At 36.3% G+C, this 144,179-nt stretch overlaps 1 protein-coding gene and 1 pseudogene across 2 annotated transcripts; one reads left to right on the top strand and one right to left on the bottom strand.

The window, feature by feature from the left end:
• Nucleotides 1–25,255: 25,255 nt before the first annotated feature.
• RAB11FIP2 (RAB11 family interacting protein 2) lies at nucleotides 25,256–117,938 on the bottom strand. 2 transcript variants are annotated; one of them, XM_078151038.1, is made up of 6 exons: nucleotides 116,966–117,938; nucleotides 106,504–106,946; nucleotides 105,324–105,792; nucleotides 90,402–90,728; nucleotides 40,884–40,929; nucleotides 25,256–29,647 (listed from the first exon to the last, which is right to left on the bottom strand). In XM_078151038.1, the coding sequence occupies exons 1-6, from the start codon at nucleotides 117,316–117,318 to the stop codon at nucleotides 29,420–29,422; spliced, it is 1,866 nt and encodes a 621-aa protein (XP_078007164.1). In that variant the 5' UTR covers nucleotides 117,319–117,938; the 3' UTR covers nucleotides 25,256–29,419. The 2 variants fall into 2 exon arrangements, with proteins under 2 accessions (XP_078007164.1, XP_020843846.1); XM_020988187.2 differs by lacking the exon at nucleotides 90,402–90,728 and having other exon boundaries at nucleotides 116,966–117,935.
• Nucleotides 59,803–60,279, top strand: LOC110209559 (elongin-C pseudogene; annotated as a pseudogene).
• Nucleotides 117,939–144,179: the final 26,241 nt, after the last annotated feature.

Raw genomic sequence — 144,179 nt, 5'->3', positions numbered from 1 at the left:
TATGAAATAAAGCTGAAATGCAGGCTGCTGCCAGATTGTGAAGGGCTTTAAATGTCAGGCAAAGGATTTTCAATTTTTTGGTCAGCAATAGAAAACTGGTATAAGGTTTTGACCAAAGTAGTGACATTTTTGAAAACCCATTCATACATGTTTTATCTGTTGTTTTAGTTCTGTACATAAGAAAAATGTAGCTGGTAACAGTTAAAACTAAAACCCTAAACTAGGTAATGTAATGGCTAACATCTATAATGAGATAATTCTTCAATATCTCAAAGTTTCGTCAAGAGGAAACTATTTTCCTCCAATGCAGACAGCAACCTCTCTTCCTTAATTTATGATCATTATGAATTGCTGTGGGTCAGAAAAAAAAAGTCATTAATTGGTGTCCTTTCCCCCCATTTCTTAGCTAGGCTGGTCCTTAGATGACGGGCATAGAAGTATACTGTTGGGCCCATATTTGAAGTCATTCAAGCTTGGTAAGAGTTTGAGTTCTGCCAGTGCAGCCTTCAGGAATCCAAGGTCACCTCCATGATAAGAAGAGGCATCAGGTTAGGAATTAAGTGGAAGCTTAAATTGGGTAATATAAATATTTGCCTAATGATCCTAGATGGGAAGTGGTGTCAAGGATGGCATCAGAAAAATGAAAGTCAGAAAAAAAAAAGGGGCAGTCACATACAAGACTAAGAAATAGCTGATGGACAGTCCACATGTTTAATTAGTAGTCACACAATCCAAGAGAATGGAGGGAAGTACCTGGGGCAGATTCCTGGTGTTGGATTTACAGGAAAATATGGGTAAGTCATATAGAACATGCAGGCCTGGATGGGTTGGCGTCAATATTACGGGAAGTGGTACCCACATCAATGAGGGCACAGATCCAGTGCATCATTAGAGAAATCTTAATCTTGACTTTGAGCAAAAGCGCTACCTGACTATAGAAAATATAGAGAAAATATCTGGACAGAGCTGAATAATGCCAATGGAAACCAAGCAGCTGTCATCAGTGTGTCCAAGTTAAAGACTAAACTGCTGACTTCACAAGTCAATGAGATCCATCATTCAGTGACTACCTATAATTAGCCACAGTTTAGGAAATACTCACTTGTAGATATTATCTTGCCTTCTGGTGTGTGGTTTTAAATCATGGTCTTTAATAAGTCACTCCACAAACCAATTAACTAATTTAAAAGTTGAGCATGATTTACTAACTTTCTCTACTAACTCTTTTAGATGTTATTCAACTCTCAAGCCTACTCCCATCTCTGTGTTTCTTAAATGCTGATTCCTGTGTCAAGATTTGTCTATTATTTGTTACTTGGAGAAAGCCCCCAACCAGTGAAATATATGCAGCTTTCTGCCCACCCCTTTTGAAATGAGACTGTACAAGGTCAAAAAAGTCAAGAGATTCCAGATGGAGTTGGAGCTGTTTATACACAAACCATTTGTTCTCTTAAAAGATCAGAAGCAAGTAATTTATTTTTTAATCCAATCTACTTGTGTCTGGATCTTTAATGATTATATTATGCTTTTCCAGCCTTCAGAAAAACTCAATGGTGGTAGTAGACAAAGGACAGCCATTCAGAAATTGTCTGCACTTTACCGTGCATCCAAAATATACCAAGTCAAGTCAAATAATGTCTCCTTAGGCTTGTCAAGGGCCCGAATGCAAAATCCCATCAAGAAAATTGTATTTAAGAATTACTTTTACTATTAATACCAGGTTTGAAATCAATGGGGTCAATGAGGCTTTGATCACTAAATATAAACTATTCATTTCAACCTTGAGCATTTCTCATGCTCAATAACAAGGATAAATCAACCAAGTATTACCATCATTCAAATTATGAAAGACTTTTTCACAAATAATATTATTCCACCCAGGAGCCACTAGAGGAAAACACATTTTTTTCCTTCTTTATAAAACTCTTAATCATGTAATGTTTTTCCAGTCAGCCATTTGGTATTTATTTTCCCCTTCCCTCCCCCCCCATAAAAATAACTCATTTCCAGATTAGTATTGGAGGGTTTTTTTTTTCATGTTCTTTGACTTAACATTTTCTCTCCTTATTCTATTTCAAATTTGGGTAAAAACCTTAGTGTGAGAAAGTTCCATGTAGGCAGTGCAGAGACAGATCACAATGTAGCATTTTAACTCAACTCAATGACCATTATAAAGTATCTACTATGTATTAGGCACAGAAGGAGATGCAAAGATCAAGAAGACACAGTTATTGAAGAACTGTCACATTTCTGGGGACTATCCAGTATTAAATCAATCAACAAGCATTCATTAAGCATATATATGTGCCAGATACTCTGCTAGGCCCTAGTAATACAAAGGGAGAGGGGGGGAAGGAAATGATAAGTGCACATATAATTACCTATTAAATAAACAAAGAAAATACAAGGAATTTGTACAAGGTGGAATGAAGGCATTAAGCAATTTAGGGAGAGGGGACTCAGGAGAGGTTTCCTGTAGAAGATGGAAACAAGGAATTACGGGCGTTAGGAACGCATTGCAGACATAGGAAACAGACTGTGTAAGAGCAGAGGGATGAGAGGTGAAGTGTCACATGTGAAGAACAGAAAAGCCAGTTTGACTAGACCCTAGTGGGTGAAAGGGAGTTGCATGTAATAAGTCTGTAAAGAGCTGGCACCAAATCATGAATGCCAAATAGAGGGCTCTGAATTTGCTCCTAGAAGCAACAGGGAGCCAGTGGGACTTACTAAGTGACAATATCAAACCTGTACTTTAGGAATATACCTGCCACTTTGGCAGCTGTGTGGAATATAATTTAGGGAGGGGAGAAACTTAAGGCAGAGACCAAGTAGAAGGCTTTTACAGTGGTCCATGAGAGATGTGATAGGGTCCCCATTAGGGTTGTGGCCATGTGAGTGAAAGAAGCAGAAAAATGTAAGGGAGATGGTGGAAGTAAAATCAAGACTTGGCAACTGATTGGATACATGGGGAGGGGCGAGGAAAATGGGAGTGGGAGATGATTCTAAGGTTGTGAACCTGGGTAATTAGAAGGACTGTGGTGCCCAACACAGCAGTAATAAAGGTAGAGAGTGTGGTGGGATTGAAGGGAAAAGATAAATTCTGGAAAATGTTGCATATTTATTTCAGAATCATCTTTGTAAAGTTCATCACTGTCCAACTAGCTTTTGTTTTTATTTCAGTTCAGGACGTAGTGACAGCAGCATATATAAATGATTATTTGTGCATAATTAAACCCTTGGTGAAAAGAGATCTATTAACTGTAAGATCAAAACCAGATCTCTTTTCAATGCTGTGGGGTCTCTCTGCCATTGACTCCTTGTATATGCATCAAGGTCAGATAATATAAGGAATGACAAGGAGATAACATCTCAGGAAAATGATAATACCAAATCTCTATTAGTTGTTGTCACTTGGATTCAGGGAAGGTTTCTCAATCACTTTTTCACTCCTGCGGCCCTCTAAAAGTTCAAAATCGCCCTGCCACGAATCACAGAGTAGGAAGGAACTTCAGAGGCTGCGCCAGTCCAGTTTTAGCTGAGTAAGTATTCCTTTCCAACCAATAAGAGCTCAGCCAAGAATTTCTCTGTAGATCCCACGTGGGGTGGGAACTCACCAACAATGGCAGCCTACTCCACTTTTGTAGAATCTAATTGCTAGGACATTTTCCCTTATATCAAGGCTAAATTTACTCCTTGTTCTTCCTGTTGGGACCAAACAGAAAAATTATAATCTGTTTTCCACATGACATCCTATCAGGGTGTCATGCAACCATTCTGAACTGCTGTAAGAGGGCAAAGTGTTAAATTTTTACAGTGACCATTTACATTTTTGAAATAGGCAAATATACAAATCAGAGCTTGAGCTATTATTTTGTTGATGGTCTAGAAAAGGGATACAAAAATGTTAATGCAGATTAAACTTGCAAGTGCATCTTTCATAATTTTTTTTTCTGAAGAGATGGTTGTTAAATATTTACCAATACCCTCCTGAATCCTACTTAATACTTACAGACTACTGTTTATATGTAATATTGCCAAGTAGGACATAAACTTATTGAAGATGAGGGCTGTATTTGCTTTTTGTCTTTGCATGCCTTTGAAATCTATTCTCTAAAAATCTAGGCTATGTATCAGACTATGACTGACTTACCCTTCTGGACTGTGTCAAGAAGCTATGAATTCAAATCCTGGAACAGACACTTAATACGTTAAGTAATCACTTAACCTCTGTTTGCTTCGATTTCCTCATCTGTGAAGTAAGGATAATAATAGCATTTGCTTCGCTGGGTTGTGGTGAGGATCAATGAGATAATTTAAAGTTTTCTATATAAATGCCAGCCAGTCAATAAGCATTTGTTAAAAGTGTGTGCCAAGCATTGTGCTAAGGACTGGGGATTTGTACAAAGAAAGCAATAGGTTGCCTACCCTCAAGGAGCTCAAATTTTAACAAGAGAGATTATATACCAAAATACATGTACACACCAGATATAAACAGACATAGATAACCATATCTATTTCTGTCTGTCTGTCTGTCTATCTATCTCGTATAAATGGAAGGTAAACTCAAAGCAGAAGCAATTTGGAGGTGTAAGGGGGAAACTAGGGAAAGGTACTCTGGGAAAAGTCTCCTGCAGAAAAAGAGATTTGAACTGAGTCTTAAAGGAAACCAGACAAGCCAGGAGGCAAAGACAGAGGAAGACAGTTAGTTAAAAGGCAAGGAGTTAGGAAATGGAGTGTTGTGTGAGAGGAAAGGCAAAAAGGCGAGTGCTGCTGATAGTAAAGTAGGTGCAGGGGAATGAAATGTCAGAAGACTGGAAAGGCTGGCAGGGCTCAGGTTGTGAAGGGTTTTTCATGCTAAATAAGGGGTTTTTTTTATTGGATTTATTGGATATTGTACTGAATACACAGATCCAATGGGATTTACCAAGTGTGGAACTTGGTCAAAGCTGTGGTCTAGAAAAATCACTTTGACAGTTGAGTTGAGGCTAGAATAGAGTGGAGAGAGACTTGAGGCATGAGAATATTGTGATAGTCCAAGCACTGGCTAATGAGGTCCTATACCAAAATGGTGGCTGTGTGAGTGGAAAGAAGGCATGTTGGGCTCAGAACAAATCCTCGAGGAACACCCTCAGTAGATAAAGATTTAGCAAATTAGCTGAAAGAGTTTCTTACAAGGAACTCCCTATACTGATGGAATCATAAGTCTAGACTAAACAAGAAAACAAAGAGCTTGACTTTTTATATGCTATCATCTGAATTGTGTAAACCAAAAATATAATAACAACCTTCTGGTAACCCATTTCAAGGATCTAACTACTAAGTTCATAAGTAGGACCTCTTCTGGTCCTATTTATAAACACGCTTTGCTTTATATTTATCTGATTAGCTTTCCCTTAATATTAACATATTTGTCCCCGGTGGACAAGATTTCCTCCAGAGATCTTAACTTACTCTACCTCAATAACTATAAAAATATCCTCATTCCACCCCCACTTTTTTTTTCCCACTAGGGCCTCCCAAATTGATTAATATGATGTTTACTATATTGATCCTTACTAAAAAAATGTTTTTCCCATAGCAGGCTGTGTGGATCCAGGGGAAAGAGAATTGGGTTTGGAGTTAAAAAAAAACAGTTTAAATCTTAGTTCTACCACATACAACCTGTGCAACTTCTAAGCAGTCAGTCGACATCCCTGTATCTCAGTTTCCTCATCTTTAAAATGAAGGGGTTGGAAAATCTTGAGATCACTTTCAGCTCCAAATCTGCGATGTTACGATTTTTTCTCCACACAATGTAGGTCTTAGTAAAAACTATCATATCAATTATATGGAAAGCAGAACAATATACATTCATAGCTAAGGTTTTTTATTTGCTCCTCTAAAGCCAAAGTTCTTACAGATATGCATACATTTAAAAAAAACAACTCGACTACATAACCACTGAAACAAGAGTAAACAGAAGTTATGACTATGCAAAGCTAACAAAACAACACATCAGCATCCTAAACCTTAAAAGCAGACACAGTTCCTCAGATAAATACACAGTTAGGCTGAGAAAAGAAATAGCATTCAATCTGATATTCTGATGATATAAAATTTTAAATTTGAAAGGCATTTTTAAAAATTGAGCCATTGGAAACAGAAGGCAAATGATTACCATGGTTAAATTATTATTCTATTTATCTTTGAAAAAACAAATAACAGCCTCCAACCTTGTTTTACACTACTTACTTCCCTCATATACCCTCTATTCCAACCAAATTGCCACACTGGAGTTATCATTTTGCAGTCACACTCTGTCCTGAAACATATACATTCAATCACTGCTTGAAATGAATGCTTCTCCAGACTTCCCATCTCATCTCTATTGAAATTGTTCTTTTTAAGACCCATCACAATTGCCACCTCCTCTAAGGATTCCTGGTCCAACCACTAAGCCTTTCCTGGTCCAACAAGAAGTGATCCCCCTCTCCTCAAATATACCATGCCACTCAACATCTCCTAACCACTTAAATCCTATTCTAACTTGTATTATAGTTATTTGTGTACTTTTCTTATCCCCTCAACTAGATAGGAAGCTTCAAGAGGGCAAGGTCTATGTCATTTTCTTATCTTTGTTGTCACTAATGCCTAGTACAATGTCTTGCAAACATATTTCAATGGCATTGCCCATAGTAGGTATTGCATAATCATGTCTTAACAAAATGTTCTTTCTTGAATTAAACTAAATTCTTGTCATCAGTGTGCAACAAAAACCATCACAGCTTTTAAAGTTGTGTAAGGTATATATGTTCCCCACATAGGTTATGTGTATGTCTACATGGGTCTGTCTAAATGTGGCTCACAGGGAGAAGAGATTAAATTTCTCTGGAATCTGGCCTACCTCTCTCCCAGGGAGACTTTAATTCTTGCCAGGAAAGGAGTAAGAGAATGAGACCATGAGGTTGGCTAACTGCTCTCTGAGATGGCGTGCTAGACTACAATTATATCTACCTGCCTCCCTAAATATGGTTAGTCTAGGGGAAATTATTTTTAGATGTACATCCTACTTCCTGGTCACTATCCCTTAATGGGGAAGGGATGTCCCAAGCTATATCCAAAGGTCTGATTCCATTCCTATATATTGAATCTCACATACATTGAAAAGCAAACAAGTCTACTTATCCAGGCAGATGGCAAACAGAAATTGGAAAAGTTACATGAATGAGAATATACCAGACAATACATAGGACTGAACAAGATAATAATTATAAAGCATTTAGCAGAGTTTCTAAAACACTGTCGGCACTTAATAAATTCTTGTTTCCTTCCTTCTCACCTAGAGAGAATAAGCTCTCCCACTGGGAGTGAAATATCTCAGCTTAACTAAGAGAGAGAGAAAGTGCCTGACCTCACCCAAGGGGAAATTTCCTGAAGTATCCAGTGTGACAAGCTGGAAAGAAGGACATGCTTGAGGCACCAGCCCCTCTATATGTCAGCTTCTTCCCAGAGTCTTTCTCTCCCTCCAGGGGCCAGACCCTGAGGAGAGCCTGGAAATCTGAAGTCAAAAAAAGAGTCTCTTTTCTTTCAAGCTCTCTAACCAATCCCACCCCTCAGGAAGGCACAGAGCTTTGAGTCATTATTTTCTCCATCAACATGAGAGTCTTATGCAATTCCACAATCAATATTGATGGATCCAGTGAAACACAATCAAATCAATCATGTGGTCAACAAACATTTACTAGGTACTTAGATGTGTCAAGCACCATGATAAGTCCTGGGTGGGGTGGGGGGGAGGGGTTACAAAGACTAAAAGTGAAACCATCCCTGCCCTCAAGGAGCTTGCATTCTAGCAGAGGAGACAACATGATATATATATAGATATATAGATAGATATAGATAGATATAGATAGATATATATATACACACACACACACATCTACATATACATATAATAGATATAATTTATGATATATTTTACGTATATATGTATATGATAGGTACATAAGACATGTAGATGCAGATACATGATAGCATTTAAGGGAAAGGTATTAGTAGCTAATGGCAGTAGGAGGTTAAAGAGGAACATGGTGGAGAAGGAAGGAAGGGGGAGAGGAAGGCCTTTGTATACTCTGGCCCTTGACCTAAGTCCAGAAGGAAAGCAAGGATTCTAAGAGACAGATATTTATTAAGTGCCTACTACATGCCAGGCACTGTGCTAAGCACTGGGTGTACAAAAACAGGCAGAAGACAATTCTTGTCCTCAAGGAGCTTACAACCTAACGATTATGAGAAATGACGTGGGAGACCATTCCATTGCAGGGGGGAGACAGACAAAGAAAAAGGTATGGAAAGGGGAAATGTTGGGACTTTCATGAACTATGCAATGGCAAGTATCTGGTGTAGCCAGACAGTGACTTGTGTGTGTGTGTGTGTGTGTGTGTGGTCATGATTACAAAGATGGGAAAGGAGTCAGACAGTAAAAAGTGTTACATGTCCAACAAAGGAGTTTATATTTAATCCTAGAGAGACAACAAAACATTCAAGATTATTGGGGAGGGATGGAGGATGAGATGACCAATTCTATGGTTTAGCTGTTGTCCTTCATTTTTGAAGAAGACCAATGACATCACTGGGTGATGTCTTGACTTTCGAGTGAATTGGATTTAAGTGAGGCAGAGCTACATAAAGCCATCAACCTCACTCTCCCTTCCAGTCATCCATGTCCAGCGGCAAGACAAAAAGTCAAACAACTGGCCATGGCCTGGGATGCAGTGGATGATCTTGCCAAATTCAATGTCTCACCAAGCTCTGAGCGCTCCACAGCCCTCTTCATGGCCATTGGAACAATCTATTCTCATCCAACCATTTCGCCAGCAGAAGTTTTCACATGCATGCAGGAGATATCCCCATAACCCACTGATGGGTTTGAGGCTCATCAATTACCCTCAAACGTGGTTTAGCCCATCTGCCAAGACGCTTTACAGAGGTATGACTGCTATGCATGTTTCAGCCTCTTGGAGCCATGGGTGAGAGTTGGGTGCAGGTGCAGGTGAATGAGCAGCTCTGAAAAAGGCTGGGCAAGCATTCACATCAAAGGTGCTAGTCCTTCTTGAACACTAGCAAAGTCCTAATAAACTTCAATGGCTTATTCTATATGTCTATATACACACACACACACATACACCGCCCTTTAATGAGGCAGCATGGGGTTATGTGTAGAGCATCATCAGCCCCAGAGTTAGCTGGGTTGAAGCCCTATCTCTGATGCATACTAGCCATGTGACCTTTAGCAAGTTACTTCATTTGTCAGTGCCAACAGGTACCTCTCTAAGAAAATACCACAAGACAAGCTTTCAAATAATCTGCCTGGTAGAGGAATTTTGTATAATGGACACTGATAACATCACAGATACAGATCCCTTCTTGACCTCTAAAATTCTAAAAGTCACAATGATGGCTCACAGGGAGAAGAAATTAAATTTCCCTGGGATCTGGCATATTATTAACTTGCCCTAGGGAAGACAGCACCTTCAGCTTTGGTGTACAGATAAATTTAGGACTAAATTACTCATTAATCTAATTTTAGGAAGGAGTTATTCACACTGAAAATTCATGACTATGCTTTCTACACAAACTTTTCTTAAATTTCATGCTGTATTTACTGTATACACAGCAATGCACATTATGCATATGTACTCAACAGATGGTCTTAAAAACTACGTGTTTTATATGAAACATGGTTTTATAAACAAATGAGTAAAAATTAAAATAGTTTACAGTTTGTAAATCATAAAAATGATACCCAGCAACAGCCCATTAATAAAGACATTTCCAACATAAATATTATATAAGCACATTAAAAATACTGCACTTGAATCAGTCAACAGCTGTTTGTGATACATCAATATTTCTTCTAGTTCATTTGTCTGCAGCATAATCTCACTTATTTAGGGAAAGGCCATTTTAGTTTTTAGATCATCTAGGCCACTTGCTTCTCCTCTCCATCTGTCTGCATTTTTCCCTATTCATTAGCAGCCCCAGTTCAGGTGAGTGAGAAAATGACATTTAATTTTCTTGCTTCTTAGAAAAGCCAATCAATTAGATCAGTTATGCATGATAATGGGTAAAGAGAATGGAACCCAACCCTTAATTCAGAAAATTCCACTTCAAATTTTAGTTTTTAATAGTTTCAATTTATATCCACAAACATTTCATGAGAAATATTCACAATTGTCTGTGGCTAGTCTACACTGAGAATAGAGAACTGCTTCCTGAGATAGAATGAGAGGACTAGCTGGTGAAGAATCAGTAAACTACTGACCAAGGAAATCTATACCATCACTACCCAACATATCTCCTGACAGTCTAAGCCCCCTTAGATCTGAGATGAACTGACTTGTTTTAAGGATACCAATGAAGATTCCAGAAGAGTAACAGTTAGCTCTTTACAAATATTATCTCATTTCATCCTCAACAATCCTGGGATGCAGGTGCTACTATTATCCTTATCTTGCAGATGAGGAAACTGAGGCAGACAAAGATTAAATGTCTTACCCTAGGTCACAAAGATAATGTGTCTAAAGCAGAATTTGAACTCGGGTCATCCTGACCAGATCCAGCATTCCATCTACTGGGATAGGTGCCAAAAGCACAATTATGATGGGATAATGTACTTAGCGTGAACCTCCCTTGACACCACCTATCCCTCTGGAAGCAATTCTGACCTGTCTCTGACCATGCTCCAGCTCTTGGTCATGGGCTGATAACCTGCTCCACCATCCACACTGACCCAGCTAGTTGCTTATTTGCAAATTCTTCTTGCTTGCTTTGGAGACATATTCTTATCTATGTTTCTCTATTGGCCTGCCTGATCTCACCTAAACCAGCACTCTGACTATGCTTTCATACTATCTTGTAATCAGTACTCTACCTCTCCCTGCCTAGTCTCACTTGGACTTCTTCTTGTCCCATTCCAAGCCAATCATGTACTCCTTAGACATGTTAAGATGCAATAGAGCCATGACTTCATCCATTTTTACATTTATCTAATAATCTGGATCATAACCCATTGGTTCCTGCTCACTCTGTGACTCTCCTTCCATAAACCCATCAAAGGGGGTCCACCTAACATTGACGGGGGTGGTATTGATCAAGTCCTCTCGACATAATGAAGATGCCAATGTAGCATACAAGATGACTGCTGGTTGGTTATTCCTTGTTCTCACCGGTATAACAACTTATCATCTTTTTTTGTTCATATATTTCTTTGATAACATTTTTACATGACTTTTCTGTGTTCCATGCCTAGAAACTTCCGTTTGAATTGTCTTAAGAAGATCCTGAAGATCACCTGCAAGATGAGGTACTGGACACTGAGGTTCTTTTTTGAGCTGAACTGCAAAGCATTTAAACTCTACTGCAGAGGGTGCAACTCCCCCATGGGCTGGCCACATCATCTGAATGCCAAATGTGCATTTACCTAAAAGGATAGTTTATGGAGAACTCATACAAGACAAGCGCTCATATGGAGGTGACCCCAACATAGTGAGGTCATTTTTGGTCTTCTTCAAGCATGAAGGAGAACAACCAACTATTTATAGTGTGTGGTAGCCCAACCATACCTACCATTTACTTCTCCATTGTCCTTTGGGTACTCCTCAATTTTAGTTCTTCAGAGATAATGATATTCCATGACCCTCAGCCGTATATCACTAGAAGGAAGGAACAAAGGATGGAAAGGAGGGGGCAAGAAGGACAAAGGGACAGAGGAAAGAAGAAAATATCTTTATTAATGGGTCAGGCATTGTGCTATGTAAGCACTTTGCAAATGTTATCTTACTTGATCCTCACAAGGGATCAAGGTGGGAGGTAGGTGCTATTATTATTCCCAATTTACAGTTGAGGAAACTGAGATAAACAGAGGCTAAGTGACTTTGCGCAGGGTCACAGATACTAAGTGTCTATGGCCAAATTTGAACTTAGGTCTTCCTCACTCCAGGCTAAGCACTCTATCTACTGGGCTAACTCAATGCCACTGGAAGACTATTGTTTAAAAGATGGGCTTTTTATCCTTTGACTCAGAAATTCCATGAATGTATCTATCCCAAGGAGAGCTTTGTCAAAAAATAATGACTCATATAAATTAAAATATTTATAGTGGCACTTTTTTTTTAGTAGCAACAAACTGGAAACAAATCAGATGCAAACAGATGAGACAATGGTTAACCACACTGTAGTACATTATATAACAGAATATTACTGTGCTATAGGAAAAGATGCATATGATTAATACAGAGAAATTTTAAAACATTTATATGAAACAATACAAAATGAAGTGAATAGCACCGGGGGGAAAAAAATGAACAGAATGTAAATGAAAAGAATAACAAAACTGAATGCTGCAAAATCATAATGACCAAGCTCAGCTCCAAAGAAAGATAATAATAGCTAACATTTGGCTATCATTTTAATATTTGCAAAGTGCTTTATATTCATTATCCCACTTGATTCTCACAGCAACCCTATGAAGTGTGTGCTACTATTATCTACCTCCATTTTGCAGATGAGGAAACTGAGGCTGAGTGGTTAAATGACCTGCTCCAGGGTCACTCACCTGGCAAGCACTCGAGGTTGGAATCAAACTCAGGTCTTTCTGACTCTAAGTCCCAGGGATCTATCTACTATGTCACCTAGCTGCCTCTAGGACTTTCTACGTGATGGTTACCAAACGCACAGCTTCTTTGCTGAGGAGGACTATAGTTCTGAAGGTGTTGTATACTGAATATAATATCAGATTTCTTCTTGATATGTTGGTTGGTTTTAGAACTTTTCTTACTCTTTTTTTTTGTCTTTGTTATAAAGGATGGCTCTCTGGGAAGGGGACAGCAAGGATACACTGGGAAATTTAAGTGATATAAAAACAAAAGATAATACAAGATTTATATTAAAAAAGGAAAAGATACAAAGAAAGGTGGGCCTTTATTTCAGGGTTAAGTTTGAAGTCATTAAAAATCTTGATATAAATATGGATATAGATATGGATATCAATATCAATTTTGATATCTTTATAGATGGACAAGTTCCACAGGTTGTCAGCTCAACTGCATAATAGAGTCCAGACAACAGGCATTCTATTGTCATTTGTTTTTTCCTAGGGTCAGATTCTTGATTGATAATGGATCTCATTTAGGAGGCTCTGCCAGGGAAGCAACACAGTGCTATCTACTAATACAAGTATTTGGAAGACCTTACAGTCTAAAGAAAAACTTTCTTCTTGGCCTCTAAGGTACTCCAAGACAGTGGCCAACATGACTGGGTATTTGTCACTGTTTCATGCTGCGTGTGTGTGTGTGCGCGCGCGCGCACACGTATATATGCTTATATGATCAACTCCCATGTATCTTGGATATAAGAATTTTAATCAGAGAAAATAGCCACAATTTTTTCTCTTATACCTTTCTTCTCATTTTAACTGCACTGGTTTTGTTTACTCAAAAAACTGTAAAATTTTATGGAATGAAAATTGTCTATTTTTCATCTATGCTATGCCTTATTTAGGGAAGAACTCTTCCTCTATCCAGTTGTGAAAAGTATAGCCCTTCCTTTTCTGTTTTTAGAGACTGTGACCTTTTACAGTCATGTATCCATTTGGAACTTAATATGGTATATGCTGTGACTTGTTGGTCTAAACCCATTTTTCTGCCAGACTACTTTCTATTTTACCAGCATTTTCTATTGAATGGTCCTTACCCCAGTATTTGCAGTCTTCAGGTTTACTGAATACTATGCTACTATGTTCCTCTGCTTCTGAATCAGAAAGATCGGAGTTGAAATCCGCCTTCAATCACTTAACAGTGGTGTGATCCTGGACAAGGCCGTCTGCCTCAGTTTCCTTATCTGTAAAATGGGGATAATAGCATCTACTTTCCAGGGTTGCTGTGAGGATAATATGAAATAGTTTTCCCTTTACAAACCTTACAGGGAACTGCTACTGATATTGCTTAGTCTTCTAAATTTCTAAGTATAACAGAATAGAAGCGCTTAACCCAACTGACGGAACCAAGACTAAAACAGGAGCAGAAGCCACTCTGCATAATTATCATGCAGCTGGTTAGATTAACATTCTAACCAGTGGTAGCATCCATCTTCCATGGAGCTCTTCAAGTAAGAAAGGGAAAAGCATAAAAGAGTTATCTGAAACGGACACATCCATTTCTATGTTTATGGAACACTGAGAAACCAGGTGTAACATCAGTGAACTTCGAAGGCCGTAGTGCTGCTATTTGCCTAAACCTCTTTTTAACGTGCCTGACGCTTCCTCCCGTTCAGGTCTGGTCTCAACTTCTGTTCTCTACCCTTAAACAATGTATTTCCCTTCCACACTTCTCCAGTAGAAAAGACATCTCCAACTTAATACATAAATCCTACACTAAAGCATTAGGTTTTTGAAGGTTAAGCTTCTCAAACTTGTAAGGCACTTCAGATTTACATTGCAGGTAACTCCCAGAGAGACTGATCCAAAGGTTGTAGCCTTATTCGCTGCAGCAGTCAGGCTTTTGAGGGTGAACTAGCCCAGAGAGAGAGAGCTGATTAAACCAAGGTGAACCACTGTCAATACAAAGCACTCTTTATCTTAGCCCCTAGCAAGTAGCTGGGTTTCCTCTGCTGCTTTCAGATTCCTTTTGTTCATTCCAGTCAAAAGGAGACATTAGTCACAGCTCCCCAACTTCCCAACATCTAAAATCCTCTTGGACTAAAAGGGAAATTGTCCAGAATAGCATCGAAGGGGCTTAACAGATACTATTCCTTTATCATAAGAAGGGAGGAGTCAGACACCCATAGCCTTTGCTATCATTGAGAGTACCATTCTTTTGTGGCAGTATTAGCAATCTGCCCCTTGAGCAAGACTGTCATAGCAATGTAGAGTAGAGTATCAAAAGACCGGTATACAAGAAGATATAGAGTGATCTCCAGAAGAGTTGACTAAAGGGAACAGGGATTTGGGGCCCAAACTGAGAGGCCAATTCTCTCACCTGACCGCATTCCGAGGTCTGCCTGCCAAAATAAACTGGGCCTCACACTCATCCAACAGACATTCCATACAGTTAATTCCAGCATGTTTCTGAATTGGGACTGGTACTTGGGCCAAACTCCACTCCTGTATTCCTGGTTAGGGTAAGTAGGCCCTGCTTGATCCTGAGTCCAGTGGGTGGGAGTGGGTCATATGCAAGAATGTTCAGTCTTTCTCTCTGGCTATGATTTAGACCCATGCTACATGGGATGCTACCTGGAACTCGGTCTGATTTTATCTTTTACAGTGGCTTGGGCCCTTGTGTCACTCCATTTTTGGGTCCTGTTCTTGCCTTATCTCTTGGTGTTAGATCTGGTTATTTCACAGTCCACTCTGCAACTAACCCAGTTTGTATCTGTTCTTTGCTAGACTGAATGGAAAGATCTATGACTGATTCTCCTTGACTTTATCATTGCTATTCCTGGTGCATCTATTCTGAATGAAACCCAGTTAGTAAATATCCAGTGGCGTTTGACCTCTGATCTTCCTGAATCTAAATCTATCTCTCTTAAAAAAAAAAAATACACACCCACACACACCCACACGTGTGTGCACACACACCCCCACACACCTGTCTTTCTGAATGCAAGGTCATCTCCAAATCCTAAGGAGACACAGACATATGTAGGATATGAACCAAGCATATGTGTTAAGTCAAGGTCTACAGAACTCAGATCATAAATGAAATTTGTTCTTTGTTAAAGAAAAGCAGTCACATTTAGGAACAGGTTCACTAGGGAAGTGAAGTAAGGAAAAAAATAAGCACTTATTTAGCACCTACTATATGCCAGGCACTAGTCTAAGTATTTTACAAATACTATTTCATTTTTATCAGTATAGAACACCTAGACAGTTTTGATTTCTCAGTTAATTGTGAAGTATGAATTTATACTATACCTAACCTATGATGAGAGATATCAGAAAAAATAAAATTCAGAGTTAGAAATGATGGAGAACAACAATTTACCATTTCTTCTTGCTGGGATAATGAAAGTTCAATAACAGTCTTTAAAATTCTTTCTAATAATTATGATTACCTTACTGTAGACATGTATATTTGAAATTTATTTATCCAGTTAAGTATTTGTTTAGTGTAAAATACAAAGAAAGTATTCCATGCTAAAATGGACTAAGCATCTGAGTCTTGAAGCTACCATCTTTCAAAGTTAAACTCACACAGACTTTTCAGAAAAGCATTATTGTATATTATATGTCACACAGAGGTCAGAAGAAATGATACGAATACATTATCAAGGAGTCTCTGAAGAACTCTGGAATCGATCGAGACGTAGAAGACAATGATACATGACCACCCAACGTGGTGTGCCCACAACACAGAAGGCGTTGTGCTCTAAAAGGAAAGCAGAATTGTAGTAGCTTAAAAGAAACATGAGATGTGCAGGTTTAGAGATCTCCATTCCAAATGTTCACATGGATTATTTGTGCCCACCCTATGGTAAAGCCTTCTGAGCTCCTATTGGTCTGATTAGTCACTCTTGGACACACTGTACCTTGACTCCAACATAGTGATGTCATTTTGATCCCCTTCAAGAACAACGGACAACAATCAATCATATTATTGTTATTATTATCATTATTACTACTAGAGCTGTAGCAGCCTTGCCAAAGGGAAAAGGACTATCTTATCTTCACAAATAATTTAAACCTATAAAAAAAATTTAGAATTGAACAAGTGATACCTGTTAGTTTGAAATTTTTTTAATTCTGAACTTAAACGTCAAAAATAGCATTTCAACTCATACAGATCATAAGTCAAGGCAAGTCAACATGTATTTAAGCATTTACTATGTGCCAGGAACTATGTAAAAGAGGATTGCATATGAAATCATTTATCTCCATTTTATACAATTTGCTTTTTTAAAAAGTACCTAATGCATTCTAGAAGTAATTTTAAAACTGCCCTGCCTATTCCTCCTTCTCAACTTCCTTGGGCTGTTTTCTGTGCATTAAAAAAAAAAATGTTTCATGTCCCTCTCCTTTTTCTGGCATCACTATTGCTAATCCTCTCCACACCTACCCCAGACACTCTCTACCCTCGTTAAAACCAAGAAAGAAAGAAAAAGACTTGTAAAAATTCCTAGCCAAGCAAAAGAAATCCATATTGTGGCCATGCTCAAAAATGTGTCTCCTTTTCACATGTCTGTTATCAGTCAAAATGTAGATAACATGCTTCAACATAGGCATCACATGTACTCTAGAGACATGGTTGGTCATTACATTGATCCTGATTCTGCTCACTTTATTTTGTAGTAGTTCATACTTCTGTTTAAAATTCTCTGAAATTCTCTTTCATCATTTTTTTCCTGATGAAATAATATTCCATTATATTCACATGCCACAATTTATTCAGCCATTTTCCAATTATTCCAATTTTCAGAGGCAGTCTAAGGTACTCCCTTAAATTTTTATTCTATGCTTCTCTTCCTCCTCACTGCTTTACATCTCTACTTCAGGATCAGGAAATACTTGTTAATCTTTCCTTCCCACGTATTACCCTCCCTCTTAAATCTCCACCTTCTTATCTCCGTTTATTTCCCTGCTGCATATATACCAAACTGTTTGTATGTGTATGTTCAATCTTCCTCTCTCCACTGCAGATAAGAGTGGGATTCATCCTCACCTCTTCTTTTAGGTTCATACATTATTCTCTGCCTTGCTCTTCCTTCCTATGTAGTGTATTCCTTTCCCCCTCTTCAGCCCCAGAACGGAACCAATGCCCCTCCAGGGCCTCTATTTTTCTTATTTAGTTCCCTCAATGCCCTTTGAAGACGCTGAGGTTCTGTAGGGACACTTGTTCCTTCTCTTCCCACCACTCACCCCATCAGAATGTTAGCACTACATCATCACTACATCACTCCTTCCAATTGCTCAAATAAAGTTACCTTTCTAGGTTTCTTTTGACTCTTATTTTTATTTCAAAGTTCCTACATAGCTCCATTCTTTTCATCAGAAATGTTTGAAAGAACTCTGTTCCATTAAAGAGCCATTCCCTCCCCCCCTCTTTATTCCATAATTTTGACTTAGACCTGCAGGTTATTCTTGGTAGTAATCCTATATCTTTGGCCTTTTGAAAGTACTCTATTGATCCCTCCATAAAAGTATAACCCAGGTGCTTCTTCCTATCACGTAGGTGACCATGGATTCTTAAAGACTGTGCTAGTGGAGCACATCTTCTAAAAGGGCCTATTAAGCTGAATAGGCTTCATACATTCTCCTAGCTATCTGAGGTCAAATGTAGCCCAGTACAGAGATGCTCATCATCTAAAGATGGACTGACATATAACACTTTTTTTGGCTATCACAACCACTTGAGCAGCTAAAAATACAAAATGGTTCTCAGTGTTGGGTAACCCCCTTGGTTCCAGTAATAATGGTTGCAGAGAAGCAGAAAAAGGGGCAAAGGGTGCTAAGAATCACATAGGTCTTAAACTTTATTAATACTAATCAAATTATTGGTACTTTTAGTGAAATAAATATTCAAAGGTCAATGAGCTGCCATACTACCAATGAATGGAGGGGAGAAAAAAACCCCACAATGTAGGAAGGGTTCAGGTTATGAAGCAAAAAAGGCAGACAGATTTTATATGTGATCCTCAAAAATTAGGGAACCTCTGGGATATGCTGAATAGTGAGATGAAACGGTCAAACTGAACTTTTGATTTGGAAGCTGAATGGAAGATGGGCTGAAGTAGGAAGGGACATGAGATAGGGAAATCAGGCTGGCTAGTTCTCCCCATCAAAATTATTTTCTATTTACTTTGCACATCTTTAAAAAAAATTTTTTTTGTCATTGTAGAATCACATTCAAAGCTAGAATAGATCATAGAGACCATCTAGTCCAATATCCTCATTTTACAGATAAAGAAATTGAGACCCTGACAGTGATTTGCCCAAGGTCACATAAGTAGTTAATGGTAGAGATGGGATTCAAACCTAGGTCCTCTGACTCTAGCTAGGAGTCTTTCTACTGCTCCGGACAGCCTCCTTATATGTGAATATGCAGTTTTCTCCTATATAGGGTAAAATCCTTGAGGGCAGTCACTGTTTTGTTTTTGTCTTTGTATCCCCAACTTCCTAGAACCAGTAAGAGATGCTTAATAAATGCTCAGCACAGAGCCTATCACAGATGCCTGGGGCACTCCACTAAGTTGGCAATGAACCATTCATTCATTCAATAAGCATTTATTAGTTTCTGGGCTTTTCATGTGACATTGGGGATGCAAAAATAAGCATTCTTTGCCTTCAGGAAGCATACATTCTAAATGCAACACATTTAAATTGTACTACCTTCAAGCCTACATGAATACACAGGGGCACATCCCCCCAAAGGCTTTATCAAGTGTTTCACTAAAATCTCCAAGAGTCCCTGATCTGCCAATTTGGTAACCATATTTTAAAAAGGGGGGAGGGGAGAGAAATCATGTTGTTCCCATGTGATCTGTTCTTGATGAAACCATGCTGGCTGGCAGATTACAGCTCTTTTCATTTATTCATCATCTCTTTAAGAACCTGCTCTATAATTTTGCCAGGAATTGAAGTTTACGGGCCTAGTATTTGTAAATTCCATCTCCTCTGCCCCCTCTTTTTTAATATGTAAACATTCGTTCTTTTACTATGCAGTCCTGCAGGATCTCTCCTGTTCTCCATGATCTGTCCATGATTTCTGATAGTGGTGCAGCAATCAGATCTGTTGGTTTTTTCAGGACCTTAGAATATAGTTCATCTGGGTCCTGAAAGGACTAGTTGGCTTTTATCTCCTTACCTTATCCTTGGGTATTCTCCTTTGCAGGATAAACAAACAAAAACCACCCAGAGCCAAAACAAGATTTGAGCAGAGAAGACTTCTATCAATTATTATTGTTAGGTCTGCCACTGGATCATTCTCTGCTTTAGAAATCTTGACCCTAGCCTTATACTACATCCCACATTTGTATTCATCCTGTTAATGTTCCCTTGCTTCAATGTGTCTTTTAAAAAATGTAAGTGGGCAGATTTTCTGTGCATCCACATCCAACTCTTCAAATAATCCACATTTTTCCTCATAAGAAAAATTTCTGTCTTCAAAAATTTCATTCTCGAGCTTCCAATCCCACCCTGAAGAATGTCATTCACAAGATCCTACCAATCCTTCTTCTAAACTCTTAAAAAACCATTCTCCATATTCTCGGATGATACTTAACTTTCTGGTTTTACTCTTCACCGTTACAAACTCTGTAAGGAATGACTACTTCCTGCCCCATGGTTGCCCTCAATCCTACCAGAGAAACTAATTCTCACTATATCTTTTCATAAGAATAGATTCATACTGTAATTTTCCCTTTTTGGTTTCCCCACTTTTTTTTTTGAAATATGAAAATGCTATATAAGCAAATTAAAAACCATTAACCATTTTGACTTTGGCAAAAGTTCCAACAGATGCCTGGACAACTGATATCTCCCATCATTACTGTTATCATGCTTCTATACCAGGTTTGGGTTCTATTACTGGAACCTCTTTATTACCTCTTTCTAGTCAAACACACTATAGTATGCCCCAATGACAAAATCATTTTATTCTACTTCTATGAAGTTTCACCTAAATGTTCTCCACTATGTTGTTTTTCCCCCTCTGATCTCTAAATTTCTTCACTTGAATATATCTTCTCACTATATGATGTTGTGGTAACACCTCTCTTACCTGTGATATTTCTTCTGAATGAGGTATACCTTTCCATAACAACATTTCAGTCACAGGTCTTATTTTGCCAAATGTCACTGATTCTTCAGTCACCAAATCTGTCCCATTACATTATAACCTTTGTAACATCTTACTTGTAATGTATATGGATTCAGATTTATACATTCAAGGACAAGGATTTTGCTATTTGCCTCTTTCTTGAATTTTGTCTCCAGTGATCTTTTGGATTTCTTAAAAGCTATTCTTTCTCCCATGTTGTAGCTACTCACTACAGTCCCGAGCTTAAAGACCTTTTAAATTCCCAAAACTCTAGGTAAATCGCATCTTGGCAGCTTCTATGTTGGGTATGCTTTATCCCCAGTGAGGAACCTAGAATTTCTACATTTTCTGTTATGGTCCAGAAAACCAAAATCCCACTCTTAATTATCTTCCTAATTGGTTGTTTGCTTTCCAGATCTATGTTTCTCTTCTACATTCCCTTAATAAGAACCATGCATGAAAATAACACCTTGCTGTAGGTCTTCAGCTTCTTGAAGAATGCAATCCTTGGCAATGCTTTCTAGGGTCGTTTTGGCAGTATAATATATGTATCCACAATGTCACTAGAAGTGTACTGCAGTTATTTTGACAAGTTCTGTCACATCTGAATCTATGCCTCAGGAAGGAAGCAGACTGTCTATTGTTATTAGTTTGACAAACAGCTGCCTCAGTACTCCTAGAAAGTACCAAACATTACCCCTTTTTGGCTGAATCTTACTGGATGATGTCTTACCTGACAGGATCTATAATCCTATTTTTATCTTTTCCTGGAGGACAAAATGTCTACTTTGTCTTTAGAGCAGCCAAGTCCCTCCTCTTTAGAAAAGAACTTTCAAATTTATTTTATTTAAATTTATTCATTTTAGCCTTTCCTTTGACTGTCATTCTTATATCACTCAACCTCCAGATGCAGGTCAGGCTTCACTTCTGCCTCTTCAGATCACTTTACTTATTTTTCACATAGGCAAATCATTAAGTTTTTCTTTTTTTAAAGGAACTTATTCTATGATCATCTGGAATACAGAGGTATTTTTTCAAAACCCTTCACCTTTTCTAGGATAGAGAAAAGCTGACATGTTAACCTTGCCAAAAATAAAAACCTTGCAGCTCAGTGCAAGTCACTGCTAAATTCTTCCTATTCTCCAAAATGAGCTGCTTTCAAGCCCTATTGCTGTGCGCACCTTGCCTTGCCAGCTGCCTTCCTGAGTCACCTCTCCTCAGTTCCTTCTCAATCACCTTTCTCTTCCTTCAGTTCCAGTCATTCGTCTATATTCCTCAAATTTTCCCAAGTTTCTCCTATCCAAATTCAATCTCCACCTTTTTTCATAAATTCCTTCTCCTTCAGTTCAACCCTTTCACTCTTTTCTATCTCCTTTTGCCACACAATTTTTACTTTCAAAGACAGATTAGGGAAAAGTGAAGGGACTGAGCTTAATAAGGAGAAAATAGTGAAGATTAGAGCATGAATTTTGAAGAAAAATTCCAAAAAATCCAATTCAAATGCTGGGACTCAAATGGCAATGGAGACATATGGTGGCCTTTAAATAGGAAGCAATATAAGATGGATAATGACTCAAAAATAAGAAGTGGTATAAAAATATCTAGGAAATACAACCAAAAAAGGACATAGACAGGTCATTTAGCAAGTGAGAGATGACAAATGGACCATCCAAATGTCATACTGGTATTCAGGACATAGTAAAACAATCAAGGAAAGACTGTCACATTGGGTAGATGCCCTCTGAAAGGCCTATGGGAAACCATGGACAAAAAAAAAAGTATGGGATGAAAAGGCTTAATAAGAGTATCTCACATTAAAGTTTTTGAAATGACATGCCTAACAAGAATTCCATGAGATGCTATAAACATTATTGGTGGTATAAGTATTATTATCCCCATTTTGAAGTCATGGAAAAAAGTTAATTGTCTGAGGTGAGACTTACATTATTTTACGCCGACTCATGATATTCCACTGCTTTACTGAAGTTCACCTCCCCGAACCTAACCCAGTGTCACTGCTGTTAACGTTCAGTCATTTCAGTCACGTCCAACACTTCATGACACCATTTGGCGTTTTCTTGGCAAAGATACTGGAGTGGTTTGCCATTTCCTTCTCCAGCTCATTTTACAGATGAGGAAACTGAGGTAACTGGGGCTAAGTGCCCAGTCATACTGCACAGCTAGTAAGTGTCTGAGGCCGGATTTGAACTTAGGAAGATGAATCATCCAGACTTCAGAGCCAGCACTCTCTCCACTACGCCATCTAGTGGCCTCAGTCAGGCATATAGTAAATGCTTAATAAATGCCTGATTTATTTATCTACTTTAATAAGTGTTTGGCTTAAATTATATGTAGAAAAGCTGGTGGATCAACTTCATAATGGCCTGTGAGAGAGATGTGGAGAAAAGGCAGGAAAACAACTAGGGGAATACACAAGGCATGGTTGGGTAGGGAAAAAAATCATTTACACTCAAATTGGCAGTCATTTATTAGAGGAATAGGTTTATATACTGGACTGTGGAATTAATAACCCAACTACAATAACACAAATGGCTTGGCATATTCTGAGAAGGCAGGGCTCCTATTTGAAGTCAGTAAGAATTTTGAAGAACACACTCAGATGACAGCATAAGGCTCTGAATTTGACAAGTACGTTTATGTGCAAATATTTGAGTGTTGGTCCTAGTAAAAACAAACTTCTGCGTAACACAAAAGATTTCCAACATTCAGCCAATGAATTTATTTTCTGAAATATTTAACAGGCAATATTTAATAGTCATTTATTAAGCACCTATGTTAACACAAATCATGCTAAGTACTGGAGATATAAAGCAAAAGACAATCCCTGCTCTGAAGTAGCTCATACTCAAATTGGGAAACAACATAAAAATTACTATGTATAAATTAGATGTAGATGTAGATAGATAAATTGCCTCAAGGGAAAGGCACATTGAGGAAGATGGGGGAAGGCTTTTTGTAAAAGAAAGGATTTTAGCCTGAAGGAAGCCAGGAGATAGAGATGAGGAAAAACATTCTAGGAAATGGGAGGACAACTGGTGAAAATATGTGGAACTGGGAGATGCAATGTCTTATGTGAGAACAGCAATGAAGCCAGTGCCACTGGATGGCAAAGTTATTAGAGGGGAGATAAGGTATAAGGACATTTGAAAATAGGAGATGACTGGGTTATGAAGGGCTTCAAAAGCTAAAGGATTTTACATTTGATCCTGGAGGTGATAGAGGGCCCCCGAATAGGGGGATGACATAGTCACCTCTGCACTTTGGGAAGATCAATTTGAAAACTGAATGAGCAAAAGACTGGACTGTGGAGGGGCTTGAGGCAGACAGACCAACCAGAAGGCTATTTCAACAGCCCCAGAATGAGGTAGTGGAGGCCTGCACCACTGTGGTAGCAGTGTCAGAAGAGAAAAGGAAGAAGGAGTGAACATGAGATATGTTTAAAAAAAAAACAAACAGAATCTACGGCACTTGGCAACTCACTGGATATAGGGGAGGTGTAGAAGTGAGGATTTGAGGGTGACATCTAGGTTGCAAGCCTGGATTACTGGGAGGAGTGTGGTAACCTCAACAACAACAGGAATAATAAAATTGTAAAACGGGAATCAGCACATTTTTTTCATGGGGGGGAGTGTGTATGTTAATATTTTCTCTTTCTACAAAATTTTCCATTGAATAGTCTATAATTATTTTGTTTGCTTTTAGCTTCCTCTAAAGCTAACTTGCTAGTGTTCTTTACTTTTTTTGATGGAGTCAATGAAAACTAGAGGGTTTTTTTTTCTCCAAGATTTAAGTAAAGTTCCATATACACTGGAACACTAAATTGCAACTTGTAAGGTATTCTATTTGACAACTTTTCAGGTCTTTTCAATTCAATTATTCAAAGTGCATTCATTTGCAACCTAATTTTTCTAACTTAGCGACAACTGGTAGTAGTACAACATACAGAGTACAGGACTTGGAGTCAAGAAAAACCTAAGTTCAAACCCTACTTTAGAGACTTAGTAAGTATGGTATCATGGCAAGTCACTTAACCTTTCTCAGCCTTTCTCTTTTCTCTCTCAAGTTCCCAGGGGTTGGACTCAATGGTCTCTAAAGTCCAGTACTACTCTAAATCTATGATCCTATGAAGTGTTCAAAATACAGTATTTAAGTCGTGAGAATTTAACTGTTTCACAATTGTGTTTGAACAATTTAATCTCTATTTCCATACTAATGTAGGACAAAAAATGTTTTATCCAAACAGAAGTGTCTAAATGTTCATGGACATACTGCAAAGGAGATATGTAGGTGATTCATTTACTATTCTCTTAAATTCTTTTCAAATGCTTTCATACTTAGTTATACTCATTCTCACAGAACATATCAAATTAAAATACTCTACACAAACATAATGAATAAGTCACATACTAATGTGTATTTTAAACTAAAAGAAAAGAACTACTGTGATGTACTTGGAAATTTATTAATATTTTAGACATGCAATTAAATAAAATATTAAAATTATACACTTTAATCAGCTATAATAAATCAATACTTATCATATGTAATATAAAAATTCTGATTCTTCATGCATCAGATTACATAAATTTGGTGTCACATTATACAATATTTAAATATACTTGTGAATTTTGTACCTTCAAAAATGTGTACAAGTTACTATAGTATTTTTAATAAGACAAGTATGTACTCTTTTATTATAAATATTGTTTATATCTTTTGCATACCTGCTAAATATACACATTCTAGGATCTGCAGCAATTCTTCATACTTCAAAATACAAAACATCTGGAAGCTTCTAACATGAATAAGCCCAAATGTATTATTTGTAACAGATTTCAATTCCACATAAGAGTGGATTCTTTGACATAAAAAATAAATGAAATAAATGATGTCAAGTCTAGTTTAATGCTTGAAGAGCTTCTACAGTTCTTAATAAATGCATCTGAAAACCCTTCATATGCAGATTAGTTAAGGTGCTATCTATTGCATATTAAATACTTCCAATGATTACATCTGGATTATTAAAGTTATAAATCCATTAAAATGGAGTTTACAATGGAAGTGCTGACAGACCTTTAAATCTAGTATCATGAACTAGCAATGCCATAATCCTTCACCTCTTACTTCAAAGAGAGTAAGTGAATCAACATGCTCTTAAAGTTCATTTTAACACACACAACTTACACCTACCATATCAACAAGATGTATGAGTACATGAACATCAAAAAGTTTCGGATTGATTTACAAATCCAAGATGGGCTCTTTCTTAAAAGCTATAGAAGAAAATGAAACCTCTGGTACAACATTTCTTGTAGATACATTAAAGAAAGCAGTTCTTATTTCTTTTTAAGATTCTCCTAGTCAAAGAAAATGCATCCCGTCCCTTTGAGGAAAATGGGGGTAAGGGAAGCACATGGGAAGAAAGCAAGTTGTTCACTGATGAGCTTAGTTTTGCTTGGGTTTCTGTTCATGAAATCTGTTTTAAGAACCACGTAACATTTTCACAGCTGGAAAATTAAAACTAGATCTTGATTTCCTGCCAAAAGCAATAGATGTAGTTGTGGCTAATCTATGGATAATGCTACATTCATGCATGCAAAGGTGACAAAACAAATTCAATACAAAATATAGCAGCAAAAAGTAACATCTAAATGTTATACATTCTTCTTGAATGGGTAATAAGTTATAATTTTAACTACAATTCTAAAATATGACTCTGGTATTTGTCCCATAAATGAAAGTTAAAAGAATTAACTGTGGGCAAGTATTTCCAATATTATTATAACTAAATTGGAATTAATACTGAAATGAAATTTGCATGTAGAAGTGATTTTACAAAATAAAACCTTTTAAATCAATACAATAGAAGTTTCTCAGCTTATAACAGGTTTTGAGATATACTGTGTAAATCGTTTTATGATTAAAAGACCAGTGAAATGCTTTGGAGTATATAGATGTGTTTCAGCACAAAGAGGAATAAATATGTTTATAAGTATCATACTTTCTGTTAAAAAAAATCATTAATTGTACCCTCATTTCTAAACTACTAACCTAAAAAAATACATAATCAAATCTCTGATAATGTGAATAATTATAAAGTTATACTTCAAAAATACAAGCTAAGATATTATTTTCTGCCTTTTTGCAATTCTAAAAATTGAAGACAGTTTTGTTTCTACTTTCAACCAAGGACAGAGTAAAGACACTTTCATTTGTAAACAAAATCTGAGGAGTAATTTTTTTCTCTGCTTTTAATTACATTGATTTATAATGTAATTATAATGAAAACAGCATTCAGCTCTAAGTCATGTGACAGTAACCAATAATTGAAATAGTTTCAGGTGGTACTAAGTGCAATTAAAATCAAGTTTTAATATAATACTCATTTTGGCTTACAATGATAAAAACGAACAGCTTATTGATTCTTGATTCTTTATGCAGGAAAATATCCTCTCCTTTAAAGTAGATTTGATTGTGTCATACTTACGACATGAGATATGTGGGTACCTATGGCAAAATAAAAATTAATTATGTAAAAGCAAATTTGGCCAAAGTATACTAAAATATCCAAGAATCTTTGTGGCAGAAATGAATGACTCTAACCTTATCTTTTGATCTTTAAAAAAAGATTTAATGTTTGTTTGGGTTTTTTTAAATCTAAGTGAATCATAGTGATAAAAATCATAACCTTTGGCACCAGATTCAAAAATATTTGTTACTGAGACTTCAAATTAGAAAAAAAACACATTGATATTTGAGGTATAGTGACTATAGATTCTAAACATAAAGTAAGTTTGGGAAAAAAATGGGCAAAATCAATTTTCCATTTCCCATCTTCCTAATTTTAGAAAATGAACTACATGCTACTTATGAAAATTATTTCAGAACTTTAAAATGATGCTTCCTTAGGAGAAGCAAGTAAATCTTGTAAATAAAGGCCAGATCCTTCGGATAAGTACACTCAATAGTCTCTGACCCCAAATATTAAAATGATCAAAAAGATAATTCTAAATACTATCTTAAAAAGAAGTCCTTTAGCTCTTTTTATGAATTACATCTACTTTATTATATATTTTTAGTGAAGCTGAGCTATAAGTATCAGAAAAATTACAAAGTTCATTAAAGAACAGGGACAACAGGGTGCAGAAAGACATATCCCAAATTTTTGAAATGAACTTAACATCTTAACATTAAGAAGATAAAGCTTCCTTCTTAGCTTATCATTGTAATAATTTCTTTAAAGTCATCAAACATAAAGTTTAAAAACAAAAACTTTTTTTTTCACCACTACATTTCCACCTGAAATGATGGGATAATTTCACATGCATTTTACAACAATATCTAAAGATGACCTATAAAAGTAACTAAGCGTGCTCTGTAGAGGAATGAAAAATTCACCAGAAAAAAAATCATATCACTAACTGAACCTTAAGAAATGTAAATATATATTATTGAGTAAAGACGTGCACTAAAATTTCACAATCCCGTTATCTAGCCTTTTTTTAGGTTTAAAGTTTAAAAATTCCTTACCCTGAAACTCTTAATGTTTAAAATGTATTTTGGTTTTGTCAATATTCCTACAACACAACCCATTTTATGCTCATTTCTAAATGTCTTATGTGCCTCTATTACAAATTATTCAAGTATTTGACTATATCTTTCCTCTTCCTCCAACTTTCTTTTGACATTTTTCTTTGTAACAACTTGTCCACATCTTTAAAAGCATGCAAAATCTTTACCAAAAAAAAAAACCCCACGTATTTTATTAGTTTGTTACCAACTTTACAGTTTTCACACAAAACTCAAACTTTAGGATAAAAAAAATATGAGCTCCAACAAATATCTAAGATCTTAAAGTTGAAATATCCTAAGAGAGTCTCAATATTACATAAGTATGACACTCCACCACTTTTGGGTCATTTCTTCTGATGAATACCAGGAATGGATTTTAGAGTATTACATTACATTGCAGTTCCCTTTCAAACCAAGTTATCACATGGTTAGGATTGAGTCAAAACAGTTTCTGCATAAACAGTAATACTAGTAAGAACTGATTTTTGATTTGCACCAATAAATAAAACACATTCACACATTCAAATGAAGTACATGGGAAATTCAGCATTAAAATGTATCAATTATAAATATAAAATGCTTATTTGTACATATACGTAATTAGTAGTTTTGTGGCTAAATATTATCCTCAAATTGATTTCTGAAAAAAAAAATCAAAAAATTTATCACACTTCAGAAGGCAGGATCTGAATGATGAAAAGTCTTAGCAACAGACAGGCATTTTGGAAGGTGAATGTTACTAAGGTAAATGTCCGCACCAATAGATTAATCAGGAAGTAGGGAAGTAGGCTTAGAAGGCCTAATTTACACCCAAGGAAAAGTTACATACCCTAGAGATGCTAGCCTTTTTTAATTTAAAGATTTATATCACTTAGCTCACTTCAGAGATGACACTTTTTTGGCAATCCCCACTACTAGTTAAACTTAAAGCAATTTCTGAGAAATTAACAGGAAAAAAAGGAACAAAATTTAAACCTGTTGTGCAGTGTCTTCCATCAGCACTGTTTAAAGTACGAAACACAGCGTTAACTGACTTATTAACTCTTAGAAAATTTGCCAGCTTTTCTTGAAGGTTCATATGGCACTCTGAGAATACTTGGAGTTTCTTCCATTACTCTTACAAGAAGATTGTCAATGTAGTCCTCAAGCTCACGGATGTGGGTATCTTTCCTTTTAAGTAGTTCTTTGTGTTTCACCAGTTCTTGCAACACTTCTTCATAGGTAAGACTTCGATACCCTGCAGTGGCATCAAAAGGATTGCTATCCTGGAACAGGATAAAAATACTAGTTTTATTAGATGTTATGTCATAGGTAAACAGTAAGGTCCAAACAAAGCCTTTGAGGAATCAGGACATAGGGGTAGACAAAGGAGGAATGGAAATGAATGATTATCAATCAATCCTGAAAAAAACATGTTTATTACATAATATTTTTCTTAACACAACAAAAAAGCACCAGTATATATTTATTTATCCAAATCTCTAATAAAAATCTGCATGTAGTTTATGCTATCTTAAAAATGACAATACCTATTCAATTTCAATCTGGTCAGTACATTGTTTTCATTTCAATAAAAGTGCATTCTCTTTATAATTTATTGTTTTTCAAACTAAATTAAGGTTCTTTTCTTTGTTTCTGTCACAAGGCAGATCTCCCTTGACAAATTGCAAATGGTTTATAATTAGAATCAAGTGGAACACAATATTGACATTAAATCTACTAAATAATTTTATAGGTAGAGACTTTAAAAGAATGAAACTATAAAATGTGACTAGTTTATCTTTGAGGCACCTCTATGTGTGATATATGTGGTTCCACTATAAAGTGATAACATTTTCATGAGTGGTTTAAGAACATCAGTTTCACTCCTTTATTGTCACAACACACAAACAGTATTTACAATAGAAGATACTGATTTAGAATGCAACAAAAGGCCCCACATATTAGGACAACATCTACATTTTAAATACCCAATATTTGTGTTAAAAATAGCAATTAAGAGTTGTGGTTACAAAATCACAAAACCACAGAATACTGGAGTTGGAATGTAATTCAGTGATCAGTTAGTCCAAATTATACTAGAAAAAGAACACTTATGACATAACTGGCAATTAATTGGTCATCCAGTCAGTCAATAAGCATTTACTGACTGCCTACTAAGTGCTAAAGCACTATACTCAGTGCTAGGTATGCAAAGAAAGGCAAAAAATGATTTCTGCCCTCAAGGGCTAACAATCTAATCAGGGAGACAACAAGCAAACAAATATATAAAAATAAGTTATATGCAGGACAAACAGGAAGTAACAGAGGGAAGGCACTAAAATTAAGCAGGACTGGAAAGGCTTTCTGTAGAAAATGAGATTTTAGATGGAACTGGAAGGAAGCCAGGAAGCAAAGATGAGAAGGGTGAACACTCCAGGCTTGGGGGACAACCAGAGAAAATGCCTAGAGCTGAGAGAAACGGAGCTTCTTGCTCATGGAACAGCAAGGATGCCAGTATCACTGGATCAAAGACTATGTGGGAGCAGGAGAGGTATAGATTGTAAGAAGGCTGGAATGGTAGCGGAGGGGGAGGCCTTGGTTATGAAGGGCTTTTGAACACTTAACAGAAGTTTTTGTATTTGATCCCGGAAGTCAAGGAGAGCCACTAGAGTTAATTAGGGCGTGTGTGTGTGTGTGTGTGTGTGTGTGTGTGTGTGTGTGTGTGTGTGTGTATGAGACAGACAGAGACAGAGAGACAGACAGAGAGACAGACAGAGATGGTCTACCCTATGCATAGGAAAATTACTTTTGACAGCTGAATGGAGGATGGACTAGACTGGAGAGAGACTTGTGGCAGCCAGACCAATCAGTAGGCTACTGCAATAGTCCAAGAATGAGGTGCTGCACTAGGGTGGTAGCAGTATCAGAGGGGAGAAGGGAGTGTGTTCAAGAGATATTAATTAATTAATGAGGTGAAATCCAAATGCTTCGGCAACAGATTATTTAATCTGTTGGAAATGGGAGGTAGGGGTTGTGGAGAGATGTTGAGGAATAGAAGATACCATCTAGGATATGAGCCAGAAGAAATGGAAGGATGGTGTTGCCCTTCATAGTATATCAAAACTGGAGGAGAGATTTTAGGAGGAAAGATGAGTTCAGTTTGAGACAATGAGTTTAAGATGTCTACTGAACTCCTTGCTATCTCTCATTACCCAATTAACAGGGCGAAGGTACTAGTATTAAATGGGGGAAGTCTTCTTGTAAAAAGTGAGATTGTACTCATTTACTCCCAATGTGAGTAGAGTAGCGTTTTTAACACAAATTCAAGAAATAAGGCAGTAAGAATGAGTAAAGAGAAAAAGAATCCCACCATAAAGAGCTATAATGGTTACAGGGACATCTAAGACACAAACTCAGAAGAGAATGATTCCAAAATATTTTCAATCAAAACTGCAAGGAAAATATAACTTGGACACAAAGTTCTGCTAGATTTCCTGGAAGAAATGAATCAAGAATTTAAAACTAAAGAGCGTAAAATTGTTTTTACACATAAAATCAGAGAAATACACAAAAAAAATTGGAAAAGAAATGAGCACTAGAAAAGAAAAACTTGGAAAGAATTAACAACTTAAGAAGTACAACACCTTATTCAAACAAACAACAGACTCCTTAAAAATTAGAATGGATCAAACAGAAGTTAATATCGTCATGAGACAAATACTGACACAAAGTCAGAAGACTGGAAAAAGTAAGAAAAAAAAGTATCTCCTATTAAAAATAAAACAAAAAACTTTGACCTGGAAAACAGATGGGGAGAGATAATCTAAGAATCACAGGACTGCCTGAAAAGTGTGGGCGGGAAGGTGGGAAGGAAGGAAGGTGGGAGGGAAGGAAGCCTATACATCATATTTCAAGAAACCATAAAACTGCCAAAAAAAAAAGAGAGCTAAGTGGAATTATAAAGAATCCACTAGTCATCTCCTGAAAGAATCTCCAAAACGAAAACTTTCAGAAACAAAGACAAAATCCAGAACTTCCAAATGAAAGAAAAAAAAATTCAAACAGCCTGAAATAAAGAGTTTAATTACTGAGGAACCACAGATACAATCACAAAAGATTTATCAACCACCACTGTAAAAGAGTACAGATCTCTGAATATATTCCAAAAAGCAAAACATATAGGTACACAACTATTAATAAGCTATTTAGGAAAACTGAGTAAAACCATATAGTGGAAAAAATGAATCTTTAATGAACTAGATGACTTTTAAGAAAGGATGAGAAAACTAAAGCCAAGTAGAACTTTTTCAATACAAACACAGAAAAAGAGAAACATAAAAAGGTAAATATGAGCAAACTATCATAACAGACTAATCAAAGATGAAGTGTTTAATATTCTAACATAGAAAGACAATACAAATATCTCCTCAGAACCCTACCATCATCAAGGGTCACAGGAGCTACATAAGAGATCTCAGTAGTGGTTTTGTTGCTTTGATTACCTTAAAAAAGAAGAAAGAGATGAAAAAAATATATACTAAAGAGAAAAAAGGGAACAGATGAGTGGAGGAAATTATTTCACAAAGTTGGGGGGCCCAAGTTAAAGATTAAACAAATGAGGAGTAGGGGAAGGGAGAGACATTTGAACTTCATTTTCATGTGAATTGATCAAAGAAGTAAAGGATATATATCCACAGTTGGGTAGAGAAATATAGTTCACTCAAGATAAACTAGAAGGGAAGAAAGTAGATTCAGGGAGGAGGGCAGATCTCAAAGAAGGGTTTAAAAGAAAAGAAATAATAAGAATTTGCAACTGGGCTCTGGGTGAGGAAAAGAGAAGGTGGATAAGGGGGAGCAGACACAGATTGCATCCAACCTGAAGCATGGGTTCTTGGCATATTCCTTCCTCACCAACCTCTCCTTTCTAAAGAGGAGGCAAGAATAGGTGGGGGGAAAATATAAGAGATTAGGATAGAAAGAAATTCACAATTAATTTTCAAAAACTGAATGTGAATGAGATGAACTCACCCATAAAATGGAATAGGAGAGAGAATACATTAGAAAGCAGATTCAACAACATGTGGTTTACTAGAAATATACTAGACACAAAAAGATTCATAGGGTTAAAGGGCCTGGGACAACATAATGCTTTAGCTTCACTCAAAAGAGGCAGGACAGGGTAGCAGTCATCATGATCTGAGAGAAGGAAAAAGGAAAAAATAGACTTGATTAAAAGACATAAAAAGGGAAACTACATCATATTAAAATGTACCCCAGAAAATGTTACAGTAATACTAAATATATACATATATATATATATATATATATAGAGAGAGAGAGAGAGAGATATATAGATATATATATATATATATATATATATATATATATATATATATATATATATATATATATATATATATATGCTAAATGGCATAGCATCCAAATAGTTAAAGAAAAAGTTACAGGTGTTAAAGGAAGAAATTACACAATAAAACTATTAACAGTGGGAGATCTCTATGTACATCTTTCAGACCTAGACAAATATAATAAACACAAAAGACAAGTAGAATTTTAGATACATAATATATCTATGGCAATTGCTGAATGGGAATAGAAAGGAGTATACATATATTCTCAGCAGTACACTGCAGGCTTTACAAAAACTGATCAAGTATTTAGGTCATAAAAGCCTCATAAAAATAGAGAAAAATTAAGCACATTGCTTAGTGACCTCAATGCAATAAAAATTATATACAATTTAGGGGCCAGTGAAATAACAAAAAACTAAAGGTCAATGACCAAGTTCTAAAGAACTGTTAAGTCAAAAAACAAATCAAAGAAAAAATAGGTAATTTCATTAAAGATAACAAGACAACATATAAAAATTTTGGAATGCTGCTAAAGCAGTCCTTAGTGGAAAATTTATATCTCTAAATATGTTCATCAACAAAAGAGAGAAATGGGGGCAGGTAGGTGGTGCAATGGATAGAGCACTGGCCCTGCAGTCAGGAGGACCTGAGTTCAAATCTGATCTCAGACCAGACATCTGACACTTATTAGCTGTGTGACCATGAGCAAGTCACTTACCTCATAAAGAAACAAAAAGAGAGAGAGAAGTAACAAGTCGATGAATTAGATATGCAACTAAAACAAACAAAAAAGAAACCTTGGAAGCCAATAAATTACAATCCCAAATAAACACCAAAATAGAAATTCTGAATATCAAAGAGAATAACAAAATAGAAAGAAAAAATTTAATTAATAAATTAAACTAGAAGCTGTTGCTTTGGGGAAAAAAATAAAATGGAAAAAATTAGCTAATCTGAATTTTAAAAATAAAGAAAACCATTTTACCAACATAAAAAATGAAACAGATTAACAATAAATGAAAAAAATTATTTGAAACTATCTTGCCCAATTATATGCCACTGAAACTGACAATCTACATGAAATGGATGAATATTTACAAAAACATAAAAGGTGTACATTAACAGAATAAGAAATAGGAGGCTTAAATAATTTAACTTAAATTACTCAATCTTAGAAAAAGAAACTGAAGAAGTCATAAATAAGATCCCAAATAATAAACACTACGACTAGATGAATTTATAAAAGAATTCTATCAAACATTCAAAGAACAATTATTTTTAATACTACACAAGCTTTTTTAAAAATGGGAAAAGACAAGGTCTTACTGAAGCCCTTCTATGATCCAACTATGATCTTGATATTTAAACCAAGGAGAGTCAAAAAAGAGAGAAAGAAAATTATACATCAATGTCCCCAGTGCACATTAACCAAAAATATTAAATGAAATATTAGCAGACTACAGCAACATATTATAAAGATTATACACTATGACCAGGTTGGATTTATACTAGGATTCAGGACTGGTTAGGAAAACTACCCACATACCAAACTATCTCAATAACAAGAACAATAAAAACAATATGATTCTATTAAGAGATGCAGAAAAAACTTCTAACAAGATTGGGCACCTAATTCCTACTAAAAACACTAAAGAACATAGAATAAATGGATCTTCTCTCAAATGATTATTAATAACAATCTAAAACTAAGAGCCATGTAATGAGGATATCCAGAAGTCTCCTGATAAGATCAAGGGTAACACAAGGATGTCTATTATCACCTCTAGTATTTGAGTGCTAGGAATGCTAGCTATTGCAATAAGACAAGACAAAGAAATTGAGGAAATAAGTACAGGAAAAGAGAAAATAAAATTAAAGATTTTTGCAGATGACATGACATGATGGTTTACTTAGAGAACTCTTGAGTCAACTAAAAATTAATTGAAAAATAACTTCAAACAAAGTAACAGGATGTAGGATAACATGCACATGAGTTAATGGCATTTCTGTGTATCACTGTATTATTAACAAAACTCAGCAGGAAGAGATGGAATAGGAAATTCCATTTTTTAAAAAAAAACTACAAAATGTATAAAATGAATAGGAGTCTACTTGTGCTTACAATTAACTCCCAGGCTGAGCCTCAATTGCAAAGGCAGCACCAGAGAACTCAGTGTAAAGATTAGATGGTAGGTGGGAAAAAACAAGAGTAGTAGTTCCATGGTGAGGTGACATTTCTAAACTTTGCAATCAATCAAAGGAATGACCCAGAAGAAGCCTAAATATGGGCAGTGTCAGCTGGCTAGAGAGTAAAGTCCTATCTTAGGCTCTCATCTACTCTCCATATACCAACTACTCATATCTACACACACACACAAAATCTCAGCAAGAAAAGATCTATGCATATATAGCTCTATTCATGCCAACAGATAAAACATTGATGTGTATCTACTTTCTTCCCTGAGCTTCAATCCTCATTATCAATGACCTATCGGACATTTCGAATTGATGGCCCACAACCTCAAGATACATAAAACAAAGCTTATCTTTTCCCCAAATTGTTCCTTTTTCCCAACTTCCCTATTCCTGTCAAAGGTACCCAGAGTCTCTCAGGTTCCTAACTTTATCCTCATTATCAACATTATCTTTAACTTGTCATTCTCCCTTACCCCACATATCTAATCAGTTGCCAAATCTTCCTACCTCTACTACATCTCTATAATCTGACCCCTTCTTTCCACTCATAGCTACCACCTTACTTAAAGGTTGTCAGTTTCCTCCATTTGAAATTAAACTTTTAAAAGTATTATTTCCTTCTTTGTACCTGCATCCCCAGCACTTGGTATAGATTCTAACACAAAGTAGATTTGGAATAAATGCCTGTCGACTGACTCATCTGTATTAGACTTTCACATACAAAAGACCTAAATTTTGGAGTTTGACACTCAAAATACACCCTTTTCCTAGGCTTCCTTTATTTTGCTAAGAGACCTTACATTTTATGTGACATTTATTTAGTTTTGAAAAAAGAAATTTTCTCCCAAATAGATCAGTTGTTTAAAGTACAGTATTATTATATAATTTTAAAAGTATATACTTTTGTTCCATTTTAATGAGATATTTTAGATGTGCAGTCTATTTCTGGGAGGTCAATATTCTGACCACTAGATACTTTTCTACTCTTATTCATGTAACCAACTTTCTTCTGAAGAACATACAAATCAGTGTAGGATACATATCTATAGTACTAGTTTGATTTCAATTAGTAATAGCTATCAATGTACAATAATTCAATTTGTAAACGTATTTAATCTGAACATGTTAGCTAAGTTTCTGAATGATCTTTTGAAGAGATCTAACCCCATATTACATATATCAAACTATATATATATACACATATATATATAATGTATGTCAAATTACATATATTATATGATACATATAATATACATATGTATTTAAGAAATATACCTAAGAAAAAATATTCCTAAAAAAAACATTTTGGATCCAAAATCACTTAGTTTTTGTGAGTTTTTTTTTTCTCTTGGAGATCTAATTTTAATAAGGAAAAAAATGAAGCAAACACAATTTGAAAGCAAGATGACATAGCTTGTTCCAAGCAATTTTTATAGTCGGATAGCATATAATATTGGACCAAAGGACCTGTCCTGAAATAGGATTTGAAATTCTGAACCTCAAACGGATCATTTTTGTCATAATAATGGAAACTGAAATATTGAACTCTCAGGACCTCTGTTTCTTTGTATGTTAAACGAAGTTGTTCTTGATGATATCTAAGTCCCCTTCCATGTCTAAGATTCTAGGTAATGTTGTTTTTTGTTTGGTTTTATAAAAGCAATAAAACCCTTGAAGAGTTCACTGTCACACTAAAATATTTATCCTTACCAGGGACTTTCAACGATTCTGTGACAAATCAGTAGGTGTGAGAATTAAATAAATGAAACTATATAAGATACATTATGAAGTAGTTTGGTTTTATTCTTGCTTATCCTGACAAAACTATAATATTCATCCATCAACATCTTGCTCATAATAATCAAAATATGCATTATATATATACACTCAGTTCTCCAGATTTACAATGTATTGTTAAAATTCTTTTGCAATAATTCCAAAAACACTGATATCATAAGATAGTATAAAGAAAAGCTTTATTTTAACTAACACCTTTTTTGAGACGCTGAAAACAGAATTAAGCAATAATAGATTTCAAGACTGTCTTAATGATCAGAAGTTTAAATTAACCATGACCAAATTATTAGCATGTGGAAATTTAATTTCCCCAAATATCTGATTGTTCTAAAACTCTGTGATAAGTGTTTAAAACCAATACATATTAAGGTGTAGACAGACTTCCAGGAAGTAAAACCATCCCCAAAAAGACAGCTAACACTTCCACTAGAGAAACTTTTGAGTATATTTCCTGGAGCTTTCCTGTGTCTATGTGAGTATTTTGCCCAAGAAATCTTGCATGAAGTTTTGTAGTAAGAAAACATCTTAGGAACACATGTATTATGAGCTAAATTCTGGAAAAGAATACAGAGTAATTAAAAACACAGTTGGATCTCAGTTCCAGATTTTATTCCAGATTAGAAAAAACTATGCAACTCTATTTTTAGAAAAGATTTTTATATTGCCTGGTACTAAACCTGAAAAAAAGATCATTTTATATTGTAAAGATGCAAAAATATTCACGTGTGAATAAAATTAAAATGCAGGGATCCACTGGGTCATAAATATATTTATCCACAAACAGAATAATATTAACAGTATTATTAAGCTAAATTGGAAATCAAATATAAAATTCTTCTAATCATCTAAAAATAATTTATGTACTATCTTTGGAAAAGAGCCGATATTGGAAAAAATATAATCTGGCAAAACTCTAAAACAAGCATTCAGTGTGATTCCTAATTGTTCTACATTGTTTCCTAGTTTATGCCATATAACACATGTTTTTAAGATGTTTTCTTATGCTGAAATCCAATGCAAACCATCTTTCCACCCCATCCCACCAATAAAATCCCCACATAGAGATAGTAAAAATATTTTAAGGAGTTGAGGATGGGGTGAAAGAATAATGGAACTGTTATGAATGTTATCCACTCTGAATTTTTTATATTAACATACACATTCATAAGATAATCTATATTTTCCTTTATGTGCAAATTTCTACATTTTTAACTAAGAAATGTGTTATCTTTTTCCATACTTAAATTTAAACAAAAGCAAATTACCAGGACTCAAAATAGCTAAAGATTTAAAGAAAGGTTGTCCTGGTAACCAAATATTGGTGGGGTACTAACTGACATCCAAGGCAACTAGAGGAGAGAGAGAGAGATAAGATGAAGGCTTGGCATTCTCTGATCATCTCATTATTGTTCTAATGAGGAACTTTGCTCTGGGAATATCATCTCAGCTACTTTCACATCTTTTGTCCTACTCCCTTGATCTCCCTTTCAGTTCTTAATTAGGCCTTAAAGAGCTCACACTGCCCTTTCAACTGGCTACTGCTCCTGTTTAAACACTGCGCTTTCAGAGACAGGTGTTGGCACCAGAATATAAGACATACAAACTTAATTACAAAACACTATGTCCAGGGGGAAAAAAATAACCTGGTGGATTGCTATTATTGGAGAACTTAATGTAAATTACTTCAAACATCTTATAATCTTCATAAAAATTTTTCAAATACTTTTTCCTCAAAAAACAATAACCAGTATGAGGAAGCATTTTCTCCTTTTAATTATATCTTGCATTAAATTAACAACACCTAGTAATCCTTTAACTGTCATTAAGGATAGTTAGTATTCCAAAGAAAAATAATCACACATCAAGGAATTCTTTTATCACCTTTAAATCCTTTAAATAAAACAATTTTCATGTTTTATTTCTTTAAAGAATTCTAAGGATGCTTTTATAGTAATGAATTACATGAGTTGGAGAAGTACATTTACAAGCACATAGAAATTGTAATTAAGGTTACTTTAGAAACAATAGCTACCATGTTAAGTTAATCTCAAACAAAATAAAACATCAAAAAATTAAGTAACTGGCTGATAAAATTCAGTTTATTATCTGATCAAAGACTGACTTCACACATTCTGACATTTCCTATCAGTCTATCATATATAGAAACTTAGGTTTTTATGAAACATTAAAACTTATAACTCATTTACATAAATGGCACAAAGTCATACTGCTTTCTATAATATTTTCTGAATAGTTTGAGAATTAAAAGAAAATATTTTGAGTAGTGTATAAGTCCTAATATATCCATCATTTCTTATAAGCATATTATATCATATAAATTGTGATTTATTACTTTTAAAAAATCATTACTATTCACCTACATCATACACATTAAGCACAAACTAACTTCAAGCCTCTTGGATTAGAGCCCCAGATTCAGGGAGAACTTTTACACCAAGACCATGGCCACACTTATCCGCATTTTCCTAAAGCAGCTCATCACTTATTTTAAGATATGCTAAGCTGGTTACAAATAAAATCCAACTTTAAGCAATAACCTAACAGTAGCCCCAACTATAGAAGGGGAGTAAAACCAGAAGAAACAAATTGAGGAAATGTTAATATTCAATACTGGGAAAAGTATTCTGGCACTGGATACATCTGATTACAAAAGTCTTCAAAGGGAAATAGAATACTTAGGACACTTAAAATCTTCACCATCAGGGCAAAAAGCAAATGTATTTGCAAGAAGGTGTAGTCTTGGATTGACAGACACCAGATTAACTAATACTTTTCATATATAATACTCAGGTTATTCAAGCATTATCCTTGGTTCAAAGTTATCCATATCACAATAAACAAAAACATTGTTGCACCTGTCATTTCCATATTCTTGAACACACACACACACACACACAAATATTCACTTTAACTCTATCTTTAAACCAATATCAAAACAAATGAAATATATGTATTTAAAACTCTTCAACTATAATTACACTATTTACCAAAAATTTCATAGCTCTTATGAATCCTGCTTCCCATTATATGTAATACATAATGCATTTTTGTAGTCTCATATTATTTTATAGTAACCTTAGTAACTTAACTCTAGTAATAAAGAAAAATTTCAATAGTTTGCAATGCTGTTACTCACCAGTGTTTTCCTGAGATCTTCACTGCTTGTCGGTTTCATATGAAAACTGAGTAAGAAAAAATATACATAAATGTCAAATAGTAGGTATAGCCTACATTGAATGCAAAAATATACCTTTTAAACCAGTATCAAAGTAATTTCTGTGATAATATTTTAAGTTATAACAAATAGTCAAAGAAAGCAATGATAGCATTCATAAACTATCTCTTAAAATTTAAAATCTGGAGGTAAGCATTGTATATTTATGTATACCTCAGAAATAAAGAATCAAATCTATTGCTCCTGAAGCAGTAAATACAAATGTAAAAATAATATTAACTACAGAGGTACTTCACAAAAATGAAATTTATACACTAAATATTATTAATACCATATTTGCAATACTAGAAGACATGTAACTCAGGATATTTTTATACGAATCTATGAAGAATTAAGTAAATTTGGGACTTCAAAGATATTAAAATGATGAGGCAAAAGTCTTCTAATTCATAGGTCTCATATCAGCAAAATTAACCTTCCATGTATCATTCTACTGCTAAGACTCAATACTGAGTCATGTAGACAACTTCTTGGCATAAGTATTTCTTTATACTGGCCTTAAAATTAAATATTCAGGCTAAAAAATAATAAAAGAGAAGAAATTAGGATTATTTCTAAATGCATCAATAATCTTTTGCCATAAAGCTTGTCCTTTAAGACGTGAACAATAACCAAAAATTTATTTAGGAGATAAATGCAATTGAATGTTTAGGTATCAATTATTTTCACTGGTTACTTAAAACTACTGTACCTTCTACAAAGCATAACAATTGAGCCCTGGGGAAATCTCTTGTGCTTTTAATAAGTTTGCTATTACTGAATTAAAATGGATTGTGGGTATGCTATAACTGTATTCCTACAAGACTTATTAATTTTACTTCTTAATTTTTGGAAGATCTACATAAAGAATGCAGACATCAAAGACTAAATCTACATAAACTTTGTTACTATGTCTATGTGTATGTTAACTATGTTACTTTTTAAAAGCATTTCTCTATATAACATAAACATATAATAAAAAGCATCTCTTATTATATATAGCACATTCCATAAATTTATATGGCAAAAAGTAAAGGTCTGATAATCCCCAAACAAACCACCATATTCCTAAAAGTTTCATTTGTTATTACTAGCCTCAATATCAAGATGATGGTACTTTTTGCCCAATATGCATTAACTCCCAATAGATACTAAGGGATCTCTATCAGGCCTAGGCTAGGAGATACTGCAATACTATAACCCCATGAGTTTAGAACTGCTTTATTTTTTGGGTTGCATTGTATTAGCTAATGTATAAAGCAAATAACTTATATGCTCTTCCATCCAACTTAAAATTCAAGATGGGCAATAAAAATATAGAGAGATTAAGATTAAACATTTAACACATGGATCAAATAAGAAAATTATATATAATGCATATAAAATGTAATTTGCGATGGAAGGTAAAGAGTTGTGAGGTATTATATCTTTGAGAAAATGGAATAAGTGAACAGAGGACCACATAAAGGAGTCACAACAAGCAGATGTAAAATATAATGCTACTTGTGGCCTTTTTAAGGCACTGACTGTAGGCTTGGACTCAAAAGTGTGATGTTGGTATTGTTAGAAAAAAGGTGAAAGATATGAGAATAAGAAACATATGAAATCAACCTTTCAGGCAAAAAAAAATAAAAATCTTAAGCAAAGTCTGGCTCTATGCTGTCATGGGCTAGTTTTCTTCTGTTAGTGTTCGGCTATATATGGGGAGGGAGAGAGATATATGGACACACACATGCACATATTAATTGGGTTGTTCATATTTGACTGTATAACATTTACTTCCTCAAATAATATAACAAGCTTTATATTATGATAAAAGCATCAATATCACATTTGTAAGTTCATTAGAGCTCTAAATAACTAATAATAACAGAAATGAGAATCAAAACAATTCTGAGGTTTCACATCATACCCAGCTAAGTGACAAAAGTGATATAAAACAGAAGTAGTCTATGTTGTAGGAGCTGTTAAATAACAAGTAAATGTTGGAAGAGTTATAATTTAGTACAACCATTCTACAAAGTAATTTGGAATTAAGCAAATAAAGTAGCCAAAATATCCATAACCTTTGACCCAGAGATTACACTGCTAGACATATTCCAAGGATACTACTGACAACAAAAAAAGACTCCATAAATACCAAAATATCTGAAGCAGCACTTCTTGTATCAAAGAACTAGAAACAGAGTAGGTGATCACTGACTGGGGGAATGGCTAAAGAAATTGTGGCATACAAATGTAATGAAACATTTTTATGCTGTAAAAAAAAAATGGCTATGATACAGAGAAGCACAGAAAAACTTACACTAACTGATTTAAAGTGAAGTAAGCAGAGCCATGAAAACAATACCTGTAATGATTACCATGTAAATGGAAACAACCACTAGAAACAGAACATTGTGAAATTACAAGCATGAAGCTTAGGTCTAAATACAAAATATGAGAAGACATCTTTCCTAACCTCTTCTAAAAAGGTTGGGGTTCCACTAGTGTGCAACACTGCATATGATGTCAGGTTGCAGTATTTTGTTTTGGTTTTTTTGGTGAGGCAATCATGGTTAAGTGACTTACCCAGGGTCACACAGCTAGTGTCTGAGGTCACATTTGAAATCAGGTCTTCCTGATTCCAAGGCCACAGCTCTATCCACTGCACCACCTAGTTGCCCCCCCCCAATGTATTAGCTGGTTTTACTGATTGAGGGGGGAGGTGTCTTCCTCTTTTTAAGAATATTCAGTACTATAAAGGATACCTCTTGGGAATGGTCGGGAGGTAAAGTTTCAGTGCAAGATATAGATGACGTAAAAACAAAAGTGACCCCAAAAAATCTGGTTTTAATAATTTCATAAGAACTAAACATTTTTAATGGAAATTGGATGTGCTCTCACGTCTTTAATTCTACTTGGCCTTATAGCAGTTACTGATATGCAAATCTTTTTTTTTTAAATTTGCTCCTTTGATATTAAGAAAAAATACAAATAATATATAAGTGAATATAAAATATTTAAAGCCAAAATAACTTAAATTGATGAAAAATTGGGAGCCCAGTCTATCTAAGCCTATGGATTTTGTAACTCACATGAAAGCCAACAACCCCCTGAAAAACATGAGAATACTTTAGGATGATTATATTACAATAAGGTAACAACTGAAAGGGAAAAGGTATCTAGTGAATCAAGTCCCAGTTAATTTCCCTTATATCTGTTTTTAACAGTGATCTAAGACATTCTGCCCTTCTTACTACATAAAGGAGATCTGTGTGAGAGGCCTTTTTTTATCGGGTATTGTCTAAAGTGTAAAGACAGGAACCCTCCCTCATAGTCTGCTTTTTATTCTCACACTGATGTGTCAAACACATGATGAACTCAGTCATTCATAGATTGCCTTTTTTGATCTGTCCTTAAGGGGGAAAAAATGAGTTAACTGAACTGGATTGAATTAGCTTGGTGAAAAATAAAATGTCTTTATTTATCGAAGTGTGGCACCAATTTGTGATATCTTTCTCTTCAGCATGCTGTCCTCATGTCAGACAAGATACTGAATAATACGATTTGACTGCTCAACTGAGTTGCTGACAGGTTAAAAGAACGATGTTTTTAAAAGTATACACAATAAATTGTGAGGTACTAAAATATACAAATGTCGTCTGCACTGAATTTTAGAATAAATTTAAATTCTGAAATACTAAAAGATTCTCGCAAAAAAAGTTTAAATTAATAAAACATTCTATAGCAAGCTAAGATGTTTGAAATATTATGACTAAAAATTTTCATAATTTCTGCTGAAATAATTATTGGACATTTAAAATTCTGAATGTATAAATTGCCTCAGGAATTTTTTAAAATAAGGAGTCCTTAAATTAGCATTGTTTATCCACTTTTTATGAATATAGAAAAATAGCTTTATGTGAGTAGGCCAGATGAATCATAGTCTTTATGAAGTGTCAAAGATAATCACGGTAATAACAACCAAAACATTACTATTATTATTCAAGATTTCCTACAGATTCTTTATATAAGAGCTAAACAGGGGGTGGAGTTTTTAAAAGAAAGAGCAAATAACTTGTTCTTTTACAAAATAAAAATATATAAGAATAAAATAACATTGAATTGGTTTCTAGAAATTCCCTGATATAATACACAATTAAAGCAAAAAATGTTTACTGGGTATATTACCTTTTTAAGGATTATTGATCTTTCACTAAATACATAGCATTTAGTGTTCTTCTAGAATAAAGTACTTTTTAAGATTACACATTTTATCATAATCTAGATCATATACCTATGAAGCACAATACTGTTGCCATTAATAAAGCAATAGTTGCAATTAACAAAGTAGCTCAACCTAATTAATGCTATTAGTTAATGTTATCTATTAAAATTTCTCATCTGAAACATTTCCCTGAATCAAAATTGTATTCTTTCCCATCAGTTATTTGTCCATTCCCAAATAAAACATGAAAAATGTGTAATCAGAAGAAAATTATCACCTTTAACTTACATCTCATGGAATGTGTCCACTTATTTACCATGAAGAGTTGGGGCTCTCTAAAGAACTGTGGTTTTGCCAGAATAACAATTATGCTGGTTGAAAATATGACTAATATGGAAATGTTTTACCTGATTGCACATGTATAACCTATATCAGATTTCTTATTGTCTCAAGGAGGGGGGAGGGGAGGAAGGAAGGAATAGAATTTGTAACTCAAAACCTTAAAAAAAAATGTCAAATGCTAAATTGTTTTTACATGTAATGAAGAAAAAATAAAATATTGTTTTAAAAAGAATAGCCAATATACAATAATAGTAGGTAACTCCTTTCTCAAAGCTGGACAAATCTAATGATACAAAGAAAAACACAGAACTGAACAAACTGGGAGAACTCAGGGCCGAAAGATTTTTTGAAGACTACACATATTTCTCAGCATCACACAATACCTTTTACAAAAAGAGGCAATGTAATAAGGCACAGAATAACATAACAAAGCAAAGCAGAAACACCAAATCACATCTTTTACAGACTATTTTTAAAATGACACTTGTGATTTCATTAGGGTACAGAGCTACAAGTAAGGAACTTCCTCTACCAATGCAGATCTGGCTTTTCTGTAGAACTTATAATTCTGGGGAACTGAGGGATTAAATAACTTGCTAAGTGTTACCCAGCTTGTGCCAGAGATGAGACTTGAAGCTAGGTTTTCCTGACTCGGAATCTGTCTTTCTACTTACTACACCAAAATAAAATGAAAACACAATCAACACAGGGGACCCACGCAAAAGAAAAACTTCAATGGAGACTGAAAACTTTTTCTGATTTTCAGAATATGTTCCATTCCTTTCTGCAGTTTCTGGTGGATGCGGAATAGTTTTCTACTATTTTAAATTCTTTTCCTTTATATTTCAAAGTCTTTCTTCTTTTAACTTGCAGAATTTGCTGTGTGTCCCTGGTATATTAACCACTATCTGTCTGGGGAGTCAAGCATAGTTTTGTTGCTACTGTTTTCCCAACTGGCAGTCTATGGAGTCTTTCATTGTTGCTCTTCCCCTCCTCCCAGGTATGGAGAGGGTCTGGACAGTTTTCCTATATTATTTCTTGCATTCTGATATTCAGGGGTTTTTTTTACCTGTTATGCTCTTCTCAGATGCCTATGATCTCTACCCATCCTCTCTTCAAGGTAAATGTATTGTGCTTGCCTAAAGAATATGCATTCTTTCACTTACTGCTTTTCTTTTTCTAGATTGCCATTCACTATAGCATATCTGTATCCTCAGTCTGTTGTTTCTTCTTTTGTTCTTTGAAGGGACTTAAATTTTCTATTCCGATATTCACCTCTTCTGTGCATGTCTAAGTTCTGCCATTCTGATCTCATCTAAATTCTTCTCTCAAGTTTCTGCTTTGACTCTGGAACCATTCTGGAATATTCTGGTGCACTTTCATGCTTTCTTAGAAATACAATTCTATGTTTAATCATGTGTTGATTCAATTTCCTTTGGCTTACTATATTTAGAGATGTCTGCAATCTTTTAGATGTTTCGGTACCAGCTTTCTGATTTTATTATCTTACTTGTTGATTTATCTAAGTTTTCTTCCTTTTGAGGACTTTGGCAGTTTGATGCTTTTCCCTTATATTCCTCCTTTGACTTACTTTCTGACTCCCATTTGCAGAGCTGGACCTCAAAGATGTCTCAACCCTCACCCACTTTGGGGAATTCATTTATCATCAGACACAGTCCCTCCCCTAGTAACTTCTGAGAGGACAATACTGACCCAAGCTAAATGCCAGTCTATCTTCTTTCAGGCATGGTACAATCTACACATGGGTGCCGTATTCCAGTTACCTCAGTTCTTTCGTTCTCTGAGAGCAGCTTCCCCAGGCAGAACATGGTAACACCCACTATACCTCCCCTTGTTCTGTAAGTAACTGGAAGAGCTGTGGTTTACTACTTATTGTAAAAGAATGCTGGGGTGAAGGAAGGGAAAGGGGATACAGGATAGACTTCAGCAGTAACAGGACCACTGCTAAGTGGATCTGGGAAGAGAAGCTAGTAGGTTATATAATACATACCCTCCACAGCAAGGAGACTGGGTGAAGAGGGTACTGAGCAATTTAGGAGCAAATTAGGAATTAGCATTTTTCAGTGCTAAATAATAAAGCTATTAACTTTGTGGGCTTCTTGGTTTCTGCCTGCACAAAAAGCTATAATTGCTTTACCTAAGGTAGGCAGTGGTATTGGCCAGCCAGCTGGGCCTGGAGTCAGGAGGGCCAAAGTACAAATCTGGATTCAAACACTTATTGGCTGTATGTATAACATTGGACAAGTCATGTAACCTCAGTTTCCTCAATATAAAATGGGAATAATACTAACAGCCACCTCACACAGTTATGAAGATCAAATGAGATACATGTTCATTAAAAAAAAAGTGGGGCAGCTAGGTGAGTTCCAATCCAACCTCAGACACATAACACTTACCAGCTGTGTGACTCTGGGCAAGTCACTTAACCCCAATTGCCTCACCAAAAAAAGAAAACCAAAAAAACCCATAAAAAAACCCACAAACAAAAAAAAAAGTAATTAGCACAACACCTGGAATACAGTAGGCACTACATACATGCTTATTCCTTTCCCACTTTCCCCACTCCCTCTGGAATATAATTCTTCTTGATTTTTTTTTTTTGGAGAGTTCATGGGGACTGGAAAAAGTCTACTGTTCCATCTTTCCAGTCTTGTGACCAATCTCCTATATGGAAACTTAATCCTAAATAAGTAAGTTAAAGAACAAATCACAGAAACAGCTGCTAATAACTGGGGTGAGGAAGAGGGCTGGCATGGTAGAGCTTGTAGTGGCTGTAGAAAGAAAGAATCCTCCTCACAGTTCCAAGACAGAAAAGAGTGCTTGTGGTCATTCATGGACCACAGCACAGGCCAGGAAAGGAGTAAACACCCTTGATCATAGCACCATGGAAGAACCGAAAATTTACAGGTCCCTAGAAGTATCTCTGAAAACAGCTGCACAAAACTCCCAAAGCTTGGGACAGCACATTCTCCACACTGGAAACAGACCCCTGCCTTAAAAAAGAGTTTATAACTCAAATAATTATCTGGGATCATGAGCAAGCAGTGCAAAAAGAGTAAGACCACAGAATCTTACTTTGGTGACAGAGAAGATCAAAATATACAACCAGAAGAAGACAACAAAGTCAAAGCTCCTACATCCAAAGCCTCCAAGAAAAATATAAATTGGTCCCAGGCCATGGAGGAGCTCAAAAAGGATTTTGAGAAGCAAGTAAGAGAAGGAGAGGAAAAACTGAGAGTGATGCAAGAAAATCATGAAAAACAAGTCAACAGCTTGCTAAAGGAGACCCAAAAAAATACTGAAGAAAGTAACACCTTAAAAAATAGCCTAACCCAAATGGCAAAAGAAGTCCAAAAAGCCAATGAGGAGAAGAATGCCTTAAAGAGCAAAATTGGCCAAATGGAAAAGGAAGTCCAAAAGCTTACTGAAGAAAATGCTTTCTTAAAAATTAGGGAGCAATTAGAAGCTAGTGACTTTATGAGAAATCAAGATACTGTAAAACAAATTCAATAAGAATGAAAAAGCAGAAAACAATGTGAAATACCTCATTGGAAAAACAACTGACCTGGAAAATAGATCCAGGAGAGATAATTTAAAAACCACTGGACTAGGGACAGCTAGGTGGCACAATGGATAGAGCACCGGGCTTGGAGTCAGAGGACCTGAGTTCAAATCCAGCCTCAGACCAACACTTAACACTTACTAGCTGTGTGACCCTGGGCAAGTCACTTAACCCCAACTGCCTAAAAAAAAAAAGTATTGGATTATCTGAAAGCCATGATCAAAAAAAGAGCCTAGACATCATCTTTCAAGAAATTATCAAGGAAAACTGCCCTGATATTTTAGAACCAGAGGACAAAATAGAAATTGAAAGACTCCACCGATCACCTCCTGAAAAGAGATTCCCAAAGGAAAACTCCTAGGAATATTGTAGCAAAATTCCAGAGTTCCCAGGTAAAGGAGAAAATACTGAAGCAGCCAGAAAGAAACAATTCAAGTACTGTAGGAACACAATCAGGAGAACAAAAGATTTAGCAGCTTCTACATTAAGGGACCACAGAGCTTGGAATATAATATTCCTGAGGGCAAAGGACATAGGATTACAACCAAGAATCACCTACCCAGCAAAATTGAGTATAATCCTTCAGGGGTAAAAATGGACATTCAGTGAAATAGAGGACTTTCAAGCATTCTTGATGAAAAGACCAGAGCTGAACAGAAAATCTGACTTTCAAATACAAGACTCAAGAGAAACATAAAGAGGTAAACAGGAAAGAAAAATCATAAGGGACTTATTAAGGTTGAGCTGTTTACATTCCTGCATGAAAAGATGATATTTGTAACTCATGAGACCTTTGTCAATATTAGGGTAGTTGGAGAAAAAAAATTATATGTATGAGAGAGAGAGAGAGAGAGAGAGAGAGAGAGAGAGAGAGAAGACAGACAGACAGATAGATAGAGGGCACGAGGTGATTTGAAAATGAATGGGTGATATCTGGAGAATAAAATTATGGGGTGAGAGAATTATACTGGCAGAACGAGAAAGGGAGAAGTAGAATAGGGGTAAATTATCTCATATAAAACAGACAAGAAAAGGCAGTGGAGGGGAAAGGGGGTAGGTGAGAGGGAATGAGTGAATCTTATTCCCACTGGATTTGGCTTAAGGAGGAAATAACATACACACTCAATTGGGTGTGGAAATCTATCTTACCCTACAGGAGAATGCGGGGGGGGGGGGGGGGAACAAGACAGCAGGGGGATGATAGAGGGGAGGGCAGACTGGGGAAGGGGGTAATCAGAAGCAAACATTTCTGAGGAGGGACAGGGTCAAAAGAGTAAATAGAATAAATGGGGGGTGGGACAGGATGAAGGGAAACATAGTCAGTTTTCCAAAGCATGACTACTACGGAAGTGTTTTGCATGATTACACATGAATAACCTGTATTGAATTACTTGCCTTCTCAATTAGAGTAGGTGGGGAAGGAGAAAGGGAGAAAATCTGGAATCCAAAGTTTTAAAAACAAATGTCTAAAAAAACTATTCTCACATGCAACTGGGAAATAAGATATACAGGCAATGGGGTATAGAAATCTATCTTGCCCTACAGGGAAATTGAAGGGGAAGGAGATAGGAGAAGGGGGTTGGGGGCAGAGACAGAAGGGAGGGCAGATTAGGGGAAGGGGTATTCAAAATGCATGCCATTTTGGGGTGATGGGAGGGATGAGATGGGGAGAAAATTTGGAACTCAAAATATTGTGGAAGTGAATGTTGAAAACAAAAAATAATTAAATAAATTTGGAAAAAAAGAAAAAACCATTGTGAGATGAGTTCTAAATAGGCTTCACCAGATTGGCAAGGGAGTTCAAGATACAACAAAAAGGTTAAGGACCCTTAATTTAGTCTGATCACCTCATTTTACAGATGAGGAAGTTGAGGTCCAGAAACATGATGTGATCTTCCCCAAAGCCTGAAAGCTACCAAGTACAAGACCTGGGTTTTGATCCCAGGTCCTTTGATTCTAAATCAAAGATCTTCCCACAGAAGATTCTGTCTCTATTCCCATTTTCTTCTCATTATTCTCTTGCTGTGAAATCTCATATCTTATTCATTCCTATTGTTTCAATTATGTTCTTTATGCAAATGACCTTCAAATCTCTGTTTTCAGCCCTGACCACTCTCTTCCAAGCTCTGGTTCCTTTTTGCAATTATCTGTAACACATTTCCAACTGCACATCCTACCAGTAACTCAAACTCAACCTGCTTAAAGTGAAATTAATCTCTGCCCCGCCAAGATCAGTTCTTTTCCTCAATCTGTGTATTTCTGTCAGTGGGACCACTATTCTTCCCTGTCATATAGGCCTAAAACTTGTTATCTTTTGACTTAACTTCTGGTGTTGCCTCCTAGATTCAATAAATAATCCAGTCCTGTGGATTATTTTCTATTTTCTACTTTCTCTTCTAATTTCTGCTACTACTCTAGCTCCTTGTTTGGCACTTTGCTATAATCCATCTTGCTTATCACTGCCAGATTAGTTTCAGGAATACAGTATCATATATTTAGAGCATAATAGGGCTTCACAGGCCATCACCCTGCTCTTTTCACACGCGGAAACTGAGATTCACTAAAATAACAATAAATAAATAGAGGTCACTAGGATAATAATCCGCAGACGTATGAATTGAACCCAGATCCTCTGACTCTAGAGCCAGTACTCTTTCTACTACAGCAAGCCTACATCCAAATTCTTTTTAAAGCACTGATAAGATCACATCATTCCCTGCTTACAAATTGTCAAACTGCTCCCTGGATAAACTCCTCATCCTATCATTTAAGACTGTCTAAATTATAGGATCAATATCTACCAGCACTTTCTATACTACTGCCATATAAGACGACGATAATAATAACAATAACTAGTATTGATATAGTGTATACTATGTGCCAATCACTGTAAAGCACTTTATATTTGATCCTCACAACAAACCTGGAAGGTAGGTACTACTATGATCCTCATTTTACAGTTGAGGAAACCGAGGCAGTCAGCAGTTAAGTGATTTACTCAGGTTCACACAGCTAGTATATGAGGCCAAATTTAAACTCAGGTCTTCCTGACTCCAGACCCCGAGTTCTATCCCCTTCACCACCTATCTGGCTCTAACCAGATTAGGTTGATTTTTTTTTTCCCCTCCTCAAGATTAAATTTGCTCTAGGTGATAAAGCTCAAGTGTTAACTCTACTTCCTGGTAGCCATATCAGCACGGCTACCTGGTCACCTTAGGCCATAAAAGGGCAATGATGATGATGATGATGATGATGATGACAGTGAAGATAGCACCATTTATACAGTGCCTACCTACGTGCCAGGCACTATGCTAAACACTTTATACAAATTCTCTCATTTGATCTTCACAACCCTGCCTGGGAGGTATCACTGTCTCCATATAGTTGAGGAAACTTAGGTAGACAGAGGTTACATGCCCAAAGTTACACAGCTGGTAAGTGTCTGAAGTTAGATTTGAACTCAGATCTTTCTGACTCTAGGCCCAGCACTCTGTCCACTGTGCCACTTAGCTGCCCCAACAAAGGTGGGGCTCTTCAGATGTGGTGGTATATTCCCAGGCTAACACACATACACACACACAGCCCTCTTACTGAGCAGTCAAGGGGGATCACCTCTACCAAAGCCAAGTGCTATGAGCTTACTGAATATCCTTTCTATACTATGGCTACATAAATCTCCTTCTGACAAATGTTAAATGACCTACAAGTGTCTTGCTTTATTCCAGTACCCATCTGGATTAGGCTCAACCCATTACAGGCTCCAACCTAGATTTTCAACGTCCTCTAATGAATCATATGTTCCGGTTAAATTGGATTACTTGTCATTCCCCAAACATGATTTGAGCTTTCCAGCTCCTGTGCATTGCTTATAACAGTACTTTATCCTAAAGTAGTCTTCTTAAAGTCTCAAAGATTAAACCTTTTCTAATCTCAACTTGATGTGATTTTTTTTTCTTTTGAGAAACAGGCTATGATTGATTAGATGCATGATAAACAATAAGTCACATAAAACTTTATGGTTTGTAAAAGACTTTGCAAGCATGGATAGAACACTGGGCCTAGACTCACACTCTGAGTTCAAATCCAGTCTCAGACACTCACTAGCTGTGGGACCCTGGACAAGTCACTTTACCCCTATTTGCCTCAGTTCCTCATCTGTAAAATGGGGAAACGCTGGAGAAGGAAATGGCAAACCACTTAGTATCTTTGCCAAGAAATCCCCATAGACAAGTATATGGGGTCATGAAGAGTCTGATGGGGGACTGAAAAACAACAACAAAAAAGACTTTCTTGAGATCGATGGTAATTAGAACAAGTATGATCATTCTTCACTTTAAGATAAAGAATTTAAGGTTCAGAAAGCTTGAAGGATTTGTTCATTATTATATAATTGACAAATGGTCAAAGGATATGAACAGGCAGTTTCAGATGAAGAAACTAAAGCTATCTATAGTCATATGAAAAAATGCTCTAAATCACTATTGATTAGGGAAATGCAAATCAAAACAACTCTGAGGTACCACATCACACCTATCAGATTGGCCAACATGACAAAACAGAAAAACGAAAGATGCTGGAGAAGACGTGGGAAAACTGGAACACTAACGCATTGTTGGTGGAGTTGTGAAATGACCCAACCATTTCGGAGAGAAATTTGGAACTATGCTCAAAGGGCTATAAAAATGTATGTACCCTTTGACCCAGAAATACCATTTCTAGGACTGTATCCCAAAGAGATCAAACAAACTGGGAAAACGACCCATATGTACAAAAGTATTTAGAGCAGTTCTTTTTGTGGTGGCAAAGAACTGGAAGTTGAGAGGATGCCCATCAATGGGCTGAACAAGTTGTGGTATATGAATGTAATGGAATACTATTGTGCTATAAGAAATGATAAGCAAGCAGACTTCAGAAAAACCTGGAAAGACTTGTATGGACTGATGCTGAGTGAAGTGAGCAGAACCAGGAGAATGTTGCATACAGTAACAGCCACATTGTACGATGACTAACTTTGACAGACTTAGTTCTTCTCAGCAATGCAAGGACCTAAGATATCTCCAAAAGTCTCATGATGGAAAATGCTATCCACATCCAGAGAAAGAACTATGGAGTTTGAATGCAGATTGCAGCATACTGTTTGTGCTTTTTTTCCTTCTATTTTGTTTTGTTTCCTCTTTCTTGTGGTTCCTCCTATTAGTTCTAATTCTTCCTCACAACATGACTAATGTGAAAACACATTCAATAGGAATGTATATGTAGAGCCTATATCTGATTGCATGCCGTGTCTAGGGGAGGAAGGGAGAGAAAAATTTAAAACTCAAAAGCTTATAGAAGTGACTGTTGAAAACTAAAAATAAATTAATAATTAAAAAAAAGAAAGAAAGAAAACTGGACAGTCCACCAGAGCCCTGCCAGGAAACTGAACTGCTTTCATTTAAATTTTCTTAGAAAGATGAAGATCACCAGGCAAGTTGAGGTAACCAAACATTGTGGTCCTTTCTCAAGCTGAACTGCTAATCATTCAAACTCTACTGCAGATAATGCAAGTCTGATGGACTGCCAATGTTGTTCAAATGCCAAACATACATTTGCCTAAAAAAAAACTATTTTATGGAGAACTCATACAAGGCAAGTACTCACACAGAAACTAGAAGAAGTAATACAAGGACACTCTCAAGGTCTCTCTGAAGAACTCTGAAATCCATTATGAGATATGAGAGACACTGGCTCAGGACCTCCCAACATGATGTGCCCACATCAAAGAAGGCACTGTGCCCTATAAGCAAAGCTAAGTGCAACAGTTTAAAAGAAACATGAGATACAGAAATTTAGAGATTTCTCCATTCCAAATATTCACATAGACTATTTGTGCCTGACCTGTGGTAGAACCTTCTCAGCTCATACTAGTCTGATCAGCCATAGTCAAACACACTGTACACTGACCTCAACATAGCGATATGATTTTGGTCCACTTCAAGTATGAAGGAGAATAACTAGTTGGGAAAAAATGTTATGGTGCAGTTAGTACTGGTATAATGCTTATTTCAAAATCTCATATTTGTTCCAAAATACACATTACATTGTCCAAAAAATTAAAAACAACTTTGTGAAAATGATGAAATAGGGTATTTCATGTTCACAGAGAACCTGTACTGTTTGAGGAAATCACAAGGTCCACATCTCCTGGCTGGTCAGGGAATAGCTTGGACTCTCAAAGTCTAACCTTAAACATCTTCTTAGTAGGAATATTTTTCTAAGAAGCTGTACTGTATCAATAATCTTCTAGCCCCAGGCAGCTAGCAACTGACTTAGAAGCCCTTAACCTCTTGAACTCATAAGGTTACTGCCAAGGCTGGAAACATCTAATTCTTAGCATCACTGGACAGTGGCTTGTATTTTAGGTAGAAAACATACCTGGGCAGTAAATAACCAAGGGCTCAGGCTTGCCTAAGCAATCAAATGTTCTCATACTATGTGCCTGTGACCACTATTTGGAGGGAAGTGGAGGGGACAAGAGAAAGAAAAATCCCCCTCCCTGACTCTTGCTTTAAGTCCAAGGGAGAGAAAGGGATGGAAGAATTCTAAGAGAGAGAAATTTTTCTCCTTAATTCCTTTTATAGCCTATGGTATACATGGTTTCTTCTTGGTATATGCCCAATTATCTTCAAAATAAGCCTCATTACTGAGAACCAAAAGTTGCTTTATTATCAATAAGTGCACGTGCTTCAAGAAGGGGTCAGAGTACATTTCTGTCCCACAGCCATGCAAAATACATTTACATTTTGAAATTTCATTATTTTAACTTTTGTAAAAGTTAAACAATGAATTAAAGGCTCTAGAGCAAATACACACACATATAAGTAAATACCAATTAGAGGATGTCAGTATATTATTAACTTTAGAGAATTTTAGAGATATAATCTCTTTGGTTCTTTTCTTTTTTTAAGAGAAGACTTGACAAATTAATGGTGTTACAGACTAAAACACTGTGCTCATCTCCCTTGGGTTTGTGAGTGTACAATGAACCCAAAAGGATGACAAAATATAATGCAATATATAAAAGCCTTTAGGGAAAAACAGTAATTACTCATTAATATTCTCAAAGGGAAAAAAAAGCCAGCCATATAGGCTGCTTTATAAGATCTCACAAGCAAGGCAATTAAAACTTGTGGTCAGTAACAGTGAAGATAATGGTCAACAGATTCACAATTGTAGACCTTTTTAATCTTCTCCAGCAATGAATACTGATACAAACCATAAAATGAAACAAATTAAAGAAATCTGTGAAAGTAAGAACTGTTTCTTCAAAATTACATAGCTTTGAGATAATCAATATTTTTCCATTTACTATGAAAAAATGTATGCAGTTTAATCATATTATATACTAAGAAAATCTATCAGGTATAATCCCAAATGATCTGAAAAGTTTACTAGTTTAAACAGTACTGAGCCAAAGAATTAGTTCATCATGATGCAGAATTCCAGACCTATGAAATTTCTGTTAGCAGTGAATTTATTGCTTTGTGTATTATCACATGCACCTCCCATTAATACACATATAGAGTGGTTCTTTTTTTATTCTAACAGACTTAATGGAAATTATTTGCCACAGAAAATAACCTACAACAGAATATTACTTTTGACATTTTTTTCTATAGGTAACTTCACTGACGTTTTAGAAAGAATGAGTCTTGTGGCATACAGATATACATGAAAAGTGTACTGTAAATTTCTTTTACACAAATAACTGGAGGGGGTATGTTTAACTAAACAAAGAATAGTGGCAATTACAAAAGATAAAACTGATAATTTTGGCTATCTAAAATTGAAAAGCTTCTCTATGGAGAAAATTAAGGCACCTAAGATAAATGGGTAAAAAAAAATCTTTGGATCAAATTTCTGATAAGCAATTTTTTTAAACAAAGATGTATAAAGTTAACATATATATAGACTAAAACATTCCTCTGTAAATAACAGTTCTAAACTTTTAGCATTCTAAACTCTTAGTAATCTGAGCTACTATATTACCTATCCAACCTTATCTTTACCATTCCCAAGCACATTTTCTCATTTTGGTTCTCTTGATTAGAAGAGAACTGCCTTTGTGCTCTCCTTTCCTCTTCTCCAAATCTAATCCATTCTCTAAGGTCCAGCAGGGGTGGGGAACCAGCGGCCTTGAGACCACATGTGGCCCCTTAGGTCCTTAAGTGTGGTCCTTCGATTGAATCCAAACTTCATAGAACAAATCCCCCTTAATAAAAGGATTTGTTCTGTAAAACTTGGACTCAGTCAAAAGGCCACACCCAAGGACCTAGAAGACCACATGTGCCCTCAAGGTCGCAGGTTCCCCAGCCCTACAGCCTAGAGAGTAATTGGGTAAGTCGTGGAGGGAGGCTTAGGGGGAAAGACAATGAGTTCAGCTTTAGATAGGTTGAGTTTAAGATGTCTACTGGACATTCAATTCTAAAAGGCAGTTGGAGATATGAGATTAGAGGTCAGCACAGAGAGGTGAGGGCAAGATAGGGATATCTGAGAATCATCAGTACAGAGATGATAATTAAAACTATGAGAGTTGATGAAATCATCAAATTGAGTGGCATAAAATAAGAGAAGAGGGAACAGGATACAGCCCTACAGGACACCCACAGTTGGTTGTATCCTGGATGAGGATTCAGCAAAGGAGACTAAGGTGTGGTCTGATAGGCAGGAGAAAAACCAGGAAAGACTGGTATTGCAAAAAACCTAGAAAGATGAAAATATCAAGGAAAAGTGTGATCAATAGTGTCAAAGGCTGCAGAGAGGTCTAGAAGAATGGGGATTAAAAAAAGGCCACTAAAAAATCACTGATAACTTTGGAGAGAGCAATTCTGGTGAAATGATGAGGTCAGAAGCTAGACTGTAAGGGGTTAAGAAGAAAATAAGAAAGAGGAGACACCAATTATAGATAGTCTTTTCAAGGAGTTTGGTCACAAAAGCAGGAGAGATATAGGATGATAGTGGGGATAGAAGGATTAAGTCAAGGTTTTTTGAGGATGGGGAAACATGGACATGTTTGCACACAGAAGGGAAGGAGCCAATAGACAGGGAAAAACTGACTATCACTGATAGAGTGAGGATGACAGAGAGGGGCAGTCTGTTGGAGGATATAGGATGGAATGGGATCACCTGTGCAGGTGGAAGGGTAAAGCTACCTCTTTGTGTGAGCCAAGGTGAAGGAGGAAATAGTGGCAGAAGGCAACTGAGAGACATGGGATGAGGAAGATGGCTTCAATTTTTTCTGTAAAATATGAGGTAAGGTTCTAAGGGAGGAGGGTAGGGAGAAGGTGGAGCCATGGGAGATTTAGGAGGGATAAAAAAAAGTTTAAAAGAGTTGATTGTAGAGTAACTTGATAAGTGAGAAGCAAAAGGACCGCCTAAACAGCAGTGAGGGCACTCACTACTCAGGTTATGTAACATTAATTTATAGTGGACCAAGTCAGAATAGTTGCATGATTTTTTCCACTCACATTCAAAAGCATGTGTATAGGAGCAAAGGTGGCAGATGGTGGGAGTCATCCATGGCTGAGGCTTCGCAAGGTGCCATCAGCAATATAAAGGGTAAAAGGACTCAAAAGAAGAGAACAGTGATAGCAGCACATAAATGTAACAACAGAAATGTCAATACTTTCTTAGCAATGGAGGTTCAACCCCAACATCTCTAGCCTAAAGTTATCCAATAAGAAAACAATAACAGGACAAACACATGATTATGACAGGAGAGCATATTCATTTCTTTAAATAACAAATGGTCTTCTATAGAGTAAAATTTAACTGAATTCATTACAGGCACTCCCCTTACTTTATAGGCAATACAGCCTACTTCCACTCAAATGACCACACAGGAATGCTACCCTGACCCCTACCCTAGCACAATGACCACAAAAGAAATTTCCCTTCCCTTCTACCTGTAAACACAAAAGTCCCTACTACCTTTCTTTTTTACTGCTATACAGGTCGCAATGCTTCCTGGGACCCTTTCCCTTTCTGCTCCCAAACCAGAGCTGTCATGACTCCACGTTGGAAGGCCAAGTCTGCGTCTGTTCTCCACTCTTGCTCACACACCTACTGTCTCAAGAAAATTGTACCTGGTCATTCTATCATCTCCAGATACTAGTTCTCCCTTTATCAACCTTATATGTAATAATCACTCCTTTTGAGTTTAATTCCCCATAAATCATCTGCTAGTTATCAATATTCTTTGGCTTACTTGATACTCCTTATCCTTCATCAGTATTTGATTTTACAACACGCCTGCTTGCTATCCCCTCCTCCATAATCATTGCCTTGTCATGGCAGAAGGGCTTGTATGGCTCAATGAAACTATGAGCTATGCTGTGCAGGACACAAGAAGGACAAGTTATAGTGGAGAGTTCTGACAAAAGATGATCCACTGGAGAAGGAAATGGCAAATCACTCCAGTATCTTTGCCAAGAAAACCCTATAGACAATACTAAAATGAAAAAAGAGATGGCATCAGAAGATGAATCCCTCTGTTCAGAAGGTGTCCAACATGCTACTGGGGAAGAGTGGTGAACAACTACAAGTAGTGCTAGTACTAATAAAGTGGCTGGGACGAAGCCAAAAGAAAGCTCAGCCTCAGATGTGTATCATGATGAAAGGAAAGTCCAAAGCCGTAAAGATCAATATTGCATGGGAATCATGGCCCTGGGAGCGGGGGCTGTGGCAGTGAGTGGGGACCGAGCTGCGGCCGCTGCAGAACTGACAAGAAGGTGTTTTGTTAAAATTCCTGTGGAAACAAAATATAATCTCATAAGGAAATAATGGATGGAGAAGAGAAAACTTTATACGGCGGGTGAGAGCCCGGATGCTATGTATGTGAAATATCTTCCAATGGTCATGAATTTATTGTAAAAAGAGAGCATGCTTTAGCATCAAGAACAATAAAAGCCATGTTAAGTGGCCCAGGTCAGTTTGCTGAAAACGAAACCGATGAAGTTAATTTTAGAGAAATTCTATCACATGTGCTATCAAAAGTATGCATGTATTTTACCTACAAGGTTCGCTACACTAATAGCTCTACAGAGATTCCTGAATTCCCAACTGCACCTGAAATTGCACTGGAATTGCCGATGGCTGTGAACTTCCTAGATTGTTAAATAAAATAAATTACAATAAACTGTTAAAAAAAATACTGCATGGGAATCAAGAACGTAAGATCTATGAACCAAGTTAAGCTGGATGTGGTCAAACAGGAGGTGGAAAGATTAAACATCAACATTTTTGGTGTCAGTCAACTTAAATGGACAGGAATGGGTGAATTTAATTCAGGTGATCATTATATATAGTACTGCAGGCAAGAATCCTTTAGAAGAATGGAACAGCCCTCACAGTCAATAAAAGAGTAAGAAAAGCAGTACTAGGATATAATCTCAAAAATGAAAATGATAATCTGTTTAAATCCAATGCAAACCATTCTACATCACAGTAATGACAGTCTATGCTCCAACCACCGATGCAGAAGAGGCCAAAGGTGATCAACCGTATGAAAACATACGACATCTTTTAGAAATAACACCAAAAAAAAAAAAGTTACATTCATCACAGGGGATGGGAACGCTAAAGTAGGAAATCAAAATATAATCAGAATAATGGGCAACTTTGACTTGGAATACAAAATGAAGCATGGCAGAAATGAATAGAGTTTTGTCAAGATAACTTAGTGGTCATAGCAAACTTTTTTTTTCAATAACCCAAAAGGTAACTCTACACACGGACATCACCAGATGGTCATCACCATAAGCATACTGATTATACCTTTTTGCAGCCAAAGATGAAGTTCTATATATCAGTTAAAACAAGACCTGGGGCTGGCTGTGGCTCAGATCATGAGCTTCTTTTTGCAAAATCCAGATTTAAATTGAAGAAAGTATGGAAGCCATCAGACCATAAGAATGACCTAAATAACATTCTTTATCAATATGAAGTGGAAACGATGAATATATTTAAGGGATTAACTCTGGTAGATAAGGGGTAGATAAGAGTGCCTGAAGAAGTATGAACAGATTTGTAATACTGTATAGGAGGCAGCAACAAATAACATTACAAAAAGACGAGCAAGAAAGCAACATGCCTGTCTGATGAGGCTTTACAAATAATTGAGGAAAGAAGGAAAGTGAAAGGGAAAGATATACTCAACTGAAACAGAATTCCAGAGAACAGCAAGGAGAGATAAGGTTTTCTTAAATGAGCAATACAAAGAAATAGAACAACAGAATAGGAAAGATGAGATGTCTTCAAAATTAAGAGATCTGAAGGGAATGTTTCATGTAAAATCGAGAATGATAAAAGACAAAAATTACTTAACAGAAGTAGATTAAGAAGAGGTGGCAAAAATATATAGAACTATAAAAGAAAGATCTTAATATCATCAATAATGATCTACACCAGTACTTCTTAAAGTGTGGGTTACAACTCCATATGAGGGTCACAAAAAATCTGGCAACAGTAAAAGGTTTCTGAACACGCAACAACCAAAAATAAATTAAAAATCAAACAAGTGATGAATCTGAGGTGTTTCTGGCAGCACCTGTCTGTGCTTTATCACACAACTTCACTGCAGCCTTGGTTCTGAACACAAAGCATGCACACTTTGCATTACACATGCCCTTTGTGTTGCACGTGCCCTCAGGCTACACAATACCAACAAACACTGCCAAAACACAAAAAGGGGTGGACAGAGTTTAAGAAGCTTGATCTAGAGCCAGATATCCTGGAGAATGAAGTCCAGTGGGCCTCAGGAAGCATTGCTAACAATAAGGCTAGTGGAGGTGAAGGAATTCCAGCTGAGCTACTTAAAACCCTAAAAGATGATGCTGTTAAAGTGCTGTGCTCAATCTGCCAGCAAATTTGAGAAACTCTACAGTGGCTACTGGGTTAGAAAAGATCAGTTTATATCTCAAATCCTAAAAAAGAGCAATACCAAAGAATGCTCGTTCAAAATACCAAACAGTGCACTCATTCCACAGGCCAGCAGGGTGATGCTTAAGATTCTGCAAGCTAGGCTTCAGCAATATGTGGATCAAGAATTACCAGAAGTGCAGGAAGGTTTTTCAAAGAGGCAGAGGAACTAGACACCAAATTGCCTATATTCACAAGATTGTGGAAAAAGCAAAGTTCCAGAAAAACATCTACTTCTGCATCACTTACTACGCCTTTGTGTGGATCACAACAAAATGTGGCAGAATGTGAAGTACCAGATCATCTTACTTGTCTCCTGAAGAACCTGTATGCAGGTCAAGAAGCAACAGTTAGAACCGAACATGAAACAACTGATTGGTTTAAGATTGGGAAAGGAGTACAAAGTAGCACAAGTACAATATTGTCAACATTATTTAACTTACATGCAGAGTACATCACGTGAAATGCCAGGCTGGATGAATCAAAAGCTGGAATTAAGGTTGCCAGAAGAAACATCAGCATCTCATACATAAAGATGATACCACTCTGATGGCCAAAAGTGAAGAAGAATTGAGAAGCCTCTTGATAAGGGTGAAAGAGGAGATTGTAAAAGCTGGCTTGAAGCTTAACATTAAATAAACTAAGATCATGGCAACTTGTCCCATCACCTTCTAGCAAACAGAGGGAGAAGAAATGGAAGCACTCTCAGATTTTATAATCTTTAGTTCAAAGATCACTGCAAATGGCAACTGCAGCCATGAAATTAAAAGATGTTTGTGCCTTGGAAAGAAAGCTATGGCAAATCTGGACAGTATACTAAAAAGCAGAGACATCACCTTACCAGTAATACATGAAAGTAGCATATGGCTGTGAGAGTTGGAGTATAAGGAAAACTGGGCAATGCTTTTGAATGGTGGTGCTGGAGAAGACTTTCAAGAATCCCTTGGACATCAAGGAGATCATATCAGTCAATATCTTAAAGAAATTAATTCACACTACTCACTAGAAGGGACAAATATTGAAGTTTAAGCTTAAATACTTTGGTCACATAATGAGAAGATAGAGCTCATGTTGGGAAAGACTGAAAGCAAAAAGAGAAGAGGATGACAGAGGATGAGACAGTGTCACAGAAAAACAACAAGCACGATAGATTTCAGGGACAATGAAGGATAGAGAGGCCTGGCACACTATGTGTCCATGGGGTCCCGAAAAGTTGGTTACAACTGAACAAATGAACAACAACTGTTTGTTATGTTGCTAAAAGAACGAGAGTAAAGAAATTAGAATCTTCTAAGGCCAACCTTCTCTTTCCACTGCTACTCTCTAGCCCATGGTACAGTCCATCTCATTTCTTCATCTTTTCCCCACCACATGTTCTGTCCTGCTTTCAGTGAAAACTTCACCCCAATTTCCATAATGCAACATCCAGGAAATTCACTGGCTCTCAGTGTTCTTGTAAGACCTATAAAGAATACTTTTATCTCATCTTCTAATTGTTGTTGCTAGCAGCAAAAGCCTTGAAATACTCCAAGAGTTGTGTACTTGCTTCCAGAACAAGAAGATAGAAGACAAACTTTAAGACTTGCTCTTTTTAGCAATCAGAGAGAGATGGAAAGACACTTTGATCAGAAGCAACAGGTGATGACAGCTGAGAAAGAAGTAGGCAGCTTAATATCCGAGTTCCTCAAGGCAGGAAAAAAAAGACAGCAAATAGGGAACTGGACAGAAATGAAAAGAGCCCTGGTAGCTTCTTCAAGGAATACTCATTAAGCACCTACTATGTACTAGGCACTGTATTAGGAGGCATGACTAGGGCATCATAATTCCTCACCTACACCTCCCCACTCCTCCTTACCCTGCCCCACCTTTGACCTGAGAGTCAAACTTCTCTACATATGATCCCATATATACAGACTATTTCAGTTTCTCCAGTTTCTTCATTTTTGCATTCATTTATACAATATCACGCAAGACACTATGCTAAGCACCTGGGAAACAAAACCAAAATCAAATAGTTCATCTACTCAGACTTTTCATTCTATAGGGAGTGGGAAGATGAGACTGGGATACAAAAGGGACACAGATAAGCTAAAACAAGATAATCTGAAGCGGCAGAAAACACTAACTGAGGAGATAAGGAGGGGAAATCAGCAAAGGTTTTGTTCTGGAGGTACCACCTAAACTGAGCCTTAAAAGAAGTTAACTGATCTAAGAGATGGGAATGAGGAGGCAATGTATTCCAGGCATGTGGGTCAGCCTGAATGAAAGCCCAAAGACTTATTACAGAGGCCTAATTCAAAGAAAGCAAGTAGGGTATTTTACATTTTAAAGTGTGTGAAGAGAAATAACATGAAATAAATCTTCAAAGGTGAGTTGCAGCCAGATCATGGAAAGCTTTATTATACCCTCTAAAATCCTATCAAATACTTTTATAGAACTCTGTGGTGAGAAGGACCCAGGGGACAACTTAATTCATTAAACTCTTGTTCAGGCAGAATCTACTTAAGTTAACCAAGAAGACAGGTAGCTATCCAATTTGGATGATAGATACAGTCAAGTATCTATATCATATTCATGTTATAAGCTATAAAGAAGAGTAGTTGATTTAAAAACAATTTGCTCATTTTATTTAGGTTCATTCTGAGGGGCAACTAGTGCTTCTTTAAAACATTTAGAAAATAAAGTTTCTATGTGCTGAAGCTGAATCTGTCAAAGGGCAACAGCTGCATTGCTACCTGCTTAGTGACTAGATTTCAAGAGCAGAATGAAAAAGAATTTTCAAAAAAATAAATTCATGTCACAGAAGCAAATTAAGAGATGATGATCTCTCATATATCAAAATTTGATACTGGGCTCCTTTAAAATAATGCATTTATAACAAAGGTGTATATAACAGTTTAATTTATCACAAATTTTCAGTAACACTCCAACTAGGGAAAGTGAGGAAAACTTGTGATTTTAAATATGAAAACATACATATGTTAAATAAAAGACCAATCAAGAATCTCTTAGTTATTAATTCCTACTGCATCTTAGATTATATTAGAAAGTGTGTCATAACAAATGTCATGATAAGGAAAATATTTTTCAAACTCAAGACTGCAGCCCACCATAAAAGTGTTTTGCTTTACTTATTACAAAGACGTATCACTATAAAGACAAGTAAAACAAATGTCTCTTCTTCTTCCCTCAGGAACTCAAAGTCATGCAATTATATCTATAAAGAAGGAACATACAGAATCATGCCTACAGCCTGTTAATACTTGCTCTGCATTTGATGGTAACTTTGATAAGGCCTTAAGAAGACTCCCTTGGTATTTCTCCATGTTTCTATCAGAATGCAGATTTTACTCACTTCCTCCAATAACATGTAAATGAAAAGCTAACAGCTCAATAGTTTCTCAAACCATCAAGACTATGTATGGCCTATTCTTCAAACAGGAAAGCATTCATTCAATAATGAAGTACCAGGACAGCAAGCAGGCATATTAACCACTTCCTATGTGTCAGGAAACCATTATGCACACTAAAAACTGGTAAGACAAATACAAGCAAAAAGTCAGTTTCTGCCCTCAAGAAGCTTTATTCCAAAGAGGGAAGGCAATGTATAAAAAGGAGCTGAAAAGGAGTAGGGAAGTTTAGGGGAATAAAGTATCTACACAGGAAGCATGTGAGAAAGTCCCCCCAAAATAGAAATGGCTATCTCTCTGAAAAATTTGGTGCAATATGTCAACTTTATGAAATACAACTAGTCTCCACAGTCTTCTCCAATTCTAAAAATTCTGTGGCCCTTCTACAAACACAGTTAACTTGGTTAGCCAGTAATGGGTAATAGCTAGAGATAATAGCCAGTAATAGCTAATAGGCAGATAGTGTTTTAAGGCTGGCAAAGTGCTTTACGTATATTATCTCACTTGATCATCACATCTTCTCTGAGGTAACTGCTATTATTATCCGCATCTTACAGATGTGGAAATTAAGGCTAAGAACAGTTTTAAGTAACTTGCCCAGGCTCACACAGTAAGTATATAAGGCAGGACTGAAATTCAGGTCTTGCTGAACCAATTTCAGCACTTTATCTACTACACCATCTAGCTTCCTTAGTATTTTTCTATTCACCAGAATTATTCATTGGCATCACAACCCCCAGATATAAAATCTTGACATACCTTCAAAAAAAAAAAAAAATGATGGAAATGTGGACCACGTGTTTCAGTTTTGAATGCATCTTGTAGTATTTTGATTTTTTAAAGGGCAATATTATAAAGATATATGGCAGCTATCTATTAAATAATTAAATTTATTAAATTTAAAATATTAAAAATAAATTAAATATATACTAATTAAATCAAAAGATCCCATTCACTAACTATGCTAGATTTCAAAAAAAAAAGAAGAAGCAAACTTGTTACCCTACCGGTACACAATTGGTTCCATAATTGCCTAAAGGAATAAATGGAGCTAAAAACCTGCTAGAGAGTAAGTGATGAGGAAAAAAAGAGGGCAAAACTCCATAGCTTCCTGAGTAAAAAGTGATAAAAAGTTAATGATCTGTTTGTAAAATGTAAATGCACATAATACTAAAATGTTTATAAAAGACTAATATAACAGTTATGTTAGGTTGGAAATGAGCCTTAAACAATGAAGTTCAGGAACAGAAGAGGAAGTAAAATGCTTAAATAACCCCATCTCAGAAAAAGAAATTGAACAAGCCATTGATGAACTCCCTAGGAAAAAAATCTCCAGGGCCAGATGGATTTACATGCGAATTCTATCAAACATTTAAAGAACAATTAATTCCAATAATATAGAGAGTACTGGGGAAAATAGGTGAAGAAGGCGTCTTACCAAATTCTTTTTATGATACAAATATGGTGCTGATATCTAAACCAGGAAGACTCAAAATACAGAAAGAAAATTATACACCAATTTCTCTAATGAATATAGATGCAAAAATTTTAAACAAAATACTAGCAAGTAGATTGCAGCAACTTATCACAAGAATAATACACTATGACCAGGTAGGATTTATACCAGGAATGCAGGGTTGGTTCAATATTAGGAAAACTATCAGCATAATTGAGCACATCAACAACAAAACCAACAGAAACCACATGACCATCTCAATAGATGCAGAAAAAGCTTTTGATAAAATACAACACCCATTCCTATTAAAAACACTAGAAAGCATAGGTATAAATGGAGTCTTCCTTAAAATAATAAATAGCATATATCTAAAACCTTCAGCAAGCATTATATGTAATGGGGACAAGTTAGAAACATTTCCAATAAGATTGGGGGTGAAACAAGGATGTCCATTATCACCACTGTTATTCAATATTGCACTGGAAACCTCAGCTTTAGCAATAAGAGAAGAAAAAGAAATTGAAGGCACTACAAAGCTATCACTCTTTGCAGATGACATGATGATATACTTAGAGAATCCTAGGGAATCAAGTAAAAAACTACTTGAAATAATAAACAACTTTAGCAAAGTTGCAGGCTATAAAATAAACCCACATAAATCATCAGCATTTCTCTATATTACCAACAAAGCCCAACTGCAAGAGATAGAAAAAGAAATTCCCATTTAAACTTACTGCAGACATTACAAAATATTTAGAAGTCTACCTCCCAAAACAAACCCAGGAACTCTATGAACACAATTACAATCAGATCTAAACAACTGGAAAAACATCAGTTGCTCATGGGTATGCCAAGCTAATATAATAAAAATGACAATCTTACCTAAGTTAATTTACTTATTCAGTGCCATACCAATCAAACTACCAAAAAATTTTATAGAGTTGGAAAAAATAATAACAAGATTCATTTGGAAGAACAAAAGGTCCAGAATATCAAAGGAACTAATGAAAAGAAATGCAGGGGAAGGTGGCCTAGCAATCCCAGATCTTAAATTGTATTATAAAGCAGCAATCATCAAAACTGATTGGTACTGGCTGAGAAATAAAGTGGTAGATCAGTGGAATAGGTTAAATATGCAAGACACAGTAGTCAATGACTATAGTAATCTATTATTTGATAAACCCAAAGACCCCAGCTTCTGGGATAAGAACCCACTCTTGGAAAAAAAACTGCTGGGAAAACTGGAAAAGAGTATGGCAGAAACTAGGCATAGACCCAAATCTCACACCATATACCAAAATAAAGTCAAAATGGGTTCAGGACTTAGATATAAAGGCTGATACTATAAGTAAATTGAGAGAACAAGGAATAGTTTACCTATCAGATCTATGGAGAACAGAAGAATTCATGACCAAACAGGAGATAGAGAACATTATGAAAAGCAAAATGGATAACTTTGATTACATTAAATTGAAAAGTTTTTGCACAAACAATGCCAATGCAACTAAGATGAGAAGGAAGGTAGAAAACTGGGAAGGAATTTTTACAACCAGTGTCTCTGATAAGGGCCTCATTTATAAAATATGTAGAGAATTAAGACAAATTTATAAGAATACAAGTCATTCCCCAATTGATAAATGGTCAAAAGATACGAACAGTGTTCAGATGAAGAAATTAAAGCCATCTATAGTCACCTGAAAAAATGATCTAAATCATCATTGATTAAAGAAATGCAAATCAAAAGAACTCTGAGGTACCACATCACACCTATCAGATTGGCCAACATGACAAAACAGGAAAATGATAAATGTTGGAGAAGATGTGGGAAAATTGGAACGCTAATACATTGTTGGTGGAGTTGTGAAATGATCCAACCATTTTGGATCAACAATTTGGAACTATGCCCAAAGGGCTATAAAAATGTGCATACCCTTTGATCAAGCATTAGCACTGCTAGGGCTATATCCCAAAGAGATCAAACAAATGGGGAAAGGACCCACACGTACAAAAACATTTCATAGCAGCTCTTTTTGTGGTGGCAAAGAATTGGAAATTGAGAGGATGCCCATCATTTGGGGAATGGCTGAGCAAGCTGTGGTATACGAATATAATGGAATACTACTGTGCTATAAGAAATGATGAATAGGCTGACTTCAGAAAAACCTGGAAAGACTTATATGATCTGATGCTGAGTGAAGTGAGCAGAACCAAGAGAACTTTGTACACAGTAACAGCCACGTTGTGCAATGACCAATATTGAACACTTAACCCCTCTCAGCATTACAAGGATCTAAGACATCTCCAGAGGCCTCGGGATGGAAAATGCTATCCACATCCAAAGAAAGAACTATGGAAGTTGAATCGCTATCATTTTTTTTTCTTTTCTGTTGAGTTTTGTTTCCTCTTTCTGATGGTTCCTCCTATTGGTTTTAATTTTTACTTACAACTTCACTAATGTGAAAATATGTTTAATAGGAATGTAAATGTATAGCCTATATCAGATTGTGGCCATCTTGGGGAGGGGGGTGGGAGGAAGGGGGAGAAAAATTTTAAACTCAAAAGCAAATGGAAGTGATTGTTGGTAAATCAAAATAAATTAATAAAAATTAAAAAACAAAAAAAATGAAGTTCATGAATATTGTGATCTATATGGTTAAGCTTTAAGCGCATTTTTTAGTAAAGAAATGATGATATTGTGGTTTGGGTTATAATCTGTACTCGTACAGTAAGTACCCACACCAAAAGTATCAAGATACTTTTCACCAAATAAAGAAAGTAACTCCAAAATCAATTATTATATTTAACGTATAATGTCAAAGGATAATCAAAGGGAAAATACAAAAAAGTTTCCAATCCTCTTAAAATTAGATAAATTCAAATTACAACTTTATATTAATAGTTGTCAACTGTTTTTTCATTTGAAGTACAATCATCATCAATTACAACATAAAGCAAAGCAAAAAAGGTCATCCCTGTACAGGATTTTAATAAACCTCATGAGCTCAAAACAAAATAGGCATTCAGTTAAAAAGCATTTATAAAGCACCTACTATGTGCCAGGCACTATGATAAGTACTGGAGAAATAAAAACAGATAAAACTGACAATCCCTGATGTCAAGGAGCTACAATCTAATGGAAGACCAACACGCAAATAATTATTCATGAACAAAATACAGACAAGACAAACCCGAAATAATCAATAAAGGGAAGCACTAGCATAAAGGGAGATAAATCAGGAAAAGCTTCTTACAGAAAGCAGGATTTAGTTGAGACTTGAAGGAAGCCAGGGAAGTTAGGAGGCAGAGATGAGGAGGGACAGTCTGAGGAACTGTAGGGACAGTAAGGGAAAATTCTAGGAGTTGAGAGATGAGGTATCTGGTGCCAGAAGCAGCAAGGAGGCCAATGACATGGGATCAAAGAGTACACAGTGAGGTAGGGGTAGTTAAGGAATAAGACTACAAAGGTAGGAGGGGACTAGGTTATGAAAGACCTTAAAAGCCAAACTAAGGGTCTTATGCTTGATCCTGGTGGCATTAGGAAGCCAGTGGAATAGGCTAAATGGGGGGAAAGGGGAGGGTTGAGGGAGTGAGTATGTTATGTGATCAAATTTGTGCATTAGGAAGATCAATTTGAAAGCTGCATGGAGGGCAGACAGGAGTGGGTAAAGACTTGAGACAGGGAGACCAACTAGCAGGCTATTCAATCAGTCAATAAACATTTATCAAACGCCTACTGTGTGCCAGACACTGGGGATACAAAGACAGGCAAATGACAGCCTCTGTTGTCAAGGGGATCACAGTCTAACTGGGGAGACAACACGTAAACAAGTATGTAGAAATGAGATTTACACAGGATAAGAATATGCATGAGAGTATAAGGCTACAGAGGATTTGATGACCTCATTTTAACTCGTTTCTCAAAAGCTTTTTTAAAAAATTGTCTTTGTACTGGTCACCCATACTGGGACAGAATAGGAGAAACAAAAGAATGCTCCATTCCTCTTACAAATAGGGAACATGGAGCTTACCCTTCCAAGTGTCCCAATGAAGCCAATTATTGCCAACAATAATACTGAGGTTGAAACATAACCTAATGCATCAATGGCGATCTTGAAGTCAGCAACACTTGGATTTGAACCACACCTCAAGCTTTTTGCATGATCCTGGATTGCCTTTTCTCAGCCTTAGTTTCCCCACCTATAAAATGGGGATATTGACATCTACCTCACAGAGCTGTTACTATGAAATTATATAATGTATGTAAAACGCTTTTTAAACCTTAAAGGCTCCGTGTCAGCTATCATTATTAAGTCTCCAAATCCCTTTTAATGCCAATTACCTGGTTAAATACGTTAATTAAGAATTAATTCTTCAGTGTAATTCAATTCAATAAACATTTATTAAGTACAACGCATTGCAGTAGGTGCTAGGGATACAAATATAAGGCCTAAGTGGTTCTTTATCTCAAGTAGATTTTATTGTCATGGGGGATATAGCATGGTCTCAGCTAAGTAAATACAAGGCAATTTGAGGAGAAACACTAACAAGTGGTGTTATTTGGGAAGTCTGTGTGGAAAAAGTGATCCCTGAGCTGAGCCTTGAATGAAGCTAAGGGTCTGAGCAGCACAATTTAAAGGAGTGCATTCCAGGCATAAGGGACAAGTCATGCAAAGTCATGGTGGGGGAAGCTGAATTGGTCAGTAGCTAGCTAGCAGTTCAGTTTGATTGAAATATAAAATATGTGAAGAGGAGTAATATGAAACAAACCTGGAAAGATAGAGTAGAACCAGGTTGGTAGAGTTCCTGAAATTCCAGGTTGAGTTTTATATTTAATCCAAAATGCAATAGGGCACTCAAGGTTTTTGAGCAAGGAGGGACATTCACAAGTTTATCCTAGGAAGGTTGCTTTGAAAGCTGGATGGAAGATGTATTAGGAAGGGTGGAGCCTAGAAGCAAAGAGACCATTCAGGAGGCTATCAAACTAATCTTAGGGCCAGGTGATGAGGTCCTAAACTAAAGTTGTGGCCGTCTGAGTAGAGAGAAGGGAATGAATATGAGATATGCTCTGGAGATGGAATCAGGCAGCCTATGAATCCAGATTGAGCATGGGGCATAAAGTAGAAAAAATGGTGGAAGAACATCCTTATGAGTAACTCAGAAAATGAATAACTAGGAATTTGCAGGTGACGGCAAGATCAAGTACATGACCATCTTTGTGTGTGGCTGAGGTGGACTGAAGTAGTGGGTTATGAAATGATTAAGCTGAAGAACCGATTAGAATATTTGAGGGAATATCAATATGTATGGGGAAGTCCCCTAGTAAGAAGGCAAGAATTGAGGAGGAAAGATTGTAAGCCAAGAGACTGAACTCTTTGAGAAAAGAAGGGAAGTGTCCAGAAGTACAACAGCTACCCAGATTTTTATTGTACATATGGATTAAGTGAACCTCACAGAAGTTACTTACTGATGGTAATAGAGAGAGTGACAATGGAAGCAAAGACTATTCTAACTTCCCTAGCTTGTCCAGTGAGTTTAGGAGAATGAAGGAAAGTGCAGCCAATACATTGGGAGGCTAGGGAGACTATCTACTTAGTAGCCAACATCTCAATAAGAGCCAGAATATGGAAGGAGTAAGATTAAAGCAAATTTGTTGCCTATGGAGCAGACATTCCAGAGAGCACAGTGGAAGAGGCAGGTAGCTCCAGAGTGAGACACTGGTGGGGGAAAGGGGACAGCAGTGGAATGGGACAGAGCACTGGGTCTGAATGATGACAGTCAGAGGGTTCAGAATCACTAGGTTAGGAAGGGAATCATCAACAGATAGTTTGTTAATCATTAAGGAAAGAGTTGAGGTAGGTTTTCATTGTCCATGAGATTTTGGCCTCAGGTTGTAGTTCTCTCAAGGCCTTATGCATTTCAGGCAAAGGAAAAAGTGGTGGGAGCTGAAGGAAAGGTGTTACTTACTTCCCTTTCCTCCAATGCAAGGGACCAGGCTGGAGACTTGTGTGCTTCTCTGCTTCAACTCTTCCCCTGGTAGGCTGGAACCCAGATGTTTGTTTCTCCTCTTCCCAAAAGAGGCTGGGAACCAGGGAGGGGACTCAGCATAATACAATACCTCACAAGAGAATGGTGTGCAACGGAACAGCATTTCTCTTCTTCCCTAGAAGACTGGAGATCAGGAAGACTTTTCACAATGGAATGGCACCCTCTCCCTTTAGCTCAAAGGCAGGAGACTGGTATATGATAATATGGCATTTCTCCCCTAACCTCTAATTAGTGTGAAGTGATGAGGCTGCACTAGAGTGATGGCACTACTGAAGAGGCAAAATGATCTATGAGAAACATCGTGAAGGTAGAAACAACAGAACTTAGCAACTGACTGGTTATAGGGAGGGATGAGAGTGAGAAGTTGAGGATGACACCTAGATTTTGAGCCCAGGTGACAGGGCTCAACAATATTGAACAGTAATGGAGAAATTAGGAAGAGTAAGCATTTGGAGGGAAGATAATGAAAACAGTTTTGGACATAATAATTTTAAGATATCTAGAAGACATCTAATTGGATATATCCAGCAGGTAATTGGAAATCCAAGACTGGAGGTAAGGAGAGACAAAAATCTGAGAATCATGTGCACAAGAGATGATAGTAGAAACCACAAGAGCTAATGAGGTCACCAAATGAAATAGTTTAGCTAGAGAAGAGAGCACAGGACAGAGCCCTGGGGGATATCCATGTTTAATGAACATGACCTAGATAAAGATCCCGAGAAAGAGAATGAAAAAGAAGGGTCACACAGGTCAGAAGGGAACCAGCAGAGAACAGTGTTAGACATATATAGTAATATAACAAATATACACAGATATATGCATCTTTAAGATGATAAAAGTAAGAATGACCACTGTAGTTAAACTGGTCCATTAGAGGAGACTGTTAGAGGAAGAAGGGTCAGAAAGAGTCTCATACATTAAAAAAAAAAACAGAAGAAATAATACAAGCTTAAACACAAACCAAGGAAAGAAAACAATAAAAGACATTGAGAATAGACAAATACAAGTTGAAAATAATAAAACAAATGGAAAGTCTCTTATTAGTGAAAGAATTAAATCTAATACACAAAACTGGAGATATGTTAAATGCATGAACCAAGAATAAAAGTCATTCAAGTCTCTAAACTCTTACACTATTCTAGAAAATACACATGAAGCTTAAGTTTCTCTTGATACCCTGTTTCTAACTCAACAGACTATAATTTTTATTTTCTAATTCCTAATAAAGCAAATAGCTTGACACTTATAAAACAAGACTGTTTACAATGTTTACCTTAACATAGACAGTTCAAATATTTCCAGAAAGAAAATCAATCTGAAGACACTTGGGGGGAAAGAGAGGGAGTCTAATCAATTAATACTAAAAATGGGAAAAATAACAAAAACATTACTGCTAAAATAATTAAAAGTTTACATTTATATGATGTTTTATAGATTGTAAGATCAATCTATAAGGGCAGCTAGGAGGCACAGTGGATAGTACCAGGCGTAAAGTCAGGAAGACTCATCTCCCAGAGTTCAAATCTGGCCTCAGACAATTACTAGCTGTGTGACCCTGAGCAAGTCACTAAACTCTGCTTGCCTCATCTGTAAAATGAGCTAGAGAAGGAAATGGCAAACCACTCTAGGGTCTCTTTGCCAAGAAAACCCCTAAATAAGGTCAAAAGAATCTGACAACTAAACAACAACAACAATGGATTGCAAAGTGCTTCCCTCACAATTAACCTATGACATGGGGTGTATTCAGTATACTTACCCAAACATGAAAGCTGACGAAACAAACATTCGCTGAAACTAAACAAATTGCCCAAAGTCACAAAGTTGGGAAATATGCTTCAGAATTTTAAACAAATCAGGTCTTCTCTCTTCTACAGTACAGCAAAAATTGGCAAGTTTTTATACCCAAAGCATGATATTAATTATAATATTCTTAATATAAGTGTGTGCACAAGTAGCATAAGTTTCATTTTGATCATGTTTGATTATGGACCATGTTCTGAGATCAAAGACTAGGTTGCACTTTGATAGAAATAATCTCATATTAAAGAGAGCCCAAAGGCAGAAAAGAGATATAGACCAAAATCTCATACTAAGATAAGGTCAAACTGGGTACATAATTTACACATAAAGGGTGATATAAGAAACAAATTAGGAGACCATGGAATAGTTTATTTGTCAGATCTACAGATAAGAAAAGAATTTAGGACCAAAGAAAATATAAAGGGCATTACAAAATGTAAAATAGATCATTTTGATTATATGAAACTATAAAGTTTTTGTACAAACAAAACCAATGCAATCAAAATCATAAAGCAAGCAGAAAATGGGGTGGGGGGGAAGGGTAGGGGGAATTTTGCATTAAGTATCTCTGATAAAGGCCTCATTTCTTTCTTTTTCTCTTTTTCTCTGTGAGGCAATTGGGGTTAAGTGACTTGCCCAGAGTCACACAACTAGTGATAAAGGCCTCATTTCTCAAATATATAGAGAATTGAGTCATAAATTTATAAAAATACAAGTCATTCCCAAATTGATAAATGGTCAAAGAATAAGAACAGGCAGTTTTCAGACAATGAAATCAAAGCCATCTATCTATAATCAGGTGAAAAAATTCTCTACATTTCTATTGATCAGAGAAATGAAAATTAAAACTCTGAAGTACCTATCAGATTGGCTAATAGACAAAAAAGGAAAATGATGGATATTGGAGGAGTTGTGGGAAAAGTGAGACGCTAATGCACTGTTGGGAGAACTGTGAATTAATCCAACCATTCTGGAGAACAATTTGGAACTATGCCCAAAAGGTTATAACAGTGTGCATACACTTTGATCTAGCAATACCACTGCTAGGTCTATATCCCAGACATCCCAAAAAAGGTAAAAGGACCTATCTGTACAAAAATATTTATAGCAACTCTTTTTGTGATGACTAAAAATTGAAAATTGAAGGGATATTCATAAACAAGCTGTGGCATATGATTATAATGGAATACTATCGTGCTATTAAGAAATGACAAGCAGGATGCTTTTAGAAAACCTGGAGACTTACATGAACTGATACAGAGTGAAGTGAGCAGAACCAGGAAAGCATTCTATACAATGAGAGTAATGTTGTATGATGACTGACTGTGAATGACAGCTATCGTCAGCAATATAATGACCTAAGACAACCCCAAAGGACTAATGATGTAGCATACTATCCACTCCAGAATAAATCATGCTTTTTTTCCACTTTCTTTCATTCTTTTTCTTTTGAGTCCTTTTTACAAAAGGACTAATATGTAAATGTTTTGCATGATTGTACTTGCATAACCTATATCGGATTGCTTACCATCTCATGGAGAGAGGAGGAATAGAATTTTGAGTTCAAAACTTAAAAAAAGAAATATTTTAACCTGTAATTGGGGGAAAATATTTAAAAAAGAAAAAGAAAAGATATGGTAAAATGAAAAAAACAGAGAGTCCAAAGGGTCACCAAGGTCACCCTTCTGAAAATATACTGGCAGACTCTTTAGAAGATTCTTAAAAAGCAGGTATGTTTTAGGGGTCATAAAAAAGAACTTAAGTCATACTCTTTAAAATCTCTTATGGCAGAAAATATTCTATAAGGATGTATGCCATTATAGCTCAAAGTGACTATTAAAGGTTCTCTCTTGAGATTCTTTTATTAAGTGGTCGATTTACTGAGAATTTAGATGAAGGGAAATTCCTCATACACCAACATTTCTCTTTCTAAAGGGTATTTTTTGTCATCAGAGTTCTTCCAAAAGTATATTTAAGCCCCAAACTTAACATGATTTTTGCTATAAATATATATATTCTTTTAAAATAAATTATTAGACAAATTTTGCTTTATAATAGTCACTTTAGACAGTTAATACTCATGTTCATTGGTTTGTTCAGTTGAGTCACTCTTTGTGTCTCCATTTAGGGGTTTCTTAGCAAAAATACTAGAGTGTTTGCCATTTCCTTCTCGAGCTCATTTTACAGATGAAGAAACTAAGGCAAACTAGGTTAAGTGACTTGCTTAGGATCATACAGCTAATAAACATCTAAGGCCAGATTTGAACTCAGGGAAGAAAGACTTCCTGACTGGGCCCAGTACTCTATCCACCACTCCACCTACCTAATCATGTCACGGGTCATTTGTATATTATTTTGTTTTCATTTCTCTATGTTAACATAATTTGCCTTAAAAAAATTATTAAGGTTTCTAGGAGCCAAGATGGCGGAGTGAAAAGGTAGTCGCTCTCACTCTCCCCTATCAACCTCTGCAAACCCAGAAAATATCAGCCCAGGAAAAAAAAAAACCCTGGAACACCTGAACTAGAAGAAAGACAAGGAGCAGCAGTGCAGTAGCCCAGCAAACAGATCTCTCAGTGCCTCAGCAAAAACAAGGGGCCCCAGGCGGATAAGTATCCTGCGGCATTCATCTGAAAGGAGGTGAAGAAAACAACCTAAAGGCTTCCTAAAGCCCCCACCTTGCTCATTCCAACCCAACACCAGGTGAGCTGTAGGAAGCCTCCAATTATGAAGAAATTCTGAAGCCCAGGTGGTAGAGCAGGCAAACACCAACACCTGGACCTCCGAGTGCCTCAGTGAGGGCAGGGGAACCGGTGGAAACCAGCTCAGAAAACCACCAGGAGCCTCAGCATTCCACTGCAAAGGAATCTCCCTGTGCATTAGCAGAAACGAGGGAGACAACACTGCAGGGGGCCCCAGGCAGATAAACATCCTGCAGCAGCCATCTAAAAGGAGCAGAAGAAAGCTAAAGGAAAGGAAAAGCAGGCAACCTAGAATTGCCTGAAAGTTCCAGCCTTGCTGATTCCAGCCCAACACAAGGTAAGCTGCCAGAAACCTACAGCTCCAATCCCAGCGTAAGAGGCCCCAGCAACAAAGCCAGTGACCAAGACCTAGGCTCCCAACACAAGAAGCTTGGGTCAGTACCCTCTGTTCCCCAGCAGGAGAGCTCAATCTCTTTAAAGGCCAGGGAATAAGAAACACCATGAGTAAAAAAAACGTACCATAGATCATATTATGAGAAGAGTGAAGATCAAGACAGAAATTCTGAAGAGGACAACATTGTCAACAATCTGCAACAACAAAAGGGAATAAACTGGTCTGAAGCCCCAAAAGCCTTCTTAGAAGAGCTCAAGAAGGATTTTAATAGTGAAATGAGAGAGGTAAAAGAGTCCTTCAAAAATACAATTGGCCACTTGGAGAAAAAATACACTGAAGAAACCAAGTCCCTAAAAAACACAATTGGCCAATTTAAGAAGGAAGGACAAAAACTAACAGAACAGTACACTGAAGAAAACAAGTCCCTAAAAAACACAATTGGCCAGTTGAAGAAGGAAGTACAAAATATAACAGAAGAGTATGCTGAAGGAAACAAGTCCCTAAAAAACACAATTGGCCAGTTGAAGAAGGAAGTACAAAAACTAACAGAAGAAAACAATCTGTTAAAAACTAGAATTGGACAAATGGAAACTAATGTCTCTATGAGAGAGCAAGAATCAGTCAAACAGAAACAAAAAAATGAAAAAATAATGAAAATGTAAAATACCTCATCAGTAAAACAACCGACCTGGAAAATCAACTCAGGAGAGGCAATTTAAAAATTATTGGACTACCTGAAAATCATGATGAAAAAAAGAGCCTGGACAGTATCTTTCAGGAAATCATAAAGGAAAACTGCCCAGAAGTCCTAGAACCAGAAGGGAAAATAACCATAGAAAGAATCCACCGATCACCACCTGAAAGAGATCCCAAATTGACAACGCCAAGAAATATAATAGCAAAATTCCAAAATTACCAGATGAAAGAGAAGGTGCTGCAAGCAGCCAGAAAGAAAGAATTTAAATATCATGGAACCACAGTCAGGATTACACAGGACCTTGCAGCTTCTACATTAAAAGACCGCAGGGCATGGAACATGATATTCCAAAGGCAAAGGAGCTTGGAATGCAGCCAAGGATCAATTACCCAGCAAAAATGAGCATCATTTTTCAAGGGAGGAGGTGGATATTCAATGAAATAGGAGACTTCCAAACTTTCCTGATAAAAAGACCAGAGCTCAACAAAAAATTTGATCTTCAAGTACAGGACTCAAGAAGGACTTAAAAAGGTAAATGGGACAGAAGGATACAATATGTGTTAATAAGGGGGGGGCTGTTTAAACCCCTACAAGGGAATATGAGACTTGCAACCCTTGAGAACTGTATTGTTATTACACCTTGTTAAAGGAGTATACATAAAGAGGGTGGATATTAGTTGACTTTGATGTAATGATAAAAAAAAATCTAATCAAGTGGGTTAAATGGATCCAAATAAGTGGATCAATCTAATCTTAGAAAAGTACTGAGAAAGGAGGAGGCAGACAAGGGTAAATTACATTACAGGAAAAGACACAAAATCCTATTACAGCAGAGGGAAAGAAGGGGGGGGAGCATTGTTTGAACCTTACTCTCATCAGATTAGGCTCAAGAAGGGCATAATATAATCAGTTAGGTATAGAAATCTAACTTGCCCTATAGGCAGTAGGAGGGAAAAGGGGAAAGAAAAGGGAGGGGGAAAGAAAAGGGAGGGGAAAGAAGGGAGGGAAGCAGCAGTAAGACTAAAGGGGAAGAAAAGGGAAAGGGATAATAAAAGGGGGAAGGGACTGAAGGAGGCGGTCAAAAGCAAAACACTAGTGAAGGGGAGAAAGGAAAAAGGAGAAAGAAAAGCATAAATGGGGGAAAAGGATGGAGAAAAAGACACAGATAGTAATCATAACTGTGAATGTGAATGGGATGAACTCTCCCATAAAACAGGAAACGGATTGCAGAATGGATTAAAAACCATAATCCTACAATATGTTGTTTACAGGAAACACATTTGAAAAAGAGTGACACATACAGGGTAAAGGTAAAAGGCTGGAGCAGAATATATTATGCTCAGCTGAAGTAAAAAAGCAGGGGTAGCAATCCTGATCTCAGACAAAGCAAAAGCAAAAATAGATCTAATCAAAAGAGATAAGGAAGGAAACTACATCCTGCTAAAAGGCACCATAGACAATGAAGTAATATCATTACTAAATATATGCACCAAATGGTATAGCATCCAAATTCTTACAGGAGAAGTTCAGGGAGTTACAGGAAGAAATAGACAGCAAAACTATACTAGTGGGGGACCTGAACCTCCCCCTCTCGCACTAGATAAGTCTAACCACAAAATAAACAAGAAAGAAGTTAAGGAGGTGAATAGAACATTAGAAAAGTTAGGTATGATAGACCTCTGGAGAAAACTGAATGGGGATAGAAAGGAATATACTTTTTTCTGCAGTACATGGCACATACACAAAAATTGACCATGTACTAGGGCATAAAAACCTCACAATCCAATGCAGAAAGGCAGAAATATTAAATGCATCCTTTTCAGATCATGATGCAATAAAAATTATATGTAATAAAGGGCCATGGAAAGATAGACTAAAAAAAATTGGAAACTAAATAATCTAATCCTAAAAAATGATTGGGTCAAACAACAAATCATAGAAACAATCAATAATTTCATTCAAGAGAATGACAATAATGAGACAACATACCAAAACCTATGGGATGCAGGAAAGCAGTTCTTAGGGGAAGTTTTATATCTCTAAATGCTTACATAAATAAAATAGAAAAAGAGGAGATTAATGAATTGGGCATACAACTAAAAAAACTAGAAAAAGAACAAATTAAAAATCCTCAACTAAACACCAAATTAGAAATATTGAAAACCAAAGGAAAAATTAATAAAATTGAAATTAAGAAAACTTTGAACTAATAAATAAAACTAAGAGCTGGTTTTATGAAAAAACAATAAAATAGATAAGCCTTTGGTTAATTTAATTAAAAAAAGAAAGAAGAAAACCAAATTACTAGTATCAAGAATGAAAAGGGCGAAGCTACCACCAAGGAAGAGGAAATTAAAACAATAATTAGGAATTATTTTGCCCAACTATGCCAACAAATTTGACAATCTTAGTGAAATGGATACATATTTACAAAAATATAAATTGCCCAGATTAACAGAAGAGGAAGTAAAATACTTAAATAACCCCATCTCAGAAAAAGAAATTGAACAAGCCATTGATGAACTCCCTAGGAAAAAATCTCCAGGGCCAGATGGATTTACATGCGAATTCTATCAAACATTTAAAGAACAATTATTCCAATAATATAGGACTATTTGGGAAAATAGGTGAAGAAGGAGTCTTACCAAATTCTTTTTATGATACAAATATGGTGTTGATACCTAAACCAGGAAGAGTCAAAATAGAGAAAGAAAATTATAGACCAATTTCTCTAATGAATATAGATGCAAAAATTTTAAACAAAATACTAGCAAGTAGATTGCAGCAACTTATCACAAGAATAATACACTATGACCAGGTAGGATTTATACCAGGAATGCAGGGTTGGTTCAATATTAGGAAAACTATCAGCATCATTGAGCATATCAACAACAAAACCAACAGAAACCACATGATCATCTCAATAGATGCAGAAAAAGCTTTTGATAAAATACAACACCCATTCCTATTAAAAACACTAGAAAGCATAGGTATAAATGGAGTCTTCCTTAAAATAATAAATAGCATATATCTAAAACCTTCAGCAAGCATTATATGTAATGGGGACAGGCTAGAAGCATTTCCAATAAGATCGGGGTGAAACAAGGATGTCCATTATCACCACTGTTATTCAATATTGTACTGGAAACTTAGCTTTAGCAATAAGAGAAGAAAAAGAAATTGAAGGCATTAGAATAGGCAAAGAAGAAACAAAGCTATCACTCTTTGCAGATGACATGATGATATACTTAGAGAATCCTAGAGAATCAAGTAAAAAACTACTTGAAATAATAAACAACTTTAGCAAAGTTGCAGGCTATAAAATAAACCCACATAAATCATCAGCATTTCTATATATTACCAACAAAGCCCAACAGCAAGAGATAGAAAGAGAAATCCCATTTAAACTTACTGTAGACATTATAAAATATTTAGGAGTCTACCTCCCGAAACAAACCCAGGAACTCTATGAACACAATTACAAAACACTTTTCACACAAATAAAATCAGATCTAAATAATTGGAAAAACATCAGTTGCTCATGGGTAGGCCGAGCTAATATAATAAAAATGACAATCCTACCTAAGCTAATTTACTTATTCAGTGCCATACCAATCAAACTACCAAAAATTATTTTATAGAGTTAGAAAAATAATAACAAGATTCATTTGGAAAAACAAAAGGTCCAGAATATCAAAGGAACTAATGAAAAGAAATGCAGGGGAAGGTGGCCTAGCAATTCCAGATCTTAAATTGTATTATAAAGCAGCAATCATCAAAACTGCTTGGTACTGGCTAAGAAATAGGGAGGTGGATCAGTGGAATAGGTTAAATATGCAAGACACAGTAGTCAATGACTATAGTAATCTATTATCTGATAAACCCAAAGACCCCAGCTTCTGGGATAAGAACCCACTCTTTGAAAAAAACTGCTGGGAAAACTGGAAAAGAGTATGGCAGAAACTAGGCATAGACCCAAATCTCACACCATATACCAAAATAAAGTCAAAATGGGTTCAGGACTTAGATATAAAGGCTGATACCATAAGTAAACTGGGAGAACAAGGAATAGTTTACCTATCAGATCTATGGAGAACAGAAGAATTCATGACCAAACAGGAGATAGAGAACATTATGAAAAGCAAAATGGATAATTTTGATTACATTAAATTGAAAAGTTTTTGCACAAACAAAGCCAATGCAACTAAGATTAGAAGGAAGGTAGAAAATTGGGAAAGAATTTTTACAACCAGTCTTCTGATAAAGGCCTCATTTCTAAAATATATAGAGAATTAAGACAAATTTATAAGAACACAAGCCATTCCCCAATTGATAAATGGTCAAAGGATATGAACAGACAGTTCTCAGATGAAGAAATTAAAGCCATCTATAGTCATATGAAAAAATGCTCTAAATCATTATTGATTAGAGAAATGCAAATCAAAACAACTCTGAGGTACCACATCACACCTATCAGATTGGCCAACATGACAAAACAGGAAAATGATAAATGTTGGAGAGGATGTGGAAAATTGGAACATTAATACATTGTTGGTGGAGTTGTGAAATGATCCAACCATTTTGGAAAACAATTTGGAACTATGCCCAAAGGGCTACAAAAATGTGCATACCCTTTGATCCAGCAATAGCACTTACAGGGCTATATCCGAAAGAAATCAAACAAATGGGAAAAGGACCCACATGTACAAAAATATTCATAGCAGCTCTTTTTGTGGTGGCAAAGAATTGGAAATTGAGAGGATGCCCATCAATTGGGGAATGGCTGAGCAAGTTGTGGTATATGAATGTAATGGAATACTATTGTGCTATAAGAAATGATGAACAGGCTGACTTCAGAAAAACCTGGAAAGACCTATATGGTCTGATGCTGAGTGAAGTGAGCAGAACCAAGAGGACTTTTGTGTACAATAGCAGCCACGTTATGCAATGACTAAGAATGTTAAACTGAACCCTTCTCAGCATTACGAGGATCTAAGACATCTCCAGACGCCTCGGGATGGAAAATGCTGTCCACATCCAAAGAAAGAACTATGGAAGTCGAATCGCTCTCACTTATTTTTACCTTCAGTTGAGTTTTGTTTCATCTTTCTGATGGTTCCTCCTATTAGTTTTAATTTTTACTTACAACTTCACTAATGTGAAAATATGTTTAATGGGTATGTAAAAAAAAATTATTAAAAAACAGGTACTTTGTACAATGTCCTCAAAGAGCACTGACCAAAGGTCCATGCTTATTAAATATATACTAATTTGTTTCTTTTTTTATAATGATTAATAGTATATATGATTTAAAGCTTGAAGCGATCTTTAGAGGGCCAACCCTTTTTACATACAAGGAAAATGAGCCCCAAAGAGATGTTTTCCCCCAAGGATACAGAAAGTGTAAATAGTAAATTCAAGATTTAATTTCAGGTTCTCCAATTCTGGTACACTGTGATGACTGATTCATTTGTTCAGTGAATATAAACTTCTTGTAGGTAAGAGCTGTATTGATTTTTATCTCTATATCTCCACTGCCTACCACAGTGCCTGGCACATTAATAAATGAATCAACGTTGAGACAAAACAGTATACTTTCTGTCAGCTTTTCTTTATTAACTACATAAAATATTTTCAAAATGCTAAACAATGAGTAGTTTCACTACCATTCTCAACCTCTATTACTAAAAAATAACAAATTTCTTTTCAAAGTACAAATGAGAGTGCTAAGGTAGCCCTAATCAATTAAAATCTCTGTATCTTTTTTATACTTTGTCCAATTCAACAAATTCATTTTTAAAATTAAATTCTCTCGGAATTAAAGTGTTGACAACAAAACCTCCTACATAGTAATTATTCAATAATCTTTTGCTATACTACCTTCCACATCAGTGTAATCAATAATGGTCTACTTACATGAAGACAATGCCATTACAAGGAACTCTAACTAGGATGAAAATATAAAACTACAGCAGAGATTATTTATTAAGATTAGAACTTACCTTAATCATGGAAAAAAAAACTGTAAGGACTATTTCAAGAGTAGAAAGAGCCATGTCTTTTCATAAAAAAAAAAACACACTTCAAATTTTAGGACTATCTTCAACATAAACAAGTATTAGCACAAGAGAGGAAGGATACACAAGATAACACAGTAACCTTTATGTATCTTGCCCATCTTTTTGAGAGGAAGGATACACAAGATAACACAGTAACCTTTATGTATCTTGCCCATCTTTTTTAAGTAAACAGTTTTTGTAGCCTTCTATGATTTTAGCTGAATTTAAATTGTGAAAAAGCAATAAAAGAACTTGTGAACTGTTAATAAGGAAAACAGAATTAAAAATAAAGAATATTTCTTTGAAAAATATATGAATATGACCATTTGAAATAATACATTTTTCATGACAAATTGAACTAAATTAGAATGCCAGTAAAACAGCATTCAAATACCTGAAAGGTAGTAGAATGTTTGAGGCAGGTGGGCAGTTTGGTAGAGTAAGGAGGAGAGGTAATTGAGCACATATGTGCAATTAAAAAAAATACATTTAACTAGGACATACAAAAAATATCTCTTAATAGCTTGAATTACCATTCCGGGACAATTACCCTTGACAATAATTCTAGTTCTCCTATTAAAAAGGTAAACCTCTAAGTTAAAAATGCTAAGGAAAATAAGATCAGGCACCTTTCAGTTATAACTAAGAGGAATATGGGAGTTGGAGGTATTATGTGCCAGGCAAGACAAACTTCTAAGATCACCAGGACCACAGTCATCCACTGAAACCTGATGGAGACAACTAAAAGACTTTGAGCCCTAGAGTCTTGGGAAAAGCAATGTCCTCCAAACCACGAAGTCTGCTTCCAGCCCAGCCTCTACAGCCACAATGAAGAGGAGAAATTATTGTGCAGAGAGCACCCACCTTTCTCATCTGCTGACCAACTGCTACCAACAGGCAGATTATAGGAGTCCTAAAGGTGGCAGCAATCCCCAAATCACTGATTGTGCTTTTAGTCCAGCCCTCACAAACATCATCAGGGGAAGCAATTCCTGTGAAGAAAGAGCCAACCATTCCCACCAACTGTCACTGACTATCAAACATGGGACAGACAGGCCAGCCCGACTGAAGCAGCTGGGCACCCAGAGGGAAAGACAGGGGTTAGAATGTGTCAGGCAAGTCAAACCACCTCTACAAGTCTGACCACTATTTTCATTCAAACCTTGATGGAAGCAGCCCAGAACTCTGAACCAAAGGGCCTTGGGAGTAGCACTGCTTCCATCCTACTGCCTTCAGCCATCATTCTGGGAAGTACCCTGTGTTGAAATTCTGCAGCCTGGCAACTGTTTCTGTACAGAAATAAAAGTTCTAACCACCAAAGTCCTTAGCAGTGTTAAATAATTCAACATCAAAGACTAATAAATCCTTTTAGCAATGGAAATGATATTAAAAAGGCTGCACACTAAGGATCATGGGACTTACCTGAAACCTTCCACCATTATAATGTGAGCTCCCTGAGAGCAGAGACTGTCTTAATTTTCTTTCTGTAACCTTAGCACTTAACTTGGTGCTTCGCATATAGTAAGTGCTTAATAAATTTCCATTCATTTCTCCATCTTGACTTATTATCACAAACAATTTTGGCACTCTTTTGAACAATAATGGTGATTATGAACATTCTTGCTTTACCCTCAATCTTACTGGAAAGGACTCTAATTTATCCACATTATAGATTATGCTAGCTCTTGGTTTCATATATTACTCTTACCATATTAGATTTATTTCTATATTATCTAATTTTTTTTTAACAGGAATAGATGTTGTATCTTGTCAAAAGCTTTTCCTACATCTGTTTATTATTTTTGCTGTTCTTGTGACTAATAATCAATTATGATCATAGTTATTGAACCAGCCCTACAATCCCGTATGAATTCAACCTGGTTATAGTCTATAATGTTTATCATATATTACTATGCTCTTTTTGCTAATATTTTTTCCCATTGATTTTCATTAGGGATATTGGTTTTGTTTTCTGTTTTGACTCTTCCTTGTTTAGGTATCAGAACCACATTTTTAGAAGGCAGGACTTTTTATTCTTTTTTTTCTTCAAAGTTTATATACTATTTGAATTAATTGTTCTTTAATTTGCTTGTAAATCTGTCTGCTATTTTTTTTTCCCTTAGAGAATTCAACTTATGGGGCAGTTAGGTGGCACAGCGGATAAAGCGCCAGTTCTGAAGTCAGGAGGACCTGAGTTCAAATTCAGCCTCAGACTGAACACTTGACACTTACTAGCTGTGTGACCCTGGGCAAGTCACTTAACCCCAATTGCCTTTAAAAAAAAAAAGAAAAACAAAGAAAAAGAGAATTTGACTTATCTTCCGAAGACTGAGTTTATTTTTTCTTCCATTAATCTAGCATTTTGTATTTTTGTAAATATTTATCCTTTTTTAATTGGCATACAGTTGGACAAATAATTTTTTTTCTTCCTCACTGGTAGTAAATTCATTTTCATTTTTAACACTCATCATTTGGTTTTCTTCTTTTTAAAAATCATGTAAGCTAAAGGTTTATTTAATTCCCTCTCCCCACCAATAAAATAGTTCCTCACTTTCTTTATTAATCAGTATTTTTTTGTTTTTGTGTCAATCACTTCTTTGATTTTCAGGATTTTTATTTTGCTATTTTATTAAGGGTTTTTATTGCTTTTCTAGTTTTCTATTTATACACCAGATTTATTCTTTCTCTTACTGATAAAATCCCTTACAGATACAAATTTTCACTTAAGAACTTTGGCTATATCCGAGGTGGTATGTTATCTCATTGCTGTCTCTAATTCTTAAGAATTTTTTTAAAAATGGGACTTACAATCTTGATAAAGCACTACATAAATTATAGAATAAGAAGCTGTAAGGTACCTTGGAGAACTGCTAGTCTTAATTTCTCCTTTTATAGCTTAGGAAACTGAGGCCTAAAGATGTCAAGTGGCTTGCCCGGTACCACACAGGTAATGAACAGGAGATAAGTCTTAAATTGAGTTTTTCTAAATTTAACTCCAATGTTCTTTCCACTGTACTACACTAAATTACATCAGACTTTCAACTGAAAAGGACTTCAGAGGCCATCTTCAACCTGTACCTAAACTAGAACCTCATTTATAGCATCATCAAGTGGTAATGCATCTTTTAAGATCTCTAATGTTTGTAGGACATTTCTGATGGTTTAAGATCTCCTCTAAAAGTACTCCTTACCTCTCCTAAGATGACTTTTTCAGTTTTTTGATAGCTCTTAATTGGTAGGAAGTTTTCCCTTACTTCTCGTAAAAACCCACCTTCCTGGAGATACACTGTTCTTAGTTCTGCCTTCCTGGGCCAAGCAAAACAAGTTTAGTCATCCCCCTTCCTGATAACTGATATCCTTCAGATACTTGAAGACAATTATGATATCACTCTACAATTTCCACCCATGCCCTATTCTTAGTCCCTTCAGTTCATGCTTGCATTGCATGCTCTTGAGAACTTTGGTTATCCTGATTTATTCCTCTTGGTACAATTCATCTTACCAACACATCCTTCCCAAAAATTTCCACACTATTCCAAGAATATTCTGACTAGGAAAAGGCACTATGGGATTTTCTAGACAGTGTCGCCTCACTTAATGCAATTTAAACCTACATTAGCTTTTTGAGCTAACATCACATTTTGGACTCATCTACTGAGTCTATACTCAACTAAAACTCCTAGATTTTTTTCACAGCAACCGCAGTCTAGATTCACATTCCCTTTTACTTGTTAAGTTAATGTTTTTTTGGACCCGAGGCTTAAGACTTAATTTCTACTACATTCCATGTTATTAAATTTGGACAGTGTTGTAACCTATCAATATTTCTGTCTAATCTATCTACCAACATGTGAGCTATTCCTCCTAGCTTTGTCATTTGCATATCTGAAAAACTTGCGATCTAGACTTTAAACCAAGTCATTGATAAAAACAATAAATAGCATAGAAACAAGGACAAATCCTTGATTCATTCCACTATAAACCTATCAAATCAATATTGAATTATTTAAAGAAATATTAATGAATACTCTTTGGATCTAGTCATGTGCTTTCTTTTCTATTTTTTTCAGTGAACAAAAATCTATTTTTTTTCTCCCACAATTGCTCCACCTTTAGAGTAAAAAGGAACAAAATCTTTATTAACAAATACGTATAGTCAAGCAAAACTAATCCTACATTAACTTTGGCTCCTTCTGCATCCTGAGTCCATCACCGTTCATCATCAGTCCTCTTGAATTATTGATCATTGTGTTCGTAAGAGTTCTCTTTCAAAGTTGTTTGTTTTTACAATGTTTTTTATCACAGAAATTATTTCTTTATTTGCTTACTTCACTTTGTCAGTTTACAAAATCTTCCAGGTATCCCTAAAACTAACTTTTGCATTATTTCTTACAGGACAATAGCATTCCATTGTACTCACATATCATAATTTGTTTAGCCCCAGTTATGGGCATCCCCTTAATTTTCAGGTCTTTGCTACTAAGAAAGAGCTGCTATAAATATTTTTGTACAAGTGGATCATTTTCTATTTTTTTTAGTCACACTAGGATATTAAGCCTACCAGTGGTATTGTTAGGTTACAGGGGTATGCACAATTTAGGAACTCTTGTTCATAGTTCCAAGTTACTTTCCAGAATGGCTGGATCAATGTCTCTATTTCTTAACCATCACTAAATCATTCTGGTGATTACTCCTTTGTAGTACAGTTTGATATCTGGCACTAAGGTCCTTTCCTTACCATTTTTCTTGTCATTATTTCCCTTGAAATTGTTGACCTTTTATTACTCCACATGAATTTAATTTATTTTTTATTGTTTTGGTTTTTTGGTTGGGCAATGGGGGTTAAATGACTTGCCCAGGGTCACACAGCTAGTAAGTGTTATGTGTCTAAGGCCAGATTCAAACTCAGGTCCTGAATCCAGGACCAGTGCTCTACCCACTGTGCCACCTAGCTGTCCCCTAATTATTATTTTTTCTAGCTCCATAAACCAATCTTTTGGTAGTTCCATTAGTAAACTCATTTAGATGGTATTCGTATTTTTATTATATTGATTCATTCCGCCCATGAGCAATTAATATTTCTACAATTATTTAGGTGTCTTCATTTGTGTAGAGTATTTTGTAGTTGTATTTGTATAGTTCCTGCGTCTTGGAAGATAGCATCCCATAAATTTTGTATGTTCTGTATTTTAGATGGAATTTCTACATTTCTCTTTCTATGTCTTCCTGTTGGGTTTTATTGGCATTATACAAAAATGCTAATAATTCATATATACTTTTCTTATATCTTGCTATTTTGCTTTAGTTATTACTCAGTTAATTTTTAGTTGCTTCTCTAGGTTTCTCTAAGTAAACCATCTTACCTTCAGAAAGTTGTAATTTTCTTTGCCTGTTTATTCCCTCGATTTTTCTTCTCATCTTATTGCTACAGTTAATATTTCTAACCCTATGTCAATTAGTAGTGATGATAGTGAAGATCCTTGCTTTACTTCTCTTCTTATTAGAAAGGCCTCTAAATTTTTATTCCATATGTAATGCTGGCTCTTGTTTTCAGATAAATAGTTCTTAATTATTATATTAAGTACAGGTCCATCACATGTTTTTAGTAGGAACATTATTATAAGATAATATGTATCCTGTCAAAAGCTCTTTCTGTATCATTTGTTTTAATACAGTGTATGGGGTGTTCAGGGAGGCCTGGCACCTCTGACGTAAGAGCTTGCCATGCCCTTTTCAGCACTACTCATCCACTTTTGATATCTACCTCTCACCCAACTCTCACCTGCGGCTCCAAGAAGCTGTAATGCGTGCAGTGGCCACACCCTGGTAAAACCGTCTCGGCAGATGGGCTAAACCAGGCTGAGGGTAACCAACAGGCCTCAAATCTGTCAGTGAGTTAGGGGGATGTCTACCCCAAGCACATGAAGACTTCCCCAGGCCAAATGGGTGGATAAGAACAATTTGTTCCAAAGGCCATAAAGGTGGCTGAAGCAGGTGCTGTGGAGCACTTAGAGTTTGGTCAGACATCGAAGACGCCAAGGTCATCCACTGCATCCCAAGCCATCGCCAGTCTTCTTGACTTTTGTCTTGCCATTGGACTTGGATGACTCTGGAAGAGAAAGTGAGGCTGGTGACTTTGTGCAACTCTGCCTCACTTAAATCCAATTCATGCTCGAGTCAAGATATCACCCCATGATGTCAGTGGTCCTCTTCAAAAATGAAGGATGAACAACAGTTTTGTTGTTTGTAATTTGTTTTATTATGGTGACAGTTTTCCTGATATTGAGCCAACCTTGCATTTCTACTATATATCTAACCTGCTTATAGTATACAATCTTTGTGTTATATTGTTATATTCAGTCTGCTAATACTTAGTACCTCAACTCTTTCTAAAATTCTTGCTTCAAATTTCTTCCAGGAATTCTAGTTGACCTTGTGGCTAAGCTGTATTTTTTCTTTGTGATTTTACAGATTTGTTAGAATCACTCCCTTCTTCCAAGTGTGTCTTTGTCTCCATAACAATTCTTTATGGTGGGTCTTTTTATGCTACTCATTCTTATAGTCTTTCTTCCCGAACTTGGACTTCATATTAGGGTCCAGTTCTGTTGGTCCTGATTTGAATTCTCTGGGTTCCTGCTGCTGTTTTCTTCAAATATTCAGTGCCTTCTTCTTCAAAGGTCTCATAGGCAGCTCAGGCCCATGACCTGCAGACTTAAAGTTTGCTCAAATCAGTATGATGCACACTGATTGCTGTCATTCTGGTCAGAGCTTTTGCAAGCTCTTGTGACCAGGGTCTGAGTCTGGGCAACACCACAGGATTGCCCCTGCCCCTCTAGTAAGCTGGCTCCAGTCCCTTTCAGCTAGCTGCAAGATTGTGTAGGTTCTTGGTCACTCAGCTGCAAACTTCAGACTAGGCTGAAGGTAAAAATCTGAGATCTGGCTCTAGGATAAGAACCATACAGCTGCTACTCACTTCTACTCCTATTCCTTGTTAAGTTTTAAATATACAGCCTCAGGCCCAATCAGATGCCCCTTCTTGCAGGTCCTCTCCTAACCAATACCAGGTCTGTGAAAGAGCTCTGGAGTCAGAGCAACAGAGCTGTTAGCTGGTTCCTGTTCCTTCTTCCTGCCTAGAGTCAGACCTTTTCCCTTCTGGATCCATTAATGCTTCTTGCTTTAGTTCTAATACAAAGCTTCATTTGGCTTAAAGTCTGCATCAGTGCCTTCTTGGATAGACTGCGTGCCCATTACCCAAAGATCAATGCTGACCTAGGCTGGAAAAATGACTCGCTGTGTTTTCTTCTTGGATTTCCCCATCACAACTTGGTTTGTAATTCTTTTTAGGTGTTGGAGTATTTGTGGAGGACAACTGGGCTACACTAATTCCTCTCTTCATTGTCTCTCCTATTCATCTACTTTCAGATCTAACCAACTATACTTTTAGTTTCTATTTATCCATCTTGTTTGCAAGGTTAACACAAGAGACTAATGTTTTGCTAAAATGTAGATAAACCTCATACTCTATAATTTCCCTGACCAGGCTAATAACAATCCGAAAAAGAAATGAGGTTATTCTGGCAATGGGCTGTTCTCGAAGCCATGCTGTCTTTTGTGATCACTGCTTCTTTTTCTAGAAGTTCACTATTCAATTATTTTTTAAAACTTTTTTTTTTAGAATTTTCGACAAGAATTTAGATTAAATTTACTGAATTACAGTTTGCAGGTACCATTCTCTTCCTTATTTTGAAAATTCAAACTTGTTAACTTTTATGCTTGTAGCACCTTTCCCATTCTACATTGATCTTTCAGATATCACTGACAATAGCCCAGTACTCATATCTTCCAGTTCTTTAAAAACCTTGGCCTGAAGTGAATCTGAGTCTGGCTTCTTGAACCCATCCTCAGCAGTGCCCACTTCTCCCTACTTTTCTTGAGTCTCAACTACCACTTAGCCAATTTTTTTGTCCTTTTCACTACAAAAGTTATTTTTCCTGGAAGAAAAATATTAGAAGGAAAAGAAAAGTTACTCGTATGTCTTCCCTACATTTTCTCTTTTTCCATCTATCCTAAGTTGCTGTCCCTCTTTTGACCTTCTTTTCCTTAGAATAACTCCTTCAAAACCCTTTGTCTTTGCTATTTTGGGCATTCCTTGTTATCTTCAGCTCATTCTGAGCTTTAGTTCTATTAAAATTCTTAATATTTTCTGTTACTCTTCTATATTCAGTCATTATTACTTCCTTTGCTTTCGTGCATGTACATATGTACATGTGCGTGAGTTGACTGAATTTCTTCCTTACCTACATTGGTCTCTTTAAATAATACCCTTTTCCTGCTCATCAAAATTATTTCTCTTAGTGTATCCAAATTTCATTTTTGAGAGTTCTTCCTCCTTGGGCTCACCTATCCTGTATATTTTTAGTTGGTTGGATACTCCTATCTCTTACCTAAATCTTTTGAAATCTGTCCCAAGATCTAGGGTACAATGGCTCTTCCTTTATGTCTAGTGCTGGACTTTCTGGGTTCAAATCCCACTCAGATACTTACTAGCTGTGTGGCCAGCCTCAGTTTCTTCATTTGTAAGGTGGACATCATAATCACACCTACCTCACAGGTTTGTTGTGAGGATCAAATGATATATGTAAAGCACTTTGCAAACCTTAATATTATTACCAATTTGTTCTCACCTCTTTCAGTGGAGTTCAGATAGAAATAATACTGAGACAAGTCCTTACCCTGCTATTTTTTTTTATATTTAATGTTCTGCAGACTCTTGTATAAGTGAATAAAATAATGCTTTTTGTAATTAAACAAAAGTATTAGAATGTAGACTCACTGAAAGCATCCTTAGTACAAATCTAATAGTAGACAGGGTAATAGGGATGACATGCATCTCTGCCTGCTTTTACATGATTTTGATTTCTGCTAGATTTCTCTATTTTTTAAGGCTTTTGGGCCATGTAGCTTGGAGGCTGTAAGCATTTGGCCTAGCCACATCTATTAAAAACTTTGTTCTTCAGTTTTTGTGGCTCTGTGTTATCATGAAAGAATATAAGGTACCATGTAAATTAAAACAAAACATAACATAAAAACTTATCTGAATGCTGTTTAATTATAATGACCAAGGGTGGCCTTGCAGAAGCACTGAAAAAATGTACATTCTGCCATGCCGCCTTGGGTGGAGGACTGTGGGTATGGAATATTGCACGTGCTGTCAGATTACTCTGTTGGTTAGTTTTGCTGAACTGCTTTCCCCCCTTTCTTTAAACTATTTCATGGAATGGCTTACTGAGAAAGGGAGGGAGTAGGATTTCTTCAGAAATGTGATGTTAAAACGAAAGTCATCAATACAAAGCAAATAATTTTAAAAACAAAGTCCTGTGAGATGGGATGAGGGAGAAATAAATTCAATTAGGAACTACTAATGGTGAGTTTGAATTGTTTGCAGTGTAAGGGACATCTCATTACTTAAAGTAGTAGAACTTCAGGGAGATGATTTGCCTAGAGAATTTTGCTTTGGGAACAAGCCTTCTATTTTTGATCTGAATAGGGCATATATCTGCTTAAATGCAATTAAGTAATTTTTTAGATTATGGATAACAATAACTTAGCTATCTTAGGGTGTTATTACCTTGTAAACACTCTTGAATATCATAGTAGCTCACATTCTAATATTGCCCCAACAGGATTGGTGCTACTTAAACCACAGTTCTCTCTGCAATTTACATTGATTGATTCTGGCTTTCAATTAATTAATTTTGGCTGATTTAATAATCCTTTGTTCACAGCAGTATAGAGGCCAGGGAAACAAAAATCATAATTGTCCCTTCAATAATTCACATTTCCACATGTCAAACTGACATTTTTCCCCTCTTACGGTCACAGTGATCTGTTATAATTGAGGCCTAAAGATACCTTTTAAATGTCAGTATGAGTTGGTAACCTAGAATATATACATGATTCATATGTAAACAGGTTTAAAAGTTTCAAATATTTAAAACATTTACATATGACCAAGAAACATGTAACTATTAGGTATATGTGTGTGTGTCTTGTGAAAAGGTTGGGTTAAATCTATTGTTAACTGAAATTGTGTTTTTTTAAAATATTTAATAATTAGACAAACTATCAACAGATTTTTTTAAACTCCTCATTATTTTGTATTATAATGGTAATTTAACAGGTGGCTGTTTTTTTTTTACTAGTGTACGTTTCTTGGAGCATAATGGTTCCGTAGAGAGATTGAAGTGTATTAATACTATAAGTCTGAAAATACAGTTTAATTTTGAAAATTAATAATTACTTTTCTCTCACCTGTCAATTCTATGTGAAGAATGATTTGCTTTTTTTTTACCCAAACTTACAAGCAGAACTATTAGGAAATCTAACACTTAGGACAATTTGTAGCCAAATTTAAAAAATGAACAAAAAACCTTTGTCAGATGATGCTTTTAAAATCCATTAATCTATTAGTGCTCAGGGATTTACTGAATGTAGCGAATGAAATGATGACTAAGACCATTAGATATTCAGTATGATTAGTTCCCTTAATAGTAACTGGAACTTTTATGCATAAACTCCCTGGACACTACATAAAACTTTTATTCTTTGTCACCCTAATACTCATTATAATAACTCTTCATTAACTGCTCTATTTCCCTGTAGGTTAATTTGCAGAAGAACAACCATTCTACCCTCCTGACTCTAATGCAAATTGATATCTATATTCTTCAAAATTGAAAGGAAAACAAAACAGAAACCTCTAACAAAAGTCAAACTTTTTGTTAAGTTCTTTTACTGAACGAGGAGAAAACAAACCAAAAAAAAATCCACAAAAACTGCTGAAGTCCAATAAACTGATGTGAAAATTTCTCAATTTACAGCACTTGACAGGTGCTAAAAGAAAAGCATCTTTAATTTTAATGTGTTGTTAGGACCTCTTTAGAGAGACTCTACAAGTTATTAACAAGGTCCTCTGAGACAGGAGACGGGTAATTAACAAGACCTATGGAGATATAGTTTAGGTAATTAACAAGCTCTTATGCACTGGACACAGGATAACACACAGAGAATCCAACAGTTAAAGTGAGCAGGTTGTTGCAACATGATCAGATGTAGGAATCAAGTTCTTCTCAGGTCCCTGATAATACTTTTTAAAAAATGCTTCATAAATTGATATTCCTTCATGACGGAATGATTTTTATAAATCAATATCTGGCTTTTAAAATGGTTTCAGTAGAATTTAATTTTGATTTGGCATCTAGGAAGAGGAGAGCTTATTAATGTGTAGAATATTGTCTTAATCATCCACTGAATACTTTTTGAGAAAAATTCTAAATTTAATTTTTTTCAACTCTTTTTTATAAGTATGTTGTTGGCCATCTCTGTAGCTGGCAGGTTTATCTTCCTTTGGATTCTAATTGTACACAACAGTCCCTGACAGTAACAGTGACTGTCATGATGCCATCTTAGATCCTGATTTTATATAAAAATGTTATTAGGAGTTCCTGGTCCCAAAGACTTACAGATTTATGCTCTATAATATCAAGATGTCTGAGGCTAAAGTTGGGCAGGAGGTTTTACCCCTGAATGAAATATCAGAGCAGGCGTTTTTCAGTTTGGAAATTTGATCTGAGACGCAAATGCATAGGAAGCACATGTCTAGGTTTATTACAGATAAACCCAGTTTTGATATTTTGTTCTGTTCCCAGCCTGGTATAGCTGGATGTCCAATTCTGTATCTATCTCTTTTCTCACTGCCTTTTGTGGAAACAACCTGACTCAAGGAGCTGTGGATAGAATAAATCAGTGTTCTGTACCCAAAGAGTTACAGACATTTCATTTATAATATTCAAGTAATTCAGGCTATTCATTTGAGATTTTTTCCCCATGCTTAATTATATTCTAATTTTGCTAGTTTTATGCAAACAAATAATTCAAAAATTTAAACATATGTAAGTTCCTAAACAATAGCACATAAGCTATCCTTTATTTGGAACTATTCTCTATATTTTGTTTTTTAATTGGAATTTTATTTTAAAATGCTTCCCTCTCATCTTTTCTGGTCTTTTCCCCCCTTTAATAAGCCCTTTAGTTTTTTTCCATTTTCCATTTCTTCTATTTTTTCCCATGTCCTAATTTTTAAATTTTACTTTATCAGTATTTTTTTTACATTGTCTTCTTTGCTAAGTATATCCCTCCTATTTCTCTCATTTAGCTCTCACTTCTATCAAAGAATTTTAAAATAGAAGGAGGGAAAAAGATCAACATAGCATTCCTTGTCTAACAGTACATGCAACATTCTGCACCTATTCTACACCCTCGGTAGAGATGGGGAAATGAGTTTTCTCAACATTTATTTAGGACCAGGCTTGGTCATTACAGTAACCCAAGGTCCAGTTTTGGTTTTTTTGTTGTTGTTCTTTTCACTTACATCGTTGTAGGCTTTCTATATGTTCCATTCCTGGTTCTGCTTATTTCACCCTGCACCAACCTGTGCTTTCCCATGCTTCTATGAATTCTCATCATCATTTCTTACTGTGGAGTACTACTACATTGAATTCATGTACTATGCATTGTTTAGCCATCCTACAGTTGTCAAATACTTTGTTCCCAGTTTTTGTTAGCATGAATAAGTGTTGCTACATATGGGACCTTTCTGTTTTTAGAGTATGGACATTTTAGTCACTTCCTTAGCATAATTACAAATTGTTTTACAGCATGGTTGGACCAATTTAACTGGAGCAACGCTTTAGTGTGCCTGCCTTTTCATAGCTTCTCTGACACAGACTTTTCAAATCTTTTGTCATCTATGCCAGCTTGCTGGGTGAAAGATAAAATTTCAGTTTTCATTTGCATTTATGTTATTATTGGTCATTTGGAGCATTCTTTCATAAGGAACTATTCATCTTTGACAATTTATCCATTGGTAAATGACTTTTAATCTTATGTGTCTATTAATCTCCTATGTTTTCTACATATCTTGTGTAACACACCCTATCAGAGATATTTGAGGCAAAGATTTTTTTCACTCTACATTTTCCCTTATACTACACATTGTTTTCCTTCATGCAAAAGTATTCTAGATTCATAAACTAGAAATTTTATCTTTTGTGAGCACCTCTATTTGAATGAATAAATGAAGCACTTATTAAACACTTAACTATATGCAAAACACTATTAATTACTAAGAATACAAAAAAGAAAATTAAGACAGTCCTTGCTCTCAAGGAATTCATATTATAATGGTGGAGACACCACTTATGGAAGATTTCAGCTAAGTCCTATGATCCTTAGCGTACAGCCTCCTTAATATCATTTCCACTGCTAAAAGCATTTATCACTCTCTGATATTTAATTATTTAACACTACTAAGGACTCTGATGGTAAAAACTTTCCTTTCTGTTACAGAATTTAGTTACCAGGCTGCAGAATGTCTACAGAAGCTATTTCCCAGAATGATGGCTGAGGGCAATGGGATGGAAGCAGTGCTACTCCCAAGGCTCTTGGGTTCAGAGTTCTGAGCTGCCTCCATCAAGGTTTGAGTAAAAGTGGTGGTCAAAATGGTGGAGCTGGTTTGACTTGCCTGACATATGCTATCCCCATCTCTCCCTCTGAGTGCCCAGCTGCTTCAGTCAGGCTGGCCTGTATGTCCCATGTTTGGCAGTCAGTGACAGTTGGTGACAATGGTGTTGTTTGATGTTTGTCGGGGCTAGACTAGAAGCACAATCAGTGGTTTGGGGATTGCTGCCACTCTGAGGTCTCCTATGTCCATCTGCCTATTGGTGGCAGTTGGTCAGCAGTTGTTGCCAGTGGTGATGATGAAGGTGGGCCCTCTCTCCACAATTTATCCCCCTGATGAGGCAATAAATATAGGCAAATAGGAAACAAAATTACCATTTTTTGTAGATTCGGCAGTTGCAGAAATACAGAGAGAAGAAAGTTCATTACCCAGTTGTTGGGTACTAAGACATCCTAGTATTCAAATTCATAAGAAAAGCCATTCCCAATTGATAACTGGCTAAAGGATATGAACAGGAAGTTTTCAAAGGAAGAAATCTAAGTTATCAATGGACATATGAAAAAATGCTCTAAATTACTAATAATTAGAGAAATATAAATCAAAATAACTCTGAGCTTTCACCTCAAGACGCATCAGATTGACAAAAATGACCAAGAAAGTGAAAATAACAAATGTTGGAGGGGCTATGGAAAAACAGGTACATTAATGCACTGCTGGTAGAGCTGCAAAGTGACCCAGCCATTCTGGAAAGCAATTTAGAACTATTTATGTAACTACCAAACAGCTATTAAACTGCGAATAACTGCTGACCTAGCAATAACACTACCAGGTCTATACTTCAAAGAGATCAAAGAAGGTGGAAAAGGACCCAAATATTTTTGTGGTAGCAAGGAACTAAAAACTAAAAGAATGTCTATCAAATGGGGAATAGCTTAATAAATCATGGTTTATGAATTTGATGAAATATTAATTATGCTTGCTATAAGAAATGGTGAAAGGAATGGTTTCATAGAAACTTGGGACTTGCATAGAATGATGCAGAGTGTTATATAGTAATAACAATATTATAAAGACAAAAAACTTGGAAAGACTTGGAAATTCTAATTAAACATAATAACCAAACACAATTTCAAAGTACTTAGGATAAAACATGTAGCCTACCCACTGAGAGGTGATAGGCTCAGAAAGCAAACTTTTTTTAAGACATGGCCAATTAGGAAATTTGTTTTGCTTGACTATCCTTGCGTATAACAAGGGTTTTGTTTTTCTTGTTTTCTCAATGGGGGTAGAGGAGGTAAAAAGGAGAAAAGATAGACCTTCATTTGAAAATAAAACTTAACTTAAAAACATAAATAGTAGGTCTGATCATAGCCCCCTCTAACTAAACTCCAGCAGCTTTCTAATATTTTAATGATCAAATATAAACTTCTAGCATTCAAAGGTCTTCACAATTTGCCCCTTCTTATCTATCCAGTCTCATCACATAGTATTCCTTTGCACACATACTGTAATCCAACCATACTGTTCTACCTGTTATGTATATACAACAACCCAACGCCTATCACCGTGCCTTTGCGTTGGCAGTCTCCCATGTAACATACATACTCTGGAATCCTTGATTTCCTTCAATACTCAACTCAAATGCCACCTTATCCATCAAACCTTACTGATCTTCCAGCTGCTAGTGCCCTCCCTCAGCAATTAGCACAGCACCTGGCAAATAGTACGAGTCTAACAAATGCTTGTTGACCAACTGACTCCCTCCTAAAACCACCTTAGTATTTAATTCTGTATATACTGTATACCAAAATGTTGTCTCCCCCCTGAAGGAGGATGTTTCATTTGTGTCTTTATATATACCTAGCAAGTGGCATAATGCCTGGTACTCAGATGGTACTTAATAACTGTTTGTTGACTGATTGATTTTAAGCATATACAGCCCTCCCACTGCATCCGGGGCCATCTCCAGTAGTCTCGATTTATATCTTGCCATTGGACTCAGAGGGCTCCAAATGAGAAAGTGAGACTGGTGACTTTGCACAGCCTTCCTTCACTTAAAATCCAATTCACTTGTAAGTCATGGCATCACCTTCCTGAGAACGAAGGGCAAATAACAACAACAATAAGTATATGCAAGTAATTTTGGGACAAGGCACACATTGCTTTAGGGATTAGGAGAGTCCTCCTGTAGAAGCTAGTGTTTAAGCTGAGATTTGAAAGAAACCAAGGATTCCTAAAAGGAGAAGTAAAAGAAGGGAATGCATTCCATACATGGGGGCTGGATTGATAGAATGATGAAAGATATAATAATGTCATGTGTGGGGAAAAAAAGCCAGTTTGAATGGATCATGTAAGTCACATAAAGTAGTAAAGAATATCAAGCCTGAAAATAGAATTTGGAACCAGGTTACACGCTTTATGTGCCTGATCCTGAAGGTAACAGGAAATCACTGGAGTTTACTGAACAGGGGAATGACACGGTCAGACCCTTACCCTAAGAAGAGCATTTTGGCAGCCAGTAATGAGAGATATGGATAAGTCAGGTACTAAATTACAATGTCTTGAAGGATAAGCAGAGAAGTTTAGATCTGATATAACAGCAAAAGGGAAATATCTTAGGTTCTTGAAAATGGCGGGGGGGGGGGGAAGCAGTGCTTTAGAATGATTAGTCCAGCAGGGAGAGAACTGGGAAAACAATGGAGCAAAACACCAGGAACCTTCCAGAACGACTGAAGGAAAGCAATGAAAATTGTGCTGGTAACCAAAAAACAGGATTAAGAAAGAAATCAACAACAAATTGCTGGGTTCTCCATCTCCAATTTAGCAATCCATTCTTTAGGTATATCATACCACAGCAAAATACTTTTCAGATTACAGTTAAAATCTAAGGAACTAACCTGAAATATCAAAAATTAAGTCACATAATAGATAGGGATAGGGAGTGAACCTGTGATTTTGCTGGTATAGGAAACTCTAGTCGGTAAATAAACAGCACCAATGCCTACTACGTGCTAAGTGCTGGGGAAGCTAAAGATAGTGCCCTATCCTCAAAGAGCTCAAAAGATAAAGCAACTCCCTCTTTTGAGGGATGTTGGTATCTTCTCTGCAATTCAGTCTTAGAAAGCTATACAGAGCATTAAGAGGTTAAGAGATTTGCCAAGGGTCACACAGCTAGCATGTGTCAGAGGTCACCTTGAACTCATCTCCCTGGCCCCAAAGCAACTCTATTTGCTAGTCTTATCACTGCCTTCATCACCACACACGAAGGTGGCTTATGTAGTCAAGACAGATTAAAATTCTCCATCACTTGCATCATTACCATGCAACACCATGATAAGAGAGACACAACCAAGTATTCTGAAACTTACAGCTGTGTGATCCTCAGCAAATCGCTTAATCTCTGTTGCTCAATTTTCTCATTATGAAAGGAGGGAGTTGGACACAACGGCCTCTAAGGTTCCTTCCAGCTCTCACTCTACGATCCTAGAATATGAAGCCTTTTTTTTTCTGGAAGACTTTGCTGATTACGGAATGAAAAACCAGGAAATACTTTAAACTTGTTCTTTAGTACAGTTCTCTCTAGCAAAATAAACTGTACCCTTCACTTAAGATAAATCTCTGCTTTTCCTGTTATGGTTAGTATGATACTAAGACGGAGGCAACTAAGTGGCATAGTTGACAGAACAGTAGAATTGGTGTCAGGAAGACCTGGGTTCAAACACTGCCATCAGACACCAGCTTCATGGCTTTGGGCCAGTCACTTTACCTTCTCTTAGCCTCAGTTTCCTCATCTATAAAATGGAGATAATAATAGCTTCTACCTCACAGAGGTGTTGGGAAGATCAAATGAGATATTTCAAGAGCTTTGCAAACTTTAAAGCACCACATAAATGCTGGCTATTATCATTCAATTCAGCTATGGACCAATACTTCAAATAGAAGATACTCAGTTCCTACAGTTCCCCAGACCAAACATTCTCACAAATGCACATCATTAGTTACAAAGAGAAGCAGTGAAAATGTGACATCCTTGACCATTAACAGAAAACAATTCAAAGCACATGTCTTACTGATATTATCTATGACATAATCATAACATACAATAAACAGACTATATCCATCCTGTGCTTTAGTATGAAAAATCAACTAAATTGCATTATCACTGTAAAGGGCAAGATAGGAAAGTAGGTAAGAATAAAAGACAAATTTTTTTTTAAAAGGAGACCTTCCTGAGCATTGAAATAACTTCTGAATGTATATATAAGGCTATTTTCCAAAGAGCTTGACTTTCCTTAAAAACAGAGAGTGAATGCATATATTCCTTGACAGACACAGACTACTACATTACATGTGAATCAGGAATTCTGAATTCTACTTCTGGCTTTGAGACTGATAGTGCTATCATTCTATGTAAGGCATCACATTTTACTTTTAAGTCAATATCTTTACCATTTCTTTTATACACTACCAATAAAAACTAGCTACCACTGTGTTTCTGTTATGCATTTTTACATGATGAGATTTTTTTTAAAAAATCATAATCTTGAAGGTATGCACTATGTTATTATATATTTTACCATACTATATTACAGGTCTTGAAAAATCCCAAGCACCATTGACGTGGGAAATCTTACCTGAAACTAGAGATGTGTGTAATTTTTTTCAATTGATATGCTTTTGTATTTTGTAATTACAATAACTTGAAAAGAGATTCAATGTGCCAGACTGTGCCACTCATCCAGGAAGCAACTGGATTCAAGTAAGGTATTCTAAGGATCAAATGCCAAATCATCAGAGGCATGGGAGAGAAAGTGGTAAGCATGAGGTTGGAAAAGGGAGAATCCATTAGAAGGATAGGGAGAGGAAATAGAGGGAATATGGAAAGGAATCATTGGTTACTATCTTCATTTTCCTACATTTGCCCCAAAAAGTACTTTATCTAGAAACCAGTAGGATAGTCTTTGAATTTTCTTAGAGGATCCTTTAAAGAGTCTTCTGTCAATATTCAGTGACTCTAATTTGGGTCTCTATATGAGACTGGCAACCAATGCCCTAGGGTAGCATGTTTTCTTTTTTATTTTTTTCCCTTTTGTTTTTCTTTCCTTGAAAGCCAAAAACTTCTTTCTGCAGGTTTTGAAATTAGTTCCTAGATTTCAAACAAATTTGTCAACCTATGGCATTTTACATTTAGCATATCATTATTGAAAACGGTCACTGATAATCTAATTCACCTATATAAAACTTAACTATATTATGAAACAGTCCAGTTTCATCAGAAAAGTCTGCATTAACTTTGAAGCAGGCCACAGGCAAGCCTAGATCTGGCTAAATGGAATTCTTGATTTCAAAACTCTTATTAGTGTCTGCACTGGGTTAGATGCACAAGGCCCTGCAATTCCAGATTTGGTAACACCAATTTCACCTGGTCAACCAAACTTTAACACCTTACAATTTAAAAAACTTTATCCTACTACTTTCTTTTTCACTTACATGGAATTTAAAGCTACTCAAAACTCATTCAGGCCTTTTAAAGTAACTATCTTGTTTTAGACCAAACTTCTGCATAAAAGGTTAAATAAGAGAAAACAGAAAAAAGCAAAGGGGGAAGGAATCATAGTATAATGGAAAGAACTAAAATTAGTTAGAAGACCCGGGTTTAAATTCTACCTTTTATAAGCTATGTAATGTCAACTAATTACATACAGCATGTTACAAACCTTTAAGCACTATGTAAATGTTAAACAATGTAAAACAGTGCACCTAATTGAACCTCAATTTCCTCGTCTATAAAAAGAATCCTCATAATTAACATTCTATGATTTTTTTTATTTTCTGAAATATAAAACCATAGTATAATGTTCACTGATCTTTTAGGACTTGATGAAACGAGACTTATTACAATATAAAGAAAATAAAATATTTAAAAGCAGGGTATATATGTAGACACATATATGTGTCTATATATACATATATATATATATATAATATAATAATATATATATATATATATATAATATATTTCTCAATGAAATGAAATGGCAATACTATATATGATAACAACAAATTTCTTTCGGGTATCATGTTAAAAAATCCAGTGGATTTTTTAACCATAGCAAACCACTTAGTCTTTCTCAAGGCAAAAAAAAAAAGTATACATTTCTTCTAAATTTTTAGTACCAATTCTGCTTCATAGATCTTTCTGTTCAACAGAGTTCAAACACAGAAAATAGGTAATGCAATATTTTTCAACAGAATTCTTCCTTACTTAAAAAAGGGGAGTGGGAGGGGGTGGGGTGAAGTGGTTGACAGGTAGTGGAAGGGAAATAAATAAAGCAGAGCTTCTGAAATTAGGCAATTGTCTCAAAGAATATAAAGAAATGACTCCTTGGTTATATAGCTAAATCTCATTACTGCTTTTCCACGTAAAACTATTGCCAATCTCTACAAACATATTTTCATATTCTCCAACATCTGATACTTTCCTTAAAAACAGAGAATGAATGCATATATTCCTTGACAGACACAGACTACTACATTACATGTGAATCAGGAATTCTGAATTCTACTTCTGGCTTTGAGACTGATAGTGCTATCATCCTGTATAAGGCACCACATAAGCAATAGTTATTCACTTGGAGCCTCAAGGAATATTACAAGGATTAAGAAACAAATGCTTACAATATAAAAATCTCTAACTATCTTCTGAGGATGGCTACTCATCCAAAAACCAAAGCACTATAAAAATTAACTTTAGATGTAAGGTAGTGGTTTTCAAAGTGTAGTCTACAGACTACACAATTGGTCTGCTCCTGCTCTCAAGGGATATGGCATGGGGTTGGTCTCTTAAAGCATTAATACCTACAATAACAATCTTCAAAGTAGAAAATTTTTAAATAAGTAAAGCAAGATATCCATCAGTATATCTCATCAAAAAAAATATCATTCATTCCTTAAATTTTGCTGACTTTTTAAAAATTATGAGAAAATAGAAAGGAAGGATTTCTTGCCACACTGAGTTACAAAGATAGAACCACTGTTATAAGTTACACAAATACTGCTACAATAAAATATTATAAACAAAAATCGTAATTTAAATGAAATGAATGAATGGCAAACATCTGGGGTGTTTTATTCCATTTACATTACTTTTCAAAACACTATACTCCCTTCTAAGATTAAGCTTACCTAGAAGACGGCATCATGTTTGTAGTCCTGAAGTTTGTTGTAAACGGGTTAGTAGAATCATAATCAAAATAATCCTGGCGATTTTCCATAAATGCATTAGGTGATTTCAAGTCAAAAGAACTGTCCGATCCCCCATTGCTAAGTTTGTCAGACCTCCTGCTATCTTTTTTCCCAGTCACTCTTTCAAAAAGACTAACTTTCTCCCTTTTCTCTCTTTTATTTTCTTTTTTGACTTCAACTGATTTTGAAAATAAATTCACGCCACTGTCCCATGATTCACTGCTTTCTTCAAATGGATTTTTCTTTCTTGGCAGTGTTGCAAATTTTTGGGGTAATGAAGCAGTCACATTTGTAAATGGGTCATTTTGTGTTCCAAAAGATGATTCACCTTCATCAACTATGCTGTCAGGTTGGTTGATTTTAGAAGTATCAGCACTTAATGTTCTTCTATGTGGAGATTTGAGACTTCCTGCAAACAATTTTGTAGTTAATACATAGCCAGTGAGACATTACATCATACTATTTGACACATTCAGCGTGCACACTGGTTCTGCTTTTAGAAGTTGAGCAATTAGTTATTTCAAGATATTAACCTTAAAAATAATCTTGTAAAATAATTCATCTTAAGAAGTCACTGTATAACAGCATAAAGGCTCTAAGTTAATAACAATTGCTGCACTACTATGCCTAGTAAGTTCCTCACTTCAGACAAAACATGATGTAAACAAAACTGTAGTGTCAATGTATCTTCTTGGCATGAGAAAACTGTAAAGTATTTCAAGGATTTGTGTGGGTTTTTTAAATCATTTACTATTAAACTTGTTTTTAATATGAAGGATTTATTTTCAAAGACATTTTTGACCCCAGAAAGTGTGTATCCTGTAACACAATCTTATACAGAATTAAATGCTATAAAGTCTTCAATATGGGCAAAAACAGCAATAAAAGAGAATTGGGCCATAAAAGGTGGTTTTAAAACCAAAGAATTCACGCTGAAAATTTGCTATAAACAGATATGAATTTACATTACCTACTAATAATAAAAGGATTAAGAAGAGCTCAACTTAAAAAACTCTAAAAAAAAGGAAAAAAATCATTTTCTAGCTTAAAAATTATATGTAAGAAAATCAAAGGGTAGTTCAAACTTCCACCAAAATACCTAGTAAAACATTTCACTTACCACTTTCCTCAACAGATTCGAAAGACTCTAACTGGCGCCTGAAAAGATGTGTATGACCAATAGTGCTAGTCTTCAATTTCTCTGAAGAAACATGTGATGCCGTTAAATCAGACATTGAATGAGCTGAAGAGAGTCGCTGAGGTCCCAAAAGAAAAGGCTTTTTTGGTTTGGATTTCATCTGTACTTCACTATTTGAGAGTTCAGTGTTAGCATCAGGTATATGCGTACTTGGAATGATCGCTGAAGATGTATCAGAAAACGTCCCATCATTCTTTCTGCCTTTCATTTTATCTTTTAGTTTTGCAAAAGGAGATCTTGTTTTGTCCTTCATTGATAGATCAAACATACTGGCTGTCATATTGTTCCTCATAAACTGAATGTTGACCTTTATTTCTCCTCTGTCTTTGGCTCTTTTCCCTTGTTTAGATTCTAACCTAAACCACCTTAAAAAGAAGGGAAAAATGGGCTGTATCAGGCATTTATTTAAGCTACGTTACTTTGTATTTTTTTTTGTTAAATTCATTATGTGCACAGTAACACAGAATACTCAGAAACATTCCCATCAATCATACAAAGTATCTTGGAACCCCAAGACTTAATAAAGTGCTTCAAAACTACAAAACATACCTTGTAAGATTGTATATTGTAAATTTCCTTTAAATACATACAACTTTTTGTAGTAGGCATCCCTTACACTGCCCCAAAAAGTGTAGTACCTTTCTTAATTTCTAAAGTTAAAAAATTAGGGGAGAATAGCAACTCTTCCCAAAACAAATGCATGCATCAAGCCAATCTATATTAAAATATTTCCCATAAGGAGAATAACATAAAAGGATTTAAAAATTATAGATAAAACACATAGTAAGGTATATTTTCTTTTCATTAGATAGCAACTCCAAAATTTTACATACATAAACAGCTGTTTTCATGTTTAAACATGGAATAATATTTATCAAATTTAGCTATATTGTATATTTCTAGCCTTATCCATTCACCGAGGCTATACAACCATTTCTGTGCTATGACATGAAGCTAGTTGAATAGACCTGAAAACAGAAGTGTCAGTATACCTTTTTAAGTGACCTTTTCTTTTATCATTTTAAAACCATTCACCTTTAAAATTCTTATCAGTAATAGCTAACATGTTTCATGTGTGATAAATGTTGCTAATGACCTAAGTAAATTTTCTTAACATTGAAAAATACTGAAGGAGAGAATCTGAAAGCACTCACCAATAAAAATTCTTTTTGAGTTAGGCAATTTACAATGACAAACAATGATCAAGTTCTCTGAAAAATAAGCCTCCCAAAGTCCTTCAGCACTAAAAATGCTACTTGGCTACAATATGTACATTTAACTCACCCAAATGAGGAATAATTTAGTAACTCTGGAGACCACTTGAGGATATAATGCAATTTTCTTATGCTACATTTTACATTAGATTAATAAATAAAAAAAAAAGCACAAGCTCTCTCCTTGGTCCCCTGCTCTCTCTTCATACTCTGTGTGATCTCATCAATTCCCATAGCTTCAATTATCACCTCTATACAGATAATGCCCACATCTACATGAGATGGGACCAGAGATAAAGATAATGACTTGGAATCAGGAAGACTTGAAGTTCAAATCTGGCCTCAGATTGTGTGACCTTGAGCAAGTCACTTAACTTCTCTATCTCACATTCCTCAGGAGTAAAAAGCAGATAATAATAGCACCTATCTTATAAGGTTGTAAACTTGTCAGATGTGTTAAGTACTTCGTAAACTTTAAAAACACTAGCTATTGTTACTATTATTATTTGAAGCTACAATCTCGCATGACCACCCACCCACATTACCAACTACTGGATGAACATCTTCAGCTGGATGTCACAAAAGTGATTCAATTCAACAGGTCCAAAACACTTTTTTTAAATCTTTCTCTCCATCTAACTTCCCTATTTCTTGTGGAGAGGATCACCATCACAATTTACCAGGATTGCCTTCTTGGCACCAACTCTAATTCATCTCACTCTCCCTCATCTCCTACCCAAAGTCAATCAGATGGGAAATTTTGTTAACTATACCTCCACATCTCATTTTCACTCGCAAAGCCATTAGCCTCATTCTCTCTCATCACTGTTCAATAGGAGACTATTACAGTCTCCTAATTAGTCACCCTGCTTTTAATATCTTCACTATTTAATCCATCCTCTACACAGCTGCCATACTGAAATTCCTAAAGCACAGATCTGACTATGTAACTCATCTGCTCACAGTTTCAGTAATTCCCTACTACCTGTTGGATCAGATACAAACTTCTTTGTTGGCCAATCAAAAGCCTTAACAATCTAACTCCAACCTCTATGTCTAAGTATATTTCATGTTTATCCCACTCACTCTGTTCCAACCAAATGTGTACAAGACAATCTATCTGTCACATCCATGCCCCTGTACAAGCTGATTGATCTCCATACCTGAAATGTTCCCCCTCCTATATGCTTCTTCAAATCCCAACCTCCCTTCAAGTTTCAGCTCACGTGCCATCTCCCATATGAAGCCTTTCTTGAATACCCTCAAATTGTTAAGGCCCTTCCCCCAACTTTATATTATCTCTCCAATGTATATTATTATATATTGTATTTTATCATGTTATATATTGTATATTATATATACAGTATATAATATATTATTTGTTGCTTTTTTCCCCCAATTCCCTCTCCCACCACCCTCAACTCCAGTAAAAGAGGATTGTAAGCTCTGTGATGGTAGGGCCTATTTGAGAGGCAAGTGAGCATCCTCAATGCCTAAAATAATACTTTATACACAAGAGCAGCTTAATGTTTGCTGAATTGAGCTTTTATAAAATATGCGAACTGAACAAAATACTGAGAAAGCTGGTTACTAATAAGCTGTGGTAAGATTACTGAAAAAGAAAAGCTTAAATGCCTCCTGCTGGCATCCGTGTGATTCACACAATAGTATACTGAAGTAGAAATAATAAAAACTAAGTTAAAATACAGCCAAGTTTTGTATTTTCAGACATTTCATTCCAACATACTACACACTTTTAAATGGAGTATGCAAGGCATAGTTTACTTGTTTCATTTATAGCATTTTTAACCATGAAAAACACTGAAATCTTCAGAATATCACAAGTAGTTCTTACGTGAACAAACAGCCATAACACTGCAAAAGAGCAGATCTACTGGCACATGGTAAAGGCTTAATAAATGCTTGTTAACTATGTTTAAATAACTTCTCTGAAAGTACTGATATTGTACTTCATTATCAACTAACACAAAAAGTCTTTTTGAAAGTCAAGTCCACAGATCAACGAGCAGTTATAAAGCACCTATCATGAGCCAGACACTCTGGCACTTAGGATACAAGAAAGGCAAGAGCCATCCTTTCTCTCAAGAAACTCTCTAATGGAGGAGACAATATGAAAACAAAATACATGCAAACAAGACATACATGATAAATTGGAGATGATCAATAAAGGGAAGGCATTAGCATGAAGAAGAATCCAGACAGGCCTCCTGAAGAAGGTGGTATTTTAGCTGGAACTTGAAGGAAGCTAGGAAAGCCAAAGGTAAAAGTGAGGAGACAAGAGAATTCCGGGCATGAGGGATAGCCAATGAAAATGCCTAGAGTCAGGGAATGGAGTGCTTTGTATGAGGAGGTCACTGCCAAAGGATACATAGAGAATGAGTTAGGTATAAGAAGACTAGAAAGTCAATCCTAAAAAGCTTTTTAGTTAAAATGGAATTAAATGACTAAATTTTACATAGGTCACATTCAGACTACGCCAGACAGAAGCATACTGGTGGTATTATGTATCAGGTAAACAAATTCTGTCTACTAGATAAGACAAGAGAGTATGTCCTTAAAATGCAAAGCAGCCATATCTGAACAAAGTACCTAAAATAGTAGTAGCCTAGAGTTAGATATTTAAATAGCACAAGGGCATGCAAGGTGTGATGTTCTGATGAATTTAAGTAATGACACTTAAAATCTCTGAAGACACATATTTACTTTTAGATTTTCTAACTGAAAGGGGATATATGTGTGTGTGTGTATATACACACACACACACACACATATATATATATATATGAAAGCTTGTTACTAATATGTCCTTTGTTGATCTATGTAGACTATCTCTATTCTAGGAAATTCAAACATGACACATCTTAGTGTATAAGATTACTGATGGAAAATTCATATTACAATAATTCTGTAGGGGTCCACACATGACTCATTTGTTCCAACAATAAAGACCAGAAGGCCAAAGTGTATATAGAGCTATAACATATGGTTGTCCCAAGACCCCAGAATATGCTAAGACCAAACACAATCTTCATCATACCAGTGATGAGTTCACCAGTTCTTCCTCACAGTAGTAAGCACTAGAATGTTGTTACTTTTAAAATATATCTTTTTTAACATAACCAATCTGAAAGGATCTATATACAAGTTCATTCTCCTCAGCTTCTCTATTTTTCCTCCTTCCTTTCAGCTGACTCAACTAAATATATTTTATGTAGATGTAGAACTATATATGAAATAAAATTGTACATAATAAGTAATGATGATGCAAGATGCTATAAAAAGAATGAGGCATAAATTATTTTGAAATAAAAATTATAGTCCATTGAAGTAATCACATTATCCTACTTTCACTGATTATATATAAGCTAAGCAAGGTTAACGGTCACTCATTGACCTTGACTTTATATATAAAAAAATTACTCAATATACTCTACTGGTCTTTTTTCTTCTTGAGAAATAACTTGTTTGCAGGATTGGGATCTCTCTAATGTATCTACAAAAACATGTACAACTACAGTTACTTGTTTAGGACACCAGGGCCAGGGTCATGACTGCTTGAGCCATTTAGTTTTGCAATGCTAATCCTACTTGACAAAACATCTGTCACAAAGGAGGCCGAGTGAGAAAATGTGAATGGATGAGAGAAAATTCATCCATACTACATGACAGCTAACACATATACTCTTCAAAGTGCTTTATGTGTATCACCTCATAGCACATGATCTAACAATGAGTAGAATCATCTTCATAAGTATTAAGACAGAAAAACATACAAAAACCAACCACTGAGAGAACTGATCACTATTCTAATACTAGACATCTAAGAAAATCTCTCTAAACCAGTAGTTATCATTTAGTTATGGAAATAATATCCAGGGTAGGCACCTTTGGAACAGTAGAAAGAGACCTAGATTTGGCATCAGAAGACTGATATATCAGTTCTATCACAAGGCAAGCCTACTGTATAAGACTGTTGTGAAAACCAATGAGATAACATGATAAATATCCTAAATACTATATTACTTTCATTATTAATATAAAAGAAATCTGTCAGATTTTCACAAAATGGGGCTCAAAGGATCCTTAAAAATCATTCTAATCAATCCCTTCCACTTTCAACTGAAGAGGTGGTGACCCAGGTAAGTTAAGTGACTGAACCAAGGCCATATACAACAAGTTTGCAGTAGTCTTCTGGATTTCTTAACTCCTAGTCTGTTGCTTTTTTCTAATATACTGACCTCCTGAATGACCAAAAGAAGACAAACAACTATCCTATCATCAAAGGCACTAAGACAAAAAGCAACCTACTAGCAATTTATCTCTACCTCCTTTGTTATAAGGTTAATTGGTGCCTCAATTTTTTAATTCTTAAAAATCTAGAGATCTAGCTATGCGTGGAAAGCCTATAACTTGGCTTCCACTGTTTCAAAGTAAGCTTCAGGCCTCCACTGCTATTCTTCAGGTAGACTGCTTCTACTGATTACTGTCACAAGCATCTAATATTTAAGAAAATAACTTTCTTAATTAACATTAAACAATACTATTAAGAACCTAAAATGTTAAACAACTTACAAAAGGAATAAAAGATCTAAAGTAAAAAAAGAATTAACCTGTAGCATTAATCTGAAGCAAGTAGGTAAATCCAATGACAAGAACTAGAAAATGGGTGATGATGGTGCTACAATCTTTACGGAATTTAGGATATTAGGAAAAAAAACAGAAAATGTAATAACTACTGCCTTGTTAACAGTTATGGAATTATCAATATTCATACTGAGAAATCTATCTGATAGATGATATATCACAAACAGCAATAATTTACAGTAAAAATAAGTTACAGAAAAAGCTACACATCAAACACCCATCAATTGAGAATACAACAATGGATAAATAATAGGTGTCACACTATTAAGCATAGGTAGAAAATAACCCAATGGAGAAAGAAGAAAGGGGAAAAGGAAAACAGAATCATAGAATTTACACACACAAAAAAAAACCTTAAATCTGACAAGGACATAATGACAACTTACAAAATGTATGCATAACAAGTAATTTTGCTTAATACTGATAAGCATTTGCTTCAACATGGTAGTCTTATACCTTGAAGTGATTGTTCCCTCTTCTAAAGTAGCAAAGCACTTTGTAACTGTCAACAGTGATAATGAAGCTGACATTCATATAACACTTTTGGATTTATAAAGCCCTTTATATACATTATCTTATTTGATCCTCACAACAACCTAATGAGTTAGAAGGCAAAATTACTGGTGTACAGTCACATAGGCAGGGCACTAAGTGGCTGAGCCAGGATTCAAATCTAAGTCTTACCATTCTAAGTCTGGAATTCCTTTGCCAACACACAGACTCTTACTAAGTTATTTTTGTACTTATCTCTTATTAGACAATAAGCTCTGTGATGGCAATGACTTCAACTTTGTATTATTCTCTCCAAATCCTTAGCAAAACGATTTGCTGAGCACATGTGGAATAAACCTTAAAGCTGGATTTTACTAGTTCAATTCCCACATTTTACTAAATGGGAAACTGAGGCTCAACAAGATAAAGTAACAAATAAAAACTAAAAAGGAAAAAAAAGAGTCAGTGAATTTGAATTCCCTTTGAACATTCAAAAGGACTTTTTTATGATAAATAATACAGTTATCAATTAGTTAAGTCACATTTACTGCAGGATATATATTATATTTTAGGACACTGATTAATTATCAGGATGTAGAGGTCAAAAATATCGTTAGTGTTTTTGTTTCTAGAATTAATCAAGTTATAAAACACCTCCAAAGCAGGAATATTCTTTGTGTAGAATATCCTTTTGGCAGTCTAGTAAAGCCAGTGGACCCCTCCTCACAATAGCATTTTAAATACGTAAAATTATAACAAACATCAGTTAATCGTAAAAGACTAATCAGAAAAAGTATTTACGTTCAGTTCACAGACCCTAAGTTAGCATTCTGTGCTCTAAAGCTTCAGGCAAGTTTTGATGGGAAGCACAAATAGGTACTTGACAAAAACTAGATTACAGCTGAGGTGGCACATATAGTATAGCAATTATAGAAGTCCCTCACCAGATCAATGGTGTATCCACAAGCTAAAACACAAAACTTTATAATAAAAATGTAAGTATAAGAAGTAATTTTAGCTGCTTTGATGTTGTTTTTATACTGCTATAACACAGAAGTCTTAATGAGGCCTTCAAGAGCGATTCTAGAGATATCATTTGTTTTCCCAGGCTTCCTGAAGATAAAATGAAGACATAGCATTTGGGGCTTAGTGGATTAATGCTGATTTTTTTTTCATTTCTTGAGTGCCGGATTTAAACTCAACATGGCCTCAGTTCAATTTTTAGTGGGCACCAGTCCATGTTAAAAAAATCACCACACATGTGGGAACTATTCCCAAACAATTGGTGCTATTTGGTCAGAAGTGGGGAAAAGATTGGCATTAAGGGTGTTACAGGCCAGAATGCAGGTGCACTGGCAGGGCTGCACAGAGAAGTTTTAAAAAGCTCATGCCTCCATCATACCAACTCTAGGGATTCCAAATACTATTATTTTCATGAGCATTAAACACACAATGTATTGCTATAAAAAAGCAATAGATATTACATAACAGCATGCACAATTTTATTATTCTGTTATAGTAACATGGTTTTATTTTCTCAAGTCTCATGCCAGCACCAAGTCAGCCAGCCATTAAAAGTTGAAGACATAGAAGTACTCTCCAGGCCCTTGCTTAAATTATTCAGGTTCAGCCATTTTCCCTTCTTCCTTTTAAGAGGAAGTGATGAGTGGGGGGTCAGTGAAAAACAGAAGAAGTTTACAGAATCCCATCCTTTATCTATCATAATGCAATTTGGAATAAGTCAACCTGTAAATATTTCTCTTTAGTTCAGTATCAAAGGGGGTGGAAAAGAGTCACCCTGTAGTTTTTATGGGAATTCTAAATCAGCTGGTAGCCTTCATCACTCACATTGATTTTCTAAAAAACACTTGGGAATTGCTGACAAGGTTCAGTATTGTACAGAATATTAAATATCTTTTTTGTAATACACCAGCGACTCAAGTCTGTCTTTTGCAAGACCATATGTACAGCTGCGCTGGAAAGAGGAAGCTATTAAATATATTAAAAAAAAAACTAGAAATATTACCAATAAAGACACTTCATCAAACAACCTGGTCCCTATTCATCCCCATGCAAAGCAAAAAAATGTTTAAGGATATAGAACATAAGAAAATCATTTTGGATACAATAACATTATAAGCCTAGTAATACTTTAAAGCAACAATTTTATTTCAAACAATACTAATCAATTTTATTTAATAGTCAACATACATACGCAAACTTTTTTCATGTAGAAACTAGACTGTCAATTGCCATTTTTTTGAATAAATGATACCATGTTAAGAAAAGATCCTAAATCAAGGAAAATTGGAGGTTATTTCAAACTAAGAATTTTTAAGTTTGCAGTTGGGTCGATTTATATTTGGAAAATGTACTCTTAATAGAAGGTCAATAACATTTGAACTATTAAATATTTGAAAATACAATATAAAATATGAAAATGAATGCAGTATAAGAAATTCATAGTCATGACACTTTTAGAAGTATGTTCAAAACATTATAAAGAGTCACTAAAGCATCATCTGACTTGTATAAAATAAAGCAATTTTAACATACACACAAATATGATTTTAAAAAACAACTTAACTCCTACAACATGAAAAAGCTCAATGGATAATAAAACAGCCTTTTAGAAAGGAAATGCAAAATGCATTTCATTATGCTACTAAGAGCACAGACACAATCAGCTTTAACTTTTTACCTTTCCCCTCTTTTCCTTAGGACATTTTCATTTTAATTATTTTAAAATATTTAATATCACTTTTCACCTTATATTCTTGGCATTTCTTATCACTAACACAAACCTTAGGTCAGGTCTTCGAACATAAGTATTTTCTGGAAGTTCTGAGGTAAAATATACTCCAGCCTATACATTTATAGTCAAAGTATGTGAAATTATGTCATTAGGTAAATTCACACTAGTCAAATGATTTTTAAAGAGGAAATTTGATTGTGGTTATGAGTGAATTACTCACTCTCAAAACATTCTTCCAAGTCTACAGACCTGTAATTCAACCTGTACTTCTTTCCTGACTATATAACAAACTATTTCCTCATACTTATACTTAGGTTAAAAGTTGAATCAGGAAGCAAGTGCCTACTTCTGGAAGTACTCCGTTGCATTTTAATATTTTATGTTGAGGTTTTCACTTGTCTTCTTATTGTTTATATTAAAAATAGGTCTCATGCCTAAATATACATATTAAAAGGCCCTGTTTCCAATGAAGATGTTAAGCTGCTTCTTCATAAGAAATGAATCAGTACTTCTAATCTTGAAGCACTTAGTACAGTCCAAGTATATTAGTTTTGTGGAAGTAATTTTGAATATGCTGGCATGGATACGATGAAAATATAAAAGAAAAGCTATTAGAATAGTCAAGGTCAGAAATGAGACATGTTTGTAACTTGGAAATTCTAGACTTCCAAATGCCTTATAACACACTAAGTAAGTCGTCTTGAAAGGGAGCAACAGTTGGTAGAGAAATAATGAAGACCTATTGCATATGTAATCCCAAAATGGAACAAGAAGTGCTAAGCTTTCAAAATTTAATTTAATATTAAAAATCACTAATGTGATTGATATATTTTTCCACAAGCTACTAAGCTTTGTAACTACTTCATCTCTTTAACTGACTTATTTTCAAAATTATAATTATATACTTACCTGGTTTTAAAAGGTTAAAAGTGACTGCTTCTTACAAGTAATCTTAACCACACCCCAAAAAACTTCATTTATTTAAAGTCATTACCAAAAAAATTAAGATTTGTAATTCCTCAGCAGTTGTTTATTTTCAACTAAAACAGAAATGATAGAATGGAACATGTGCAATTCCACTTTAAAAGGTTTCTTCCTGTGGGTTATTTTTTTACTTTTGATTCATGTGAATGGGGTGGTTAAAAGTTGTCACACTTCATCTAGAAACCTATGCCTCTCAAATAGAAAGTGTTTTGTTTACAAGATGAGAAATACCTTAAGCACTGCAAAATCAAGAAAATAAAATTGCATGACTTACTCTGTTTTCTTTCTCTGTTTGTCCTCAAAGATGTCATTGAGATTGATTGCCACCTGCCCCAAAAATTTATCCAGACCCACCAAAGACCTGTGCATGACTACCAGGAAAAGTATGTATTTCTCTGGATTCCCCTGCATTAGCAATCCAGGGAGCTCAAAAGAAGCCTCTTCTTTCCAGACTGGATCAAGGGTTTTCTCTGCTACAGAGGTAGAGTATTTTTCCTTGCCCAATTGGATGATGGTGTATGTATCATTGGTGCCACTTTTGCCTTTTGGCTTCAGACCTTTGGCTTGAAGCACGGTGACCTGCACGTGAGTTGGAAACCACTTCTGGGCTTGCTCGGATAACATCATTTTGCCTTTTTTTTTATGGGGGGACGGGTCCCCAATACGACACAGAGGGAGACACAAGCAGTAGTAAAAAATAAAAATAAATGAAAATTCCCCAAGCCTAAGTCTTTAACAACAGCATGATAAGGGCACTTCACAGAGACAGAAGCTCTCACAAGGAGCTCAAAGTTGCCCAATTTCTGTTTGCTTCCTATCCAAAAACATACAAAGCCTGCCTCGTGGTGCGGCGAAGCAGCTGCCCCCTGAAAGACCCCGCCTGCCGCCGCCTCTGGGCCGGGCCAGGGGCTGGCATCCCCGGGCCGGGGTCTGCTGGTCGCTCGCTTGCTCCCCGGCTCCTCCCGCCTACGGGGACTGTTAGCTACAAGCTGGGTTTTCAACGCTCCCTCCCGGCCCTGCCCCGGGAGCAGGTGAGGCCTGCCCCGGTCACCTGGCGCCCGGCGGGGCGGGGCGCGGCGTGGTCCGGAGGCTCTCCTCGACCCGCCGCGGGGCTCCCGGGGATCGGTCTCTGTCCTCGGGACGAGGCCGCCCCCTCCCAGCCGCAGCTCACCCCGTGCCTCCGCCGCGGCACCTGCTCAGGCCCCCGTCCCCGCCTCGCTCCCAGCTCTCCCTCAGGTCGGCCCGGCCCGGCCCGCCCCGCGCCCCCCGCCCCCAGTCTAATACGAACCCCCGGCGACCGCGCTCGGGTGGCTACCTGTCCCTCTCCCTGCCTCTCTCTCTCCACCTCCCTCCTCCTCCTGCCCTCCTTCTGCCCTCCTCTCGCCTGCTCCTCCTCCTCTCCTCTCCTCTCAGAAGCGGGGCTGCCGAGCCGCGGCCCTCGCTCCCCGGTCACCTAAGGGGCTGGGCCAGTACAGGCGCGGGCAGGGCGTGAGGATAGGCCGGGGCTTCGGGTCTTTTTAGGGCCCGGAGGCGCCCTTGGGCGGGCGGGCTGCCGGCGGCTGGGGCGGCACTTCCGGTTTGGCCTTCTCCATGTTGGAACGTGGCGGGGGGGGCGCGGCGACGGGGAGGTCAGGGGTCAAACGCTTCCCTGGTTGCCATGGTATCCGTAGGCCGCCTTTGGCCCGAGGCATGACTTTGAGGTGGAGAAGGTGGAAGAAGGAAGCAGCATCTCTTTTGGGGTCATGGAATGGAAGGGACCTGAAAGATCATCTGGCCTGAAGCCTTTATTGTACAGATGGGGAAACTGAGGCTGCACAGGAGACCCAAAGTTCGCAGTGCCCGGGTGCAATCTCTGACTCCACCGCCACCTTTGAGCTCCAGAGCCCGAGCTTCATTGATACAGAATAGGAAACTAAGGTCCAAAGATAAAGGCACACAGCTAGTTGTGGTGGAACCAAGACTAGAGTCAAGTCAACAAGCATTTATTAAGCACCTACTATATGCCAGACGCTTTATTTAGCACTGAAGATATCTCAAAGGCAAAAAAATAAAACAGCCTTTATTTACACTTAAGGAGCTCAAAGACTCATGGGGGAACCAACAAGCAAACAACACTGTACTGCAGGTCAATCATGCTTTCTGACCACCATACCAACAGTTTATACCCAATTTTCCCCACACCAACCCCAACAAATGCATGCTACCACCCCACATCTCTTATTTTTTTCACTAGGTTGACTACAAGGAAATACTTCCCCAATTTTGGAGGCTTAGAGAAGAGCAAAAAGATTAGGTGATTCAGCTCAGAAAACATTAGTGTCATACTTGGTAGAATGCATTATGGGATACAAAGACAAAAATAATTTTTTTGAAAATGTCCATTCCTCCAAGAAACTTACATTCTCCTTGCAGGAAACAGCACAGGCCCAAGTAAGTACAAATATGTATGAAGTGAACTCAAAGATTTCCAAACCTAACAAATCAAACAAACTATATTTCAAAGATACTCAGCCCATTTCCCCTACTCCCAGGAAAACAAAATGTGCATTCTAACAACAAACATTTGTAGATCACCTAAGTTGGCAGAAGGGTTAGTGGGAGACTTGAAGCTCAAATTTAATATTGGCCTTGTCAGGATTTTGCTCCCACCCTTCCTATATAATCTTAATTGGATTTAATAGAGTCAGAAGACCTAGATTCAAATCCTAGTTGTGTTTACTAACCTCTGATGATGACTTTGAGAAACCACTTCATCTCTGTGGACCTCATCTTCCACGCCAGTAAGGGAAAGGTGTGACCAGGTACCATCATCTTACATACTAAATTATTCTCTAGTGATGTGATTTGAAGTTGGGCATTATGGAGGGAGACAAATAAGACCTTGCCTGGGCTATCTTTTGTGTACCCGAGTAGCTGCCAGCTTTTCTTTTGTTTAGGGTTAGGCCTCAGTGGAATGGAGTCTGTGCTGCTGTGGGTTTGGAAGTAGCTTCACCTAGCAGAAATAGTAGGGGTCAGCAGACTTGTATTCTAGTCCTAGCCTCCTCACTGATTCACCTGGTGACTACATGTAAATCTATTAACCTTTAAAACAGTATACACACACACACAGACAGTCAAGCATTTATTGAACAGTTGCTAAGAGCTCCAAATAGATACTACATAAGTGACAGTCACTACCCTCAAGGAGCTTATATTCTAATGGGGGAAAGATGACAAAGTTGCCTGGGGTTGGAAGTGTTGGGGGGAACCTAGTAATGAAAGTACTGAGTACAGCTAAATTGTCTTTGTCTTCCCAACTAGACTAAAAGCTCCATAATTACAAGATCTGTGTCATATATCTTTGTGTCTCTCAGAGCATCTAGCATTAGGGCTTGCTTTGGATATCACAGGCATTCAATAAATATTTGTGAAATTTATGATTCCCTAGCTAACTCACACTTTGAAAACTTCATAGCTTAAGGTTTTATTCCGATGTTCAAGCAATATTCAAAGGCTCTCCATCTGAGAACTTTTTTAAGTCCTCAGATAAGATAATTTTAAATGACCCTTCCCTTTCCTCCCTTTTCAGTAGCTCTGTGTTCACAGGCCCCTACTATAGAACTGAATTGAACTGCAAGAAGCAAAGGGAAGTTAGGGGCATGTTAATTACATGAAATGTTTTATGTTTGTAAGTATGTGAAGCATATTTAGTGGAAAATACTTGGAGAGAGAAAATTATCCCTTTTATCATCATGGAAAAGAAGAGATGCTGTACTTACTTTGACGAATAGCACAACAGAGATAAAAGACTATACCAGGGACCTTGACTATATCTTCTAGTCTTTCAATGCTGTTTAGAGTTGAAGAACTTTGAGGACAGACTTCCCTTGAAGGTATAGGGCATTTCTACTATTTCTTTAGCACCCCTTATATGCAGTACTTTTCATGGTACTCAACATATAGTGGGAACTATGTCTCATTAAAGGTCTTATTAAAGATTAAAATTCAAATCAGTTTGATGAGGCTATCAAACACCAGAGACAACATAATCCTGGACTGAAAGATAACTCAGAACAAAAGAACTGCATTTTAAGTTATCCCAAAGGTTTTACCTTAATGAATGAAAAAAAAAGGAGAATATAATACATTCAAGTAAGAGAGCATGATGATGTTGTTTCAAGGATGGGACTTGGGGGTTGTACATGGAAAGTCAAATCAATATAAAGATCAATAATGTGAATTATAAGCACAAATCTGTCATCTGTATCCTAGAGTGGGCAATTGTCAGCTATAAAGAAGTTGATTCCTAGAAATTTTTTAAAAGACTAGAACAACAGTAGAATTTGTTTGGGAAAAAAAACAGTTTGATAGCTAAAATCTAAAAACATCTTGTGAAGTTTTATTTTAATGAAAACTGCACATACATAAATTGCATTCATAAAAAGTTATCCTTCAGGTGACTGTTAAGTATTTTTGTGTTGTAATAATGCATCAATAAAGAACAATTAGTTATAATAGCGAATGTGTTTCTGAAACACAAACTGCTAGATAAGCTTTATAAAATGATTATAAAGCAGTTTACAAATATCATTTCACCCATTTTTGAAATAATGTATAGTCACATCTAGGGTCTAAGTTAGAAGCTGTTAAATAGTCCACGGCAATGTAATGACATACTTTTAACACAGTTCTATGCTAACTGAAAAGGCAAGAGAGCAGCTCTTTGAGTGAATTTCTGAGCACTTTTCCCATATCACCTAAATTTTCTTTCAGGCTTCCCAGGATTGTCTAAAAGAAAAGCTACTTGAAATCTTTATTTTGGCAAATTCAGACCTTAACTATAGACCTTGCAGGCTAATCAACAGCATTTGTTAAACATCTACTGTCATGAAATGTGCTAAATGCTAAGATAAACAAAACAAGGAGGTGTGGTCCTTGGTCTGTAGGAACTTACACTCCAATAAAGCTAATTAGACACATATACAGATAAGTATGTTACAATTAACTACAAAAGAAGAACACAAAGTGCTAGAAAAGTTGTTGTTCGTCCTTCATTCTGGAAGAGCACCAGTGACATCAGGAAAGTAGTGTCTTGACTTGATTATGAATTGGATTTAAGTGAAATAGAGTTGCACAAATTCATCAGCCTTGCTCTCTCCTCCAGAGCCATCAAAGTCCAGTGGCAAGACAGAAGTCAAGAAAACTTCCTATGACCTGTTATGGGTACCTTTCCTTGGCTATGAAAGTTAGATGAGGAAGGTTCTTCTTGATGGAAGGTTCAGGAAAGAGCTTCATGAAGGTGGTAGTATGTAAGCTTCTGCCCTGAAGAATAGCTAGGACATTGGCAGACTGATATAGGGGAAAGCATCTCCCAAACAGGGAATAAATATAGAGGGGAGAGAACATAGGAAAATCTAATTTGAATGAAATGAAGAGTATGAAAAAAATCCTTCCCAATGATTAAACTGGGTAAGAAGGACTGCCTATACCTAGGTATAGGCAAAACCTGATTTAGGCCCAAGAATGACTGCTTGAGAAAATTGTAGTCTTAGTCACTACCTTGAGACTTTGGCCCCTTCAAAGAAATTGGCTGAAGAGTGGATACTAGGTTCAGAAAATTGCCAGGGTCTTTCTGTCTAAAGAAAAAAGAAGTATCTTTGCCATCGGGTTACATTGAGCCTTGTTTAATAAGAGGAAGAAGGGCAGAAACATTACTCCAGTGGCTAAAATTCATCCCCAGCTGGTAATTGAATTATTTTGTATTTGCATATTGTATTTGCCTAAAGCTCTTTTCTGATGGTTCTGATAACTGAAGGTAGGATATACTGATATATGGGGATAAGTAATGCATATCTTACTACTCCCATTTTACAAAAGAAGAAATAGATTCTGAAAAGTTAAATAACCATTATCACACAGCTGGTAAATGCCTGAGGCCAAATTTGGGCTAGGTTTCCTGACTCTGCAATTCAATATGTTAGTTATTCTTCCATACATTAGGACACATGAAAAATTGACAACCGTTCCATCTATATCATTGATTTTTTTTCAAAATGTTGATCGGAATAGAGCCAACTAGAGACCCTTTGAGCATACTCCAATATATCTCCCTCTGAAGCAATATTAGCTCATTAATATTTTTGAGACTGGTCATTCAGTCTACCTGACTATACTAATATCTAGCTAATATTTATCTTGTCAAGGATAATATGGAAGATTTATTCCTAAAATTTTTTTTATTAAGTATAGAGATACCAAATTTGTAGCATTCCTTTGAGGTATCAACATATTTAACTTGTCAAAAAGGGAAATACATTTCATCAGATGTGACCTGTTCATATTGATGTCACACTGGCCATTAGTGATTTCCATTTCTTTTTTTAAATGCTTACACACCTTCCCTTTAAATTATACATTCAAGGACTTTACCAGGTATAAAAGCCAATTTCAAAGATTATAGTTTGCAGAATTTTTCTTTATTTGGAAATTGGTACAACTCCTGATCTAATTCCTCCTTGTTTTCGGGTGGTCTGTTACATATATATATATATTACACATATATATATATATATGTGTGTGTGTGTGTATATATATATATGTGTGTGTATATATATGTACATATGTGTGTGTGTATATATATATATACACATATATATGTGTGTGTGTATATATATACATATATATGTGTGTGTGTGTGTGTATATATATATATATACACACACACACACATATATATACACTCCTTCAACAATATTACTCTTCTGTTTCTCCCACTCTTGATCTTCTCCAAAATGCTTTTTCACTATGTTTCCCCATCACAGCCCTGGTTTTTTCTTATATAAGCATATTTTCATGTTATGTAATATTACTCTACCACCCTGTTTATCTGTTTGTTCCTTTTTGAATAAGATATGCCTTTCCAGCGACATATTCCAACCATGAATCCCATCCCCTGTCTTAATTTTGTGAGATCAAATTTGTCTCCTTGCAGCAGAATCTCCATTTCATTCTCTTCATTACTCATACTTTTGGCATTTGTATATGGATATCTGAGGCCATGAGTTTTATTGTTGGTTCTATTTTAGATAACATCTCCTGTGAATTTTGCTAGTCCACTCCTGCAATTCTTCCAGTTATAACATAACTGATACTGTTTTTGGTATTTGGTTTGGCAGATATATATTAAGAGTTTTCTGCTTCCCCTTCCATTTTCAATTTATAGTTTTCCTGATCATATTCACAACTCCAGGCAATATATTTTTATTGTTTGTTGCTAGGTATACTCCTATCCCTGACCAAGAACAATTGAATCTGGTAGGCTTTTTTTTCCCCCTCATTGTATTTTAAGTAGCTATATCAGTATGGAAAATCAAGTTAGAGAACACAGGCATGGTTCAAGATATTCCACATATTACAATTTGGATACTTGTATCCAGAATTAAATGTAGTTTACTGGAGGAATGGATTGGAAATCCTAAACAATCCTATATTTAGGGATGATTGAGGAGCAGTGGAGTACCTGTTGTCTACTGATAAATTCTGGAGCATACATCATCACAGTGATTGGGTCACTCAAGGGCCAAGTGGTAGGAACCATCAAGTGGTTGGATATGACAGGTAGAACTTCAAATCATCTGTCTTTACAAAACATTTTTCAGATGCCAAGTGGTGTCTGACAGATCGTTTTGGGAAACTGAGTGGGACTTGGATATCATCCCCAAAAGACTTATTAATGAGCCATAGGTGCTATAGTTGAAAGTGTTGCAAATGAAAAGGGGCTGTGAGAACTGGGTGTTTTAATATGTTCAACATAGCCCCAAATTCCTGAAGGTTCCTTGGATAGGCAGGAGTAGGATAGGCCTTGGAACCAGCTCAAAGTGTACAAGTCAGCCACTAAAACAATTCAAGGGTTAAGTGAAATAGCTTTTCTGTCCAAGGATGGACCACCCACCTTTGAACAGAACAATCACATAGAAATCACATCCCCCTCTCCTTTAGGAACATATAACTGGTTATTTTGTGTTTCTCCAACATTCATCAGGCTAATTATTTCTAGTAGCATTTGTTCCAAATAAAGCATTGTTTTGTAGTACAGTCTTTCTTGTGCCATTAGGTCAGCCTCTTATGTATCAGTTGTCCCCAGTCCCTTCTGTTCCTTTGGGGAGAATCTCTTCATAATTGTGGTTAAGTATTATCAGTCTATTGCTTTAATGTCTTCACCAGCTTTACTCCATTGTATCAAATGAAATGATACAATGGAGTCTAAGAAAAGCCTTCATAGTATTTAGAGCTAGACAAGGTTTTGGAGATCATCCAGTCCGATCTCCTCATTTTGTAGAGTAAAGTAAGTCTCCAAAAGGTTGCTGTTTGTCCTTCATTCTCCAAGACCACCATGACATCAGGGAGGTGATGCCATGACTTGCAAGTGAATTGGATTTAAGTGAGAGAGTGTTGTGCAAAGTCACCGATCTCACTTTCTCCTCCAGAGCCACTTGGGTCCAGTGGCCAGGTATGCATCAGGACAACTGGAGATGGCCCAGGAAGCAGTGGGGGACCTTGGACTTTTCAAACCAAGGTCTTTAACAGATCTCAGTTTGATTGAAGCACTACCCATTCAGTGATTAAGGCTTAATAAAATTGAGGCAAAGAATGGCCTCTTTAAAAAAAAATAGACCTAGGAGGAGAAGACCCTCAGGGTGTCTGGACCAAACAGAAACAATTATTTACATTCATTCTGAGCTGATCTGGGCCCAAACAGTGACCAAGTAGGGCTTAGTCTGGGACCAGAGTAATTTGGGGTTAAGGCTGGTCTTTGAAAGGAAAAACAAAAACAAAAGTTTCAGAGATTAAAATTTCAATTCCCTTTAGGCAGAGCTCTGCCCTTTGGGCAGAACTTTTCTCCAAAAAGTTAAATGCACATTGTCATGCAGATAATAATAGGTAGCAGAGTCAGGATTCAAACATAAGTTCTTGCACTCCAAACCTCGTCGTCTTTTCACTAAACTATGTTACCTTCCGTATATATAGAAAATATACAGAAGCAGCTAGCTCATTAAAGCTTTTTAAGATCTTAGATTTAGGGCCGGAAGAGACCTCAAATGGTATCTAATTTGAAATTTCACTTTTACAGAGATATGTTTTCTCCTCCATTAAGAATGTGAACTCCTCCAGACAATAGCTACCATGCATTTTCTATTTGTAGCCAAGGCGTTTAGCTCTGTATATCTTAAGTGCATAATTAATTCAGGGTACACCCTCCATTCAGTTCCTGAGGTCTCTAGGTAAAATGACTTGCCCAAGGTCACAAAATAATAAGCCCCAGAGGCAGGATTTTGAGCCCTCTGATTCCAGGGCCAATATTCTACCTACATAGGTATCCTCATCAGTAAACTGGCTGATGATATCCACCTACACACTCTATATAAACAAGGTACAATCCACCAAGAGTTTATAATCTTCATTCATTTCAGTTTAGAACATCTTATTTTTCACCCGGCTGCTTTACTTTGGGATTTCTCTGACTTTATGTTGTTGTTGTCCACATGACCATACCCCTACCCCCTTCTTTCTCACCTCATTTTTCACCCTCCCTTAGCCTTTAGTGTGTTGTCTTGCCCCATTAGATTGTAAACTCCTTGAGGGAGAGACCACTTAAGTTTTTTTCTTATTTATATCCCTAGCACTTAGCATTATCCCTGGCACATAGTAAGCACTTAGTTGACTGACAGAAGAAAAGACTGATTCCTAAGACAAACGCAAAACACAAAAATGACACCATAGTGTGAGTAAGAGTTAAGTTCAGAATAGAAGTTCAAGGTGATAGAAAAGTAAAAAAAGAAACACTTTCAAAGCTTGTATTCACAAATAACAAGGTACTAGCCAGTTCCAAAATAAGTTACCTCTACATTAGCACAAAATCTAAAAACTAGTCCTCTACTCAATGACTTCACTGACCCAAATGCCACCGGCTCTATGGAGCATCAGTTCCCAATGCAGTAGATGCAGAGAAGATGATTTTTCTTGCTTTCAGAGTTCAATCTAACCAGACCTCCAGGAGGCAATAGTTTATCTAGCTAAGTGTTTCTTACTGGACATCTTCAGAGCTTTCTAGTGTCAAAAAGTATGGGATACTTGACAGCTCTTTAAAGACTGAGAGAACTGCCCATTAAGGTTTTGATGAAGATGATGCTAAAAAACACCTATCCAAATATTAGATCACTACTCTTTTTTTTGAGTGCTACCCATTCTCTCGTCAGCTATTAAGTTTTTCTTGTTCAGGAAAATGGGGTAGCAGTGAGCAGCTATACCCTGCAGATTGTACTAATTATTCGTTGTAAACAATCCCCTCCCTCTTCAACAAACCTCCCTGAGGCGCTAGATGAGTTTTCCAATCTGGTTCTACCCTTCACCTGCTGGCAGGGCTGTCAAAGAACTGTGGACTCTATCACCTATAAAAGGAGTAGCATAGGGACAGAGCATTGAACTGAGTCAGGTTCAAATCTTGCCTCAAACACTATCTGTGTGACCTTGAGCAAGTCAAAATTACTCTCAGCTTTCCTCAATTCCCTTGCTGAAAATTGGGAGCAAAAAAAAAAAGCACATACCTCACAGAGTTCTTGTTAGGAATAAATAATGTTTGTAAAGTGCTATATACTTACAAGCTATTATCCTAATTGTACCATCTTATAAGTCTATAAAATCATAAATAGGTTAAAAGGAACTAAGAAGGGGATGAGGATTCAATGAGATAGTCTTTTCAGTAATGAGTTCAGTAACTTATTTATCAGTCATTCTCTGAAATGTAGCCCAACTACTATGTTCTTCATTTTACACATTTAGAAATTTGAAACTCAGACAAATTAAGTAACTTGCCCAGAGTCACACAGAAAATCAGAGAAATCTCTAGAATTAGATACCTGAGATAGCCTATGAAACTCTTGGATAAAACAGTGGGTGTGGAACTTTCTGCCGCTGAGGGCAATGTAGATTTGGTTACTATCCTGCCATTTTGAGAATTTAATCTACCCCTTATTGGGCTGCCATGGTTATCCTTTTCAGAGCAGTTTCTGATTTTTTTTTTTAAGGAGAAAGGAACACAAAGCTGTGATCAATTCTTAAGTAGTTTTTGTTTTTGTTTTTTGTTTTTCACATTGCCAGAGATATTGATTTGTATTCAGAAGCCTTTGGTGCCAGTAAATGTTAAGAGAAAATCAAGAGTAGGTGACTAACATTTTATAACCTATCTCTACTTCTTTTCTATAATATTTCCATGTTTCTCACCTTCACTTTAAACAGGTCTCTCTCTCCTTTAGCCTCTGCCACCAACCCTTTTCTCTCTTTACCTTTCTATATTTTCCATATTCCCATTCCTAAAACACAATTCAATTCGAAAGTCTCATGCTAAGTACTAAAAATGACCTCATTTGAAAATGTTTTTCTTTATTGAATGAAATTTTACATTTCCTGTCCTTAATTTAAAATACAATCACCAATTTAGAATTGTACAACTCTTATTTTACGGGTAAGGAAAATGAGTCTCAAGGAGATTAAATTATTTGCCCAAGATCATATACATTAAGTACCAGAGGACAGATTTGAATCCAGGTCCTCTGATTCCAAAGAGAATGTTCTTTCCACTTTACCATGCTTCTCTATAAGGTGAATTTAACCTTTTCTACATATAACTCTTAAAAAAAAAACATCACCACCACTAAAAATAAAAACAGAGCATGCCTAGCTCCATCCTTGGGAACTTATCTTCCAAATAGGATTTGTTGGTTGGGGCCCAACTTTAAGAAAGAAGAATACAGTAGACCACAAAACTACACTTGTCTATTGCCCAAGCTTGACATAGTAGCATTTATAGTTTACATCATCAGGAAGTTTTGACCATTGACATAAGATCTTAAAAATTTACCCAATTAATTAGCCAGCAACCTAACTCTACTGTTAATCTACTCTAAACAACTGTTTATTTAACCATTCGCTACCTAAGGGAATAGGACCTCATCTCACATTTCAGCTCTGCCACTTATGACCTGTATGACTTTGGTCAAGTTAGTTTACTTCTCTGATATTCAGTTTTTTCATCTGTAAAACTAGGGAGTTATGTAACATGACCAGGAAAGTCCTGCCCAGTCCTCATGCTATGATCTTCTCAAAAGATAATTTGATATGGAATGTAAATGTTATAATGTGAAAAAAAGGCAAGACATCAACATATACAATAATATGGAAGAAATTCCACTGCACATACATTACTCTTGTGCTCATCTTATAAGATCTTTTTGAACTGCAAAAAGGAGTTTGCCAAGTAGCAAAGGCAAAAATTACAACCAACTGTGTTGGAAAGAAATGAACCCTTCTTCTAGGTCCAAACCTCAGCTCATCTACACAAAGATAAGCCTCACACTAGCATAGCCGGGAGAGGAGCTCAGGTATAGGTCAAATTTTCTAAGGGAATACATAAATGGTCACCAGATATTATTGACAAGATTAAAGGCTTTAAAAAATTAATAGTTCATATCTATGGCACTTTACAAAGTACTCGTCTCAGGAGAGGCTATGTTGCTTTAAGACATTTTAAATAATTCTCTACCAATCTTGACTAAATTTTTCAGATTTATATCAGAAACATCTTTTCTGTTTGGTATAAATAATATGGTGCCCCTGATTTTTATAAGGCTAAAGTAAAGAATCTGGGCATCAGACCCAGTAAGTGTCTGGATGTGGCCTCCAAGTAGAATGGTAGGCGCCTTTCAGACAAGCTAAAACTGGGGGAAATCAACCCTGCAATATTATCTACTCTAAACAAAGTAGTCTCAATTCAATTCAAACATTTATTAAGAACTTATTATATGTAAGAAATTATACTGAGTGCTGAAAATACAAAAACAAAAAAAAAGTCTTTTCCTTCAAGGAGTTTATATTATCATGGGAGATATAGCACACTGATGAGTAAATTAAAAAGCAGAAACAGTTTTTGCGAAACAAAACTAATGCAGCTAAATTAGAAGGAAAACAAAACTGGGGGGAAATTTTACAGCAAGTTTCTCTGACAAAGGCCTCATTTTTCAAATATATAGGGAACTGAGTCAAATTTATAAAAATACAAGTCATTCCTCAATTGATAAATGGTCAAAGGATATGAACAGGCAGTTTTCAGAAGAAGAAATCAAAACTATCAATAGTCACATGAAAAAATGCTCTGTTGCTATTGATTAAATAAATGCTAAATTAAAACAACTCTGAGGTACCACCTCATACCCATCAGATTGGCTAATATGACAGAAAAGGAAAATGACAAATGCTGAATGGATGTGGAAAAATAGGGACACCAATGCACTGTTGGTGGAGTTTTGTACTGGTCCACATTCTAGAGAACAATATGGAGGTATGCCTAAAGGGCTATAAAATTTTTGCATACCCTGTAACCCACCAATACTTCTAGTAGCTCTGTACCCCCAAAACATAAATTAAACAAAAGAAAAAGGACCTGAATGTACAAAAATATGTATAACAGCTCTTTTTGTGGTGGCAAAGAATTAGAAACTGACAGGATGCTCATCAAATGGGAAATGGCTGAACAAGTTGTGATATTTCATTGTAATGGAATATTAGTGTACTGTAAGAAATGATGAAGTGGGTGATTTCAGAAAAACCTGGGAAGACTTACATGAACTGATATAAAGTAAAGTGAGCAGAATGAAGAGAACATTGTACACAGTAAAAGCAATATTGCAATTGTGATCAACTGCTATTCTGATTAAGGCAGTGATCCATGACAATTCAGAACGCATGATGAAAAATGCCATACACTTCCAGAAAGAGAACTGATGAATTCTAAGTACAGACTGAAGCATACTTTTTTTTTTACTTTATTCCTCTTTGGGTTTATGTGTGTGTGTATTTTCTTTTACATGTGGTTAGTATGGAAATATGTTTTGTATGACTTCACATATATAATCTATATCCCATTATTTGCCTTCTAAATGGGTGGAGAGGGGCAGGAGGGAGGTAGAGAATTTGGAACTCAAAATTTTTTAAAAATGTTAAATTTTTTTGCATGTAATTGGGAAATATTTAATGAATAAATATTTTCGAAAGGTAAATACAAATTAATAGAAAGTAATTTCAAGGTCACTTTGGTAGAGATCATTGACTCAATGGAATCAAATCAAAAGAAACTATTTTGGCACAAATTAACTAGTACCATTAACTAGTACAGACTCTGAGACCTTAAGTCTGCTGTGTGGTCTCACATTATCCAAATTGTGCTTCTCAAAAATTTTGAATCATTGAGCAATCATGTTCTCTTTTGAGTATCAAGGCTGAACAATGAAGAAATGTACCAAAGCACTCATTTTATGAAATAATAGTAATAATAGTAATTGACATTTATAAAACACTTTAAGGTTTACAAAGCCTCACTTATAACTCACTGGGGCTTCCAACAACCCTGGAGGGTTGGGTTTATTACTCACATTTTGCAGAAGACAAAACTGATGCTCAGAAAGCTCTGCAATCAGAAGAACTGGGTTTGGAGCCTGACTCTACCACTTTGTAGCTATGTAACCATGAACAAATCAACCTTTTTGAGCCTCAGAGTACTAATCTGTAAAATGAAGATAATAAAAGCTAACATTTCTGTAGCACTTACTATGTACCAGACTTACTATGTACTAGGCACTATGCTAAGCACTTTTACAAATATTATCTCATTCTATTCTCACAACAACCTGGGAGATAAGGCTATTATTATCTTCATTTTGCAGATGAAGAAACTGAGGCAAACAGAGGTTAAGTGACTTGCCCATGGTCTCACAGCTAGTAAGCATATGGGGCTGGATTTAAACTCAGATCTTCCTGACTCCAGGCCCAGTGCTCCATCCACTGGGCCTCTTAGCTGCCAATCAATGTAAAGATTCATAATTCAGGAGCTTGAAGTTAGCACTCAATTTTTCCTTTAAGACTCTTTAAATGGAAACTAAATGTTAGAGGCAGGATTTGGACCCAGATCTTCTGGGCTCCAAGGTCTACTATGTTATTTCCAAGTTCACTTCTCCAAGTGTCTACTATACCAAGAGGCTGACAGCTTGAATTATTTGTTCATGGAAATGTAAGTTTATAGCTACTTTAGATTTTAAATATTTAGGGGAAAATTAAGGAAGCATTTCAAAAAACTTTCCCTTACGGTCTACTTTACCAAATAATAAAGCATGAAGGACTCAAAAATGAAATGTTTTTTGAGGGGCACATTTCCCATACAACTTTTAGTCCATTTGATTTTTTGCTGTGTAAAATTTAGAAATAAGTTTAAAGTGGAGGAAAAAAATCAGTTTTTGAAAACAAGTTTTACAAGCACAAAAGAAAGGTTGAATTATCACCTAAACTTCCAAGCTTTGAAGTCCCTCACATAATCCTGTGCTTGCTGCAGATTCAGTTGGAAGGCCTTCTTGGAGGTGTCATCCTCAGGGCTTTCAGGGAGAGGCATGAAGAACTCCCTCGATTGCGAGGTTTTGTTCTAGTGCTAAATATCTTTTGAAGTTCTGAAGCATAGTTAATTTCATGTTGTCTTTCCAGTCTATGTAGATTTATCCTAGTCTGTATCTTTAGCTAAGGTTGGTAGGGTCTGCATTGCTATCTGGATGTTTAATAAACAAGTTTTAGAATCAGGAGACTTGTTTGAATTCTGACTCCACCACTTTGCAGCTAGGGGACAGAGAGAGCAAGTAGAAATTGGCAAACACTACAAATCTGGGGTTGATTAGTTGTTGTGTTGATTGTTTAAGCTCAAGAAGAGTTAATAATACAGATTATTATTATTAAACTTAAAAGTATGTCGTCAGTATAGTTTTTTTTCTCCAGAAGGCAAATTGTTAAACATTTACCAGTGTACCTCTGAACCTACCTTACAGGGCCATGAGGAAAAACTTTATAAGTATGAAAGAACTATACAAATTGGAGTAGTCATCATCGTCATCATCACCATGTTGCTGTCTTCATCATTGTCATTGTCATCATCATCATCATTGTCATCTTCATTATTGCCTTGCCTTTGATTTAGTGTAACTGTGGAGGCTATTCTATCCTGATGCCATATTTGTATAATGAGCCTTTCCAAGTTGAAAAGGTCCTTAGAGATATAATCTAGGTCTAGGCCAAGGGCTTCATTTTAGATATGAGGAAACTGAGGCCCCAAGATATTAAGTTGCCTGTCCACAGTCACATGGTTAATAAGAGGTAGAGTTGGAACTGGAACTTTTTTTTTCCCTAAGCCAAACCCATCAAAACAAAAACAACAACAAAAAATTCTTGGGAATTTAAATTGCCTTGTAAGTGTTGATATACAAATCTTTTGGTTCAGTAGTAAGAAAGGTATAAGAATTATCATAAATTTTGGACATGTCGAAAAATAATGAAGGCTCTCTAAATTATATGCCTCCTAATTCTTTAGGAAGATGAACAAGAACTTTATGGAATGAATCATACAGGATGTCTTCATTTAATTCATTAGGTATTGTTACCTAACCATTTTCTAAGTAAATTTTGACTACTGAAAAAGTTAGCAGCTATTTTTAGCATACTTGATAATCTAAACATTCTGTTAATCAGTATTAGATAAATTCCTATTTGTTAGTCTATACAATCTTTAAGCATGTCGTTTAATTACAAAGAAAATATGTTCAGAGCTTCCTCCCACCTCCATACCAAACCATTATATTGTTATTTTTCTAACATAATGTAAGGGGAATGGAATAAGCATTTATATTATGCCTTCTATGTGCCAGATTGATGTACCCACATCAAAGAAGGTGCTGTGCTCTGTGAGCAAAGCAGAATTGCAGTAGCTCAAAAGAAATGAGATGTGCAAATTTAGAGATGTCTTCACTCCAAATGTTCATATAGCCTTGAGGTAGAGACTTCCATGCTCATAGTGGTCTGATCAGCCACAGCTGGGCACATTCCACCTTGACCCCAACACAGTGATGTCATTTTGGTACTCTTCAAGAACAAAAGACAACAACCAACTAACCAACCATGTGTCAGGCACTATGCTAAGCACTTTTTACAAGTAAGATCACATTTGATCCTCATAATGACTCTGAGAGGTAGGGGCTATTATTATGCCCATTTTCAACTTGAGGAAACTAAAGCAAACAAGTTAAGGGATTTGCTCAGGGTCATACTTGTGTCCTTGAGTGGTTTGTCCTTCATTCTCAAAGAGTACCGTGACATCAGGAAGATGATGCCATGACTTGCAAGTGAATTGGATTTGAGTGAGGGAGGGCTGTGCGAAGTCACCAGCCTCACTTTTTCCTCCAGAACCATCTGGGTCCAGTGGCCAGATATAGATCAGGACAACTGGAGATGGTCCAATCAGGGTCACACAGCTAATATTGTCAGATGCTACATTTGAACTCATCTTCCTGACTCTAGGCCCAATACTCTACCAGCTGCACTTTCAACTGCCTCTAGTTTAGTTTTGTATAGTTTAAAACATCTTGCCCTATTTATTATACATCACCAACAAAATGAATACGAAGTATGTGATTGTCTTATGACAATTTTTAACATCGAGTTGTCAGCAAAACCTGTAAACCAAATCTCCAGGTTGAAAATCTCTTACAAGCTCAATTGATGGTGGACACTGTTTAAAAAGTCATTGAGGAAGACTCAAAAACCTCAGAAGTAGACATCCTCAAGGAGAAGGGGAAAAATCTTCAGATAAGCAATAATACTTAGCTGAGTCTGTGGGCATTTACCTCACCACTGGCTGTTTTGCTTTAGTACATTCTCTTCAGCCTCAGACACACAAGAAGTTCAGGGCACGCACACACACACGCACAGGACACAACTCTAAGGCATTCTTTACAACTTAAGAAAGGAAATGAGTGGGGGGGGTGGAGCCAAGATGGTGGAGTGAAAGCAGTGACTTGCTTGAGCTCTCCCCCAAACCCCTCCAAATGCTCATAAAAAATGGCTCTAAATAAATTCTGAAGCAGCAGAACCCACAAAAAGACAGAGTGAAACAAATTTCCAGCCCAAGACAACCTGGATGATTGATCAGAAAGGTGTATCGCGCTGGGCTGGGAGTGCAGCACAGCACAGCGTGGGCGTGCAGGCCGCAGCAAACCTGGAGCAGGCCTCAGAGGACTGAATCGCGGGCAGCTGTGGAGGTTTCCAGACTCCTCAATCCACGAATGCCAAAGACAGCTTAGAAGGTCAGTGGGAAAAGTCGGTTTCTGTCGGTGGTCAGAGAGGAAGGCAGGGTCTCAGCTCCATTCCCCAAGAGTGTGGCCCTGGGGGGGGGGGGCAGCTGCTTCCCGAGCTTTGGGCCCACAGATTGAGGGGGAATCCAGTGGCTGATCAGAGAGGGACTGCAGGGATCTCTTTGCCAGTGCTGAGGCAGGAATCTCTTGCTTTGCCCGTGTGTGGATCTGGGTCACAGTTCTGGGCAGCAGTGCTGGGGTGAGGAGGAGCGCTGGCGTGGTGGAGCTTGTAGTGGCTGTAGAGAGGAACCCCTCCTCACAGTTATGGGACAGAAAGGAATACTTGTGGTCACAGGCCAGGAAAAGAGTAAAGACCTCGCCCCTTATCATACCACCTTGGAAGAACTGAAAATTTACAGGTCCCTACAAGTGTCTCTGAAAACAGCTACATAAACACCTGAAGCTTGGGATAGTACACCCTCCACATTGGAAGCAGACTCTTACCTTAACAAAGAGTTTAAAACTCAAGTAATTGGCTGGGATCATGAGCAAGCAGTGCAAAAAGAGTCAGACTATATTATCTTACTTTGGTGACAAAGAAGATCAAAATATACAACCAGAAGAAGACAACAAAGTCAAAGCTCCTACATCCAAAGCCTCCAAGAAAAAAATGAATCAGTCCCAGGCCTTGGAAGAGCTCAAAAGGGATTTTGAGAAGCAAGTAAGGGAAGTAGAGGAAAAACTGGGAAGAGAAATGAGAGTGATGCAAGAAAATCATGAAAAACAAGTCAACAGCTTGCTAAAGGAGACCCAAAAAATACTGAAGAAAAATAACAAACCTTAAAAAAAAAGAAAAAATAGCCTAACCAAATGGCAAAGAGGTCCAAAAGCCAATGAGAGAAAAATGCCCTAAAAAGAAAAATTGGCCAAATGGGAAGTCCAAAAGCTTACTGAAGAAAATACTTCCTTAAAAATTAGAATAGAGCAATTGGAAGACAGTGACTTTATGAGAAATCAAGACACTGTAAAACAAATCCAAAAGAATGAAAAAATTAGAAAACAATGTGAAATATCTCATTGGGGGGAAAAAAAGTGACCTGGAAAATAGATCCAGGAGAGAGAATTTAAAAATTATTGGACTATCTGAAAGCCATGATCAAAAAAAGAGCCTAGACATCATCTTTCAAGAAATTATCAAGGAAAACTGCCCTGATATTTTAGAACCAGAGGGCAAAATAGAAATTGAAAGAATCCACAGATCTCCTGAAAGAGATCCCCAAAGGAAAACTCCTAGGAATATTATAGCCAAATTCCAGAGTTCCCAGGTCAAGGAGAAAATATTACAAGCTGCCAGAAGGAAACAATTCAAGTACTGTGGAAACACAATCAGGATAACACAAGATTTAGCAGCTTCTACATTAAAGGACCACAGGGCATGGAATATAATATTCCGGAGGGCAAAGGAGATAGGATTACAACCAAGAATCACCTACCCAGCAAAACTGAGTATAATCCTTCAGGGGAAAAAATGGTCATTCAGTGAAATAGAGGACTTTCAAGCATTCCTGATGAAAAGACCAGAGCTAAACAGAAAATTTGACTTTCAAATACAGGACTCCAGTGGAACATGAAGAGGTAAACAGGAAAGAGAAATCATAAGAGACTTATTAAGATTGAACTGTTTACATTCCTGCATGGAAAGATGATATTTGTAACTCATGAGAACTTTGTCAGTATTAGGGTAGTTGAAGGAAAAAAATTGTATGTATGTATATGTAGATAGATAGAGGGCACAGGGTGAATTGAAGATTAAGGGGTCATATCTGGAGAATAAAATTAAGGGATGAGAGAGGATGATACTCGAAGAAAGGGAGAGGTAGAATGGGGTAAATTATCTCACAAAAAAAACAGAAAAGAAAAGTCTCTCACAGTGGAGGGGAAACAGGGGAAGGTGAGAGGGAATGAGGGAATCTTATTCTCATAGGATTTGGCTTAAGGAGGGAATAACATACACATTCAATTGGATATGGAAATCTGTCTTACCCTACAGGAAAATAGGGGGAGAAGGGGACAAGAGAACAGGGGGGTGATAGAGAAGAGGGCAGATTGGGAAAGAAGGTAATCAGAAGTAAATACTTCTGAGGAGGGACAGGGTCAAAAGAAAGAATAGAATAAATGGGAGGGCAGGATAGGATTAAGGGAAATAGAGTTAGTTTTTCACAACATGTCTACTAAGGAAGTGTTTTGCATAACTGCACATGTACAACCTATATTGAGTTGCTTGCCTTTTCAATGAGGGTGGGTGGGGAGGGAGGAAGGGAGAAAATTAAAAACACATGTTTTAAAAAAAATGTTTTCACATGCTACTGGGAAATAAGAAATACAGGAAATGGGGTACTGAAGTCTATCCTGCTCTACAGGAAAATAGAAGGGGAAGGGGATAAGAGAAGGGAGGAGGAGAGATAGAAAAGATGGCAGACCAGGGGAAGGGGTATTCAGAATGCATGCCATCTTGGGGTGGGGTGAGGGGTGAGAAATTTGGAACTCAAAAACTTGTGGAAGTGAATATTGAAAACTAAAATAAAATAAATTTATATTAAAAAGAAAAAAAGAAAAGAAAGGAAATGAGTCATAGAGAATTTATATATTTAAGGTTGGGGGTAGAGGAGGTGTTGTCTATACAGACAATGGCCTATGAAGGCCCAGTCTTTAAAACATATGCAGATGTTACCTGACTGGTTTTAGTCCTTACAACATGCATGGATTTTCTCTGCCTGTTTCTAGTCATGAATGACATGGGTTGATGCCATGTGAAGATGAAAAGTCTTCTGATTGGTTGCAGAGCTGGAAGAATTGATGACACAGGAGTCTGCTGAGATAGAACTGAATATACATGCAAAAGGTACGACCTGCCTATCTCTGTCTTTTTTTTTGGCAGCTGCTAGACTGGGGTGGGGTAATTGGCCACATTCCCCGACCCAGCAGCTGTGAGTACACAGCACCTTTGTCTCTTTATGTTATTTTCTGATCTTGGGTGAACGAATATTCCAAGAGGAGAGAGCCCAGGTGACCTTGTGAATGCAGGATATCCAGAGGTGCCATTAGTGGTCCCACGAGTAACTAGAGTCATCAGTAGCCACTGGCATCCAGAAATAACTGACCATTAACTTTAAGAAAGATATGCCCAGGCAAAAATATTATGGGCATTTTAATCTGAAAAGATTGCAGAGTGGTACCTGAGCTACCTAACCTCAATCTGCCTCACTTTCCTCAGCAGCAGCTGAGCTATGTGGTAGGTTGCATCTTCCCATTCCCTTTCACTTGAGCATAAGAGCTCAGTGATTTAATAGCCTGATCCAGCAGAGGAGGGGCCTGGCCCCCAGCATTGTGTGGCAGCCTGGCCCAGCAACAGATGACTTGTCCAACAGAGGACTATACCTGAGGGAACTTCATGAGGACTCCTCAATGGGAAAAAAAGAGCTTCTGAAGCTCCAGATGTGAATTAACCCTCTTTGGCCACATGTATCCCTTATACGCAGATACTCTTAGGATTCTTTATTGTTGCTTACAAGTGGTAACCTCCATTAAACCTAACACAAGGGGCTGTCCCTAGGATTTGTAACCATCAAGCAAGCATGACACATGCAAATCCAACTTCCCATAACCAAATAGCTTTACACACAGAACCATTAGAAGAGAGCTCCTGAAACTTCCATGAGACCCTGGTGCCTCAAGAGTACTTAATCAAACTCTGAAAGAGTAGTAGTAGTGTAGTAGTTAGCTCTGCCCTCTGGGTACCTAACATGTGAGGCAGAGTGCCCAGTTGTAAGGCTGAACCTCAGAGGGGGTGCTACACACGAAAGCAGAGAAATTAGGAACCCAAAGACTATGGTGACAATATAGGCTCACATATATCAGCAGCTCCATCTAATTCTCCCCTTGCCAGTTATACTGCTCTTTATACTGTGGCTAGAAACAAATATTGACTATTTCATATACTACCAGAGTCTCTACTCAAAGCCTTTCTTAAAAAGTCCCTAGTTAATTATTCCCCCAAGCAAGCAAGAACAGCAGGTCATGCTTCTCAAGGCATCGTACATTCCTCAGCTCTGTTAGATGCTGTATCTACTTCTCTTCCCTAATGCTTATGACGTTTTAGTAGAAACACACAGACCAAAAAGAAAAAATTCTAATGGATCTAGTTTGTACCTAATAGCATCACTCAGTTCTTTAAGCAGTAGGCACACCTAAAGGCAATAGTGTGATGCATATCAAGAACAAGATAATGTATGGTTTAAATACAATAATGCTGGGAAATCCTATATAAAGTCAAAGGTAATTTTAGAAATCATTACTCCTACTATAATAAATGGCTAGCACTTATATAGTGCTCTAACGCTTGCAAAGCACTTTACAAATATTATCTCATTCTATCCTCACAACAACCCCAGAAAGTAGAGGTTGTTATTATTCCCATTTTACAAATGAGGAAAGTGAAGCAGACTGAGGTTAAATGACTTGCTCAAGTTAAGTGACTGACACAAGTTAATGTCTGAACCTAGATTTGAACTCAGGTTTCCTGACTCCAGTTACAGCACTCCATCCACTGTGTCATCTAGCTCACTTCTGTCCTTTCTGCCGAAGGTTAGCTGAAAAATGGATGAAAAAATATCATGAAGAGTTTAACATTAGATAAGACAATATTCACCCTCCAAGAAACTGGCAATTTTCACCAGTACCTATGACAAGGTCCAACCTACCCTATGACTATTAGGTTTATCCTTGTTGTAGATCTGTTTTCTTTTTAACTTCACTCAGTTCTTCCAGCAATGTCCTCAGCATGGGCAGCTAGCAACCACAGGTCAGAGGCTTAGCAACAAGAGGACACTAGTTTACCCTTGTTCAGACTTTGCTGATATCAACTCAGCTTTAATACTGACAGATAGTTGAGAAGAGGGCAGTTAGGTAGATGATGATATGAAGTGGGATCATTTAAAGTGGGCATAGAGAAGGAATGGTATTGACAGCCTGAAAGAAACTTCAACTCAGGCATCAAATCCAGTGATTCCTAAGAAAAACAGCAAAGAACAAATGTACTGTAAATATGGTGATGACATGAAAAAAGGAAAGTACATTTTGGTGAAAGCTGTCACATGCTTTGAAAATGAGGACACAGAGCTGTAACCAGTAGCTGTAGCAGCTAGGTACAGATTTCAGCTATTCTTTGTGGTCATCTTTTCAGGCTCAGTTATTAGCTCCAATTATCATTGTTGCCAATGGCTTAAAAAAAAACATAAGAGCATAGATTTAGAGCGTAGAAGGTACTGTAAAAATCATGAAGTTACAGAAGAGCAAACTGAGGCCCAGAGACATTAAATGACTCCCAGAGTCACACATTTAGTAAGTATCTGAGGCAGTATTTTAACTCAGATCTTCCTGACTCCTAGCCCAGCTCTCTGTGAGCAGTGCCACCAAGCCACCTTTATGATAACAGAGGATGTAGTGGTTAAGAGAGAGAGAGAGAGAGAGAGAGAGAGAGAGAGAGAGAGAGAGAGAGAACGAGAGAACAAAAAGCCAATGAGCATGAGGTAAAAACAAAAACACTTCATAAGTTCTGACATTTTGACATTTGGAGAGCATTAACCTAGGAGTATAAACCCCTTGGTTTGAATTCTAGCTCTGACTCCTACTTGTGGTGATACTGGACAAGTCCTCTTACTCTTATGAATGTTCATTTCCTCATCTGTAAAATTGGGGTAGATTACTTAGAATATCTATCTCTCAGTGTTATTCTGAGGAATGTGCTTTTTTAAAAATCTTAAAGCACTATAAAAGTATTATGACCGACTCATAAAAACTTTTAGTAAACTCAGGCTCAAAATACTAAAGATGATCACTGGCCATTGTACCAATCTTTAAGTCCATCACAGGAATAGCCTTCATGTGATATCCATCTTAGGCATAGAAAACTAATTTAACACTTCATTAAGTGTAAGTATATTTCCTCTTGGCAGGATGTTTTTTATGAAGTATTTCCATCCAACATCAAGCTCAAGATTTATGACTATGTGAAAAAATGGAGATGAAGAAACAGGAAGAAGTTATTTGGCTTGTACTTGACAGATTTAGCCCCAAAACATCTGACTAGAAATAACAAATTATTAGGAAGGAAATATAGCTAGCCACTTGATAAACCATGAAGCTGAGTAAAGTGCCAAGGGAAGGGGAAGTAAGTATTTCTATAGATAGGGTTTACTATGTGCCAGACATTGTGCACTTTTTATAAGTTCTTTTATTTGGGCCTCATAACAACCCTGCAAGGTGCAGGTGCTATTATTATCCCTATCAGTTAAGGAAACCAAGGTAAACAGAAGTGACTTGTCCAGGGTCGAAGAGGTAGGTAGTACGTGTCTGATGCCTGATTTGAAGGCAGGTCTTCCTGACTCCAGGCCCAGCATTCTATCCAATGTGCCAATTGCTGCCTCTACAAGATTCAGTGATGACCTCCTATTTTATAGCATTGCTATATAGTCTGCCATTGATATTCTGTGTAATTATATAGATAGAATACCACAACAATGCAATTAGAGACCAGGATCCAAAGATTTTTATCACATTCACTGGATGACTCTTGATAATTACATTTTGAAACAACTTTGGCTTTTTCATGTGTTCAGTCCATAGACATTATACCAAAGATCTTGACCTCTCAGTGTATAGTTGCTATTCTAGGTCAAATAATCAATGATCCAAAATGCTTGTGATTTATCTAAAGCTATGGTGTCAATTTGGAAGCTCAATATGAGAGGAAAATATTTGAGTCCTCTTAATTTCAATGCTATGTCTGAACCCAAAGACTTAAAGTCGGTCATCCTGTAGTTTGGTGAAATGTTTTAAAAACACAGTTGATCTTGAAGACATGTTTTGTTTGGTTCAAATGCAAACTCTTTCCTCAACAGGAATGTACAATATGTTTATGGCTTTCGTTTTTGATGAAATTAAAGAAAAATATAGTATACTCAAATTAATGAAATGTCAGTCTTGAAAAATAAATATTATACAAAAGAAACAAATATTGCTCTAAGAATTCCTTCCTATTTTCTATTTACTGTTGATAATTTAGACCTTTTTTTTTTCCCTTTCAGTGAATGAATAGCCAGTTGGCAAGTTTTGATTGTTAGTAGTATTACTCTGCAGACTAGAAATATTTTGTAGTACAGGAGATCTTATAATTCACCTGCTATTGTTAATGCCTATTAAAATATCCCCCAAATGAGACAGATTTGGAATTTCCTGGATCTTATGTTTGTTATGCAAATATTCAGTTCTGCTCTTTTTATAATGTAAAATAAAGTAGTTTCTTATAGTAACATCATAAATCATTTGTTTTCTATTACATGCAGCTGGTTTTGTTACTCTAATGATTTTCTATGAGGGCAAATTGCAGAGCTCATTGGAGGCAATGTGAGTCTTTGTTAGGACACACAATTATTCATTAAGAAATAATGATAGAATGCTAAAACAATAATTTATTACAATAATTCTTTCCCCAAATTAATATATCTAGATGAGAAAAATCTGTTTATAAAAATTATGCATTTTTCTTTCTCATGCAGTGAGTTTTCATCTCAGTGAAAATTCAAGCTCTAAATCAAAACCATCTGATGCAGTTACGTGGGTGCCTTCCTTTGGCATATTCAAAAGAATATAGGATGAACGGTAAGAATTAAGCAAACCACAAATTATTTTGAAGTATCTGGTTTATATTATAAATAAACTTTTCACTGCTGGTTGTTGTTTCAAAAATATTGCCTGTATTTTTTATATTCATTCCTGTGATCTAATGTAAACTATGTCCTACTAGTTTAAGCTATTGTTAGTCTATGATTAAATATTTTTTATTATACTCATATGTTATAAAAATTTCTCACTATGCTTTTTTGGACTCCTCCCAAAGAACAATAATCTTTTAGACATGTCATGAAAGCCCAAATATTAAAGGAAATATCCCCTTTTGGTGTTGTCACGTACTAATTTCACACCTTAAACAGAACCTAACCACATCAATGGTTTAAGTGCCTATTTTTTGGAGACTGAATTGAAATATCATTAAATCATCATACAAAAAAAAGTAAAATAAAGAGTTTCTGCTGGATCAAAAGTTAATTCATTGTTGGTACTTGAATGAAATTTCAAGATTGTTGCTGGCAACTGCACAGGAGCTCATATCATGATAAAACCGTAAGGTTTTTTGTTTGTTTTATTTTGCTTTGAGGTATAAACACTTAGGGAAATTTTTCTTTATTTTATACTTTTAAAATGTGAAACTTAGACCATATCTCCATATTGTCACATCCAATAATAAAACTATCTCATTAGGTGTGATACTTAACCAAGCAGACTTTTTCTTTTGTCAGGGCATAATATGTTCTATATATTCCTTTCCCTCTCTTCTTCTGCTTTTCACTTGTAACTGAAGCTTTCAAAACAATGTTTTTTCCTTTACTATCTCTTTATTTTCTGCATGTTATACTTTTTTGCATAACATATTTTTGCCTTTGAGTATATGCTTTGCTTTGCATTGTTCTCCCTGTGTCTTGTCTCTTCAACAACATTGTCAACTTTCCAGTGAAAAGAGTGAAAATACTTGTGTTCTATGCCTTTCTCCTTCATTTACCATCCATGTGACTTTGGGAAGTTATTTTCCTTTTGTGGGCCTCAGTTTCCTCACTTTATAAAATGAAGGGATTGGAACTACCATCTCTAAGGTCCCTTGGAGCTCTAACATTCAACAACTCTTTGATTAGTCAGAAGAACTGACTGTAATATAATCTCTACCATTCATTCACTGGGAGATGCAGATCAAAATATTTTATTTCTCTTGGCTTCACTTTCTTCTATAAAATAAGGGAGTTGGACTAGATGGTGCACTTCTGATCATCTATGAAAACTTCCTTCAAGGTAGGGACTGCTTCTTAAGAGTTCTTTTCTATTCTCCCATAGCACCTTGCATGATAACCACATAGGAGAGTTTGGCAAAAAGTTATTTGCAGCTAGGTCCTAATTAATGCTAATAATAAATCCAACGAAGCAGTCTCATTATTTGAATTTACACTATTTGAAGTTATAATTATATGTAAAATATGGTGATTGGTTCTAGCCTAATAGAAGTAAACAATAAAAATTTTAAATAAGTTTTTTAATCTGTTTATTATCATATCATAGCAGAAGAGGATAAGAAAAATGTATTTCTGATTCAAGTTTATTACAAAGCAATACTGATAGAAAGCAAAATTT

The sequence above is a fragment of the Phascolarctos cinereus genome, unplaced genomic scaffold, assembly GCF_003287225.1.
Source record: "Phascolarctos cinereus isolate Bilbo 61053 unplaced genomic scaffold, phaCin_HiC Scaffold_3;HRSCAF=262, whole genome shotgun sequence".
Lineage (NCBI taxonomy): Eukaryota > Metazoa > Chordata > Mammalia > Diprotodontia > Phascolarctidae > Phascolarctos > Phascolarctos cinereus.
The sequence above is the reverse complement of the archived record's forward strand: the minus strand, read 5'-3'. Positions and strand labels throughout refer to the sequence as shown.

What these genes read in the sequence shown, in the direction of transcription:
- RAB11FIP2 (XM_078151038.1), bottom strand. Translation starts at nt 117,318, where the DNA reads ATGATGTTATCCGAGCAAGCCCAGAAGTGGTTTCCAACTCACGTGCAG. An exon ending in AAACAGAGAAAGAAAACAGA is followed by an intron (nt 106,947 to 116,965) that starts GTAAGTCATGCA and finishes CTTCTTTTTAAG; the next exon opens with GTGGTTTAGGTTAGAATCTA. An exon ending in AACATGATGCCGTCTTCTAG is followed by an intron (nt 90,729 to 105,323) that starts GTAAGCTTAATC and finishes TTTCTCTTCCAG; the next exon opens with AGTCATCCAAGTCCAATGGC.